Source organism: Medicago sativa, chromosome 6 (genome assembly GCF_051527215.1).
Source record: "Medicago sativa cultivar Bolivia chromosome 6, Bolivia_mono, whole genome shotgun sequence".
In the NCBI taxonomy this organism is placed as follows: Eukaryota; Viridiplantae; Streptophyta; class Magnoliopsida; order Fabales; family Fabaceae; genus Medicago; species Medicago sativa.
In genome coordinates this window covers 3,031,355-3,156,835 of record NC_140754.1, presented here as the reverse complement: position 1 = coordinate 3,156,835, position 125,481 = coordinate 3,031,355, and the positions used below count along the sequence as shown (strand labels likewise).

General features: G+C 32.1%; 8 protein-coding genes, 5 long non-coding RNA genes and 1 pseudogene across 25 annotated transcripts in view; 8 read left to right on the top strand and 6 right to left on the bottom strand.

Moving 5' to 3' along the window:
* Positions 1-6,190: 6,190 nt before the first annotated feature.
* Positions 6,191-6,865, bottom strand: LOC146912073 (uncharacterized). Its single transcript, XR_015014475.1, has 2 exons — positions 6,588-6,865; positions 6,191-6,501 (listed from the first exon to the last, which is right to left on the bottom strand). It is a non-coding gene; the product is annotated as an uncharacterized LOC146912073 (long non-coding RNA).
* An 8,375-nt stretch (positions 6,866-15,240) lies between these two features.
* LOC146912072 (bidirectional sugar transporter SWEET6b-like) lies at positions 15,241-17,709 on the top strand (annotated as a pseudogene). Its single transcript, XR_015015409.1, has 6 exons — positions 15,241-15,339; positions 15,591-15,627; positions 16,338-16,554; positions 16,905-17,066; positions 17,169-17,291; positions 17,404-17,709. The product of XR_015015409.1 is annotated as a bidirectional sugar transporter SWEET6b-like (transcript).
* Positions 17,710-25,738: 8,029 nt separating this feature from the next.
* LOC146912071 (putative calcium-binding protein CML13) lies at positions 25,739-30,589 on the top strand. Its single transcript, XM_085718795.1, has 8 exons — positions 25,739-25,865; positions 27,423-27,479; positions 27,827-27,950; positions 28,043-28,079; positions 28,171-28,198; positions 28,573-28,725; positions 28,801-28,903; positions 30,352-30,589. Exons 2-8 carry the CDS (start codon positions 27,477-27,479, stop codon positions 30,414-30,416), a joined length of 513 nt encoding a protein of 170 aa, XP_085574921.1. The 5' UTR covers positions 25,739-25,865; positions 27,423-27,476; the 3' UTR covers positions 30,417-30,589.
* A 1,744-nt stretch (positions 30,590-32,333) lies between these two features.
* LOC146912070 (bidirectional sugar transporter SWEET5-like) lies at positions 32,334-34,583 on the top strand. Its single transcript, XM_085720679.1, has 6 exons — positions 32,334-32,376; positions 32,544-32,577; positions 32,732-33,000; positions 33,476-33,621; positions 34,175-34,297; positions 34,464-34,583. The coding sequence occupies exons 1-6, from the start codon at positions 32,334-32,336 to the stop codon at positions 34,581-34,583; spliced, it is 735 nt and encodes a 244-aa protein (XP_085576805.1).
* A 4,317-nt stretch (positions 34,584-38,900) lies between these two features.
* Positions 38,901-43,659, top strand: CYP38 (cyclophilin 38). Its single transcript, XM_085718789.1, has 7 exons — positions 38,901-39,173; positions 40,478-40,768; positions 41,019-41,218; positions 41,786-42,021; positions 42,545-42,687; positions 42,923-42,994; positions 43,109-43,659. Exons 1-7 carry the CDS (start codon positions 38,976-38,978, stop codon positions 43,334-43,336), a joined length of 1,368 nt encoding a protein of 455 aa, XP_085574915.1. The 5' UTR covers positions 38,901-38,975; the 3' UTR covers positions 43,337-43,659.
* A 631-nt stretch (positions 43,660-44,290) lies between these two features.
* Positions 44,291-48,442, bottom strand: LOC146912068 (serine/threonine-protein kinase 54-like). Its single transcript, XM_085718790.1, has 6 exons — positions 47,933-48,442; positions 46,218-46,339; positions 45,684-45,880; positions 45,409-45,583; positions 45,123-45,257; positions 44,291-44,878 (listed from the first exon to the last, which is right to left on the bottom strand). The coding sequence occupies exons 1-6, from the start codon at positions 48,222-48,224 to the stop codon at positions 44,672-44,674; spliced, it is 1,128 nt and encodes a 375-aa protein (XP_085574916.1). The 5' UTR covers positions 48,225-48,442; the 3' UTR covers positions 44,291-44,671.
* A 5,652-nt stretch (positions 48,443-54,094) lies between these two features.
* On the top strand, positions 54,095-58,421 carry LOC146912067 (uncharacterized). Of its 4 annotated transcripts, XM_085718786.1 has the most exons (10): positions 54,096-54,187; positions 54,354-54,406; positions 55,128-55,172; positions 55,246-55,397; positions 55,709-55,761; positions 55,916-55,975; positions 56,245-56,417; positions 56,497-56,616; positions 56,780-56,887; positions 58,010-58,421. In XM_085718786.1, exons 7-10 carry the CDS (start codon positions 56,334-56,336, stop codon positions 58,016-58,018), a joined length of 321 nt encoding a protein of 106 aa, XP_085574912.1. In that variant the 5' UTR covers positions 54,096-54,187; positions 54,354-54,406; positions 55,128-55,172; positions 55,246-55,397; positions 55,709-55,761; positions 55,916-55,975; positions 56,245-56,333; the 3' UTR covers positions 58,019-58,421. The 4 variants fall into 4 exon arrangements, 3 of the variants coding, with proteins under 3 accessions (XP_085574912.1, XP_085574914.1, XP_085574913.1); XR_015015394.1 differs by having other exon boundaries at positions 54,095-54,187; positions 54,354-55,172; positions 56,546-56,616; XM_085718788.1 differs by having other exon boundaries at positions 54,354-55,172; positions 55,246-55,331.
* Positions 58,422-69,609: 11,188 nt separating this feature from the next.
* On the bottom strand, positions 69,610-70,830 carry LOC146912066 (uncharacterized). The gene is made up of 3 exons (XR_015015373.1): positions 70,501-70,830; positions 70,187-70,366; positions 69,610-70,107 (listed from the first exon to the last, which is right to left on the bottom strand). It is a non-coding gene; the product is annotated as an uncharacterized LOC146912066 (long non-coding RNA).
* Positions 70,831-75,062: 4,232 nt separating this feature from the next.
* Positions 75,063-76,790, top strand: LOC146912065 (uncharacterized). The gene is made up of 3 exons (XR_015015371.1): positions 75,063-75,326; positions 76,138-76,462; positions 76,544-76,790. It is a non-coding gene; the product is annotated as an uncharacterized LOC146912065 (long non-coding RNA).
* A 3,297-nt stretch (positions 76,791-80,087) lies between these two features.
* Positions 80,088-86,482, bottom strand: LOC146912064 (uncharacterized). Its single transcript, XM_085718759.1, has 19 exons — positions 86,303-86,482; positions 86,120-86,157; positions 85,975-85,997; positions 83,688-83,794; positions 83,539-83,590; positions 83,368-83,452; positions 83,093-83,183; positions 82,613-82,651; positions 82,412-82,479; positions 82,261-82,323; positions 82,094-82,149; positions 81,933-82,006; positions 81,735-81,827; positions 81,535-81,636; positions 81,352-81,432; positions 81,155-81,246; positions 81,017-81,032; positions 80,562-80,672; positions 80,088-80,467 (listed from the first exon to the last, which is right to left on the bottom strand). The coding sequence occupies exons 1-19, from the start codon at positions 86,411-86,413 to the stop codon at positions 80,360-80,362; spliced, it is 1,410 nt and encodes a 469-aa protein (XP_085574885.1). The 5' UTR covers positions 86,414-86,482; the 3' UTR covers positions 80,088-80,359.
* Positions 86,483-86,833: 351 nt separating this feature from the next.
* On the top strand, positions 86,834-90,324 carry LOC146912063 (uncharacterized). Of its 2 annotated transcripts, none has more exons than XM_085718757.1 (12): positions 86,834-86,924; positions 87,386-87,544; positions 87,635-87,902; positions 87,998-88,091; positions 88,176-88,300; positions 88,397-88,487; positions 88,579-88,720; positions 88,813-88,970; positions 89,069-89,189; positions 89,265-89,435; positions 89,550-89,651; positions 89,759-90,324. In XM_085718757.1, exons 2-12 carry the CDS (start codon positions 87,395-87,397, stop codon positions 90,050-90,052), a joined length of 1,716 nt encoding a protein of 571 aa, XP_085574883.1. In that variant the 5' UTR covers positions 86,834-86,924; positions 87,386-87,394; the 3' UTR covers positions 90,053-90,324. The 2 variants fall into 2 exon arrangements, with proteins under 2 accessions (XP_085574883.1, XP_085574884.1); XM_085718758.1 differs by having other exon boundaries at positions 86,838-86,924; positions 89,553-89,651.
* LOC146912061 (uncharacterized) lies at positions 89,863-99,884 on the bottom strand. 7 transcript variants are annotated; one of them, XR_015015352.1, is made up of 10 exons: positions 99,013-99,884; positions 98,447-98,894; positions 95,618-95,929; positions 95,189-95,239; positions 93,320-93,426; positions 93,188-93,235; positions 92,990-93,094; positions 92,699-92,883; positions 92,495-92,605; positions 89,863-89,996 (listed from the first exon to the last, which is right to left on the bottom strand). It is a non-coding gene; the product is annotated as an uncharacterized LOC146912061 (long non-coding RNA). The 7 variants fall into 7 exon arrangements; XR_015015354.1 differs by having other exon boundaries at positions 92,699-92,872; XR_015015351.1 differs by having other exon boundaries at positions 92,990-93,426; positions 98,447-98,664; positions 98,763-98,894.
* On the top strand, positions 93,980-98,333 carry LOC146912062 (uncharacterized). The gene is made up of 5 exons (XM_085718760.1): positions 93,980-95,065; positions 95,153-96,376; positions 96,485-96,703; positions 96,816-97,664; positions 97,756-98,333. The coding sequence occupies exons 1-5, from the start codon at positions 94,114-94,116 to the stop codon at positions 98,331-98,333; spliced, it is 3,822 nt and encodes a 1,273-aa protein (XP_085574886.1). The 5' UTR covers positions 93,980-94,113.
* Positions 99,885-120,549: 20,665 nt separating the features above from the next.
* Positions 120,550-125,481, bottom strand: part of LOC146912057 (uncharacterized) — a 15,237-nt gene continuing 10,305 nt past the window's right edge. Inside the window, exons 1-3 of one of the 2 annotated variants that reach the window (XR_015015369.1) lie at positions 121,441-121,609; positions 121,127-121,306; positions 120,550-121,047 (exon numbers count right to left, since the gene is read on the bottom strand). This is a non-coding gene — a long non-coding RNA (uncharacterized LOC146912057). Of the gene's footprint in view, positions 121,048-121,126; positions 121,307-121,440; positions 121,610-125,481 lie in introns of those variants that run through there. The other variant, XR_015015370.1, reaches the window with a different exon arrangement.

The following is a 125,481-nucleotide window of genomic DNA, read 5'->3' as shown; positions in this document are numbered from 1 at the left end:
TGCGGCGCAAGTGTTTAATTTTAGTTTTTGTATAAATGGATGTATCTGTGTATAAACTGTTGGAAATTGTTGAAGTTGTTATTATGTGCGTATTATTCTCCTGTCATTAACAATAGTTTTCATCTGAAAATTATGCCCAGTGAATTATTTGGCTCTGTTTGCTCTTATTAGTTGTTATTTTTGAAACTTTTTTTAACTTCGGATTTTGTTATTTTGAATATCTGCAGAGTTTGACTAGATGGGGAGGTGCTCTCTTTGATTCGGTAGGTCAAATGTTTTTTGAGTCGAAATTCTGAGTTTGTTTTGATTAAATAATTTTTGAAGTCTCTGGTTCATGTTTTTGATTAATTTTAGGAGAGCAACATTTAGATTACTCTTTCAAGATTGGTAAAAATATTTTTAATTCCACAACCACACATTTTTTATTTTATTTTTTATGTTTAATCCTATTTTTATGTGTTTATATATCTTTTGTTGTGTGTATAAGTTATTAAACTGTTAATTTTTTCCTAACCAATGTACAAAAATCAGTGACATTAGCATAACTAATATTTAAGGTCTCCTCCAAAAATTAGTTTTATATGCACAAGTCATGACCGTTTTTTATGCCTTGAACAATTCATGATAGTTTTCTGTATATATTTATATATATTTTTGAATGTGTAATGTCTATTATGAATTGATTTTTATTTTATTTTTTCTTGTTGAGAAGCATGATAGAGTATTTGGTATGTGTTTATTATGAATTAAATTTTTTTGGTGTCCTAAATTTTAACAAATATAGGAGACAGATTTTGTTTTGTTCGAATATTCAGCTCTTTTGACCAAATCCATTTCAACACATTTCATAACTAATCAAATGTTTAATACATGTTGAAGTTTATAAAAAAATAAATGAAAACTAGTTAAAAATATAACCCAAGTAAGAAAGACAAAAGTTGTAACGAGTCGCAAAACCTTAAACGACTTTATAAACTTATCTTCTAACAAATTCAACATGAAAGTTTATAGAAAAATTGGTTAAAGTTATCATGTACACTCACTCTTTCATATTTAGCTTGATGATAAAATAACTTGTTGAAAAATGTTTAATTATTGGTATACCTACTGCCGGATAAATCCAACGGTAGTTAACTACCGTTGGGGGCAAATACGTCATTTAAATCAGGTTTTAGATTGTGCTCTTCAACAAATGTTACAATCAGAAAGCTTCCTTGTTGGTGGACGACCCACCTTGCTGCAAGGATTCCATAAAACCTTCACACTTCATTTCATGTGCCCCAAACGAATTTAAACAGGAGATAGAAGCATTTTAACTTATCATTCTTGTCACATCCTTGTCTTGCACTTGGTTGTTTTGCAGTTCCTATATTTCCAATCGTTTCAGACTTCATGCTCCACGGTAGTTAACTACCATTGGAGCTTTTTATTTATTTTTTAAGCTGTGTATATTGGCTCTATTTTGGTGTGCTCTGCAACTGCGGCGCAAGTGTTTAATTTTAGTTTTTGTATAAATGGATGTATCTGTGTATAAACTGTTGGAAATTGTTGAAGTTGTTATTATGTGCGTATTATTCTCCTGTCATTAACAATAGTTTTCATCTGAAAATTATGCCCAGTGAATTATTTGGCTCTGTTTGCTCTTATTAGTTGTTATTTTTGAAACTTTTTTTAACTTCGGATTTTGTTATTTTGAATATCTGCAGAGTTTGACTAGATGGGGAGGTGCTCTCTTTGATTCGGTAGGTCAAATGTTTTTTGAGTCGAAATTCTGAGTTTGTTTTGATTAAATAATTTTTGAAGTCTCTGGTTCATGTTTTTGATTAATTTTAGGAGAGCAACATTTAGATTACTCTTTCAAGATCGGTAAAAATATTTTTAATTCCACAACCACACATTTTTTATTTTATTTTTTATGTCTAATCCTATTTTTATGTGTTTATATATCTTTTGTTGTGTGTATAAGTTATTAAACTGTTAATTTTTTCCTAACCAATGTACAAAAATCAGTGACATTAGCATAACTAATATTTAAGGTCTCCTCCAAAAATTAGTTTTATATGCACAAGTCATGACCGTTTTTTATGCCTTGAACAATTCATGATAGTTTTCTGTATATATTTATATATATATTTTTGAATGTGTAATGTCTATTATGAATTGATTTTTATTTTATTTTTTCTTGTTGAGAAGCATGATAGAGTATTTGGTATGTGTTTATTATGAATTAAATTTTTTTGGTGTCCTAAATTTTAACAAATATAGGAGACAGATTTTGTTTTGTTCGAATATTCAGCTCTTTTGACCAAATCCATTTCAACACATTTCATAACTAATCAAATGTTTAATACATGTTGAAGTTTATAAAAAAATAAATGAAAACTAGTTAAAAATATAACCCAAGTAAGAAAGACAAAAGTTGTAACGAGTCGCAAAACCTTAAACGACTTTATAAACTTATCTTCTAACAAATTCAACATGAAAGTTTATAGAAAAATTGGTTAAAGTTATCATGTACACTCACTCTTTCATATTTAGCTTGATGATAAAATAACTTGTTGAAAAATGTTTAATTATTGGTATATCTACTGCCGGATAAATCCAACGGTAGTTAACTACCGTTGGGGGCAAATACGTCATTTAAATCAGGTTTTAGATTGTGCTCTTCAACAAATGTTACAATCAGAAAGCTTCCTTGTTGGTGGACGACCCACCTTGCTGCAAGGATTCCATAAAACCTTCACACTTCATTTCATGTGCCCCAAACGAATTTAAACAGGAGATAGAAGCATTTTAACTTATCATTCTTGTCACATCCTTGTCTTGCACTTGGTTGTTTTGCAGTTCCTATATTTCCAATCGTTTCAGACTTCATGCTCCACGGTAGTTAACTACCATTGGAGCTTTTTATTTATTTTTTAAGCTGTGTATATTGGCTCTATTTTGGTGTGCTCTGCAACTGCGGCGCAAGTGTTTAATTTTAGTTTTTGTATAAATGGATGTATCTGTGTATAAACTGTTGGAAATTGTTGAAGTTGTTATTATGTGCGTATTATTCTCCTGTCATTAACAATAGTTTTCATCTGAAAATTATGCCCAGTGAATTATTTGGCTCTGTTTGCTCTTATTAGTTGTTATTTTTGAAACTTTTTTTAACTTCGGATTTTGTTATTTTGAATATCTGCAGAGTTTGACTAGATGGGGAGGTGCTCTCTTTGATTCGGTAGGTCAAATGTTTTTTGAGTCGAAATTCTGAGTTTGTTTTGATTAAATAATTTTTGAAGTCTCTGGTTCATGTTTTTGATTAATTTTAGGAGAGCAACATTTAGATTACTCTTTCAAGATCGGTAAAAATATTTTTAATTCCACAACCACACATTTTTTATTTTATTTTTTATGTCTAATCCTATTTTTATGTGTTTATATATCTTTTGTTGTGTGTATAAGTTATTAAACTGTTAATTTTTTCCTAACCAATGTACAAAAATCAGTGACATTAGCATAACTAATATTTAAGGTCTCCTCCAAAAATTAGTTTTATATGCACAAGTCATGACCGTTTTTTATGCCTTGAACAATTCATGATAGTTTTCTGTATATATTTATATATATTTTTGAATGTGTAATGTCTATTATGAATTGATTTTTATTTTATTTTTTCTTGTTGAGAAGCATGATAGAGTATTTGGTATGTGTTTATTATGAATTAAATTTTTTTGGTGTCCTAAATTTTAACAAATATAGGAGACAGATTTTGTTTTGTTCGAATATTCAGCTCTTTTGACCAAATCCATTTCAACACATTTCATAACTAATCAAATGTTTAATACATGTTGAAGTTTATAAAAAAATAAATGAAAACTAGTTAAAAATATAACCCAAGTAAGAAAGACAAAAGTTGTAACGAGTCGCAAAACCTTAAACGACTTTATAAACTTATCTTCTAACAAATTCAACATGAAAGTTTATAGAAAAATTGGTTAAAGTTATCATGTACACTCACTCTTTCATATTTAGCTTGATGATAAAATAACTTGTTGAAAAATGTTTAATTATTGGTATATCTACTGCCGGATAAATCCAACGGTAGTTAACTACCGTTGGGGGCAAATACGTCATTTAAATCAGGTTTTAGATTGTGCTCTTCAACAAATGTTACAATCAGAAAGCTTCCTTGTTGGTGGACGACCCACCTTGCTGCAAGGATTCCATAAAACCTTCACACTTCATTTCATGTGCCCCAAACGAATTTAAACAGGAGATAGAAGCATTTTAACTTATCATTCTTGTCACATCCTTGTCTTGCACTTGGTTGTTTTGCAGTTCCTATATTTCCAATCGTTTCAGACTTCATGCTCCACGGTAGTTAACTACTGTTGGAGCTTTTTATTTATTTTTTAAGATGTGTATATTGGGTCTATTTTGGTGTGCTCTGCAACTACGGCGCAAGTGTTTAATTTTAGTTTTTGTATAAATGGATGTATCTGTGTATAAACTGTTGGAAATTGTTGAAGTTGTTATTATGTGCGTATTATTCTCCTATCATTAACAATAGTTTTCATCTGAAAATTATGCCTAGTGAATTATTTGGCTCTGTTCGCTTTTAGCGGTCACTTAAAAATAACATGCCAAACACAAATACTCATGTCAACATAGTATATTTCCAAGATCCCTCAGTTGAGTGGGGTTATCACATGTGTCACAAACCAAAATTCACTCTTGGCAAGGCACTATGATTATACCACCGTCCTATCTTAAATTTCTCTCAAAAGCCAAGAAGAAAGAAGAAGGATGAACAAATATACACGTATTTCCATCTTTTTTTTTAAGCAAGTTATAGCACAAAATTTAAATAAAGCCAAGTTAGGCTCAACCCTCTTAGGCAGACCCTGTCCCCAGTGAAGTCGCCATTTCTGTCGCGTCATTTTTCGGAGATCAAGGCTATTTGATTAGCTTTTGACTCACTCTTTTATTTTCACGACTGAACATTTAATTTTTAGAAAAGGGGAAAAAAGTTCAAACTACCCCATTTTGAAAAGATTTAGGGTTCAGGGGTTAGTTACATAAAGGGAAGGTATTAGCACCCTTTATGTCCGTAGTACTTTACGGGAACCTCTTGATTTTATTTAATAATGTGCTATAACCTACTTGCTTTTTTTTTTGACAAAACTAGGATTTGAAATGATAAAAGAAAGGAGACCTACTTTATCTACATTTTATTGATTTGGAAGGACGAGCCTTTGCCTACGTACCCGTGAGGGATCAAAATCACGTAGTTCGTGGTAAAAATTGACATTTGATTGGTTGAGTGTTTTTTATTAGTTTGAAAAATGTTTTAAAATAAAAAGCCAAGTGGCAAAATGAATTCGTTTGTGTTTTTTATATTAAGGAAAAAAAAACTCAAAGTAGAATTTAGATTGATTAATGTTTGATTAAGAAAATAAAATGAAAAAAAGTCGGTCACTTGATTTAGGATCAAGGTTTATTTAGAAAATATTATTGTGTTTTTGAACTATTTGCATGTTTTTATTGTTTTTGAATGATAATGATTAAACTAAAACTAGAACGCCGACCCGTGCAACGTACGGGTCTCACGGGCCGGAATAATTTGATACATAATAAAACGAATAATTAATAAAGTTTTTAGTCCCAATAAATATATCAAATTTAGTTTTTAGTCCTCGTAAATTTTTTTGATAGATTTTGGTTTCTATAAAAAATTTCAGCACGTAGTTTAGTCCCTATTAAATTAAAATTTATTTAATTATGCTTAAAATTTTAAATTTTTTAATGATCTGTTACATACTTGTTTAAAACATTATAAAATGTTCCTTCGCTTAAACACATACTAAGCAAAGGCAAGCATACTAACTTGGTTTTATCAATCTGTACTTTTAATTTAACATGTGAATGCGTGGGATCTAGTTACTCAAGCCAAATCAGTATTGGGTTTTCTTCATCAAGCATACCAACTTGGTGAATGACTATCTAACATTCAGAAAAATATTAACACCTTCCGGAGGTAAATCTAAAAATAAATTTCGTACATTTAGAGGTCGAAGCGCTAATAAAAGACAATGATAATAAATTGATGAATTAATACTTATGGCAATGAATAAATTTATTTAGGTGGACTGGACAAAGTTTCCTTAGCTAAGTAAATATAGCCGACACAGCAACTTGAAGAAAATTAAAAACCAAACTGTAAAAAACAAAAGGAAAAAACACAGATTATTTAATGTCTGATTTATGCAGATTGAAGGAATTCGATAACAAAGCAAACGGCTCTAGCATTCGAGCAAGCTAAACATCTTTGTCGTCCTTGTGCTCAATTTTGACACGAACAACTCTGGTAGGTTTTGTGGCCGACGTCTGGCCAGCTTCATCATCATCAACAGCCACATAGTCAATGCTATTAGAGGACCTCTTAGCACCTGTTTTGGTGGTTGGTGTGTCAATCACACATGTATTGCTGCATGAGTCCTCAACCTCTGGTACATCCTGCAGACATTGGCGGCAAACAATTTGATCAATTGTGTTACGGATTAAAGTTTTACGGACTCATGAAAGATTAATGTAATAATTACCATCTGAACATTTGAATTGTTTGGCGCAGCACAATCCACACTAAGCTCAACAACAGATCCATCGTCGGAGTTATTAATTGTATTTGTTTCTCTACTGACTTTAGTCTCGTAGAGCTAACGTGCCTGCATGCACCTTCCATTCCACCGTAAAGACTCATCGCCACTGTATCAGAACACTTTTCACCACTGTTGCCTCCATCGATTCCTCACCGAACAGATCAGTTACCATACATTGATTGATTAGTAACTAATTTAGTAAGGGAACCATAGTTTCAATTATAAAATTTAAAAAGTATACCAAAAATTATATTAGGAGAATACCAGCACACAGATTTGTTAGCAAACAAATGAATAGTCACGCAACCGTTTAAAATTCCAGAGTAGACTTAAAAATGTCGTGACTTTATAGGAACTAAACATATTTATTTATAAACATAAAATTTCATTAGATATAGATAAAGAAACTATAAATTGTAATAAGTTAAATATAAAGTATGTAAATAAATTAAAAATTAAAAATATAATTATGTCTATATATACTATATTTTATTACCGTGTTTTTTAAATTCGTTTAAATATTATTTTAATTAATGGTTAAGAAAAGGGAAAATTTCTTATACGATATTTAGTGTGACAATAACAATAGTTAAATATCATAGTAATATGAAATCATGAATATAAATATGATAAAGGGCGACAACGGATTATACCCATGTTGGAGAATCGACTTAAACTAAACAATTTTAGAAGCTACTATGCATGTGTTTGATTATGCGGTGACCAAAATTGAGTTTGATTGAATTGATTTTATATATTTTTTTTGAAAAATAAAAGAAGGATTATATTAATTGGAAATGGATCCCAAATTTCTTTTGGATTTTCTTCTACCCAAATCTTATTTAAAAGACTTAAACGCACTTTTGGCCCCTAACTTTATCATAGTTGCAATTTTGGTCCCCTATTAAAAAAATCACTTTTTAACCCCCTAAGTTTACCCTTTTTTTTCAACTTTAAGGTCCCCTTAATCTTGACTCTATCAACGCCCACGTGGCTCATCACTTAAGTGAGTTGGACGCCACATGCATTATTTTTCAATTAAATTTAAAAGAAAAAGCCACATGTGTATATTATAATTAAAGAAACAAAAAAGAAAAAGGTAATGGGAAGGGGCGCACGTGACAATCTTCATCTAAAACACAAACAACGATGTCAGCAGTTCAACATCTTACAACATGAACAACAACAAACCACTTATTATCAAAAGAAAAAAAAAACTATGGTCCTCTTTAGAAAGAATTTATCAGGCCACACTCATGCTTTCTCACCTACCATTTCTTCTTCTTTTTCATGGATAAGAATATTCAAGGATGAAGGTGACATTCACAGCCATGGTCATGTGTATTTATAGTTATACCGTATGAAAGAAAGAAGTAACAAACAACACCTTTGTGTTCTTAGTAAAGTGGATGAAAAAATGGGGGGAAAAAATTAGGTTTAGGGTTAGCTTTACGGATTAAGCATTTACCACGGTTTAGGGTTTATTTTTATCGAGAGAAACAGGTTTAGGGCTTCGTATATATAACCAAAATATTTGCTTCATAAAAAAAAGGCGAGGATAAGAATAAAATTTGTGCGATGCATTTTTTTAGATGGAATTTGTTATGTTAAATTGCAATCGTAAAAGTGTAGAAAATATTTGTTTCAAAAAAAAAAAGGAGGATACGAATGAAATTTGTTAGGTTAATTTTTTTTTTTTTTTTTGAAAGGGAAATTTGTTAGGTTAATTAATAAATAAGGATTCGGATGGCCAAAACTATAGGAAAACAAATTTCGGATTTAAGTGAATTGATAACAAATTTCAGATATGACCAAAATTATAATTAGAGATAAATATGAAATAGTTGTTTCGGAAAATAGAAAAGATAAATACGAAATAGTTGTTTTGGAAAATAGAAGAGATAAATATAATATGATCAATGGCTAAAATTGAATGGCGCCTAAATGCGCAAGATCCAATGGCTTAGAAAAGTGGATGAAAAAATGGGGGGAAAAAATTAGGTTTAGGGTTAGCTTTACGGATTAAGCATTTACCACGGTTTAGGGTTTATTTTTATCGAGAGAAACAGGTTTAGGGCTTCGTATATATAACCAAAATATTTGCTTCATAAAAAAAAGGCGAGGATAAGAATAAAATTTGTGCGATGCATTTTTTTAGATGGAATTTGTTATGTTAAATTGCAATCGTAAAAGTGTAGAAAATATTTGTTTCAAAAAAAAAAGGAGGATACGAATGAAATTTGTTAGGTTAATTTTTTTTTTTTGAAAGGGAAATTTGTTAGGTTAATTAATAAATAAGGATTCGGATGGCCAAAACTATAGGAAAACAAATTTCGGATTTAAGTGAATTGATAACAAATTTCGGATATGACCAAAATTATAATTAGAGATAAATATGAAATAGTTGTTTCGGAAAATAGAAGAAATAAATACGAAATAGTTGTTTCGGAAAATAGAAGATATAAATATAATATGATCAATGTCTAAAATTGAATGGCGCCAAAATGCGCAAGATCCAATGGTTTAGAAAAGTGGATGAAAAAATGGGGGGAAAAAATTAGGTTTAGGGTTAGCTTTACGGATTAAGCATTTACCACGGTTTAGGGTTTATTTTTATCGAGAGAAACAGGTTTAGGGCTTCGTATATATAACCAAAATATTTGCTTCATAAAAAAAAAGGCGAGGATAAGAATAAAATTTGTGCGATGCATTTTTTTAGATGGAATTTGTTATGTTAAATTGCAATCGTAAAAGTGTAGAAAATATTTGTTTCAAAAAAAAAAAAAGGACGATACGAATGAAATTTGTTAGGTTAATTTTTTTTTTTGAAAGGGAAATTTGTTAGGTTAATTAATAAATAAGGATTCGGATGACCAAAACTATAGGAAAACAAATTTCGGATTTAAGTGAATTGATAACAAATTTCGGATATGACCAAAATTATAATTAGAGATAAATATGAAATAGTTGTTTCGGAAAATAGAAGAGATAAATACGAAATAGTTGTTTCGGAAAATAGAAGAGATAAATATAATATGATCAATGGCTAAAATTGAATGGCGCCTAAATGCGCAAGATCCAATGGTTTAGAAAAGTGGATGAAAAAATGGGGGGAAAAAAATTAGGTTTAGGGTTAGCTTTACGGGTTAAGCTTTAGTAAATACTAGACCATCGACCCGTGCTCCGCACGGGTCTTACCGACTAAAAAGTTTAAAAATCTTTAAGAACGACTAAAAGCGAGTATTTTTGAATGGGGATCATTTCCGCGTTTGAGTAAAAATAGAGAGACAAAAACGCTTCTAAATAAGATGTTTGAACACGTCATATCCTCTTTGATTGGAGCAAGTTGAGACTAATTCCTTCAAAAGAGAGTCCTGTTATACCACAGGTGAACAATGATTACACTTTATCTTATATGTCATAATAGAAGCAAGTTATATCAATGCAAGTTTTGCAACCGTTTTGCTGGCTGGGTTTTTTCTGTCTGCATTTTTTCTGTTTTGACAGCATTTTTGTTGTTGTTTCTGTGTAGCAGAGTCGTGCTTTTGTTAGGATCGGTTGATTTTGTGTTTTTGTGGGTGTGTGGATTAGCTGTTGTCACTTTGTTTTTCGGCTTTTCGCGAGCATTTGTGCGTCTTGCACAGTCTCGTCATCAATAATATTTGATCTTTCTAAAAAAAAAGTAGAAAAAGTTTGGAGTTGAAAATTTGTTTATCAATTGTCTAGGACAAACTATATCAAAGATACATTGATACAAAGTGTGTTGCATAAATAACCAATAAAATGGTATTGAAAAGGACACTTGAGTAGTTAAGCCCTATTCATCTTAAGTACACACAGTCATTTCCAATAAAATAATATTAGGCAAACCACATTTAATCATGTAGTGGAAGTATGTATTCAAATTTTTTTCTAAATCATAGACATAAAATGGATGACAACACAAAGATGTCCTTAAGTTGCCTGTCATGCATATGCTATTTTAAGGTCATTCACAAATTGATACTAAAAAAATAGTTTGAGATATTAGAGAATAATGTGATGCAAATCATGCATCACATAAGTAAATCAGAAAAATAAGAAAAGCGGGAAGAAATTAAGACAAAGTTAGGAATTTAAAACTAATGAGAATTAATGCAAATGATTTCCAAAACACAGCATATATAATAGGAAAAATCACTACAAATAGAACTTACCATCCAGATTCATTATAACATACTTCAAACTTGTCTCCCTTTTCATCAATCCACCATGAGATCCTATAAACACTAACAATTTTCTTGTGTCAACAAATTATTCTAAGCAAGAAAATTTAGTTAGAAAAAAAATTCAAAATTCTAGATAGCTTACCTTTCCCTTAAATATTTTACAGTGGCAAAGTAAATTGGTGCATCCATCTTCAGAATTAGGATACTGAAAACACGATTTTTGATTCGGATAATGCTCGATGTATCTATATGACATAGTTTGGAATGTTTCCGTTCCCAAAACAAATGTAATTGACATAGTTTGAATCATTGTATGGGGTCTCAAAATAGGTCAGGGGTAATACAGTAAAAGTTAGCTTAGGTTTTAGGTTAAAATTAGGGCTAAAATAATCACCCAGGTCAACTTTTATATATAAGAAGATCATTGTACGGGGTCTCAAAATAGGTCAGGGGTAATACATTAAAAGTTAGCTTAGGTTTTAGGTTAAAAGTAGTGCTAAAATAATCACCCGGGTCAACTTTTATATATAAGAAGATTGTATGGGGTCTCAAAATAGGTCAGGGGTAATACAGTAAAAGTTAGCTTAGGTTTTAGGTTAAAAATAGGGCTAAAATAATCACCCGGGTCAAACTTTTATATATATAAGAAGATAAGAAGATTGTATGGGGTCTCAAAATAGGTCAGGGGTAATACAGTAAAAGTTAGCTTAGGTTTTAGGTTAAAATTAGGGCTAAAATAATCACCCGGGTTAACTTTTATATATAAGAAGATAAGATAAGATTAGGGTTAGCTTTACGGATTAAGCATTTACCACGGTTTAGAGTTTATTTTTATCGAGAGAAACAGGTTTAGGGCTTCGTATATATAACCAAAATATTTGCTTCATAAAAAAAAAAGGCGAGGATAAGAATAAAATTTGTGCGATGCATTTTTTTAGATGGAATTTGTTATGTTAAATTGCAATCGTAAAAGTGTAGAAAATATTTGTTTCAAAAAAAAAAAAGGAGGATACGAATGAAATTTGTTAGGTTAATTTTTTTTTTTTTTGGAAAGGGAAATTTGTTAGGTTAATTAATAAATAAGGATTCGGATGACCAAAACTATAGGAAAACAAATTTCGGATTTAAGTGAATTGATAACAAATTTCGGATATGACCAAAATTATAATTAGAGATAAATATGAAATAGTTGTTTCGGAAAATAGAAGAGATAAATACGAAATAGTTGTTTCGGAAAATAGAAGAGATAAATATAATATGATCAATGGCTAAAATTGAATGGCGCCTAAATGCGCAAGATCCAATGGTTTAGAAAAGTGGATGAAAAAATGGGGGAAAAAAAATTAGGTTTAGGGTTAGCTTTACGGGTTAAGCTTTACTAAATAAGATAAGATTAGGGTTAGCTTTACGGATTAAGCATTTACCACGGTTTAGAGTTTATTTTTATCGAGAGAAACAGGTTTAGGGCTTCGTATATATAACCAAAATATTTGCTTCATAAAAAAAAAAGGCGAGGATAAGAATAAAATTTGTGCGATGCATTTTTTTAGATGGAATTTGTTATGTTAAATTGCAATCGTAAAAGTGTAGAAAATATTTGTTTCAAAAAAAAAAAAAAAGGAGGATACGAATGAAATTTGTTAGGTTAATTTTTTTTTTTTTGAAAGGGAAATTTGTTAGGTTAATTAATAAATAAGGATTCGGATGGCCAAAACTATAGGAAAACAAATTTCGGATTTAAGTGAATTGATAACAAATTTCGGATATGACCAAAATTATAATTAGAGATAAATATGAAATAGTTGTTTCGGAAAATAGAAGAGATAAATACGAAATAGTTGTTTCGGAAAATAGAAGAGATAAATATAATATGATCAATGGCTAAAATTGAATGGCGCCTAAATGCGCAAGATCCAATGGTTTAGAAAAGTGGATGAAAAAATGGGGGGAAAAAAAATTAGGTTTAGGGTTAGCTTTACGGGTTAAGCTTTAGTAAATAAGATTAAAACTAACGGAGCGAGAAAATAAAGCGTATGTATTTTGTGGTGACGTTGGATCACCACAAAAACCTTTACCCTAAGCTAGAAATAAAATAAAAGGCACACACACGCACGCACCCATGCACCTAAACTATTAGGTTAAGCCTATTATACATGCTAAAGTCTGCGGGGAAAAATAAATAATTTACATTAAGCCTAGTTTACATTCTAAGTTCCATGCGATAAAAATGAATGACATAAGAAAAATAAATATGTATGCAATAAATAAATGAATGATAAATATGCAGCCTAATCTAATAAACATAAAAATTAATAAAATGCAAAAGAAAAAAAAAAATACAAGAGAAACTAAAATGCATGTAGAAGAAATTAAAAAAGAAATGCAAAAGGGCCACCAGTTCTCTTTATGATGAAATCTCTTTAACTTTGGAGAGCAGCCACGGCAACACTACTAACAATTAAAATTGAAGGAGATACCAATTCTGTAATAACAATTCCCTCGAACAATTCGATGCAGCAAACTGCAAATTTAGAGACCGTACTGCAAAACAGTGGACTAAGCAAACAAACAAATAATTTGAATGGCACGGCTTGAATTGCAACAATATGGACCAATTTGGTTCAATTAAAACACGGATTACCAGCAATATGGACTCACAGATTGGATTGCAGCAACACAACAAATATAAATATAAAGTACGGGAGAAAGAAAAAAGCTAAATTGGAATAGGACAAGCAATAGAAATTAATAAGAAGTAGTGAGGTTGAATGGGCATGGCAATGTTAAATTCCAAGGATGAGAATTCAATGGATCAGCCATACGTGAATATAGAGTATGTATATGATACGGCTGCCGTGAATTGTACAAGGAATCAACACGCATGAATTCAATTAAGCAACAATGGTAACATGAATTGCAGAGAATAATCAAGGAAAAATTGAAACTTGAAAGGATTATGCAGAAACCTAAATAAGTACATAAAAAAAGGCGGACTAGGTTTTGAAATTAGGTAATGTGAAAACTACTTGAATTCAATATCAACAGCGTGTAGCGAGTAAAAAAACATCCAAACTATGGAACTAGAACTGAATAATATATATACATGAAAGAAAAATAACCCTAAAATTAATTCTGCAAACAAACGCTTAAAAGCTAGGAAACAAGTTGTTTTGAGAATTCTTAAAACTAGGAGCTAAAATATGTGTGCAAATTATGTGTGTTTGGTTCTCTGGTGTGGTTTATGAATTGCAGATTGCTGCAAATTGGCTCCCCCTTGTTGCTGACTTTTGATGTGTTTATATAGTGTTAGGGTTAAGAAGAAAAGGAAACAAATTGTTGAGAAAGAGAATGGAAGGAAATTGCTGCACAAGAAAACACGCTTTGACCTAATGATCTGCCACAAAAAGTGGCACAGAAATATTCTTGGATATGGACAAGTTTTTGACTTACCACTTAATAATATAAACACAAGTAAATAAAATTAATAAAAGGATAAATGCTAAAATTAAATTAAAAGATAATGAATAACAATAATAAAAAAATAAATAATGAAAGATGGAAATTAATAAAAATAAAAAATTGAAAAGGACTATTAATAATAAAAAAAAGTGAGAAGAGAGTCCGACTCGGAACCAAACATGAGGTATTTTAAAATTATCTCTCTGCCGAAATAATAATTTGTGATGGTTACACCGGAAAAGGTTTGATTCCACCCGGTGGGTTTACTCGAATAGGAGTTTGATTCATCACGATGGACAATGACTCTTGAGAATACTCATACTCAAGGAGATTAGAAGTAAAATTTGACGATAATATATTGTACTAGATATTATGAGACATAGCATGACAAACCTGGATAAATTAAGATATCCAGTAGAAAGACGAATCCTAAACGCTTAGTTGTTAATAGTTAAGAACGGCATGACAAACCTGGATTAATCAAGAAATCCAATGAAAAGGAAAATCATGAATACTTAGTAAACAAAAAATTTTAATGCTAAAGTATATATTATTATGTTTTATGGTCATAATCTTCCAAACTTATAATTAGCTGTTATTTTTATAAATTGCATACTATGTTTTATCCTGAGTTTGGGAACTCACTCACATCGACGATATTCAAGCACTAAGATGGTGAAGAAGAGAGAATTAAGGTTTTAATTCTAATTTTAAATTTAAATTTTGTGGAAACAAATTTTGAAATTTTTAAAATGTTTTTTTTTTTTAAATAGGATTGTTTTTCTAAAATAAATTTGATTCGAAATGAATAAAATTTTAAAACGCATTGAATTTAAAAATGAATTTGACTGTTGGGACCCACATTTATTAAAAACTATATAACACTCACTTGTTTCATTCTTCTTCTTCACCACGCTTTCTTTCTGTTTTCTTCTCTTTCACTCTCTCTCTAAAATCTCTCTCTCTCTCTCTCTCTCTAGAAAAGATGGTGAACCAGTCAGTAATTCGTAACGTTGTTGGAATTATAGGTTTGTTAATCACTTCATCTTCTTCTCTCTTTGATTTAATTAGCGTTAATTTGATCATTTTCAGAAATTTTTTAGTTTAGTTGAAGTTGATTTTAGCTTTTTTTTTTCATAATCGATTAATCATGCATGCATGCATGCATGTATGAAGAATAATGATTATAACTTTTTCAGTTAATCGATTCCAGAAGTTTCTTAATTCAGTTACGGTTGATTTTAGCTTATTCTAATGGATATTCTGTGTTTGGATGCAGGGAATTTTATCTCCTTCGGATTGTTCTTCTCACCAGCGTAATCTAACTTTCTCTTAATCTTATAATAATCACTCTGTTTTGAACTTTTGTGATTCATGTGTTTTGCATAATGATATAGTGTACTTAACACCGGCACGACACTGACACGGACGCCGGCACCACACGACACTGACACGGACACGTCAACACCAATAAAATTTTGGAAAAATATATAATTCAATGTAATTACAAGTGTAGTGTAGATGTCGGATAACCGGACACGCTTTCAATCAGAAGTGTTTGTGCATTAGATGAGGATATAGTGTATATACTTGTTTAGTAGATTAACTGATAGTCTCTAAATAATTACATACATTCGCATTTAAGAACTATAAACTATGAACACTCTAAACAGTTTTTAGAAATTTTATTACATTTTGCCTAATTGGATACATAATAATATTTATAGCATTATTCTTAATGCATGTTTAAGCTATCATAATGTAGAATTTCATTTAAAATATCATCAAAATATATGAACTTCTAAAACTATTGTGCATCTACATTTTCTTAATGAAAATGAAAAATTTGTGTATCTGCATGACAGATATAGAGTGTGTATAAGTTCAAAAATAAATAAAACTAAGTTTTGGTTTTCAATTTTTTTGTCACATTTTTTATTTGTACAGTGTTTTTTGGCATTGGACATTTTAATTTAATTAGGATAATGTGTTAACTATAGATTAATTATTCGATAACGAATTGCAGTCCAACTTTCTATGGAATTATAAAGAAGAAGGATGTCGAGAAGGTCAATCCAGGTCCATACTTAGCAACATTGATGAATTGCGCATTTTGGGTGTTTTATGGAATGCCTTTTGTGCACCCAAACAGCACTCTAGTTCTCTCTATCAATAGTGTTGGAGTTCTCTTGGAGGTTGTCTATCTTGCCATCTTTTTTATCTATGCCAACAAACGTGGACGGGTAAGTGTACATTCTTTCCCCCCTAGTAACATCATTGATTGATTCACTGTGATTATAGTATTCATGAATTCATGAAAATTTGCTGATTTTATTAGTAGATATCAAATATATGTAATCTTATTAATATGTTTTATGAATGTTCTGTTTTTTTCCTTTTATGTCCAAACTATTCATTGAGTTATTAGAGAATATCACTTTCAGTGATAACAGATATTTTTATTACCTAATGTTTGGTTAATTTGAAATCCCTACGAAAACCAAGTTGCTAATCGAATGGTTAAGGCGCTTCTTGATAATGTAAACCATTCCTGTTATGCTACTAACTATTCTAAATTTTTGTCTAATTTCAGAAGAAGTTGCTGATTAATCTTCTCATTGAGGCTGTTTTCTTTGCTGCCATTGTTCTGATAACAATGTTGACACTACATGACACTACCAACAGGTCTTCTATTGTTGGTATGAAATGTGATATCAACATGTTGATGATGTATGTCTCTCATCTTATCATCATGGTAAGTAACTTCTATTCCATTAGTTTATATTCAGATCATATTATATTTGATAAAATATTTTCACTAAACTCAATTTGATATTTTGTTACATATAATGAACAGGCAAAGGTTATAAAGACCAAGAGTGTGACATACATGCCATTTTGGTTCTCTATGACTAACTTCCTCAATGGACTTTGCTGGACTACATATGCTCTACTCCACCCCTTTGACATCTATGTCCTGGTAACTTATCTAACATATATTCCTATATATATTATTGTAGTTCAATTGGATGAAAGATTTATACTTAACTTAACCCATGTTAATTAATATACATTTGTATTGAATATTGCAGATCGGCAATGGTATTGGAGCAATCTTTGGAGCTGTTCAGCTCATACTCTTTACTTATTACTGGTGCAAGGAAAAAAATCAACATTGCAAATCAGATTGATGATGATAATGATGTTCCAGTCCCAGTTGTGACTGCAGTCTAATCTGATTATAGCACTTCTTTTTTTAAAATTTGGATGACATTACAAATTTTATTTGGGAACTATCTAGGTGATTTCTTTTATAATATGCATGTAAGATATGCATATAATTGAGAAGGATTGAATTTGTAGATAATTTCTCATAACCTTGATTCCCTTTTTTTAGATATATACCCCAAGCAACTTTCTTATAAGCATATTATATATTGTTCAAGAATCTCATATTACAAGGTTTTGTTGGATATAGCAACTAACATCCAATTATTTTTGAAAGGAAACATCCAATTATTTGACACCACCTCATTTTAAATTAATGTAGCATGTTTCCTTGATAGAAAGTAAAGTTATTTGAAGAGTGAAAGGTATTAAATTACCTCTACCATTATGAATTCGAACAATGATTTGTCGTATTTTAGGACTCTAAACCTTATTCAATTTTCTTCTGGTCCGATATACTTTTTTTAGGAGTATTGAGTACTTTGATACACCCTTATGGTGTGTTTATATAATCACCAATTAATTTTGTTCCCCTTTGTATATAGTATTAAAAAAAAACTTAATTTTTTTAAGGAATTATTTAATTTGTTAAATAATGATTAAGTAACGAACAAAGTTAAGTAAATGATAAAATTAATCAAAAGTTGATATATCCTGTGTGTGTAGATAAAGTTTTGGTAGCGACATAATCAACCCTTTTTTTTCCCCTTACAAATAATCACCAGTTCTCTATTTTAGAGAAGAAAAAAAAATCCCTAGAGTTTTATAAGAATAAATTTCAAAATGAATCGGTAAACTTTATGTTAAAAGGTCATAGATATGTCCTCGTGATCATAACCATCGGTTGGTTGGGACGATGCAGTATTCAGGGGCTCCACTCGTTCACTTTAAAGGATGAATGTATAGATATTGAGTTATTTGACCCCAAAAAAAAAAAGTCGTTATACATTGTTTTCTTAAGAACGCCTCTTAATCATAAGCAGTTTTTGCTCTCTTTTCAGAAGCAAATTACTTCTACTCTACGTCACCTTGTTGACTAATGTTCTTCTCCTTTTGTTGATAGAAATAAACATGAAACCAGTGTTAGATGGTTTCCTCTGCCTTCAGCTATGAAACTCAATATTGTTGGATCTCATAATAGTACGGAAGGGTTCATGGCTTGTGGAGGTCTTATAAAAGTTCTTCTCCTTTTGTTGATGGAAATAAACATGAAACCAGTGTTAGATGGTTTCCTCTGCCTTCAGCTATGAAACTCAATATTGTTGGATCTCATAATAGTACGGTAGGGTTCATGGCTTGTGGAGGCCTTATAAAAGTTCTTCTCCTTTTGTTGATGGAAATAAACATGAAACCAGTGTTAGATGGTTTCCTCTGCCTTCAGCTATGAAACTCAATATTGTTGGATCTCATAATAGTACGGTAGGGTTCATGGCTTGTGGAGGTCTTATAAAAGTTCTTCTCCTTTTGTTGATGGAAATAAACATGAAACCAGTGTTAGATGGTTTCCTCTGCCTTCAGCTATGAAACTCAATATTGTTGGATCTCATAATAGTACGGAAGGGTTCATGGCTTGTGGAGGTCTTATAAAAGTTCTTCTCCTTTTGTTGATGGAAATAAACATGAAACCAGTGTTAGATGGTTTCCTCTGCCTTCAGCTATGAAACTCAATATTGTTGGATCTCATAATAGTACGGTAGGGTTCATGGCTTGTGGAGGTCTTATAAAAGTTCTTCTCCTTTTGTTGATGGAAATAAACATGAAACCAGTGTTAGATGGTTTCCTCGGCCTTCAGCTATGAAACTCAATATTGTTGGATCTCATAATAGTACGGTAGGGTTCATGGCTTGTGGAGGTCTTATAAAAGTCCTTCTCCTTTTGTTGATGGAAATAAACATGAAACCAGTGTTAGATGGTTTCCTCTGCCTTCAGCTATGAAACTCAATATTGTTGGATCTCATAATAGTACGGTAGGGTTCATGGCTTGTGGAGGTCTTATAAAAGTTCTTCTCCTTTTGTTGATGGAAATAAACATGAAACCAGTGTTAGATGGTTTCCTCTGCCTTCAGCTATGAAACTCAATATTGTTGGATCTCATAATAGTACGGAAGGGTTCATGGCTTGTGGAGGTCTTATAAAAGTTCTTCTCCTTTTGTTGATGGAAATAAACATGAAACCAGTGTTAGATGGTTTCCTCTGCCTTCAGCTATGAAACTCAATATTGTTGGATCTCATAATAGTACGGTAGGGTTCATGGCTTGTGGAGGTCTTATAAAAGTTCTTCTCCTTTTGTTGATGGAAATAAACATGAAACCAGTGTTAGATGGTTTCCTCGGCCTTCAGCTATGAAACTCAATATTGTTGGATCTCATAATAGTACGGTAGGGTTCATGGCTTGTGGAGGTCTTATAAAAGTTCTTCTCCTTTTGTTGATGGAAATAAACATGAAACCAGTGTTAGATGGTTTCCTCTGCTATGAAACTCAATATTGTTGGATCTCATAATAGTACGGTAGGGTTCATGGCTTGTGGAGGTCTTATAAAAGTTCTTCTCCTTTTGTTGATGGAAATAAACATGAAACCAGTGTTAGATGGTTTCCTCTGCCTTCAGCTATGAAACTCAATATTGTTGGATCTCATAATAGTACGGTAGGGTTCATGGCTTGTGGAGGTCTTATAAAAAAAATGATAAGGGTCTTTTTCTTCATGGTTTCCTTTGTAATTTTGGTCGGGCCAACCTTAGTCTTGACCTCATTGTGGGGTTTAGTCCTTGTCTTATATGTGGCTAAGAGGGTTTAGTCCTAGTAATACATAATTTGATTAAGTAAAGTTTGTCGAATCATTCGGAATTGAACTCTGGTTAGCCAATTAACCACTTAAACTCAATCATTTGATTATATAAAAAGAGTTAATTGAACACTAACATGTATGATCTTTTAATACTAATTATAAACCATAAATTTCATCCATGTGTTGTTGTTGTTGTTGTTGTTGTTGTTGTTGTTGTTGTTGTTATTATTATTATTATTATTATTATTATTATTATTATTATTATTATTATTATTATTATTGAATAATTGAAAGATAGTGATGAAAGAAAGGTTATGTGACCACTCCAAATTTCAGTCGTAATTGTGGATTGATGCTATAGCTCAAACGACAATGGTATAATCCCCTCTTCTCCTATCTTATTCCCTAATCTTTTCTGATTTCCTTCATCTCAACAATTCCCTTTCCAATATTTTTTTTTTCCCCCATAATTCCCTTTTCAATTTACTGTATTGTTACCCACATGAGTTGGTCAGGTGGTATTGACTTGGGATTTGAGAGTGTGTTTCTCCTCAAGGTCTCAGGATCAATTCTCCCCGATGCTAATCTGTGTGGGTACTAAAACTCCCTAAAAAATAATAGGTACTGAAACTCCCTATATAAAAAAAAATATTGAAACATGAATTTTTCAATGGGATATGTTTGTTTAAAGTTAACCAAATTTAATTTTGGGAATAACATTTCTTGGAATATAAATATGGGAAATTTATTCTAAAGTATTTAGAAAAAAAAAAGTTTGGTTAACATCATAATATCCTAGTAACCATAAAAATAGATATTATAATATGTAGTTACACACGAATTTATTCTCATCTTTATGGGAACTTTAATCCTACCCTTTTCTTTGAGAAATTTTTTCTATTCCCATAAACGTTTTATACCAAGAATAAAATTTATTTAGTGAACTTGTAACATACATTGACATGTATATTAGGTCTAACAAAATCTAATTCGGTCTAACCTTCTTCCACTCATCTCCCCTTAATTTGACCTTATCCCATAAATGGTTGAGAAAATCATTGACTCTCTTTTAACGTTCAATTTCCAAGTGGTTCAACAACAAACCAAGAGGAACACATGAATTGACGAATGAGAAGAAATTGGAGATTGAGGAAGCTTTTCATGTATTCGACAAGGATGGCTCAGGTTTTATAAATACACTTAAGTTCCTTCACACAAAAAAAAAACATAAAGTAGCACCAACGTCACAATTTAGTCAAATATTTTATTTTCCCTTTATGCTAATTCGATGATTTTTAGGTTATCTTGATGCTGATTAGCTGATTCACGCTATGAGGTATTATTGACTACGAAGCACATACATGAGACACGACATGAATAATATTGATATGTCTACATTAATAATGTGCCGGAGTTGGACACCAACGCGTGTCCAACACACGCATACACACATAATCATATAATTACAAGTGTCGGCGTTGGACACCAACGCGTGTCCGACACACGCATACATACATAATCTGATAAGTGTATGTGTTTCATTATTAACAGCTATGTTATTTTCATAATATACATTTTATCTTTCACAGATGTCTTGGATTTGCCATGACAGAAGAGGCAATATATATTATCCAAGTTCATGAATATAATTTTTATTTTTGTGTTTGTGTTATTTTGACATATATACAACTTTAAAATGCATCTCCCTAAATCCTAATAGATAATCAACTTAACCATTTCAGCAAATTGAACAAATGATACCAGTTATGGACACAAATGGGAATGTGACAATCGACTATACTGAATTTAAGGACATGATGACGACCAAAATAGGAGAAAGGAACATTAAAGAGAAACTCATAAAAGCATTCCATATTATCGATCAAGATAAAAATTTGAAGATCTTTTTTTTTTTTTATTTTTTTTTATTTTTTTTATAGTAATAGACCTAACCATTCCATTCAATAACATTGTCTCATACAAGTTGAACTATAATTAAATTTATATTGACTATAACATATAACTTAGACGCTCATGCTAATATATTATACATCATTAGTGTGGCTTATTATTGATTATCATTGCATGTTTGTTGTTATTTATTTTTTTTTTTTTGAAGGGTGCATGTTTGTTGTTATTGTAGGGTAAGATATATGCAAAAGACATCAAACGCTTTAAAAAAGAGCTATAGGTCAATTTAATAAAAGAGAGATTGAGGAGATGGTTGCTGAAGCTAACAAAAATAGTACGTTACCATAATCATATCATATTCCATTAATCGTAATATTATTAGATATAAAATGTAACCCAATTTCCTAACACGACACCCACTTTAGTTTTCCATAGTATGTTACATTTTTTATAGCATAAGTGTTGGTAATTTTTTCATTTCCATGATTGCAAGATATTTTTTATGCAATGTTTGTTGCTTTACAATGTGCAGACCAATAGGAGTTCGTCAAAATGATGATAACAAAAATAAGCTTTCGTTGCTAGTCATATATAGATTGACTAGTAACCATTGTTTGACTTGACTATATTGCATTGTATATATACATTCCGCCAGAAAACATTTTGTGTATATATTATATAATATATAATAATAATAAAAAGATATTATTCTTTCTGGTTATGAAATAGGAATCCAAATGTTATGTAATGATTGTGTTACCTATGAGTATTAGTGTATAAGACGGAATTTAGGTGTTTAGTTTGGACCAAATGTAAATGGGAATGAACATAAGATAGAGCTTTTTTTGTTGTTTTTTTACCATAATATTGGTACAAAGTTTCCACAATCATTTAATAATGATTAATCTTCTTTAGGGAATTTTTGGGAAAGCAAGATAAATTCTTTCCTTCCAACCATATATTTTTTATAAGGAAGAGTTATGAATCAAACCTCTAACCGCATGCTTAAAAAGCTCAAATCCTTTACCACTTAGACCAATTCGTTGTTGGTCGAAGATAGAGCATTTTCTACCACCCAAACAAAAATTATCACATCATATTATATCGATCATTTATACTTTTTAAAGGTTACATAATCAATGAAAAAAATTCCTATAAAAAAAACTCAACGAAAAAACATCGCCCATTATCAAAATGTTGGTTAGCCTCTTATTACGTTGGCTGATACATATCAAAGGTTTATTTTGGCATGCCACAGTTTGTTTATTCAATATATTGGAAATTTTCTTTTTCAAATTGATGAACCCTAACTTCAAAAACCCTAAATTGATTCTTTCCCTATCACCTGGTTCTTTAACTTTCATCATCACCTGATTCTTTCCCTAAATTGATTCTTTCACTGTTTCAACATCTTGCTCACTTGGTTCTTCATCGTTTTTTATCCTTCTTCTTCTTCTTCTTCTTCTTCGTTCCTTCCTTGTTCTTCATCACTTGGTTCTTTAACCTTCTTCGTTTTTCATCTTGTTTCACCGTTCTTCACTGTTCCTTCCATATCTTGTGAATTTTGAAAACATTGCATTTCTCAAGCTCAAGCCGTCACACCGTATCTCATGGCAGACACGCTAGATGTTAGTGTGAGTTGTTGTCACCGTCTTGGGGGCATGCAGGTTTTATGCATGCATGTGGCATGTTTAAGGTATTTATGTATCTATTATTGTTCTTCTTACCTTCTTCCTCCTTGATTCATTCTTTTTGTTTCTCTGAACTTATGCCATTCTAAAGAAGTTATACAAGTTTTGCTGAAGAAAATCAATGATGAAAAGAAGAAAGCATTCAAGTTGCATAAAAGAGAGGGTGAAGTGAAGGTGAGAATAAAGTTGTTGAAGGGTTTGTGTTTGTTTCTTGGGCATTGGTTTTCATTTTGACGCTTGCATTAGTTTCAATCCTAATCATGAAGTGAGCTGAAATTAACTTAAGGATCAAAAATATAATTTAGTCAAGAAAAAATTTATAAGAATGATAAATTTGTCACTAATCAATAGTATAATTTTTAAGAAGGATAAACTTGTGATACAAAAAAAAAAAAGTAGATTAGGATTAAACAATTAGGTATTCAAATTCAAAGCTAAACAAAAATAAAACCGCAAACTAATTCAAAAATCACAAACCATAAATTAAAAAAAAATTGAATGCTATTGGATGTCCTTTGACTCGGATCAAATTTCGGATTGATTTTTTAAAATTAACCCGAACCAAATATCATATCTATATTTTAACACATATTTTTTGTTTTATTAGTATGATACATTGTTTTAATCTATTATTAGTTGGTTTTTAACTTTTTTAAAATTATTTTCTTTCAATTTTTTTTAATATTATTTGTAAGTGTAATTTAGAGCCCGTTAGTTATAACTTTTTTTAGAAAAAAATCACTTTTTTTAAGAAAATAATCACTTTTAAGAATATTGCATCCGTTTGTTACAGATTTTTAAAAAAATCAGAATCTAAAAAAAATCTAAAAATAGCTTCAAATGAGAAGCTGTTGAGAGCAGCTTCTCAAAAAATAGATTTTTTTAGAGGAAAGAGAAAATATGGATCTAAAGATTAAACTAATTTTGTAACAAAAAAAATCGCTTTTATATAGTTGTATCCAAACAAACTAAATTATTGTTTTGAAAAAGTGATTTTTACTACGGTAAACAAACGCAAAATAGATTTTGATTTTTCATAAAATCTCTAAAAAATAATCTCTAAATTATTTTATGTGAAAATCATTTTTATTTTAATCTGTAACAAACGGACCCTTAATATTTTTTTTTACCATTTTTATGTTTCAAACATAATCAATCATTATTTTTCTGTAATATTAGTCTTAAACAAATTATATAATATATAATGTAATTTGCATCAAACACGATACTTTACCATATTTTTTTTTTGTCAAGTAACATAATGGTTGAAGCTCACATTTTAAATGTGAAGAAACAGAGTGTATGAAGTTCGAATATTAGCTCCTGCATATATTATGTTATACAATGTCTCTACCGAATGAGGTAAGTTCACGGGAAATTTTATAATTTATTGTATGTTTGTTATCACATATGTCAGGATCACTCACAGTAACTCACCATGATTTTGACGCACACACCATAATATACAGCATCCATAGGCTTAACACTAAAAAAAAAAATAGGCTTAGCTATATCTTTTTTAACCAAAAGGTCACCTTTTTTATTTTTATAATGTTTGTTTCAGATTTTTAAAAACCATTTTGTTAAAAATAATCAATTTTAACCCCAAAATGAAAAGTTATTCTAATAACTTTTCCAAAATATTTTTTTTTTCTTTCTAAAAACAAAAAACTCAAAGTGTAAAAGCTTAAAATTTAAAAAAATAATAATATTTACGATAGTAAACAAAAATAGATTCATATTTTTTTAAAAAATCTTAAAAAAAAAATCTCTTGATTTTTTTAACTCAAAATATATATTTTTTTAAAACCGAAACAAATATTAACATGTTTCACTAAACTTAACGCGAACCCTCTCAACTCCTTTTCTCTCCGGCAACGCAAATCTCATATCTCCGGCAATCTCCGGCAATCTCCGGCGTCGGAACCCTTATCTCCGGTAACCTTCTAATGTTTCTTTTTCGATTCATACCTTGTTACCCATGATTTTGTTGCTAGTACTGTTAATTCGCGCTTATTATTCTTCTTCTTCTTCTTCAATGATCTAAGATTTGAAGGCTATTATGTGTTGTTCCTTTAGAATTGAATAATTTGGTAATTTGTATAATCATTGTGAAATGAGATTAAATCATCTATTCAATTAAAAAACAATCATAATCAATGAAACAAAAATTACAATTGTGAAATGTGATTATGAAAATAAGCTGAAAACAACTTATGAAGATTTCGTTAGTCGTTTTCATAAGTTCTCGATTATGTAGTAAGGAGAGTAAATCAGATTAGTGTAGCAAATCACTAGAGGCAGAGCCGAAGAGGAAGACCTAGAAAAGCTATAAGAGAAACTATTAAGAAGGATCTTGAGATTAATGAGTTGGATAGGAATATGATATATGATAGAACATTATGGCAACATTTGTTTCATGTAGCCGACTCAACTTGGTGGGATAAGGCTTGGTTGTTGTTGATGTATATGTGTAGACGATAAGACATATATTTCCAATTTTAGGGTTATGTGAAATTGGCACAAACAGTATTATGTGGGATTTTAGGAACTTTACCATGTTTTTGCCACTCATTTTTCATGCACCACTCAATGGCTCTTAAGTGATTGTTGTATCCCTTAAACATTTTGTTATCTTCAATAGATCAGCAATTTAACAATGCTGAAACTACTTTATTGGGTTCAGATTAAAAAACTCAGTTTTTTGTCATTTAGTTACATTTGCAGCACCATGTTGTGTTTTAGAACCCGAACAAAACTTAGGTGCATTTATGTAGGTGTTTTTTGTATGATTCTTAACTTAAAAGGCATTTTTTGTGATAATATCAACATTTGAGAAAATTATGCATTCTTCGTATGGTTCTTAACTAAGGAATGCACCTAAGTTTTTCCCTTAGAACCCATTCTTGCGAATAAGATATAAATAAAACGGGAAATGAACCCTTTCACATGAAAATTTTGTACTAGGGATATCAAATTTTGATTCTCTAAGACTGACACACAGCTTGAGTTGTGTGTGCTTGTGTATGCCTATTGAAAAACCCATTATCTCATTCGTTGCCATTTCTGAGTTTCTTACTGCCTATTCTTTTTTTGCTGATATACACATATACGGATACACTACTTCATCGTTGTCAAGACTGTTGTCTAGTTCTAGCAAGTAGTACATGTGCGTCAATTGTCAAAAAATTTGCCTGGGTGTCATTCAATTTGTTCTCTATGTATTGCATCTGCATACATACGCACTTCAAGTGTACATTATAATATATCTGCCAACATTTCAAATATCAAATATACATAAGTCATGATGCTCTTGGTGAAATCAGAATCTGATATCACTAGTTCAACTCCATCTTCTCCTTCAGTTTGAGGAGCGGTTAAAGATGTTTAGATGTTTGATGTTGTTTTTTATTGAAAAGAAAGTTGTAATTGACCAATATCTTCTATTCCTGCAATGTTATTTCTTAAAATTGATAAGGTACTGTGTTTTTGTAGGCTTAAATTTATTGCCAATTGTGGTCGTGAATTGGTGCACCAGTCGAAACAACAATGGTATGATATCCTCTTCTCTAATCTTTCCTTCACATCAACAATTCCCTTTCGAATTTGATAACTAACTTTTCATCTTATCCACTACTTGATTCAATTAATTTTTTACATTATTTTCGATCAGCATTTTTTATCTAATGTCTCACCACTCTGAGTTGCTTGTATTTCCTGTTGCGTCATTTGTTTTTTTAAAACTCTTTTTTCATTATTAAAATTTCCAAACTATTATTTTTTAATATCTCTCTATATGAGTAGGTTCCCATTATTTTATTGTATCACATAAATGGTTGAGAAAAAAAAATTCATGAAACAATCATTGACTCTCTTTTGACATGCAATTTCCGTATCAGTCGTCTATACTTAGAGGGGAGTCCAGGAGGTTCAACAATAAACAAAGAGCTCGACACCATTTGACGCCTCAGAAGAGACAAGAGATCAAGGAAGCTTTTGAATTATTCGATACTGATGGCTCAGGTATTACAAGTTCACTTTAACATCAAAGTAACAATGTAGTCAATAATATTATTTCCCCTTTATGCTAATACTTTGACTTTGATGATTTTTAGGTACTATTGATGCTAAGGAGCTGAATGTTGCCATGAGGTATTGTTGTTATTCATAAGGTCAAAAATGTTTGTCATGTTAAATATTAATTGGCTATGATATTTTCATAACATGCCTCTTATTTTTGTAGGGCCCTTGGATTTGAAATGACAGAAGAGGTATTATAAACATCCAAGTACATTCATTTATTCGAATTTCATACGATTGAGTAGAGTTTGCAAGTTATAATTATTTCCACCATTGATTGTTGCCGTGGAAAATTATTCCCAGTATTTTGTAACTATTATGACGAACCGAGCCAGTTCTATGTGTGTTAAAATTGAAGCTAAACTTTCCCTACCCATCAGCTTTTGTTCTTTAAACATTTAGCTGTGGTTTTTCTTCTTCTACTGATTCAGAGATAGGGATTCAGTTGCTAATGAATGTAGAATAACAATGGATTATGTACAACATTGTCAGGATTTTGTGATACCATTCTTTGTTAGAGTTCTATATGCATCTCTCTAATACATAATCCACTGTACCATTTCAGCAAATTGAGCAAATGATAGCAGATGTAGACAAGGATGGAAGTGGAGCAATTGACTATGATGAATTTGAGCACATGATGACAGCCAAAATAGGAGAAAGGGACACTAAAGAGGAGCTCATGAAAGCTTTCCATATTATTGATCAAGACAAAAATGTGAAGATCGTCATTCCTATACATCATTAGTTTTGCTTCTTCTTGATTCTCACTGCATATTTGTGGTCATTGCAGGGTAAGATATCTACAACAGACATCAAGCGCATTGCAAAAGAGCTTGGTGAAAATTTCACTGATAGAGAGATTCAAGAGATGGTTGAAGAAGCTGACCAAAATAGTAAGTTACCTCAGTCATATCCTCGGTAGCTCTTTTTTTAGTAAAACCTGTACATCTCACATAGTTTATTTGCATTGCATTACGTAGTGAACTGGGTGGAGATGTTTTTGCTTTAGGTTATGCTCACATAGTTTTGTTTGTATATGAATAATACAGTGTCATTACTTTGAACTTAACACCTGTATTTTTCTGCTTTGAAAGTAAAGCGTGCACTGATCTTGTTTTTAGTTTTCGTGCTTGAAATTGCTTTTTACCATAATTAGTTTTTTGTTAGCAGAGCCATTGTGTAGGAAATAGTGACTTCTTTTGCCTTTGTGCTCTTGTTTATTCGAAATTATATCTTTTTATCGGCTCCCTTCCCTCATTTAAGGATAACAGTTTTGGTCAATATCTTTGGTCTGAAATGAAACCCACTACTGCCAAGGGTATACATATGTGAGCAGTGGAAAACAAAGGTAAATGGAGAAAACTGAGTTAAAGATTAAAGTGAATATTAGGTTTACAACCATATCACCTGGCATTTACACTTTTTTGGGTACAAAACACATGATATGGTGTTGGACATGAGCCACAGCTGGCTAACAAGGCAGAATAGGGTGCTAATTAGTTGGTCACTAGTCAGTAGTCAGTTACTCTGACAATTTGAGAGTTGGTGTTAGTAAGGATGTAGGGTTACCGTTTAACCATGGATGCGAATACTCGTGCACGGGTCTCATCCTATGGGTCTGGTGTCAATGTTCCAGCAATGGCAGACCTAGGGGTATTTTTGAATGATTACAGAGGAGTTTGTTGTGATTGTTTGTACCTGATGTTAGTCAATATGTAAAGGAAGGGTAGGAGTCATATGGGTGGATCATATTTTGAATATACTTGAATAAACTATTTAAGTTGTATATACAGCAGTATTTATTGAAAAAAGAGTAGTTTGTTATTTCAAAACTAAAGTGTTGCATCGGTTTCATAGTTCTTATGGAGAGTTCAACATGTTATACTATACTCTTGTTTGCTAGCAACAGCTACACCCTTAGATCACTCTGTATCTCACACTGTGCATCCCTCCACACTTAAGTTTTACCTAAAACCACCAAATGAAATGACCACCGAGAATCGCCATGGCCTTTCCTCCGTCGGCACCATGAAGAGCATCCACTGTTAGGTTTAGTTGAACTGCAATTTAAAGATTAATGTAGCAGTTAGAAATTACAGTCCATTGTAGACCACCTATAAGACTTTCCACCTTAGTTGCAGTCCATGTTTGTTGTATGATAAATTTTGAAATATAAATGTTAAGTGTGCGATATAAAACTTTACATTCTTTTTAACTGCAGATTTAGTAGCTAATTATGATTTTCTCATATTTTTTGCACTGCCTATGTTTGATTCTTGGTAATTTCTTCCAATGTATGCGAGATATTTTTACGCAACATTTTTGGTTTTACAACATGCAGATGATCGTGAGGTTGACCCCGAGGAATTCGTCATGATGATGAACCGAACAAGCTTCCGTCACTAGTCAGTCATATGTACATGGAGCAATCTTACCTTTGTCTGGCTTCACTATATTTATAGAAAAATAAGATGAAGTTGTACTTGTGCTATGTGCAAATTGTAGGAATGATGAATCAAATGTTATTTATTTTGATAAGAAATATTAATCCAATGTTGTGAGAGTGTTATCTATGATCATTGATGTATGTATTCAAGGTATCCCAATCAACAATGCACCAATTTATTCCCTAAACAAGTTACCCTATATCAACCTCTCCTAGTGGTAAACATGTCAACCATACCAACTAATGATATAGCAACTATAATATCTCAACTATAAGTTTTCAATAGACACAACACAACAACTAGGAACATTATATCCATCTACTCAAGGAGTTCAAGATCAAATACCGAAGTCCATTTTTTTTCCAAGCATTGTGAATAACTAACATCAGTCCTCCAACCCTCCCTATGAACAAACCAAATCCACAAAGTATCCTTAGTACAAGAACTGTAATGTATTATGTACAACATTGTCATGAGTGTGTGATGCTTTTCTTTTATAGAGTTCTATATGCATCTCTCTAATTGATAATACACTGCACCGTTTCAGCAAGTTGGAATGATAACATTATGGGTAAAAAAATAGGAATGGAATAACCAAATTTACTGAATTTGAAGAGAGTTTAAGCAAACTCGTTTTATCTTATAAGAAATGAACTCGTATACTTGTATGAGTTTGCCTCATAATAAAATAATATTATGAAAAATAAAATATATTTTTTAATCGAAAAATAATATATACATGACAATTACATTTTCTTAAGAAGCTAAATTAGTCCACCTAAATTGATATTAAAGAGATTGAACCTGAAACATTTAAGGAGGAGCACACTCTCATGTCTCAAGCCTATTACATGACAAATACTTAATAACATAACCGCATCAATAATTTAAATTTTCAACTCAATTATAAAATAGAAAATTAAATCACCATACTAAAGTGTCACATTCATACTCATTAAGCCTCTAACATTCTTTTGTAAGGAAAACGAGTCGTACTCGTAGACTTGTTTAAAACTTGTATAAGCAAAGCAAATTAGCATCACGAGTTGGGTAATAATTGAGATTTGAGCCTAATTTTTAAAAGGTGTAAATTATTAAATTTTTCTAGGTCTAACCTAGTTTAACGAGTTAGTTGTGATTCCACTCGAATAAAATCGATGGTAGATCAAACTCTGCATGCAATTTAACTCGAATTTGATATACATGTTTATATATAAACCCTTATTTAAAATTAAAAAAAAAGTGTGTGCACGTGTGTGTACACTATATATTTATAAATAATGATAAAATGAAATTAATATTTTTTTTCATATAAGTTGTTTTTACTTTTTATAAATTATTTTAAAGAGTTTATTCAAATAAGTTGAAAACATATTATAATCAGTTGTTCCATAAAACACAAAAAACAACTAAAATTCCAATTATACATACTGATTTTTTAAAAACAAAAACTAGTTATTAAAACCAAAAGTAAATATGTGATGATGATCACAAAAAATTACTATTTTTCAAAAACAAACTTGACATTTTTACAAAAATAATTATAAATGTGGCTTATAACTAGGAGTTGGGTCTTAACCACCTCGAGGTTGTTCTTTACTGTTGTAACATATGTTTTCGTGGTGTTTTTATTAAGTTGAGTTCTTGTTTAATTAGTTTTATTGTTCTTTACTGTTGTAACATAATTAGTTTGTTTAGTATAGTTCTTTAAACAAAATAAAAATATGGGGGAAAAATCTCTATATAATCATCAGTTGTTTCAATATTCTTCATCATTGGTTTTGAGTCGGATACCAAGTTTCAAGAAAAAAATATATATATTCTTCATCATCGTTGATAAGACGTAATCTATTTTGTATTATTTGTACAATAAAAAATGGTGAACGCTTTAATAGTCCGTGAAGTTTTTGGCCTTATAGGTATTTTGTTGGCATTATAATCAATTTATGCATGAAGAATAATTAACTTTTTATGTTAATCGATTCTTTCATGCATGAAGAATAATTATAACTTTTTATGTTAAGTGATTCGTGTATTTTTTTCCTACATTTTTTTTATTAATGTTTTGTATCAAATTTCAATGCAGGAAATGTTATCTATTTCGGATTGTTGCTCTCACCAATGTAATTAAACTCTTTTTTCTATATTTACTTCATTTTCTGGAAATTTTAATTTTGAAAATGATAATATCTTATTAACTATTCATTGGTTTGGTATACAAATTATACATGTGAATAGTAAAGCTAATGGTTACGAATTATTTGCATATTATTGCACTCCAACTTTGGTTAAAATTATAAAGAAAAGGGATATGGAGGAGTTCAAGTCTGATACATACATAGCAATTGTGTTGAATTGTGCATTTTGGGTATTCCATGGATTGCCTTTTGTGCACCCAGACAGAATTTTGGTCGTCACAAATGTCATTGGACTTAATTTTTCATTTGATATAATCAATGGTGTTGGACTTGTTTTGGGATTTTTCTATCTTACCATATTTTATATATGTGCCAACAACGAAGGAAGGGTACGTATATACTTTCATTGTGGTTATGCATGCCATGCATCATTGCATGAAAATTTATTGAATCAATTTAGGACAATAGTTGGCTACTTACGGAGTGTTCCCACGCAAACAACGTAAAACTAATATCTGCTTGCTTGGGGACCAAGTAAAGGCTGACTAACATATTTTTTAATTTTATGAGAATCAAACCTGACAGCACGAGGTCGACCTCCCGAGTCCTAGGACAGGTTACTCCACTGGGCTGATTTAACTGTATAGGGTTTACTATTGTAATGTAAGACGAAGTTTAAATCTCCTCAGTCATAATTTAAAATGACAATCAGCAGTGTCATTTAGATTAGTAATAATTTTTTCGATTACCTATTTAATTTGAAGTCTCAACAAAAACCAAGTTGCTTGATTGAATGTTTAAGAGTTGATAACATTTCTGTTAATGTATTCATTCCTATTTTTCTCTATACTCACTATTCTTTTACCCTAATTTCAGGAACTTTTCATTAATAAGGCTTTTTTCTTTGGCTTCATCGTTCTTGTAACAATGTTTACACTAGATGATACTAACAAGAGGTCTTTAGTGGTTGGTATTATTTGTGGTTTCTTGAACATAATGATGTATGTCTCTCCTCTTACCGTCATGGTAAGTGACTTCTATATCCCATTTATACTTTATATATTATGTAGAGTCATAATATTATTTTTTTCAAATATGTATTGAAGTTTATTTAAAGAATATATAATATGTATCCACTAAAAATGAAAAATAGTTTTTCATAAAAAAAAATAAAGAAACTACACATACATTCAATCATGTATTACTTCTATAGATATATTTTCATTGTTATTTTGGAAAATAATATCTTATATTATCTTAAAGGTGAGATTTGATTGAATGTTTTGTAAAGAAAAAAAAACTATACGATTTAATTGGTGAAAATAAATTAAAAGGACATCTAATATGGATTCGGTCTAAAGATAAATTTTTCTATTTCAACAAATTTTAAGAAAATATTACATATGCTCTCTATTTTTCATTGTTATTTTTTTTTTTTACCAAAGTTGATAATAGTCCACCTTTGGAGCATTTTTTTTTTAACTGTCCATATTAGATTGACACATAAATTAAACTCTTATTTGTAAAGTATAATTTCACTCCAAACTCATTTTTATGTTATGTTACATATAATGAACAGGAAAATGTTATAAAAACAAAGAGTGTAAAATACATGCCATTCTTGCTCTCTCTAGCTATCTTTCTTAATGGATTGTGTTGGACAACATATGCTCTCATCAACCCCTTCGACATTTATCTCCTGGTAATTAATTATCTCTATATATATATATATATATATATATATATATATATATATATATATATAGATATATATTGTGATTTGATAATTGTAGTTCAATTGGATGGAATATTTTTAATTAATCCATTGTTAATGGCTAATTAATATACATTTGTGTTGAATATTGCAGGTCAGCAATGGTATTGGAGCAATCTTAGGACTTGTTCAGATCATATTATATGTTTATTTCTGGTGCAAGGGAGAAAATAAGAATGATGATGCTAATCATGATTCAAATCTAGCTGTGTAGGTTGCAGTTATAGGCTCTGTTTGGTAAAAATAGCGGATAGCTGATAAGCTAGCTGATAGCTTTTAGCTGATAAGCTAGCTGATGACTGATGACTGATAAGCTAATTGAAGTGTTTGGTAAAATTAGCGATTGAACTAGCTGATAAATGTAAAATTACATAAAAGGACATTATTAATTCATATAAAATTTATACTAAGATATTTGATAATTTAAATATTTTAAATTTAATAAATGTTTGTATTTTATTAAATTATTGTTTTTCGGTAAAAATTTATTTCGATTCAGTTTCCAGTTATTATACATTAATAAAAAAAACTAAAGTTTACGAATTTATTTTAAGAATAAAATAAAAAATAATCAATTCATAAGATTAAAAAAATTGTTAAAAAAACGAAGGATAAAACAAACAAAAAAAACATACGTTACCAAAAAATGGAAACTGAATCGTGGGTTTTAGATAAATTCGTAAGCTCCTGGAAACGAAGGATAAAACCCTTCAGTTCATTTTAATCTTATGAATAAAGTGAATCATGAGTTTTATTCAATTCATACGAAGGATAAAACGAAGGATAAAACAATTTAGATAAAACATACGTAAACATACGTTACCAAAAAATGAAAAATGGAAATTCATACTCTAGTTCCTTCGTTTTTATCCTTAATAAAACCCTTGATAAAAAAAAACGAAGGATAAAGTGGAAACTGAAGGGTTTTTTTTGGTACAAAAAACTGAAGGGTTTTATTCATGTTAAAAAAAAATGGAAATTGAATACGTTACCAAAAAATAAAAACTTGGATAAAGTGTAAATTCATATAAAATTTACACGTTACCAAAAAAAAAAAAAAACATACCCAGCAGCAAGCTATACATACATGGGTTTTAGATATGGTATCAAATACCATACATGGGTTTTAGATAAAGTAAGGGTAAAAATGGAAGAAAAAATGAGAAGCTAAAAGCTATAAGCTCAAACGCTACTTGAAGTAGCTTCTGAAAAATAGCTTATAAGCTCCTGAAATAAGCTATAAGCTCGTTGTAAAAAAGCGTTACCAAACAGAGCTTTTTTTGTCAAACGAGCTTATAAGCTAAAAGCTAAAAGCTATAAGCTCATTTTAATGGCTTACCAAACAGACCCTAGTGTAAATAGGCTAAGTATGTGTTTGGGCCCACATTTTGGAGCTTATGTGTTTCAATGTAAATGTTTAGTGTGCCTATTAGAATATTAAAGTATTAGGAGAAAAAAGAGATAAAAGAACTTCATAGCTCAAATGAATGTAAAATTCACAGGAAAATATATATTGATCAAAAAATGGTGATTGGTGTACATAATACTTCTATTTATAGAATTGAGTAACTGATTCTAACGAATGCTCTTTTCAACAAAAAAAAGCTAACTAATCAACTGATAATCTGATATGAATTCCAACTATCTTAATGGTGTTTAGAGTTGGTAATAAGTCGAGTCGAACTCATTTGAACTTAAATTGACTCGATAATAATGGTGTTTAACTTGAACATTTTTTTTTTCAGATATGCTCCTTTTTTTTTTTTGACATAAAGATATGCTCCTTTAGATAAGTTAAAATAGCATTTTTTATTCCTCCCCACCAAAGAAGGAAGTCCCAAATATTTTCTTAGACCGATGACCTCATTCACCCCCAACATGGAGGTAACAATGAAGCAGCAAGACGAATTAGTATTCTTACTAAAAGAAATAGTCGATTTTTGATAATTGATGACCTAACCGCTAGCTGCTTGATAAGTCTCAAGAATGTAATTTAGCGTTCAGAAGCTATTGCAATGTTGAGCAAGGATGAAAAGTTGGATGTGTAACTAAACATACACAAGTCTTTAAAACTCTTTTTTCGACATACATTATTTTGGTTGAAATTCACTGAATCACTAGGTTCATCAATTTTTGTAAATCTTGCGATACTAAAATGATTCAATCAATAGAAGAATCACCGCATAAAATGTTTTAGAGTATTACGACATGATTTAATATGAGATGAATTTTTTTCTATATATTGCCAATATTCTTTTTTTTTTAAGAAATTAAAATGGGATATATTAACAAGGGCGATGTAATACTCCTTAGTACAAGGTGTACCAAAGGAGCCACCCTGGAATCAAACAGTCATACAAAGAATTTACAAGAGTGGAAGTCAATCGATACCTAAACAAAATAAGGGATCCGACCACCACCTTTGAGAATCATATACAAAAACATTGTTATGAGCTTTTAACCACCATAAGGAGTGGAATTTTGCCTTTTCTAAAAGTTGATCAATAGGTGTTTCAATGTTATTAAATACTCCCTCCGTTCCTTTTTAACTGTCACATTTGCTAAAAAAAATTGTTCCTAAATAAGTGTCACTTTTAGAGTTTAAGAGTGTAATATGTCAATTATACCCTTAACCTCTCAATTACTAAATCTGCCACATTAATTGCATTATTATTTGAGCCTAATCCAATTCCTCTACTCCATCATAAACATGTTTACCGAGGCCACAAAAAAGCATTCTGCTAATAAATACAATAAACCCACTCTTCATTGTTCCAATACATAGAGCTCCACAACTATTTCTCTTTAAATATGTACAGTACACTAACCATACTTATGTTATTCCAAGGAAAAAAAAACACCCAACGTATGAACATGAAAGAGGAAATACCCATGAAACAAGAAATTGCTTTGAACAACAATGAAGAAAAAAAAGTGGAAGGTTCATTGTACAACAATGAAGAAAAAACAGTGGAAGGATCATTGAACTACAATGGAGAAAAAACAGTGGAAAATTCATTGGGTTCATTGGGTAGCATAGAAGAAGAAATAGCGGAAGACTCTTTGGACAACAATGAAGAAGAAATAGTGGAAGACTCTTTTGACAACAATGAAGAAGAAATAGTCGAAGACAGGGAGGACAGATGAAGAAGAAATGGTGGAAGACAGTGAGAATGAAGGACAGTGAGCCATGCATTTACTGTATGTAGTGAACGTGAGCCATGCATTTAGAGTACCAAGGAAAAGTTCAACTAAAGATATAAGGGTAGAAAAGGAAAAAGAGAGCTAATTATGCTATGCCTTGGTTGTAGCAAAATGTCCAAAAGCGACACATATAAAGGAACAGAGGGAGTAACCTGTTATTACGTTCATGTCACACGAGCCACACACAAAGTAGCTAAATCAATTGAAGAAATGACCGTCGTGCCTTTGAGTAACCTGAATAATTATTGCCAATATTCTATAGTATTGCAACATTAGTTTAAAGGATTAATAAATAGTTGATTGATTTAACCCCTAAACCATTTTTCCCCTCTCTCATCGAGTTAGTCCCCATCAACAATACACTAATTAAGAGCCTAAAAACTTTACCCTAGATCAATATCCCTTAGTTGCAACAATTAAAGAGATACATGACAACCATAGTTAGTATAACTAAGCTTCCTTTTGGCTTGACGTTTAGATCACAATTCTCGCGTCTTATTGTCACTTTAACGTGTTTTTTACGAAGCTGAAAATTATAGCTTTAGTCTGGACGTGCATTTGGTGGTTGTCCAGCGTTATTCCAAACACAACATAAGTATAAGTTTTGAACATACACAATAACGAAGAGAACAAATATAAGAAGAATAATATTTGTAAAATCTTTTGTGATAACTTTTTTTCCTTTTCTTTTGGAACAAAAACAATAGTGAAAGAAAAAGAGAGTAAGAAAAAAATGATAGTATGAGAGTTATCCTAAAAGTTATCTCTAAATAATTATACAAATATTATTTCTCAATTAAATCCATTTCTCTAAGGAGCTCAAGATCAAACACCAATACCATTTTTCTCCAACCAAAGATTGTATACTTAAAATCAATTTTAATCGTTATATTCAAAAGGGAGCGACTAGTTCCATACGCGAAGAACCAAAGTTTGAATCTTTGTAGAGAGAGGTGTTTTCATTTAGTATCTTATTTTATCGTAAACAAAGTTACCTCGTGCAAAGAACACATGAAAAAAAAATTAATTAATTAAATTTAGTATTATCATAAAATAATAAAATTGACTTATATATCCACTATTTTTTTTAAAATAGACGAAATAATAATAAACATTAAAATTCAATTAAGTGAAGGAGTCGAAGTTCAATCATCTATCAGAGTATCCAACCTAACAATGTCGATATCATTTGCGGACATTATTATCATGTGGGCCCAATGTTATGTTATCTTATCTAGAGTGTATCAAGATGAATGGATGAAGACATTCCCACCAATATTGTTACATCCTCTTTTACAAAACAAAACATAAACCTCAAACTTTGTTCAAAACCAAACCTTATCTATTATCTATCTATGTTCTAACATCTTCCACTTCCACTGTCTCTTTCTCTCCACCTTCAATGGCATCATCCATCATTCCTCGTCACTACTGTTCCAACTTTGCAACTACGCCCATTTTGTTTCACTCCAATAATCACTCTAAGAGTCTTAATTATCCATTTTTGAATACCAATGTTGGAGGATTTAGTAGAAGTTTCACTACTCGTTGCTCTTATCAAACTCCACCAACCCATCATTCTCAATTTGATCATAAACATGTAAGTTTCTTAAAAAATTGTTCTTTTTTAATGTATGATGTTGTTTCTTTTGTTTGAAGATTATGCAACTGATTCTGAACATTTTTGTTTTATAAGATGCTTTTTTAAGAACACATTTGATTTTGTAATTCTGAAATTTTTTATAACATGTAATTATGAAGATTATGCATTTCTAGGTGTGGAGATATGATACCCCTTTAGCTAATTTTGAAGTTAATGACTTTATCTTGTTTATAATGGATGTTTGGAAGATGAAATTTTGTATTTTTAATGTTTTTTTTTTATCTCATTTATATACAATTATTTTGTTCCACAAAAATGGGGAATGAATTGATAAGAATAAAATCTTAAGCAAGTTAGAGACATGACAATGTATAGAGGATAAGCTCCAATCAAACCAATAGGAGGGTAGAAATTAGAACTGTTGCACTTGAAAGCTGATTTGATTGAATGGGACCTGCATTTCACCAAATATACTCAACGACTTAGATTTGAAAGCATTGTAAGTCTTAGGTTTTTATATCGGGTCTAACTCATCCTTACTAAACTGCCTTGTAAGATGATAGATGCCTCTCAGCATATATAGCCTCCTCAAGCCTAGGACTGGACATCTGGAGCATGACCCAAGTGGTCCGATAGTAGGTTGGCCATCAGATCTTTGATAGGCTCTGATATCATGATAGGTTTTTATATTGGGCCTAACTCATCATTATAAAACCGACGTGTAATGTGATGGATACCTCCCATTTAGTTATAGTGGGTTTGTCTAACATGTACAATATTGCACATGTTAAAGCAACTAAAAGTAGCAACTTTTTATTGAAAAACAACAATTACTTATTGAAAAGTTATATATTTAATATAAAATGCACAAATTTCAATACAAACTTACTATTTTTAACTTCTTAACATGTGCAAATTTGCACATGATAGAAAAACTCTTATTTATAAACATATTTTCAGGTCATATTTCATTTAATGTAGGGCTCTCAAGAATAAGTAAATGAATAATGCACAACTAATGGCTTGTTTTGCACTTTCGCTCTTATGATTATTTGTCAGATGCTTCAATATACTGTAGTACTTTTAAGAAATACTGAACATTTGGGAATCATATACATAGCCTATTTCTTAAGTAGTTAAATGTATAAACTTCTTTTACTCTTTTGTTTAGTTTTAAATTAGAAACATTCCATGTACTTGATTGTTATTCTTTAACTTGTCTTCTTATTTTATAATGAGACTTGAGATTTCTGCTATTTATGATTCGAATCGCAGAGCTTATTGTGTAAATTTTGGTGCAGAAAGGAAAGTCGTTTTGCTTAAAGCAATGCGCGATATCTATAGCACTAGCAGTTGGGTTAATAACAGGAGTTCCTACGTTGGGGTTGCCTAATGATGCACATGCAGCTAACCCCGTGTTACCTGATCTGTCTGTATTGATATCTGGACCGCCAATTAAGGACCCTGGGGCATTGTTGAGATATGGTCTTCCTATTGACAATAAGGCGATTAGAGAAGTTCAAAAACCACTTGAAGATATTACTGATAGTCTCAAGATTTCTGGAGTCAAGGCACTCGACTCTGTCGAAAGAGTAAGATTCTTATTTTGTTGTTCAAAAGTTTTACATTTAGTATGCGTACTGCGTACATGAGGTGTTAGCTCGATGGTAAGAGTTTTACCTAGTAAGCTCAAGGGACAAAGTTCAAGTCCCTTCAGAGACAGTTGTAAAACGACTATTAGTGTCTCCTTAATAAACATCTCCCATGTAGATTGCGATCTTCTGTGTTTCTTTTTTCTTTTCTTTCTTTAATAGAAACTGAGTTATTTCACATGGGTTGCAGAATGTGAGACAGGCATCTCGAGCTCTCAAGCAAGGTAAGACGTTAATTATATCAGGTTTAGCTGAATCAAAGAAAGAACATGGAATTGAACTGCTTAATAAGCTGGAAGCTGGTATCGATGAGTTTGAACTGATACTACAAGATAGGAATCGAGTCGCTGTGGCACCAAAACAGAAAGAACTTCTTCAATATGTTGGAGGGTGAGTATCTTAATTGCTAAATCACCTGCATAAATCGCATAAATACCCTATCCTTCCATCGGTGTTCTCAGTGAGAATAAGAAGGCTTTATTTTTCTGAAGAAATAGGAGACGGGTTTCTATAAGCATTTGATTTAATCTATCAAGAGTACTATAGTCATTAAATGAACTATTAGCATTAGCGCAAACCTATTAGGCCAAGTCCCAAAACCTTGACTAAACATCTACCTAGTCAACGGGCTAGGCTATTGGCCGAATCACTGGATCACTAGTTGAGTTCTTCTCATTATATGACCAACTGCACCTAAAATCTCAATTTCAGACTTACTATGCACCTAGTAATCACGTTTAGTCAATCAGCCGATGAAAAACACTCATTTTGACAACATGATTTGTTTGTGGTCTCTGGATCACTAGTCTAACGAACCGACAAAAACAACGATCCTCCTTCTAACAATGGAAGATTGAGGAGGACTTGGAAAATTAATCTTGTAGAGAAAGATTTTTCTCATATAGAACCTTTCATTGACTGCAGCTGAGATGTTCCTGGGGCATTGCATTTCTGCAGTGTTGAAGAAGACATGGTTGATGGATTTCCATATGAAGTGCCTGAGGAATACCGAAATTTGCCTTTATTGAAAGGGAGAGCAGCTGTAGATATGAAGGTCAAGATTAAAGACAATCCAAACTTGGAAGAATGTGTTTTCCACATAGTTCTTGATGGTTATAATGCCCCTGTAACTGCTGGCAATTTCGTTGACTTGGTAGAAAGACACTTTTATGATGGCATGGAGATCCAGAGAGGTAAAGATCCGATCTTTAGTGGACATTTATTTTTCTGTCTTTTGATTTCCCTTGTAGTTGTAGTTGGTTTGGTTAAGAATGTTTTAGACCTTTTACAACTATCTTTTAGAATATATTTGGGCGTTGTTTCCATAAATAGCTTAACTAGCGCTTATCATATAAGTGCTTACCTATAAGCTATTTCTTTAATAAATGATAAAATAAAGTCAAATTGTTTTTTTAGAAGCTATAAGCTGATTTCGTTATCTATCTTGGAGAGCTTATGGGAATAAGCTGAAAACAGCTTATGGACATGTCATAAGTTGTTTCTATAGGCTCTTCCAGTAGATAAGCTCACAGAAGTCAATCCAAACAGATCCTAGATCATCAATACTTCATTTGTATGTGATTGAAGCGGCATTATCTTGTACCATTACTGAAATATGTAATTTAGTATATGGAATATCTAGAATAGGCTCTCTAGTTCTATACATTTCACCAAGATAGTCATGTTTTGTTTTCTTTTCATCTTTTTTTTGTGCAGCGGACGGGTTTGTTGTCCAAACCGGTGACCCTGAAGGTCCTGCCGAGGGTTTTATTGATCCAAGTACAGAGAAAACAAGGACTATACCTTTAGAAATTATGGTAGAGGGAGAAAAGGCACCTGTTTATGGCGAAACTCTAGAGGTAATACATATATACCATGAAGATCACATAACCCTATGACTTGTAGACTTATATCTTTTCGATGAATTCTTATTTGTTTCAAGTAACTTCAGTTTCTTCCAATCTTTTCCGCACCTTTTTGTATTATCAGAAGAAATAAGTGTTGCACTACTATAAGTTTCTTGCATGAAGTTTCACTTTATTACATGTTGAACTTTGTTTTATAATTTTTGAACCCTCTGTCTTGTTTGGACAGGAGCTTGGTCTATACAAGGCTCAAACAAAGCTTCCGTTTAATGCATTCGGAACAATGGCGATGGCAAGAGATGTAAGAGTATATTCTTTGACATGGCTTTCTTTAAGCATGCTAATCTTTTATCTTTCTTTCTGTAATCTTGAACAAATATACCCTTAATTTACTCCCTTTTATATGTTTGAGTAGGAATTTGAGGACAACTCTGGCTCTAGCCAAGTATTTTGGCTATTGAAAGAAAGTGAGCTAACTCCAAGCAATGCCAACATATTGGATGGTAGATATGCAGTTTTTGGCTATGTAACAGAAAATGAAGATTTCTTAGCAGACCTTAAGGTTGGTGATGTCATAGAATCCATTCAAGTTGTTTCTGGTTTGGATAATTTGGTGAATCCCAGCTACAAGATTGCTGGTTAAGGATCTTTATGTTTTCTGGCTATTAAATATTGCGCACGAGTATTCGTCCGACGTGTAGTTCGACCTTCAATGGTTACTGGAGAAGTAGATTTTTACATCCAGAATCTAGCATTCAGTTAAGCAGGTTGAGATATATTATGTTTTTTCAAGGCTTGTAGCTATTATTCAATCAATTCATCAATGAAATTGTGACTGTTTTGTGAGGAAATTGTTGTATGTAGGTCATTCATGTACTAGAGCTATTCATATGAGAAGACATAATATATACTATCGGTGTAATTTTTTTTTTACATTGTCAATCATAATTGTTTTTTTACCAAAAAGTATAAAATTATGTTTTCCCTATCAATGTAGTTTTTCTTACATTGTCAATCATAATCGTTTTTTACACTGTCAACTAATAATCGTTTTTCGGTAACAATTGTTCGACTTCAATTGTAACTGCTTTCAAAGTCACACATAGGAATGATTGTGATTTGTCGGCAGGGTACACTTGTTTACACTAAACCAATCTTAAACTTTTTCTTTTTGAAAGACGTTGATACTTTCCTATATTATACATTATTTCATGCGATGTATCTTAGTTTCCGGAAAAAAAATCCTGTATCTCGTATTCATATCCAATTTTAGTATCATTCATGTCATTTTACACATCCCCTGAGGTTAGGAGCGTCAACCAGTTTCTTCCAAAAAAGGTACGCAAAAACTCGTCAACGATGCATGCTTATTTTGTTTTTTATCGTACAAACGAAGCTTGGAGTTAGGCCTAACTTAATTCAAAAACTAACTCAAGACGAGGATTGTTCAAACCTTGTAAAGACTACTTTCATCATCTCTTAATAAAGACTTGAAAAAGAAAAAACTAAGCAACACAAATATAAACCAACTTTCCGTGCATGAGCAAATCCAGCCAAAACAAGTCTAGCACAATGGTTGATGTGCAGTGTCTGCGAGTGTTGTAAACTCCGAGGTACTGAGTTCGATTCATATTCATCAAAAACAGATAACATCAAATGGAACCATGAGGACCTTGATATTAGTGTTGGAACAGTCCATGTTACTACTATCAAGTGTTACAACTTACATAGAGAAACATATTATAAAAATGGTTTGAATGGAAATGAGGAGTACAAATTAGCTTTACAAAAATTATAGCCTAACAAAGTAATTGTAGAGCTCTTCATTAACTATGCCTTTCACTCACTATTTTTTTGGTGTTTTCCATCTTGATTCTTCCTTCTCTATTCTTAATACAATGAGATAAAAACAAACTGCTTATCGCCGGTTTGCTCTGCGGTCCGATGTTTAAAACATTCCTTGATAGTGAAAAATATTTCAAGGTCCTCTATACCTGCGGAAACATAAACAACTTTGTTGCTGATCAAGAGGGATCATGCCTCCACCCTTTGAAGTGTCAATAGCTTCCAACATGGTGACAACTTCATCCATCTCCGGTCTCTTATCAGGATTAGCATCCCAACATCTTTTCATCACATTTGCGAGTGAGCTTGGACAACATCGCGGGATCTCTGGCCTTAGATTCTGCAGTAAAAATAGCCATTTTGGATTATCAATACTCAACTTTAGACATCATAGAATTTGTATAATGCCTAAGGCCCGTTTACAGGTCGAGAATATAACATTCTCAAATTTGTTTCAAATTTTCATAAAATACTACATCAATTAAGCACTTATCAAACACAATATAGCTGGTAATAATTCCTGGTAAAAATTCCCAAGATGTGTTAATTTACGATGGTAAATCCGCTTAATATATTTCACTTACCTGTCTTACAACGGCTGATGTTACTTCTGAAAAACTAAGGTCAGGATATGGCATGTCACAGCAGTATATCTCCCATAAACATATGCCGAAACTATACACGTCGCATTTTCTATTGTATGCACTGCCATTTAGAACCTGAAAATATTTCTTCAGGTAAGTATAATATACAAAGTCTCTAAAATCTGAAGCAATTCAAACAAATCAGGAACTATGCAAGTCGAGCTAAATAATAACGCAGACAGCATCGATGCATAAGATTGATACTTTCTATGGAAAATGCATGTACCTCAGGAGCCATGTAACCAAGGGTTCCAGTTTCACCAGTCATGTCATGAGGATTCGAAGCTTCGATACGAGCTACACCAAAATCAGCGATTTTCAACGTCCGTGTCTTGTCTAGAAGCATGTTTTCTGTTTTAACATCTCTGTGGACAATCTTCTTCATGTGGAGATAACTCAACCTATATAAAGTAAAAAAAAATGAAATTTTTTTAGGATTATAGAAAGAAATTTTTTCATATTAATTAAACTTATGACATAGATTAGGCATATGGATTGGACCCTCTTGCAAGGTCAAGAGCTAGTTGAACAACCACTTTAAAAGCCAGCTTCCTTCTTCGGTTTTTAATTAGATACGACTTCAAAGCACCACCAGGACAATACTCAACAACAACACAACATAGATTACTCGGCATTCCTATATGACCGGTTTCTGTTTGAATCTGTAGATCTGATGTTCCCATTGTTGCACCAAGAAACTGCAGAATGGATTTGACATTAGGCGTGAATAAGAAAAACTCGAACATGAATGATTGAATCTAAGGAAAAAGCCTAGCAAGAAGCAGCATTGCAAGGTGCAGAACAATCTGAACTTCACACAATATTTTTCGCCTTAAATGTTTGATTCATAGTAGCGAATGAAGGACATAAACTGGCCATAATACGCTATTCACATTATCTTCGACACTACAAGATAAAGAGAAAACATGGTTTAATAACTAAACCATGTTGTCCCTTTGTCTTGTATTGTTATACTATTAAAAGCGCAATTATGTCTACGATGGTTTAACTCGAAGAAGAAACCCGAAATATTACCCTGGTTACGTTAGGATGGTCAAGCTTGTGCCATACGGCAACTTCTTGGGTAAAAGCCGCTCTCAATGAGGCTATTTCGGCATCCGACCGATGGCCCTCCTCCCCCCAATCAAGGAGCTTAACTGCAAAAACAAAATGAAAAAACAAGTTGCTTAGCATTGAATCATCTGAAGAGTTAACAAGTTCAACATACATCAACCTTAAGATAATAATGTTCTGTTTAGAAAATCATGAAAAACATGAAAACTTAAACAGGGATTAGTATTATCGATGAATATTTTGTATGAGTCAGAAATGTATGAGGCATCATAATGACATGTCATTACAAGACAATATTTTCAATTTTCATTTTTCTTTTTATTTTTATTTTTAACCAGGTGTCTATCAGCAATAAACAGAAACACATGAAAGTTCAAAAAAGGAAAGAAGAATAATGAAGTTCATGGACACAACTGTCAAGTCAAGTGGTTCTTGTGAATTCTAAGAAAGAGAAAAAAGAAGGAAAAAAAAGGCAAATGATACTCAATCTTGTGAATCACATGATTTTTAAATTTTGATCTACAAAGTTCCAAAATTGCGGTGGTCCACGATCGATAAAAATAACTGAAGTCTATCAACTTACATGGTTCTTTAAAGAACTCAAGGAAATAAAAGACAGCAAAGTATGGACTCATGTCTAACTTAATTTTACAATGAAAAAGAGCAGAAAATATGGACTAATAAAATCACAATAACAAGTACTTGACATAGTTGAAAAAACTGCAAAACTTAACACTAAAACATCATTTTTAATTCAAGCAAACTCTTCAATCCTTTATTATACTTTCATTTCAAGACAAGACCACAAACAAATAGGAGTGTGTTTTCCGACAAAATAACGAATAGGAGTTAGTTACATAAAATTCTATAAGAATCACTTGTCTATATGCAAATTTCGGAAACAAAATTGTTTTTGATGTCTTCTGCGAGTCCGCGACAACAACACAGCCTTCATTGAGGCTGCATCAGTCTCATTTGACTACGATTTTCTGCAATATCAAGAATCATTGCGTGACTACCAAAAAAAAACTTGTCTATATGGAATATTAGCATTTAGATTGGCTTAAACTTGCTACACATTTCATGAAGAGGGGACACCAACAAGTACATGAGCTTCTCCAAGTGAACAAATTTGCCTCTTGCATAAACAAAAGTGTATAAGAAATGAATGGAAAAACACACACTATTGGGTATGACTCATAGTTTCTTGATAAGTGGACATGTCCACTCGAGCTAGCGAGTATTTAAACACAAGTTGTAATCTATAAACCTTAAGTTTGTATAATTGTAATTAGTCAGAGACAGACACAATTGGCCGAACTCCATGATCAAATATCTTGTAACATGATCAGAGTCGCTATTCCAATACAAACACAAACAACAAGTGTGCATGCTCTTTCTAGAAAGAGTTACACAACAGTTTGTACATGACTGACGATTTAAGTATTGCCGATTGACCAGACAAACCAACATGAATCTTTTTAGTGTATTTTGTTCTCACTCGCACGCTTTCTAAAAAACTTCTTAGAATTATTCCAAGTCAAACACATTTAGCCATGCAGTTCTTCTTGTTATGTGAGATAAGAAAACAAAACAAAACAGAACAAAATATCCACCAATGCCAAAATAAGAAAGAGAGTACAATGCATGAAAGTGAGAGAAAAAAAGACAAGTACCAGCAACATCTATGCCATCATAAACACCACGGTGAACAGTACCAAAAGTACCACGAGCAATGACAGTTTTGATAATAAGTTTAGAAGGATCAATCTCCCATTCTTGTCTATTTCTTGTATTACTATTAGAAGAAGATCTTCCAACTTCAACTTCACCACCTTCATCTTCTTTCTCCTTATTCTTCTTCTCCATAGTCCATGCTCTACTAAGATGCCTTTGTAATTGTTCATCTAAACTCTTCAGATCTATTTGATCTGCTCTCACATATCCACCACTCTCACTCTTCTTCATTTCTTCAACTCAACACACACAAAACATAAAAAATACTTATATATCACAAAAATAAAAACAACCCTTTATTTCTTTTGCTCCTAAAACTACTTTGAAGCATTAAAAGTTTCAAACTTTGGATTCATGTTCTTGGTTTGAACAAATTTTCATTGGTGGGTCAGTAGTTTGTGTTATTTTGTTTTTTGTGTTGTGTTCTATTTACTATGTGGTGAAGACATAAATATAATGTAACAAAATCAGAAACATAAATAAGTTGTTTTTGTTTGTTTTTTTTAGATTGTGTTTGTGAATGTGAATCTCTCTCTCTCAATCATCCATGTGGGCACATGGATTTTGCCTGAACACGACGTGTGTTTTGTGACCACTTTTGTCTCAATTTATTAAAACCAAAGATCTTTCTTTTTGTGTATGTGGCTTTGCCTTATTGGGTGATGTTTGGTTGTTATATACATATGACTTAGTGCCATGAAACACTTACGTAGACATCAGATATGACATTGACACGACTTAATGCCATGAAACACTTACATGGACGTCGGATACGACATTGACATAACTTAGTGTTGTTAAACACTTACACAAATATCAGATACGACATTGACACAATTTGAACAAATTTGATTGTAATCAAATGTGTTGATGTCGTACATTGACATATATCGGACAAGACACTAAACTTGTTTTCAATCAAAAGTGTTGGTGTTATAGAGCTTAATGCATGTTTGCTTGGGTGCACGAAAATTGATTTTAATTACATGTAAGTTGAATGTAAAGTGATTTATGTCTAATAAAAGTCGTTGAAAAACAAATTACAATTAAAAATCATGTTTAGATTAAAAAGTTACAAATTTTAGTTTCAAGTTAGAATCAATTATGGAGATAAAATCAATTGTACTCGAGAACAGTCAATCATATCAAAATCAATTGTACATCCATCATAGTCAATTCTAGCTATTCCAAATGTGGAACCAAACTTAGATTCAAATTCAAATGAGCCTCACTAAAATTATGTAAAGCCTTCATGATTTATTTCTTGTATGGTAACGTGCTGAGTTTTACCAAATCATAGTGATCTACCATGATTTTACAAAAATTACACCATGCAGTTTCAATAAAATTGTGGTGTCATTCTGATTATGTCTGACCAATTACCATATGTTTAGTGGATAGATTTAAATTTCAACAAATTAAATATAGGGTTGAAACAAGTGTTAAGTGTGCTGCTAGCATTAGATCTGATGCAAGTGAATAATGTGCGGTGTAAATCATGAGATATCTGATTGATTTTTAGTTATAACAAAAGACTAATTAATTGATGTGGACATAATGGTAATAGATGACAAAACTCTATCTCTTTCTCCTTTAAAAAAAAAAAAAAAACTCTATCTCAAAATTTAATTGCTCCTTTTTATATTTATATTTATTATCTTTTCTGTCTCCTTTTTTCTTAATTTGTTTTATGGGATTCACGGTTGTTGTACCTTTTTCTTCTTCCTATATTGCTATCTTTTTCAAATAAGCATGGTTTCATTAATGAGTTGATCATATACAAATGGTTTTATTAAAAAAAGTATCACTTATTTGTTATTAGCCACAAAGAAGATTGTGCGAATTGTAAATCATGTTTTACAGAATTGGATAAAATAATCACACTGATCAGATGATTCTCATACTTCACAAAATCATGGTTTATTAAGTTAGCAAAGTTCAAAGTATCTTATCTTATAATTGACACTTAGTTTGACCATTATATACTGTCATACTGACATGGTGACCGACCAAAATTTATTATATTTTTTTCCTCAATCATTTTAATATTGTTTGAGTCAATGAGGAATTAGTCATTTTAGTCCCTGAATGAGAAAGGAGTAGTCACTTTGGTCCCTGAATGCAGAGAAATTGCAAAACAGTCCCTGAATGTAGACTTTGTTGGTCAATTTCAGGGACTAAAGTGACTAACGGAGTCTACATTTAGGGACTAAATTGACTAACAGAGTCTACATTCAGGGACTAAATTGACTAATAGAGTCTACAAACAAGGACTATTTTGCAATTTATCTGCATTCAGGGACTAAAGTGACGACTCCTTTCCTATTCAGGGACTAAAGTGGCTAATCTCCTTGAGTCAATTAGATCAATGTGTAATAATATATTTTATTTTCCATCATAGTAACTATTATCTTTCGAACTTGTTTAACTCGATAGTTTTATAGTCAAATTTTCTGTAATTTATGTATCAATGGTTAATTGCACATGAATAAAAGGCAAACTGACAATAACTTACGCCGCTAGGTTTTTTAAGATAGTAAAATCAATCATCGTAAACACGGTATTTATGGACGTAGGAGTCATGACATTGTTGTGCATGACTATTTGAACCCTATGTAAAAGGTCAACGACTTCTGATTCTAGGAAACCAAATGTGTCAAAAGCAAATAATATAAAAACATGTTGATTGTTAGAACACGCTTTCTCATATTTGACCACTTTAATTTGCTTAATAAAATGTGATGCATTATAGTGTTGGTAATATTGCACACTTAGTATTTGTTCATAGAACTTCTAAAACATAGTTTATGTTTAGTATGACTTGGAGACACAAAAGAGGGAATTGTTCAAACAAACAATTGTGTTTATTGTCTTGAGATTTATTGTTTCTTTAATCGTATGTTACTAGTAGGTGTTGTTCTAACATTTTATATTATACTTTTTAAAATATTTAAATCAATGTCTTTTGATCATTATTATTAATATAAGGGTTAATTAAGTTTTTGGTCCCCATAAATATATGCAGTTTTGTTTTTAGTCCCTATAAAAATAAATCACACTTTTTAGTCCCTACAAAATCATTCAACAATCTTTATATGCATGATCTTTTGCTGTTTGGTTAGCCTGCAAAGTGATGAAAATGCTATTGTTGATCCTTCTGAAGGTGAGTGATATATGTTTACTTATGTTCTCTTTAAATATTTCAATTTTAATTAAGCCACACAACACTACCAATCTTTCCAGATATGAACCCTGAACAGCTAGAGCTCTTAACTCGATATTCTCAAAATGGAGATTATCAGCTGATAAGACAAAGTGGAACATCAGTGGAAATGTTTGTAAGGGAACAACTTTGGAGCCACTTGATTCTTCCTTTTGAGACCTGATCCCTTCTATAAAGTGTGACTGCACTTTCATGGACAGCACTATTTGCCACATCACCTCAGTGTATCTCTCTCCCCTCTATTTTATAATTCCATTCCATACTTATTATAAGAAGGGAAAAAAACATAGAATACAATACAATTATTAATTGTTTTTATAAGAAAAAATCATTAATTGTTTAATTTTTTTAAAATATTTTTTGGTACAAACATTTGAAATATTTTTAGAAATATGTCTTTGCGAAAAATTGTTATGCATTAAATAAATTTATCAATATTAAAACAATTTCGAAAAAAATAAATATACCTAAAATGTTTTGGCATTTTTTTTTATAAATATAATAAAAAAAAAGTCACAAATTGTTTGTATAATAAAAAACGAAGGAAGAATTTACTTGATTTTTATTTCACAAAAGTTTTTTTAATTAACTTGTTAACTTAGGCGGATGTTACGCTGGGATAAAAGTTTCTTTTCTTAAGTTTTATCTGAAATTCAGAGTATATGAAATTGAACCGAAAAAACTTGTAAAAAATAACGAAACATGAAAAATGGGCAATTGGTTATTTGAATTAAGACAAGTAGTGTGTAATTAAAATTTGTAAAAGTAAAAAATTAATTTATATCTGTATCATTTCAATATTATTTTGTTATTTTATGATATATAACAATTGATAAATAATGTCTATATTAAATATTATTTTCAACACGCATACGCGCGCTTGTGTGCGTGCGCTCACGCACATGTATAACTACGTACCTCAACAATTAATTATGACATATTCCCGCAAATTCGCAGTTGCTCCATCCGCCAAAAAACCATGCAATTGTGAGATGTCTTATAAACTCTACTATATTAGATTCGTCCTACACTTCCTGTGTATCGATGATACAGATTAAACATATCATAGATTTACATTTTTTTCAACAATCTTAAATATTAATAAATACTATATTGATTTTTGATATCACAGGTTCTACCATCTACCATCTGAGATGACTAACATCTTCGAAAATTCCTTCCCAAATCCTATGATTCTTGTTGAAGAAAATCACTATGCATGGGAAGTTAACTGAACCATTGAAGAAGGCTGTGTTCACTTTACAGAAGGTTGGATTGAAGTTCTTTATTCCAGATCAATAGGATAGGAATGTTAGATGCAATAAGAACTATAGAGAAAGCAAGTAACAGTTATGGGAATGACTAAATCAACTAACAAACAATGCTAAAGACGCTTTGGAGCCACTTGATTCTTCCTTTCGAGACCCGATCCCTTCTATAAAGTGTGACTGCACTTTCATGGACAGCACTATTTGCCACATCACCTCAGTGTATCTCTCTCCCCTCTATTTTATAATTCCATTCCATACTTATTATAAGAAGGAAAAAAACATAGAATACAATACAATTATTAATTGTTTTTATAAGCAACAATCATTAATTGTTTAATTTTTTAAATATTTTTAGGGTATCATTTACCAAAAAATTATTGTAGTTAGTGTAGTGATTCAGTGAGGTGAAATTCAATAAATAAAAATATATTAGTAAAAAAATAATAAATGTTGCATTAGTATTATAAACGACAATTATTTCAAACATAAAAAAAAATGTTAAGGGGACAATTAAAATGAAACAGATGTGATAAGAGAAGTTTCGAAAAAAAATCATATACCAAAACTAATTTGGAGGTGTTTTAACAATAAATTTATCACATTCATTTCTTCTCTTTAGCAAACCTTAATAATATTCATACATAACAATATCCATAAATATTAATATCCATACATTTCATTCTAACAAAAAAAAGTTCATCACTTTGTAAAAAAAAAAAGGAAGTTCATCACATTCAACAAAAGCATAAAAAATTCTCTCTTATATAGTAAGAATATTCATGTAATTTATTTATTATAATAACGGGTACAAATATCTACGGGCACATATACCATTAAATTTGAGTCCATATCAATTAAATAACGGGTAGTATTTAATATTTATGCATTGAACTTTCTTGTAATTAATTTCATCAATTGAAATATTTGTTCGGCTAAAGAAATGCAAAGTCTTCCTGCTTCATAAATATTACTAATTCATTTTAAAAAATTAGCTATGTGGGTCAGATGGGATAATCGTTGCCCATACTGGCTAACCTTAATGGATAGCGGGTTAACCCCTAAATTTGGGAAATTATACCCTATACCCATATGTTTATTCCTTCACCCCAACAAATCGTTGATAATTCCAAAATTGTCCTCCTTATTGTTTAATTTTTACACTCATATTCTTCACCCTATTTTCAACATTCCTGAGTCCAAGATGAGTTCACCCCCACAAACCATGGCAAATACATATTTCCCGGAAAACTATTTTGAACATACCCGTTCACACTCCAATTCTGGAAAATTGCACTACTACAAAATATACATTTAACATCAAGGGGGTTTTAGTTTTCACATCAGCACGAAAAATAGCTGATGGAAAAGATACACACCATTAGTTTTTACATCAGTTGACATAAATACATGAGGGGAATTCCTAATAGGATGTAACATTTACATCAGTGGAAAATTGAAATGAGGGGAAAAACACGCGGTGGCAATTTCGCAATTTAAGTGAAAACTTTGTCTAACTTATTTTTACATCAGCTGATAAGAACTGCCTGAAGTAAAAACACATTTTCACTTTTACCTTATCCGTTTTACGTAGCCACACAATTGTATCCTCATTTTTCACTCTCAAACAAAAACGTATTTTTCATTCTCAAACAAAAACGCATGGCGAAAAGCTTAATCATCATCATCATCAAAATCTCATGGTTAGGGTTTTTTCTGCAAATTTATTTACATCTCATCGTTAATTCTTTTTCATTTCACGATTTCATTCAGAAATCTGCGTATTTATGAAATTAGGGTTTTCGAAATTTGGGATCTCGTTCCATTTCCGTTGCATAATCTCATTATGTTTTCGTTTGTGATTGCAAGATAGCCACAATTCAAACGATCCTAAGCAAAGCCCTGCTGATATGACCGCATTTGTAAGTTTTTCTTCGATTATGCTTTTTACTATTTCAGATCTTCGATGTCTATGGTTATTATAATGTTATGAATCTTGCTATTTTACACTTCAAAATCTATAATCAGAAGTCAAGCATAAAAATGATGTAATTTAAGCGTGTTTGGTTCTGCGTTGAGAAAAAATGATTTTGAATGAATTGATTTTGGCTAGTAATGAATTAAAGGTAAACTGATTTGGCACAATAGTGGAAAAGTGAGGCTAAAAATCAATTCTAGAATCTAAAAGCTACAAACTCTAGCTCTAGTTAGAATCAATTTTGAAGGCAAAATCAATTTACTAAAGAGTAACCGAACATGTTAAAATCAATTTTACACCTCCATAATCAATTTTGGCTCCTCCAAAAGTGCAACTTTACATACACTAAGAAAATTTTAGTGTTCAAATCTAATTGTGTGTCGGTGTGTCTTGTTGGTGTTCGATACCAATTACCAGACACTAATTGAAGTGTCTATGCTACACTAAGAAAATGGGAAAGGTAGGAGAATTGTTTGTGTGACTTCTGGTGGTACCACTGCTCCATTGGAGCAACAATGTGTTCGATATGTTGATAATTTCAGTTCCGGTCATAGGGGGGCCACGTCCACCGAGTATGATGCACTTGCCTTGTTTTTTGTTGAAATAAACTAGTAAATGTTCATTTCTATTCTCTTCAGATAAATGTGTTGATGGTTAATTTGCAGGTACTTTCTGAAGGCTGGATATGTTGTTATCTTTTTGCACCGTAGGTAAATTTCTTATCCTGTAATTTATCCTTTGCTCATGTTTGATGTATTGATTTACCAATGAATAATTATGCAGGGGAAGTTTCCAGCCATTTTGCAGATCCCTTACTGATGATCCCTTACTTGAATGCTTCGAGCCGACCAACGACTTAAATATTCAAGGTTTTCGGTTTCTGTTTTCTCTTCTTTTCATCCCATGATAAGATGAATGGACTAATACTGATAATGGTATGAACAATCATTTACACATATCATTGCACTTGATATCTTAATAGTCTAACAATACTTGACAATGCATGTTATTAGTGTTGTGTGGTATGATGCTATTAAGTGTATTCTTCTAGATGAGTCTTACTCTTTAGTCTTTACTATGGTTCATCAAAGATTAACCCAAATGCGCCTATATGATTTAAACTTCATTGTCTATTTAGTGACTTAATTAATATGCTTACTTAATTTTTCTTGTGTATTGATATTACTACTTTATAAAATCAATTGGGATTTCTTGATTTTGCTGAATTTCATTTTTATTCTTTCAGTTCGCATGGCTTATTCTGAAGCAGTGACAAGAGCTATTTTGGATCACCATAATGTATGATCTATTGATTGGATTTTGTGTCATACTTGCATTTATTTATCTTCTATTAATGTTTCTGAAACTTCACTATCTCTTTTTAATAATTTTACACTAGCATTAGCTGGTTCAAATGTAATTATAGCCTCATTGGCCTTTTCTTCTAATGCAGGCAGTAGCAGGCGGTCACTTGTTAAAACTTCCTTTCAGCACCATATTTGAGTATCTTCAGGTTAGCTTAGTCGTTGTTTTTAGATTATAAGTCCTGTAATTTGATGAAACAAATAAGGACATTTAAGTCTCCTATATGGTATTCATTCCAATTCTGTGTCTATCAAAGTCCGTGTGATAACTGCACTCAACCATGGAAAGGGATTAAATTATTGTGCTTTTTATTCCGTGTGTTGTCAGATTTGAATTGCAAAATAGAGCTCATTGTTTTATTTAACTATCAGATTCTCTTGCACTAACTAGTCGTGCTAATTGCCTTTTGTTTAACAGATGTTGCAGATGATTGCAATGTCAATGAGGTGTATTGGCCCACACGGAATGTTTTATATGCTACATAACCAAATGACTTAAGAAAAATTATGCAGATCGAGATCATGTCTAAGCCTGAACAGTTTGTGGAGCCTGATCCAGAGTTACCTTTGGCACTTTTGGATCAGAAGGAGGTATTACCTCTAACGCTTTAATTTTTGCATAGCATGTGATGCCCTTATAATCCTTACTCTGTTATCTTCATGAAAACAGGCTGGAAAAAAACTTGTCCTTATTTCCAATTCTGACTTTCACTACACAGACAAAATGATGAGGCATTCTTTTAATAGATTCCGTCCAAATGATATGGGTTGGCGAGATCTTTTTGACATTGTAAGTTGATATAAGTTACTTCTTCAATAAAAATGAACTCTCTTGACATTGGAATGATGACAAATGCTCTATATCCTCTTCATTATCTTCGCCATTAACAACCCTGTCTTTTTCTGAAATAATCCTCTCATAAGTGGATGTGGCTCTTAATTTCCATGGACAGGTATTTGTGTCAGCAAGAAAACCAGAGTTCTTCCAAACATCAAGCCCCATGTATGTAGTGGTGACAGGCGAGGGTCTAATGCGTCCATATGCTTCAAGGCTCAACCTGGTAATTTGTATTCTTTACTCATTTATTTATTTTCTCTAGGTATAAGAAAGAAAGAAAGAAAAGAAAATAAGCAAGACATATGCATAAAACTGTGTGTTTCAACTACACAACAGAGATCCTTTATATAGACTTAGGACAATAGATACAAGAATAATGAAAATAATTACATGATATTTTTTTTGTCCATCATTCTCTTTGTTTTGTGACTGTATATGGACTTCTTGGTTTCACTTGCGAACTACCTACTCAGAGAATAATACCATCTTTATTGATTCTCTTTCATTAGAAGTGAAGAAGAGTATCAAACCCTTGAGGAAAAACTATGAAAAATAATATTCTGTTGTCATTGACATTTGATTCTTTTAAATAGTACTTTTTCGTCACGATAAACTGAAATTGAGTAAAAACCGAAACAAAAGGCATGATACACAAATGGCACACAAAAAACATCTGATCTAGAAACACGTCATATCTACCATTTCATAAAAATGCTAACAATACCTGGCATTTCTCAATCATGATCAACGAAGTTCTTACAGAGAAGTATCCTATCCTATAAAATAAACAAAATAAGTCAAAAAGAACATAAAACAAACCTACTTATAATGTAATAGTCAGTAAAATAAACACATACTGATCCAACCAAATAAATAGTGAATTCTAGGATATTGCAGAATTGAAACAATCAACACGAAACCACAACTTTTGTCTCAGAAATAAAAACCAAAACTTAAAGAGGTGAAAATCAAATGAAATTGGAACCGGAACAGGTGGGAGCACGAATCGGATATGGCGCATATTGGGAGCACGAATCTGAGATTCCTTGGAGAAGCAGAGAGTGCAGAAGAAGCTAGTGAAGCTAAGATCAAACACAAAGTTCAAAATGAAGAACTCATTTTAGTGTGTTTTTTCAAGTTGTTAGTAGCAGTTATGATTATTTTCATTTTCTAATCTTATATTGTAGAGTGTCTTTATATCCAATGGCCATATTAAATTTATTATAGCATGTCGAACATATGAAAGAATAACAATGTCACTTATTATTCATTGTCTACTATTTTTCATGGTTTTATTTATACATTTAGTCTTCACAGTTTCTTTGTTTGATTGATATATTGTCAGAGACACTGAGCGCAAAGTCGATGTATTAGTTGATCAAAGCAATGGCTTTCAAAGAAATTCTGGTGTATGGATGTTTTATTTTATCTGATATGGACCTCTGCTTCAACAGAAACCTCATTAAGGTTTACTCTTCTAGATCATACTATTAAGTTTACTTTAAATGAAACTTATTTTAGTTGACTGAGTTGTATGGTTTTGATCCATAATAGCTAGAACTAGATATTTTGTTCCCTTTTTATTGATTTTATATGAATTTGGGAATTAGAATGTTTGGTTAGGTTGTAATTATGTAATTCTGTTGTGGCTATGCTTGATTGGGGTATATATATATAATTTGATAAATATTATGCCCAAAGATGTTATAGCTTTACGTTGATATTACTATAATATAACTTCTTTGATTGTATTTATATATACATGTACTTTTTTATATAAAAAATATTGATGTAGCATTAAAATATCCATAATTTTTTTCTTATTTTTAATATAAAAGGAAAGAGGTCTCAAGCTGATCTGGTAAACAGTTTTAAAAAAAAACTTTTTTTTAAATTTTTTTTTGGATTTCACATCAGTGGGTAAAAGGACTGATGTGAAGTATACATGTTTAACTTCAGTGTCTACCATAAAACTGATGTGAAAACCCTGCTGTTAAATTTTAAAGAGAGCGTATCACGTCAGTGCAATACAGACCTGATGTGGAAAAAAAGATTTCACATCAGTTCGTACCTGATGTGAAAACATGTGAACATACCACATCATATCAGTTTACATCAGTTGCCACCTGATGCAAAAAGTGCTTTTCAACTGATGTGAAATACCTTTTCTGTAGTAGTGTTGGTTAAAACATTTTCAGTTTAATTGATTTTTAAAAGCCACAAAAGTTTTAAAGGCCATTTCAAGTGTGTTACTTTTTCGGAAAACACAAGTATCAATTTTCGAATTCTATAGCCAGAAAGCGTATGTAGAAAAATTCATTTTTTTTGGTCAAGAATTCTTTTGTTTTTTACTGAAGTATAAAATATTGTTAAACTTAAATGATTTGAATTAAGTTTGATTTCAATCATGTGATGTGATAACTTTATCAATTCATATTAGTATAATTTTTTTTTTTTCTGGAACTCCATATCATTAAATTTAGTCTAAATAGGTAAAATAGATTTGTTGATACAACCGAAGATGATGTTTTATTAAAGTGTATTTGTGTTGTGATGTTCCCAGTATAAAACATATGAATCAATTCCGACAAGTTTTCAAAGTAAGATTCCAAATCAAATCAACGTAAATAAATCGTTATTGAAGTTTTCCGGTAAAATCAACACACCGGAAGAATGCATATGAGTTTTCCAAAATCTCAACAAAAAAAAACTGGAAACTTGAGTGAATGCAATTTTATGTGAGGGTGAACCAGACATGTTTAAAATAGTTTTTCAAATAATATGTACTGCTATGGTATGTGGGGGTGAACTCATGTTGAACTTATGAATGTTGAAGATAGGATGAAGAATATGGGTGTAAAAAATTAAATGATATAGAGGGCAATTTTGAAATTATTGATGATTTGTTGGGGTGAAGGTATAAGTGGTATATGTCACCTAAGGTGGTCTATGTCTCACTACCCATTAATTATATACCAAACCACTCAACAAGCGCGTGCGCGCGCGCGCACACACACACACACACACACACATATATATATATATATAAAAGTCGCCCACTAACAGAGTTGATTATAGCAAAAAAGGATATACTCTCACAATGTGACAAACCAAAGTTTGATTTTTAGCTGACAAAATACTCATTTATTTAGTGTCTAACATACGTCATATAGAGATACTTTCGATTGAGGGAACTTATGAATTTTTTTTTGTTAATTTTGTCTTATTCTCACCAAACGCACTTAAAATGTCTCTATTTAAATTTCGTTTAAGGACTAAAAATACATTGGGTCGGCCCTGCCCTATGTCCTTGTATACCATGCATCCTTCAACAATCTTTATATGCATGATCTTTTGCTGTTTGGTTAGCCTGCAAAGTGATCAAAATGCTACTGTTGATCCTTCTGAAGGTGAGTGATATATGTTTACTTATGTTCTGTTTAAATATTTCAATTTTAATTAAGCCCGCACAACACTACCAATCTTTCCAGATATGAACCCTGAACAGCTAGAGCTCTTAACTCGATGTTCTCAAAATGGAGATTATCAGCTCATAAGACAAAGTGGAACATCAGTGGAAATGTTTGTAGCAGAACAGCTTTGGAGCCACTTGATTCTTCCTTTCGAGACCTGGTCCCTTCTATAAAGTGTGACTGCACTTTCATGGACAACACTATTTGCCACATCACCTCAGTGTATCTCTCTCCCCATATTTTATAATTCCATTTCATATTTATTATAAGAAGGGAAAAAAACATAGAATACAATACAATTATTAATCGTTTTTGTAAGAAAAAATCATTAATTATTTAATTTTTTAAATAATTTTTTGGTACAAACATTTGAAATATTTTTAGAAATATATCTTTGCCAAAAATTGTTATGCATTAAATAAATTTATCAATATTAAAACAATTTCGAAAAAATAAATATACCTAAAATGTTGTGGCATTTTTTTTTATAAATATAATAAAAAAAGGTCACAAATTGTTTGTATAATAAAAAACGAAGGAAGAATTTACTTGATTTTTATTTCACAAAAGTTTTTTTTAATTAACTTGTTAACTTAGGCGGATGTTACGCTGGGATAAAAGTTTCTTTTCTTAAGTTTTATCTGAAATTCAGAGTATGTGAAATTGAACCGAGAAAACTTGTAAAAATAACGAAACGTGAAAAATGGGCAGTCTAACTGGTTTGATTTCGAAATGAAATGAAGAGAAAGATTAAAAAAAGAAAAAAAAAGGAGAAAAACGAGAGGAAAAAGAAGGACAGAAAAATATTAAGATGAGAGAAAAATGAAAAGAAATTAGAAAAAGGATAATTAATTGAAAATTTGAAAAGGGAGTAAGGGTATTTTTGTCTAACATGGGTGACAACAGAAATTTATAGGGTGTAATTATAAAAAAAAAATATGAAATTAAAAGATTAAAAGGAAAAATTACTATTTCGTAAGTGTACCTAAATAATTGATATTTTATCTTGTGACCATGTAAAAATAATCACATGTTCTTAGTTTCTCACTATCTGCATGAAGCCATTCCAATTCAAGAGATCTCACGTACAATTGCATGGTTTTTTGGCGGATGGACCAAGACTGCGAATTGCATGGTTTCGTGCTCACTGTATCTGTTAAAGGATGATCTCAGATTCCATGAATGTGTAAAACAAGCTTGCAATAAGCAAGAAGAAGAAGAAAGTGGAAAAGTGAAGTTTTATTATTCACAAAGAATATGAGAATACAATGTAATTCTAGTCTTATATAGAGTGAATTCTACAACTCTAACTCAACCAAAGTTGCTTAACTAACTATAACTAACTAGGTGCTAACTAATTCAGTTAAAAAAGTTAAGCTAAAGACAATTACACTATGTGACTTGCTGCGCAAGCAAAGAACAAAAGTGAGACTGAAGCTAAATTGTTTCATCACCAATAACATAAAAATCATCCAAATCAAAATATTATAATTCTAACATAAAATAAAGCTAAATAGTTGCTACTACATTCAATAACAGTACAAACCGTAGATTCCAATTGTCATCCTAACATGTAAAATGTAGTGTCTTAATCACTTAACACAATATAAATTTAAATAGTTTCTGCAAGTCTGCAACAATCATCTTCAACTCTCATCTCCCAAAGAAGTGGTTCATTCATGTCCTCATTCTGATGGTTTATCAATCATATGGTGTTGTGCCTACAAAAAACACATAAACGTAAGAATTGCTGATTTATATTAAAACTTGACTAGATCACTAACAGAAAGAAAAGAAGGAACCAATACCTCTAAAAGTTGTGACCATGTAATATTATGATTTATGCATTGAGAATAATATGGGACCTGTTAAACAGTTATATTGAATCAGATACTTCCATAATATGAATATAAATGTTCAAACAAAAGTAAAGAGTGCTTGAATTTATTTGGACCTGATTTACTTCAACAAAAAATTTTTGATTTGGATTGAAGGGAGCTAATTTGCTTGAATTCTCTGTTGTGTGCCAATCCCATCAATGATTTGAGATGTAGAAAACTCAGCTTTTTCAGTTTCTTGAAGTCTAGATAGACACAGACCCTGCCACCAAAAATATAAAATTAGAAATACATGCTATTACATTTAACTAGAGAAAATAAACTTGAAAATTTTCAAGGTCACCTCTTCTTGGCTAAGATAACTGTTACTCTTTTTGTTTCTATTTTGAGTTTTCTTTCTTAATACCTTCTTTTGCACAATTTGATCAACTTTAGAAGCTTTCCTTTTTGAGGGGGGACGTCCTTTACTTCGAGTTGTTGCAGGATCGAGAATTTTAGCCATTTGATTTTGAACTAAAGTGTCTTCTTCTATAATGACAGAAGAACTTCCTTCACAGTTTAATTCAATTTTCAATTCGTTGATCCGATATGCAGTTATAGTTGTGCGGCGAGAACCGTGGCGGTGAATGCGGTGATGGTAGAGCAGACAACAACAGCGACGAAACGACAAAGGTCTGTAGAATTGGTGGTGAGATCAATCAATTAGTGGCGGTTAAATTGCATTTGGCGCTGTAAACGTGGGAGTGATTTGAGTTACTTTTATTTTTATTTTTATACAAAATCATTAAGAATAAAAAGGAGTGTGCGTGACTTTTACACTAAGCACCTGAGTCGTGTAGTGTCGTGTGAAATAGCAATACTCTTAACAGTATCCTCCTTTGCTTATAAATTGATTGAAACATAAAGAATTTATCTTCTCACTAATCTGTCATGAAGCCGTTCTAATTTTATTTAATCAAAAACCAATTTAATTGAAACATAGCGAATTTTTTTCTTCCATAAATTGATTTAATCAAGATTTTTTCCATAAATATTTATTTTTCCATAACGAAAGCTCTATCACTGGCCTCTTTCATTTTTTCATTCACTTTTTTACAGTCATTGAATATATTGTGTGCGAGTGAGCATGCGAGTGTGCGAGTGATCATGCGAGTGTGCGTGCGAGCATGCTGGTATTATATGATCGAAAATTTATAGCATGCTGTTATAATAAAAAATGTTTGATGTTTCGTATAATATTTACTAACATTGAGCAATAATTGTTTCATATCTTTGGTAAGTATGAATGACAACTCTTAGAGTTCTCTACTTCATCTTTATCATCTTCAACTGTAGAAGAGTCTGCAACCTTCATAGAGAACTCAACTTCAGCCGCAGAACCTTTCGCTTTTTCTTCATCTTCTTCTTACTCTGCGACTGATCTCTAATACGAAAAGCTTGGAATGTGGAGTTTTCGATCAACGAAGTAATCTATCCGCTGAACGAGTTATTCTTCCCAGCATGACTGATGTTGTCGTTTCCTCATCTTTACATTTTCTGGAGGTTGATGTCATTTCTTCAAAAGTGAATAAACATATAAATGTTAGAGACACACAAGAAATAAATAAAGAATAAAAACACAAAAAGGATGAACAAAGAGGAGAGACATGCATGATTGAAATAAAAGTACTCTACAAGGACAATTTTTTCTTGATGAGTGATAGAGTACCCTCTCTTTCTTCTTCCTTTCAAACTCAATATACAAACAAGTTGACTAAGTGTGAGATAAATTGTTGAATAAATGTTTGATCATATATATAGAAAATCATATTTGTAATGTGTTTTTTGTACTTTCCAAAATAAATTTAAAAATAAAATACAATGTAAGTAAAAAACAATAATAGTGAAAAAATTGTTCATTTTTTTTTGAAGGAGAATTGTTCATTTTTTATTCACTTCTTTTACAGTCATTGAATATATTGTGTGCGAGCGAGCACACGAGCATGCTTGTATTATTATTTATTTTTTTAATAACAAATATTATTCACAACGAGTAAATGCAAGGAGCACCAAAAACTCGCGGACAAACAGGGAAAATTACAAGAAGGTGCCGCATATATACATAACACCGATAACACTCCAAAAAAAACCCCAGAACCTCGGAATCAAGTATTGAGGCCGACGTATACATGCAATAGACAACACGAGCATGCTTGTATTATATGATGTTTTTATAATAAAAAAAATGTTTGATGTTTCACATAGTATTTACTAATATTGAGAATAATTCTTTCATATCGTTGATAAGTATGAAAGACACTAAGTATGTCCTCTCTCTTCATAATGAAGATTCAGTTTTTTTTTCTTCTTTATCAAATTCGTGCAAATTCTCACCCAATTTAGATGATGTTGCCTGAAAATAATCTTTGTTAGGATGCATGTAGACATTAAGTTTTTTAATCCAAAGAAATAGAAAGAAATATGTAGAAGTGCAGTAGGCACTACAAACCATTGCAACGAGTGATAAATAACAATTGGAACTGGAAAATGGAATATGAAGAGTATGCTACTAAAAAGATATAGTGATTAGAGTGTATGGTACCTAGATCTCTGAAATATGTAAGTTAACAAGTCTTCAACCCCCTAAGGTATCTTGATGACGAGCCATTCGTATATAATCATAAGACTAAATCTATAGTGTTTACGTGCAAACACACACTGAGGTACTTTTTTTAATAATTAAAACAAAATTTATTTAACATTTTGAGGAAAAATGTATTGTTGTGTGTACCTTAACATTATAGATTTGGTCTTGTGATCAAACAAAACTTATATCCTTGATAACAAGGAAATGATTCAAAATAAGATTATATTCATGCATTAAACAAATTCATTTTGATACCAAACCAAGCTTTTAAAGAACCTTATGTCTGCAATATTCATAAATTTAAAAAACCATATAAACAATACCTGAGTACACAACAAAAGTACTACACAAACATAAAATAAAAGTAGTACAAACATAATGTTATTAAGACCAAGTTTATGGTGCACAAGGACATATGTCTTGCACTACCATACACATTTATTTCTACCATTAGACCAATATGTCTCGCTATTAATTTAAATTTAAATGATGAGATTTAATGATCAATGATGGAAAATAAACCTCTACATGGTACAATACTACTTTGCTAGTTGTCCAACAAAGATACCAATAACATTTTTTTTAACGGCAAAGATGAATATTTTATAGATAATGGATGTGAGTACAAGTGCAAAGATACCAATAACTAAGACATGATTTATGGTTTGTCTCGTAAGAGTGGTTATTTATGAACAATATAGTGAAGGTAAAGAGTGCCTCACCACAAAAGAAAGCAATATAGAGATGCTTATAGAGGATTTCCTTCTCTGTTGGTGACCTAATAGAAGGGGCTAAACCTAGAAAAAGGGACAAAGCGAGCATAATACTCTTTCCTGTCTTTGAACTCCTCTTTTGATAAAACTTCTCCATCTTCCTCGCACCACTCCACACACCTCTCATGAATGTATTTGTCTCTAGACAAAATAGCAAGCATTATACTTGAAGCGTACAACGGAGAAGCAATCAATAAAATACTTGCATCGTTGTATAATGCATCGCTGAATGGCTGATTGCGGAGTGTTGAGAGAGCAGATGAGATCCTTTCCTTCTGATTGCGGAGTGTCGAGAGAGCAAGGCGGCCATTTGCGGATTTGAGAAGATGGAAAAGAGACATTATTATTGTGACCAAAACAAATCCCTGGATGATTGAATCAAAGGAAACAATGCAGGAAACCAAATTAACAAAACCCTAACCCTAATAGTTTATAAGAATCCAAATTAAGACAAAATTGAATGGGTTAGGTTGGGTTGGGTGTGTGCTCCAAGCCCATATTTTGTTTTTTAACTTTCCAAAATAAATGTTCTTTTGACCCCCTATTTGCTATTTAAGCTTATAAGACCATTTCTCGAATGCTAATCTCTTACCAAATTACACATATCATATCATAGATATTAACTAGTGACTCTTAAAACGACAGTAAAGGTCTCCATATTTTAGTCTTCTTTCCCAAAAGCATTCCAAATTTGTCAGGTTATAATCTTCAAAGACGTCAAAATGTATATATGGGATTTGATTGATTGTTTAGTGTTTTACACAATCTTTTTGTTATTTTATTTTAGGATTCGCCTTCAAAGTTGAGGTGCAATATGAGAGGCTTCCATTATTTTGCCATCATTGTTATTCTATTGGACACAATGTCTCATCATGTAGTTGGTTACACCCGCAACCTCCGAAGGACAAGAATGATCGTGGGAAACAGATTGTTGTTGCTGAGGCAGCCCCTGAACAACCACCTCGGCAAAACAAAGTCAGCAATGATGTAGGTGCTTCAACATCGAACAATGGTAACAATGGGACATGGGTTCCTATCCCGGTTGCCTCGACTGTTACTACAACTCGGAGAGTTCCAGTTGCCGCTACTACTGCACCTATTTCTACATCTTCGGTCTCAGTGTCACTGGCATTACCGGCTTCCTTTCCTACCCCTCAGATGGGTCCGGTTGTTTCATCTACTGTGGCTGCTCCTGGATTTGATAGGTCTAATAATTTCAGTATACCACTACAAAATGTGTTTGATTTAATTACTCCGAGTGAGTTACCACTCCAAAGCCCAGTGCTTGAGCTTGTTTCCCCTGTAGAGAACGATGACATGCACCCTGTAGAAGTGAGGAAGTTGACTCAGGAACCGAGGGAGGTGGAGGTGAACCCCTTGGTAACTGAAAATACGGAATCACTTCTGGATAGTGTGGAACACAATCATATGAGTCCGCGGGAGCTAGGGGAGACTCCCAAGGAGTCTAATGTTCATGGTACACACTCATCCCCTCTTGGGCATGAGGACATACGACCTAACGGGGTGGAACAGACAACTCAGACGTTGTTGGTGACCCTAGTGACTGATGATGTATCTGAACCACTTCAGGATGGTGTGGGACAAGATCATGTGAGCCCACGGGAGCTGAAGGGTCCCAAGGGTGCTCGTGAGATTGTTACAAGGCCGTCCAATGTTGAGCATGATGACATGCAAGAGGATCCTGTTAATACTTTGAAGGACATTGTGCATGAGGAACCTACTGTCACGAAAACAGTATCTTTGGAGGTAAATAATTTATCTACAGTTACTGCACATGAGGTGGTTGGTATGCAACGGCAAGAGGTTCATCCTAGCAAAAATATCCAGCATGGTCTTGACTTGTGGGAGAGAGTCCGAGAGTATGATGCAAGGACAGCAGCGAAAGCAGCTCAGTCTGACACATCCCTACATGTTCTTACAAAAAACCAGAAACAGAAAATTAAGGTACGACAAGTAATGTCAAAGCAGCCTTCTAAATCCCGTGCACGGGGAGACAACAAATCCATTGATCAATGAATATTCTTTTGGAATGTTAGAGGAATCAGTTGCGCGGATAAGTTGGCAATTATGGGTCACACCATAACTGGTGAAGTTTGGATAGACACCCTTCCCACGGGTGTGGGTCTTGTCTTCTTTCGGGTTAGATGTGGACTTCCGAATTACAGATTCCCTTGTCTGGTTTTTCGGGGTCTATTGTTTCTGTTTATTTTTATGTTTTGCTTCTGCTGTTTCCTTTTGAGGGTTTTGGTCTAGCCCCCCTCGTTTTGTAATTATTTTTTCCCTTTTTTTTAATAAATTTTTTTGAGTGTGGCGGTATAGGATTGAGGTGTCTCGGGGTGCCAACCTAGTTGGGATGTCGATGATACCGCTTGATGCTTGTCCACTCTCCTTGCTTATCAAAAAAAAAAAATTAGGATTTTAGACGTTCCTGGTCGAGTTCCTAATTATTTGGGAAAAGTTTATATTGTATTGAAAATGGTCATTGTAAGTCATTGTATTTCCCTAATCAAACAACTCTGTAGTATAGTGTGTCAATTTATTGTTGGCATAGGCCAGTAAGTCGAAACAATCAGATGGTGCTTTGTACATGCTACATAAAGATGAAGATGAAGAAAGTTTTATTGAATAGAATTAGTTAAGTACAATTTGTACTTGATACAAGCAATTGAAGAAGTACAAATAGAACTCTCATACCAAAAAATGGGCCACCAAAAAATATCACCCAAACAAGGCAAATTACCTAAGCATACAAAGTATTGGAAATTTGAACCATTCATAATAAATACACGGTGTAGTCAACTTGAATCCCAAGAACCACTCCTATGATAGCTTCTTGATCAAATCCTACTACCTCAAGTTTTGAAGACTTTGAATTGAAAATTTGATTGTTCCTCGCTTTCCAAATCCACTTTTGAAGACTTTGAATTTATCAATAGTAGTTAAACTTAGTTTCAACTAGATGCTATAGATATTCTCTATAACCTAACAATCTGCCAAGAGATTATTCCATTGATTGTATCTTTTGGTGTTTTACTTTCTTTGCTTGAACTGATCCATGACTCGGTAAAGTCATTCTCGTTGGTTGAGAAAGCAATAGGGTTCCTAGAAAATATTTTTTATTCATCAGAGAGTGCACTTTGCGAGGTTACTAGTACCGGAGGAGCGATTCAGATACTGTTTGAAGCTATTGAAGATGAATCATATATAACTAGGCAAAGCGTGTTCAGTGGGTATACTTCTAATATGTCAAAGCTACAAAGAAAAATACAGATTTGATTTTGACAAACGAAGTGATGCCAAGATTGTTTCAGTCAAGCGTCGATGTAACATAGAGAGCTTAATCGCCAAATCCATCAATAGAGAATTGTTGTTGCTTAGAGACTGCTCTAGTTATATTTCGAGATGTAAACAAATTAATCATGAGCTTATAAAACAGATAATGGTAGAAATTAGTGCAGAAGGAGAGAAGTTACTTTGATGTTGGTATATGATTTGCAAAGCTTAATATATAGTCTTACTTTCTTGCTTTTAGACATTAGTTATGTTTTTGATAATGATGACTTCTAGCTTAGGACTTAACTACAAAGAAGGTATATAGATATGAACCCGGAAACATTTTTAATTGAAAACATTTTTGTGTACTATGTATTTTTTTTTAAAAGTAAATAAATACTTTCATTAAAAACCAAATCGAACACAAGATGAACCAGGAGATGGAGCGAAATCACAAAACACAGTACAACAAAACTACCGGCCAAAGGCTCGCAAGTCACTACTAAAAACTGATTACATAACAGACCAAGAACCCAAAACACCAAAACAAAAGTCGCAAAAGCAAGACAAGAGCCATAAAAGACGAAGATGATTTAACTTATTTCTATATCTGAAAGTCTTTTGATGTATCTTGTAAACAAAAATAGACTTATATGATTTAACTTATTTCTATATCTTCAATCTTTGCTAGTGTTTTTATACTTAATTATTTCTACCCTCTTTCAACAACTTATTATTTCTCTATCTATCTCTTCCTATGACATCACCAACACATCATATCACTCTCTTATTTCTTTCTTTCTTAAGGTAACAATGGACTAAAAAAAGTGTAATATATATATAGGGTGTAAACCCGACTGCAACATGCACAAAATTATGAATCATGATCTATGAAACACGGATACAGACATGAACATTGGACACGACAAAACACTTATACGTTGATACCGATAATAATTTGATAAAATCACATAAATCAATGTAATCATCATATGCAACACTTTTAATCCAAGGAGTGTTTGTGCTTCATAGATTGTGATGAATAACTCCCATACCAGTCTAGACAATATTTTATCAAGTATATAAGGAAATGAAGAGGATTATCAATAATTTAGTTTGCAAATCATGCCAATAAATAACTAAGACAGAATTTCTGTATTTTTGACGATTGCAAATCATGCATTTCTACTTCACCCTACCTTACATATGCGGCATATTGTCTCTTTTCTGAAGAATGCAGCATATTGTCTCTTGAAGTTGTTAAACTCATGTTCAGAATATTCATTCCCACTTCTTTGACACCAACTGGTAAACACGGGGTAACAAGTCTCATGTATGTATTTGTCTCTAGCCAAAGTAGAGAGCATTGAACTCGAAGCCCATAGCGGAAACATAATAAAAAAAATACTCGCAGTTGTATACGATGCATCACTAAATGACTGAAAAAAGAAAATGAAGAATGCATTAGAAAATTAACTGAAGCTCCTAGACACAGATCTGAAACAGAAAATCACGTACAGTGGGAATCAATGATCCTTTTATTCCGATGATTTCAGCAAGCTTGTTGAGGTGATGCAGTCGACTTTCTACGTACAAAGCAGCAGATGAGATCCTTCCCTCTTGATTGCGGAGTGTCGAGAGAGAAAGGTGGCGACTTGCAGATTTGAGAAAGTGGGAAAGAAACATCGTTATTGTGATCTGCAGATGATTGAATCAAACCATTGTCATCAGAAACAAAACCCTAACCCTAACCCTAATAGTTGATTATCAAGGAAACAATGCACGAAATTAATAAAATAAGCAAATAAAATCTTAGATGCTAATTTGATCACCAGAGAAAGGTGTTTGGTGGTTGTGTGTGTAGCTGGGGAGACTGGAAGAGCGAGGAGATGAGTTTGGGTGGTTGCACTAAAATTGGAAATCTAAATATGGTACACGCATGGTAATTGTCTCTTGTGTTTTTTTATTGATTTATTTGTAATACTTATCACTTTAGTATATATCAACCAAAAAAATCACTTCAGTATATATGTTTAGATTTATAGATTAGAATCCTGTCAAGTGGAATTTTTTCTTGAAGAAAATAATTAATGTGTTAGATATAGGACCTTGAAATATCAACGAAGATTTTTTTTATTTTTTTTGTCAAGTAGTGGCTAGAAATTCACCTCTTATGATGAATAAGTAGAATGTATGGGTTTAAACCCTAACTCATGCATATATTATGCAATGTCCTTATCAACTGAGCTAAGCACATGTGACTTAACTGAGAGAATTTTGGAATTCAAAAAAAATGGAGAAAAGTTGGTTTAAGGTTATTAAAGACTTGAGAAAAGGCTTATGATTCCGTAAGTTAGAGCGTCAATGGTTAATGAAGTAGTAGATTTGGCAAAGAAAATAAAATAGGAGTGTTTATTTATTTATTTTTTTGTACAAAGGAGTGTTTGATTTTAAAAGTGAATTGTTTCGATCATATTTAAAAATACTTTTTCAAAAGTCCTTTATCAAAGAAGTTTTCTTTTTTAACGGAAATAATTGATTGTAAAATGTATGAAGAAAATACATAAAGGACTAATTGTTGCTATCACTAGTCCTTATTTATTATAGAGGGAATTTATCTTCTTCATTCGAAGGACTTTATCCACTATAAACCAATTATTCTTCAATGTCTTTTCAAGATTCATGAGTATTATTTCTTCTGCTTCTCCAGGATACACGTTAGAATACATCTAGTCATCTTCAAAACATTTGTATGTGGTGCCCAGGCTACACACTAGCATAGAGTTCTTACACCGATTCAATATACTAACTGTGTGTGGTGTCCCGACTGAAAACTTCACTTCCCTTTTTGATTACTTTTCTTCCTCCTCTTTGATTAGCAAACATAAAAAAGAGTTGGTTCTCATTTGGCACATTAGAAATGGGATTATATTTTCTTCAAAAAAAGTTGGCGTGGAGGCTTTGGTAGATGATATAAAATTGACCTCATCGAGGCGGCTCATTCGTAAGGGAGGGCTTATTTTTATTATGAGTGGTTCTTGAACCCTCTCCTTTGTCTCAACTCTTAAGTTATCGTCGTTTTGTTGTTGAAGTTAAGTGTGCCCCTTGTACTTCTCCTCTTATATCAATATAATTCATTTTGTTGTTCAACAAATAAATATTAACAACATCTTCAAATTACCTTGTTGAGGATCCAAGTGTTTACACGCCTCTTCTGACTATGTTTTAACAATAAAGTTATTGCCACTAATGAGTTGAATTATAAGGATGTGAGATAGCATCCGAACTTGATACAAAATCATGCTTAAGATTTTAACTCTCAAAGAGAGGATGTAACAATTCAAATCATAGATCAATTAAGTGTGTAGATCAACTATACTTGATCGATTTGCTTCATGATCAATAACTCTCAGCAAAGATTTTTTACAATATAGCTTTTTCATTTGTTCATGGCTTTTCTAAGTATTTCATTTATCCTTGAACAAACCTTTTACTTTTCTTTTTACTATGTTCTTTTCACTTTTCCATGGATAGTCATCAAAACCATCTCATGTGGACTTTTGTCACATGAATTTTTGTATATTGGACTTCATCGTTATCATCATTGCCAACTTCATTACTCAAAATGCGTTCCTTTTACAAATTTACAAACATGTTCGTGGAGAATATTGTTGTTAGCATCGCCCATTAGACATTGCAATTGTACAACTAGTAATTTGAAGGACGTGTACTTTTCAGTACTATTACAGGTTGTACTCCGATTACAGATATTTTCATATGATTTTAGTCTCGTCGATTCTTCTAGACTTATCTTCAAGCTTGTACTAGAGGAATTGGTTCACTATAGAAAATCAAGAAATTAGAAAATCCAAGTGTTGGATATCGATAACGCGCGTAATAAGAAGATGTGTGATTATAAGATAAACTATGAGATCAAAAGATTAAGCTTTAAGCATGAGTAATTTTACTTCTCTTTGAATAAAGAATACTGCTTAATGGTATTTAAAGGTAGGGTTTGCATTGTGTGTGCGATTGTCTCATCGCTGACTAGACACTCTATTGTAGAGGGCACAATTAGTCCTTCTTGGTCATTTTGATCTAACACATGGTTTTATTATTACAATAGAGGAATCTTGTCCTTTATTCGTGAATCAGAGGAATAAATCTAGCAAAGGATCATTCTCTTAATTTTAAGTTAATCATTTTAGTGTAGTTTATTCCTTGAGTAAAAATAGACATCAGAGGCACCAAAGAACTTGACAATCATGTATACTAGAGTTACATGAGGTACTGCTAAAACTCATCTTATGGTTTACTAGAGTCACAAAGTGATCCTTTTGTACGTGAATCAATATGGTTTCTTACATAGATAGATTGATGATTGATAAGCACTTGAAAAGTAGGTTATAGTATGAAATAAACACAATAATAATAGGTTGATTTATAAATCTGATGTAAATATTTGGTGTGCATTTGATATGAAGAGATGTCAATAGATTTTAATTTCAAGAAGTGGAGTATATTTCAAGTGTGTTTACTTAACCTCGATGGTCGAAGCTTCTTACATTATAGTTGAGGGAGGATTTCATTTTACTGTAGGAAGACTCATATTAATATGGGTTTAATATGTGATTCGTCCCTGCAAATAGGGGTCGCTTAAAATTTCGTCCCTCCAATCACTAATCCTTTTTTTTTTGCCCCTGCAAAATTTAATCAGTTAAAAATTCGTCATTTGACCCAATTTAATCACTGCCACGTCAGCAAATGACCAAAAGGGCACGCGAAAGGACGAAAATACCCCTGGCTTATTTTTTTTTGTTTTTTCCTTCAAAAAACTTTTTTTCCAGATTTTTCCCCATTTTTTTTTTACGATTTTTTCTCGGAAAAATTTCAGTTTTTTCAGTTTTAATTTTAAAATTTTTTTCTGAAATTTTTTATGATTTTTTCAGATTTTTTTAAATTTAAAAAAAGAATTTTCAAAATTTTGAAATTTTTTTTTAAGGAAAAAAATAAGCCAGGGGTATTTTCGTCCTTTCGCGTGCCATTTTGGTGATTTGCTGACGTGGCAGTGATTAAACTGGGTCAAAGGACGAATTTTTAACTGATTAAACTTTGCAGGGGCAAAAAAAAAGGATTAGCGATTGCAGGGACGAAATTTTAAGCGAGCCCTATTTGCAGGGACGAATCACATATTAAACCCTATTAATATTGGACACATGTCCTTATGCATAAAGTACGTTAGAGAGTCTTTATTTGACTTTCTACTTCAACATGCACAACTTCATATTAATGTTGTGGTATGACTTTAGAATATTCAAATCCGATTCACTTCGTCTTTATGAAGGCGAGTGAGACTTGCACATCTTTTGAGGTATGTATGATTGTTGGGAACTTGTCACAAGGCATGGTAACTGGACCATTTTTTTTAAAACAATAAAAAATGGAATATAAATCAGAAATACAAGAGAATTCTCAAGCACAAGGTGTGCTAAAGAAAACTACTAGTGCGGTGGAGGATATCTACAAGATATCAGTAGACGTCAATGAGATTATTGGTACTCGAGCTTGTGGACTTCAAAAAAAAAAATTTGGGTCATGGGTGTGCTCATGGAAATAAACTAAGTGTTTTTTAAAGATATTGCAAAAAAAAATGGTATAAGAATAGGGTATGACTATCATATGTTTTAGTAAACAATGATATGTATCGATGGGGAGAACAAAAAGAAGATATGCATAAATGATTATGAATTAAATCAATTTATAATCATCTATCTATATCATCTTCTTGTCATGTTGACACGTCACGATTGGTACCTAAACCATATGTGGACAACCATCCTCCAATCCTATACCATTGTTGCAAATATACTCAAAAGCATTTAAATTATTATAATCAGCACACACATAACACACTTTGACGCAGTCTACAAGCTCTTTTTTTTTTAACAATGATGACAGTCAGTCATTCACTATTTTTAGAGTCTTTTTAGTTAAGTTTTTAGTTTATTTTTATTAGTCTAGCATTTAAATTAGAGTCATTTTTGATAAATTATCAATTTATAGTTAGTGTGTCCATGGTGAATTATTATTATATATAAGTGGGAACATGGATAGAACAGCTTGGCCACGTGATGCTTTGTTGGTGGTGTGAATAAAATAAAAGAGATGGCCTCCAAATTGTGTTTAAAGACATGGAATAAAGATGAAACATGTTAATTGTTTATTGAGAGCATTGAATGATGAAGAGCATGCGGTCCAACACTCATATACTCATATAGATTTATTTTGCTAAAGAATTGGGTAGTGCTGTCCACTTGTTGATATAGCTTTTGGAGCAACAAAAGAGAAAAGAGGTTAAAAAAAGGTTATAAAAGGAAGCAGCCGCACAAGACAAGGGCATTCACGTTTTGGAAGGCTGCATGCACTGGAAATATCGTAGTGCGATGGTAAAGCATCGCACTACGATGGAAGATTAACTTTAAACGTTGACTTGGCTAAATGAAGCATCGTACTACGATGCTTTCCATCGTACTACGATGGGTGCTCAACTTTATTGTTTTCTATATAAACCAATGTTGTTTTCTGGAGAAAGATAAGCGAAATTTTGGGGAAAGAAATACATGGAGAGAAGGTTGGAGACCAACAAAACTCATATCCGGTAACCAATTTTATGTAATGAATCCTTCTTTCATATTAGTTATTTATGCTTTAGCCATGAATAGCTAGATCCTTTGTGATTAAGTCAAGAGATGATTCTGTTCTAGCTCATGTTTATGTAACCTGTAACTCTTAATCTTTATGAATGTTATTCTAGTTTATTCAGTATAAATTGTTCTTAATGCTTTTATTATTCTGACCCAATATAATTGATTCTAGAGTTTATATGACTACTGACACTAGCGTGTAACTCTGACATATTTATACTGTTCAATCTAACGGACAATCTAGGGATGGAGCGTTGTTAGGTTGTGATAATTGAATTAACGTACTTAAAACCTTTGATGATTATAGGTTCACCTAAGGGATTAGGGAATTATAATTATAAAAGAGGGCTTAGGATCAAGCGATTGAACTAAGCTATTTTGTTAATTTGTGGTTAACTTTATAGCGTTCGTAGACTTAAGAAACAGGTTGCTAATATGAGCGATGAATAGATGAATCGAATGACCTAATCATCTCTCCATATCATTTCTCAAACCAATTTTACCTGAACCATTTTTATTTACATTTGCAAACCAAACCAACTGCCTAGGGCAACCCCTATTTACATACATCCTAAATATTAAGAAATTGCTGAGTAGAAATTGAAACAGTCCCTGTGGATACGAACTTATAAATTTTATTACTTCAATGCATTTTTAGTACACTTGCTAAAAGTCTATCAAACAACAGTCTACAAGCTCTTGTACGGACAACTTCAACGAATTCATACTAATATCTTGATATCTTGTATATATCATCCTTTGCAGGCACCAACAACGTCGAAGACCCAACAAAAACATATATCAATAAAAAAAAGTTATATAGAATTTTATTCATACACCAAAGAAATGTTAACCCACAATGAAGCTTCTTATATTTATATAGTTATAGTTGAGGGATGACTTCATTTTGTTGTATGAAGGCTCATATTATTATTGGACACGTCTCAATGCATAAAGTATGTTAGTGAGTCTTCCTTTGACTTTCTAATTAAACATTCACAACTTCATAATATTGTGCTATGACTTTAGAATGGTTAAATTCGATTCATTTCATCTAAATGAAGGAGGGTGAAACTTTGCGCCTTTTGAGGTATATATTACTGTTGGGAACATGTCACAAAAATGGCAACCTAAAATTTCTATGCAACTAATTTTTTTGTTATTGATATAGGTTGGTGTGTGACCTTCACAACTACAGGTGTAGTGAAGGATATCTACAAGATATCAACTGAAGTGGATATAATAGTCACAAGGAAGGGGGGTTTGAATTGTGACCCTTTTAAAAATTAAACCTGTAACTTAAAGGGGGGTGGTAGGTGTCACAGCTAGATTTACTTTCTAAAAGGTTCCATTTGAAATTATTGACAAATTATTTTTGTGATAAAATTAATTATGTTAATAAACTACTTGTGGGATACTGATTATTGAGACAAGACTAGCAAGTATGTGATCATGGAGAAAACAAACAATAAAATAATAACAATAAATCAATAATATTCAAAGGGAGAGAACCAACAAATAATAACATACTCCATACTAGTGCAAAGACAATAATGTACATGCCTATAGGTGACAATAAGCAAATTTGTTTTTACTTCTTTTTACACAAATCATTGAAATGGATTCTCAATTATTTTCCCTTATGGTCTATTTGTTTAGGCATCAATGCATATTGCTAGAACATGCCAACTGCCTCACTAGTATTGGCTTATAAAAAACAAGCATAGCACCTGAGTAATAAAGGGAAAAGAAACTTCTCTTTTATTGTGAAAGAGAATTTCAATTATGACAAGCTTGAATAGGCTATGGATCTGGTGAAGGTTGCATCTGAAATACTTTGGTTTAGATAAAAAAAGTAAAATAGATATATATATATATATATATATATATATATATATATATATATATATATATATATATATATATATATATATATATATAGAGAAGCAAACTAATTGTATTAGCCACCAAATGTGCTTTTCTATATATGTCACTCATTAGGCTTTGTTTGGGGTAGGGAGAAAGAGAAAAAACGTTTATACATAGTTATTTCTTTTAATAACCCTCCGATTTTCAGTAAAGACTTGAATAATCTGAAGTCTGATCAGGAAAGTAAAGTCTGGTCAATGATTATTATAGTCATTAGGGTTTGAATTTGGATTCTCACGAACAATTCGTCAATAACTGAAGTTCATTAACCATTTGAATTCAACCATTTGATCGGTGAATATCATAAATATATTAAGGATGTCTCAAAAAGAACTTGGTTGTGAAATGCAGAATCAAACTAAATGGACTTGATACCATAGTTGTTTACATAATTAATATAGAACCATCTTCATATTGATGAATGAACTAAGACCATTGATTGATTTTGAATTTAAGTATTCTTATAGATGCTTTCAATTTTTCATTTATCAATTATTAAGATGAGTTGGTTGGTGTCTAACACTTTGGAATAAAGATATAGAAACGTGACATACTATCATAATTCAGAATACAACCTTCTTTATTTGTCTTCAACAAAATAAAATAATCTTACTATATCCAGTGATATCTAATGAAGAAAATATTGAAAGATGATTGTTGGTTGATGCCTTGTGTACACTAATTTCAATTACAAATATAAATTTGGGCATGATTCAGTTGATTATTTAAAATTTGTTGGCGATTGGCATTTTTCTAATGAACCACGAACTAATGCGATCCAGTATAAGTAGTCGATACACAATGTGTGCGAGTGTTGTTATCGTAAGATGTGAGTGAAATATTCAACCATATGTGTTTGGTGTGTGTTCGCCACTCTCTATTGTTTGTCAATTAAGCATACACTAAGATTTTAAAAATAACAACATTTATATTCATGTGACTTGCTTTATGTTTGTAAATTTCCAAGCTCATTAAATTTCATAAAAATTATATACATTAAAATGAAAATATTCCAGTTGTTTGCAGCATTGGCTTTTGGAATGAATTAAAGGGCATGTACCATTGATGTTTCTACGTTGATATATAATACAACACACATTAATAAGTGTAACCCGTGAAAGCCTGCACTCTGAATTCAATGTGAAACAAAAAAGATGTCTCAACAAAGTCATGAATCATGAGGCCAGGTTTCAACTGAATCATATAGTAGTAATAAATTGTAACACCCGTGATCTCAAAAATGTAAAAAACTCTTCTCAATACATATAATTAAGGCATTTAAAAATCACAATCATAGGTTCCGTAAGTACAACTCGTATGTAAAAAGTTACGAGAGCATTTGATTTGCTGACACACGGGTTTAAACCCGCAGTATCCCACTTCTCTGCACTTAATGAATGTGAGTTTCGTCGCTTGATTCTTTGAAATAAAACAAAAATCATAGTAACAGTCACATCGTGATTCTTGATAATGAGAAGAACTCTGTTGTCAAATATCATTTATGCACTTCAATCGCGACGATGTTGCGGTCATAGAAACATAATCACAAGGTTAATATTGAAATTGCGGTTGCAAAGGTTTTTTTAAAATCTTGCATACAATGCCCTCAGAAAAGGGTAACTGGAAGAAGAAAAAGAAAAGTAATTCATCTTCATAATTCATATCATTGGGGAAAAAAATCACCAAACATCATCAATGATGTAGGCATGAATTGTTACTATTAAGATATGCACTAATGGTCTGTCTTTATTAGGGTCTCAGCACCACAAATTTTCATGTTCACAGTCACGAGACACACATGGAGTTGGAATCAACAAGGTAATCCAACAATATTTCCTTGCATTGGAAGCATATAAATCCCTGAATGAATTTAATACTAAAAACAAAACTATATTGCAAACTGAAATCCAAATATATCTTCCAATTGGTGACAATGATCTGTTTGAGGCTGAGAAAGCAACCTCACTTAGAAGTAACTCTGTACACATTCTCTCCACTAGTAGACCTTTAACTAGGTCAACTCTATGAAGCACAAACACTCATCGGATTAGGCGTGTCCCGGTGTCGAACATGTGTCGTGTCCGACACCAACACAACACCGACACATATAATTACACTGAATCATGTGATTTTCTCAATTTATTAACGGTGTCGATGTGTCAGTGTCGTGTCCATATCCGTGCTTCATAGGGTCACTTCATTGTAAACCAAGTCTACAAGTTGATGAAACAAATTTTGACAGTCAGACCTTACTTGTATATCACATAATTCCGATTACGTATCCAAGATTGCTTGGATGAGATGGTTCAAGTTTTTCTAGCTTAACCAAAGACCCTTAGTCCAAATACAGCTCTAAAAACTCAGTAGCTTTAAAATTCTTGAGAGATTTGTCATTAATTTTAGTCCTATCTGACTCGATGAATCAGTCTTTCAAGTTACGTACAAAAAATACTCAGTTTACACAATAAAAGTATTTCAATCACATTCAGAAAAATCATAAATTTGTTGGTAGTTATGTATCAAGTGAATTTTATTGGTGTGTGTGTGTATCATAAAAAATCACTATTCAAACAAATATTTTCAATACAAATCAATTCACTCAAACTCACTTTTAAACATAACAATTTTTCAAATAAATGTATCCAATATCAAACCTGCAGACTCTAACCCAAAGGCACTCTGGAGATGCATAACTAATCAAACTTTTAGCACATCATTCTCACTAAAGAAATGAAATAATACTTCCACTGACAAATACAGCCAACCATTGGAAGAAAAAAAATCAATTGCTATACAAGTAATAGATTCATTAATATGGTAAGCTCAATTACAGCTTCAACATAGTGTACCATTTGTTTTTGGTGTGGAAATAACAAGTACAGTTGCTGCTATTGATCCAAAACTATATTTCCATTGTGGAAGATATGATGACTTCTTCTATACTATAATAAGGAAAAGAAGAAGGCGAAAAAAGTAGTTGTAGCAGTAATATGATGATTATACAAAATGCCAAAACCTACAGTTTTCATATACATGAATTAAGAGTCAGCTTTCATATTCATGAATTGTAACGGCGTTTCTTCTTCTCTGGTGTTGAATGTACCTGTGCTTTGATTCCATATGTTTTTAGCTGATAATTTTCAAAAGCCTCTGAAATTTTTTCCACCTATAGGATTGTTCAAGGTACAAGGTCAGTGATGTTGGCTTGAATGAGTAAAAAGGAAGTAAGAAGAAACTTGGATGGATTTAATTTTACTGACCAGTTCTGGCTTTTTTGAGTACACCCTTACTATCATATCTTGACAAGATGCAGGCAACAAGTGGCTTATGCGCTCATCAGGAATTGTAAATTTCTCATCACTTTCATAATCCTGAACAGATATTATTCAATATGTAAATGAAGGAAATATAACCAGTAGCAAGTATAAAATAATTATTCAAGTTGCGCTTTCGAGAAGTTGTAGTTTCTATTGAATAATTTATTGTCTAATTCACGACTCATTTATGTAGCCCTTAAAATTATTGTTCACGTACACATTTAAAACAAATGTCTTAGTTACATAAAATCAAAGGACAATCATGAACTGAAAAATGCAAGCACCTTGACATTATCACCCAATTAATCGCCTAATACAATATAAACACCATCAACAATAAAATATAAAGCTTATAAATAGGAAATCTTGATAAAAGATAGAAAGGTTCATTGATGTACCTTGAAAAAGTGAATGCTGCCACCAAAACATGCACCAGAAGAGATAAGAAAAGATTACATTAGTAAACAATATTAGGAAGTTCAGACAAACTGAATGACCACTGTCGACATGTATTATTACTAATCTTTATTGAATACCTTTCCAGAGGATTATGCTTTCCACGAGTCAAATCGATTTTGACATTACAAACAGCTACATCTTCCTCTTTCAACATAACTCCACCATTTTTCTGTCAAATGGTGGTGTAGCATAACAAACAATATAAAGTTCCTTGTTGAACCTTGGCAAGAATAAAAAACATGTGCAAATGAGCAGGATTAAAAAGATTAAGGACCTGGGAACAAACTATATCCTGAGGAGTGACTTTCTTAAAATTGTCCATTATATCCTTTGGAACAGCATACTCGTTACAAAACTGCAAACCGAAACAGAAACTTAATCAGCTTCAGTAACACTGAACAATAATTGTTGAGTTGATAAGAAAAACATCACAGATAATAAACAGTAAATAACATGCCTGATAGAGATCCCGCCTTCGAATGCGCAGAATCAACTCTCTAGCTTCCTTCAGTTCTGGCAAGGGAGAAGTCTCAATGGTTTTAATTATTGAGTCATCCAGCTGCATTTTTTCAAAGTTAAATATATTTTGTAATTGAAAAGAGCAATACGAAAATTCTTTTAATACACTTTTTATTTGAAAGAAGCCCTCATAATTACCTTCCAGTATTCACCAGGATCTTGAATGCTAGAAGAAATCTGCAAATAATCATTTGCTTGCACAAGTGCGTCAACAACCATGAGTTCCATTGCCTGGAAACATAAAGATGAGATGAGAAACAATTAAAACCACGAAGTTTATGGATGCACCATCACGAACTAATGAAATTAACTTCCGAATAAGCAACTAATTCATACCTTTACTTTTGGATGCGTATAAACTGTTCTATACAGATCGGCACGAGTGGCAAACAACTTGTGGATGGTAAGATCTAGCAAATTACAAAGGCAAAGGCAAGAAAATTTAGAAATATGTGATTGAATAAGCATTAAAAAAATGTTTGAGAAATAATACTAACAGTCTTTTGCACGATAACAAATCTCGTCATCCAAGACCCGCATGGTCTCCATTAACCTGTAAGGATAATAGAATTTAAGATCTTGAAGAGACATATTATAACCTCTGTATATTGTATACTTTTAAGTTATTGCTAGGAAAAAGTTATTTTGAAGAAATTCATGAAACCTCTGAAATTCAAAGTTGCATCCCAGACCACAAGCTCGACAGTCACGAGCAATATAATCAAATCTGCGAATCAATAGTTTCCACAAATCATTACATTACAGCATAACTCAAATGCTTAGATTCAACTGTTAAATTTTATGTGGTTACTTACTTGTCAACATCGATTCCATTTCGTCCATTTGCAACAATATCATACAAGAAACCTTTCTCACTTGAGCTCTAAATAACCAACAAGAAAATAAAGGTATTAAAAAGAGAAAAGAGATTTTGAAATAAATACCTACAATATGAATAAACCGGCAAATATTTCTTGAGAATAGACAATTTAAATACAAAAGGTTACAAGTCTTACCCTAGGTAGAGCAAATTCGGAGCTCGCCAATATCATTTCCTGCCAAGTGCCAAATAACCACCCATTAGAATATGCAACATGCTTAGTACGAAGAATAAATGAATAACTATATCTATATATGAAAATAATTCCAACAAAAGTAATAGCTATTTGAACATAGAATATTTACATTAACATGGGAACGTACTCAGAAAATCGGGTTACTAGAGAACTTTCTATAGAACAGTAGAGCACAGAACTACCGTGGCTATCAGCATCAGTCATCATACCGTAAGTTTCAAAAAGTGTCCAATACTTCTAAACTTCAAAAGAAAGGCATCTCAAAGTCTAGTTTTACTATGAATTTAGTCTCTTGTACTGAAAATTTAATTATCTAATTTACCTAAAACATCATGTTTATGATGCTTAAGAAGTAAAATTCTGAAATTCAATATACTTGACATAAAACAGGTAAAAGACAATTGCAAATAGTGGCATTACCTTGACTCTTTTTAACATGTGAGGGTCAATATCAATATGGTGTTCCCCAACTATATAATCAACCATTTTGACCGACATTTGTTCATGCGACCTACAAAGTACAAAATACCACACATTGTTTATATAGTGTGTATAATGAACACAACACTTTACAAATAACCATATAAAACATAGTACTTTCTTTCAGGACTTAGAAACACAAGAAAAACTTCTTTCTATAACATTACAAGGAAAAATGTAGAGAAAAGTGAAATAAATTAAAATGAGAAGAGTACCACTTAGAATCGCTGATAACTCTGGGAAGAAACTCGCGTTCAAACAAGTGACTGAATGGCCCGTGTCCCACATCATGCAGAAGTCCTAACAAAAATGATGACAATGTCAGAAATAATTTTAAAAAATGAATGGAAACAAAATAACGAGCAGTTTTGAGAAAAATTATATACCAGCAAGTTTCACGGATTGAATATCAAATTTATCAATACCAAGCTCCATGCCCTGTAAGATCACAGACATATGCAATGCTTTCATCGAAAAAACTTAACTGTATCTTTAAAAGGGTAAAATATAAAATAAAATAAAATAAAAATTATACTTGGTAACTGTTGAGCTTTTCAACAGATTGACCAGCAATCCAATACACTCCAAGAGAATGCTCAAATCTGGAATGGACAGCGCCTGGATACACCAAGTGTGTGAAACCTGAAACATAAAACAAATTGATCTATGGGAGAGATCATATACTAAAGGTATACAAGTGATAGATATTTTGTAAGATCTTTGATATATTTAGTTGCATCAAAGAAGCAATTATTTTCCTTATCGTTATGAACAGATTAATTATTGCCCTTATTTATTGAGGAACCAAATTGGGGACCTCGTTGTGTTGGTTGTGTCAATGGCATAAATGCAAATACAATTCCATTTCAGTTTCTATAAAACTAAACTATGTGTGCTTTCATCTCTGTAACATGATAGTGAAAAATTGTAATTCAGAAATATCTTTTATTCTCTTTTACGGCGCTTAAGACAAACTTACATACATATAGTTACCAAACATACATATACACATGGACACAATTTTACATAATTGCCTCAAAAATATACAGACACAATTTTACATCATGTGGCGGATTCGTGTCACACTAAACTTGTTATAAAGCAATCACAGTTTCACGAAATTGGAAAGTTATACTATCTATCGTAATGCCATTTCAATGTCAAATCTAAATCATAAAAAACTAACACAAATGAGGAGTCGAAAGCATTTATTTTTTTGAAATTACAAAATTTATTGAAATAACTCAATATAGTACAAGGCGTATCCAGAATAGAGCCAATAAGTACAATAATACTGCCACAGCAGGAAAAAACCAAAGGAATGATACCCTCAAAATTAACTAACAATAAGTTACCTATGGAACATCAAAGCCCCTAACACTCCTTCCACCGGAAACCACAACAAACCTATACCAAGACACACCTAGCAAACCTATACCGTCCCACACTGACTCAAATCAGTCTACAATACCAAACCCACCAGATCACGAAAGCAATATAAAAACTGTTTGACATAAAACAAAAATGCTTGTAATTCATTTCCTTCAAGTAAAACCCATTAAGCGTATATGACTAGGAAGAACAAGCTAATGAGTAATGAATTCCTCGATAACAATCGACTCACTTACGTCTCAATATATTACTTATCGTCTTTGGAGAATTTACATGAACAAATTTAAAACATAATAACACATTCTACAGTGTAATACTTGATAGTCTGTTATTTATGCCATCATATGTAATGTAACAACCTGATTTCAACCATTACAACAGAAACAATTTAAAACTATCTTAATGAGAGGGAACAAAACAAAGTTAATGTCACTATAACCTATGTTCCTACATAAGATACACAAATTTCCAATACAGATTTCAGAGCTATTTCCAGCATAACAAGAACAATTCATACACAATGCAAAAATGCTAGAAAAGAACATAATTTAGAATAAGTAATTGTACAAGCGTATTTAAATTCCATAGTAGGTGCTTGATAAAAAGAGGAAACCACTAAATTCGTCAAGGTTCCTACGATTATGAATTTTTCAAAAAGGTCCCAAGCATCACCATTGAATTGGTCCTCGACTCTGGTAAGGACTAATATTTGACAGAGTCGGAAAACATTTAGAAATATGCATATATAATCTCATGGACGTATTTGAGAGTTCCCTACAGATTCGGAAACAAATTTAGTGGTTACTCTAAAAATTTCTATAGTATGTTCAAAACAAGTTCCGAATATATATTGAGTAAACTGTGAAATTAGTCTTTGACTCTGTAGAGCACTCTCAAATACATCACTAAGATTATGAATATCTCAAATAGGTCCCTGTGATTATGAATATCTCTAACACTATTAAACTCTCAAATTGTTCCTTATATTTAACTACTTACAATCAATTATGTCCTGTATTTTAGCCCCTAACATATTCTCAGAAGATTAATATGAGTGAAATTTGACAAATTCAGTGGCCCTTTAGTAATATTCATAATCTTAAGGACCTATTTGAGTGCAGCCTACAAAGTCAGATATGAATTTAGTGGTTTACTCATTTAAATTCCCCAGTAGCTTCTTGATTAAAAAAAAAAAGTAAACCACCAAATTAGTCTAGAAATTTGTAAAGCACTCTCAATTATAAGTCCTTAAGATTATGATTATTTCAAAAAGGTGCCTAACATTACTATCGAATTCAAACCAAAGACTAATATGAGTAAAAGAAAATCTATAGAAGCTCCAAAACAAGTTCATCATATATATTTGATTCAACAAAAATCATATAAGTATACAATAAAGAAACAAAATCAATGATTATAAATAAACTCACCAAGTTGTTTCAACTCACGAAGCCTGCAATATATACACACACACAAAAACAACAAAAAAAAAACCATATAAGTATACAATAAAGAAACAAAACAAGAATTTGAAAATAACCCATTTCATAGAATCACGTAAAGTTTCAATCTTGCCTTTGAAACTGTTCAGTGTCAATGAACTTCAAACTCAGCTGAAAAATCAAAAACAAAACAAAAAAAAATTAAATTCAATCAACGTTGTCACACAAAAATGAATACTTTCTAACTATTAAATTCAACATATACAAAACAAAACAAAAATTGAAAAAAAAATGAAAAATGAATGAAAAAAATTACAGAATCGATGAAGATGTTGCCATGAACGTTATCATGAACGTGTTTGTCACGAGTAGAAACGACGTCGTAACGAGGAGGCAATGAAACGGCGTCGTTGTGATAAGCGCCCATTGCTGTTGCTGTTGCTGTTGCCGTTGAGAGAACTGAATGTTCACTCAATCTGTAGATTCTGTTTTTCTTTCTTCTTCTTCTTCTTATCTCCCTTAATATAAGAAAAGATTATGCTGTGGAAAACTCCTTAATGACCTATACTCATTGACTGCCAACTCACTCTCTTAGGGGTAAAACATGTCTTAAAATTACTTTATGCAACTAGATGACTTCGGTTAACCAAAGTGATGTCATGTAATCAAAAGTACACAATAGTTTGGTTTGTTTGCACATGATAAACATAATTGAATTCTAACCCAACTAGCTAAACTTACTTGTCTTTGAGAGGGAAACACAAAAGTGCTTTTGAAATCAAATTTGTATTTGTCAGTACACAAATCAATCACGTTTTTCACTCTTCTCAACACTGTTGTTGTACCCATTATATACTTACTTACTATCTCTAAAAACTTTTCATTTCATTACTTTCATTTCATTACCCTCAAACCATCCTCTCTCTGAAAATTTCAAGGTACTCATTCTCTTCTTCTACTTTTAGTTTCTTTTCGTAACTTCCATTCAAAATCTTTATTCACTTTTGTGATTTTTGTTCAACACTGTTGTTACATATTGATTTTTGTTCTAGCTCTTTCTATTTATAAGGTTTATTATAGATCTATGTGTTTACTGTTGTGATTTTTTTTGTTACTTTGTTTTTGCCTATTATTGATCAAGATATAACATTTCCCTTAATAAGGTTTCGTTTTTTTGTTGTTTACAACTGTTTTTTTTTTTTGTGGATCTATATGTTTAGGAATTTGTATGTGTTGTTTTTTGTTATTAGTTTATTTTTGGTTGTTGTTGTTGTTTAAGGTTTCAACTTTTCAACCAATCGTTTATTTATCTAAACTGAAACTCTTTCAAAAAAATTATTTTTTGAACTTATGTGTGTCATATGTTTATTTACTTTCACTTATTTGCTATTTTTTTTAGGGCGCCAAAATGGAAAGACCAAAAGTAAGACCCGTCGAGTTCATTGCTGCAATCACAAACAAGAAAGATTTCTGGAAACTAGCTGTTCGGGTTAAGGACAAATGGACTGTTGTTAAGGATGGCAAGGAGCATTTAGAGTTGATCATAGTTGATGCCAAGGTGAGGCCACTTTTCACTATGTGATTTATTTATATTTATATTTTTTTTAAGTCTTCAGTTTATTTGTGAATGCTATTTGTTTTATTACAGGGAAATGACATTCAACTTGTTATCCCAACTGGTTACAAGGCTGTTTGTGACAAAGTCCTTCTAGAAAACACCACATACACATTGTCTAACTTTCAAGTACAAAAGAATGATGATGCATTCAAAGCCTCTGATCACAAGTATAAATTGATATGGACTGGTGGAACTAATGCTGATAATGTCAATGTCCACGACATCCCTAACCCTAGCATTAAGTTCAAGCCATTTTCTGAGATTGTGTCGGGAAAATGGCGTGCTGATCTCTTAGTTCGTGAGTACACATCTTCGTACAACTTTATCTTATTTTTTATACTTTTCCTAAATTTCTGTACATGTATTATTATAATGTTTTTGTCATTTTAATAGATGTTATTGGAATTGTACATGAAATGCGCTACTGTCAGCTGAATGAAGGAACTGGGAAAAAGCTACAAGTTAACTTTGGTTTGAAAGACTTGAGGTGAACAGCTTATATTTTAGGAAAAGTCTAACTTATTCAATGTCATATCCCTATACTAATTGTGGTTTGTCTATATTATTATAGTGACATTTCTGTAAACTGCACTTTATGGGAGGACTATGCTGCAAAGTTCATTAAGTTTAACAAGGATAGGAAGGAAGGTGGTCCTGTCATAGTTATGCTTAACTACTGCAAGATCAAAGAAGAAGGTATTATTCTTTGTGTTTGTCAGTTTTCATTGTCTTTGGCTAATATGACGATATTATTTTGTGAAAAAACACTTAGAGCTTTTAATGAGAATGTAGGGCGGTTCCCATTAAGTGTATCAAATACTTACTCATTCACTAAGTTGTCCATCAATGAGAACATCCCTGAGATCAATCTCTTCAGGGAAAGGTATTTTTTTTATCACACACTTCTGTTATTTCCCTATAACATCTATATTCAGAACCAGTCCTAACTTCTATGTCTTTATATTTGTTTTCAGTTTACCTAAAGATGAGCAGCTGATGTCATCTAGCCAGATCCAGTGTTCACAGTCTTATGGAAATACCCAAGTTGCTACTGAAGACGACCTTCTATCTAATTCCCAGATTCTGCCCCTGTCTCAGGTTATCCAGCTTGACGTGGTATGAATTTTACAAGTTCCACTCACCACCTACTCTCAGATTCACTATATTCATAAACCATCTCACATATCAAATTGTGTACAACTATGCAGATAAGTTATTGTGTGACAGTTGCTAAGATTGAGAAAGTGAACTCGACCAAAAATGGTTGGTACTACTTTGCTTGTCACAAGTGTCCAAAGATTGCTAAAGGGGACAAACCTCCTTACACATGTGACGATGGGCATAACACTGAGACCGAGATTGTCAGGTATGTTATATATGTTATCCTATATGCGTATTAAGTATGGAGTGACTCTTGGACGTTGTTATCTATCTTGATTTCTCTTATTGATACCCTTATTTTAGGTACAAGCTTGAGATGGATGTATCCTATGACATGGACAGAACTGTTTTTGTCGTCTGGGACCGCGAGGTGACTCAGATGTTAGGGATATCTGCTGCCCAACTCCGCAGTAACATGATACAGGTTTGCTCTAAAGTCCTCACACATTTGCACAAACATGTTAGTGAACCTACACTAATGTTTCAACTGTCATATTAGGCTGGTATTACCAATCGCTTTGAATTTCCGACCATAATGGATGACTTGGCTGAAAAAACTATGGTCTTTAAGGTCAAATGGCAACCAAGGTGGAAATCATGCTCTGTTGTATGTTACAAAGAAGGAGAAGCTTTCACTGACCGAGTTAGGGCTAAGTTCCCCAACCTTGTGGTATGATTATTATATGTCACAAACCTTGGTAGTATGGCTGAATCTTTAATGTGTGTCTTTTATGCCTCCTTCATTTAATTCACTAATTGATTTAATTTGTCCATCATATTTCAGGAGGAGGCTGAACCAGAGATTGAGAATTTAGGTGCTGATGTGATGATGGACAACACAAATCCTAATCCAGCCGCTTCTAATGAAGATGTTACCATTTCAACTGTAAGTAGTTTGTTTGTTTTGCTAATTATATCTAACTTATGTGTCTAACGTCATGTAATATCATGGCCTTTTACTAACCTGAATTATTGTCAACTATGTTTTGACAGCACGACCTCTCTGCATCTTCTGAATATGACCCTGATGGTTTGACCCAGATTACACCAATCAGTGGCTTAAAGAATGCTGGACAACCCATGAGTTGCGAGAGTCTTTCTCAACTCACACCAGGTTCTTTCAATTCTGTTGCTGAAAAAGCAAATGCTCGTCCTACTGTTGAAATTACTCCTCATAAGATGGCTGCAACTGATGATTTTTGCAATGCTGGTGGCCATAATGAGATCACACCTGCAAAACAGACTTCATCAAAGAGGGTGAAGCTTATCAAACAAGAGAAAAAGTGATTTCAAAACCATGATGCCAATCATACAGATGTTTCAAATTTATCCTTGATGATGTTCTCACTGTTTCCTGTATGATCTTTTTGGTCCTACGTACCCTTTTGTGTAATCTATCTTAATTTTTTACTTCAACTCAGCTTGGTTCAAGCACTGATTCCAAGAGAATCTAGACTTCTACTATGTTATTCACTCTGAACCTTTTATGTTATGCTACATCTATGACTATTGTGTTGTGTTAATTTACTATGTTAATGGTATCTTTCTTTAATTCTGAAGTTCTTTTATGATCTTTGCCACAAACTACATACATGTGAAGCAGATAAACATCTTAGATTCTCTCTTTGGTATGTAAACATTGAAGATAGTGGTAATTTTTTTGGGCCTCAAATTTGTATTTCAGCCCTTATAGTCATCAAACAGACTCTTTTTTCAAGTTAGATTTTCATACCAACTATCTTATCCTACGCGACCCATATACATCAAGATTAGTAACAATGTCATTGAATAAGATGCCAAGACATACTATTTGATGGGAAACTCATGCATTCCAATACATTTCTATAGTATTTATATTTTGTTGTATTGTAGAACTGTACCTTAAGTTAAACTCCTTTCACTTCCATATTTACCTGTTCATGCTTTCAGTTTACTACTCTATTCTTATGCCATCTCTTATTTTGAAAGCTCCATGATTAGAAACATAAATCAGCTTATCCATGATTAGAAACATAAATCAGCTTATTAAGGGATATGTATCTTTATCATTTTTTCTTCATATCAGCTGCAAAGTATATGTATAGAAGTGTGGCTTTCAGGTTCTTATTACAAATCTAATCCGTATTAAATCAACTTTCAAGCTTTCAAAAGCTACAATACATAAAGTTATATTTCAATAGAATATATCCAATTATAAAGGGATTTTTATCTTGATCATTAATTATTATAACTATAGAAGTTGGCAAATTTATATTAAATAGAGAAAGATCACACACAAAGGAATTTTTATCTTGATCATTAATTATTATAACTATAGAAGTTGTATGTATACAATTTTGAATAAATATGATTAATTACTGATCTAATCCTTACATCAATTAAATAAATATGATACCTACAATACAATAACTTATTCACTTTAGGGAAATAATTGTTTTTTACTACTCCCTTTGATATATTATTTTCCAGCTGTTACCAAGATAATCATTGTATATTACTACCATCAGACAATAACCCGTTTCCAATGTTTTTGCCCATGGTTTTTAATTCAACTATACACAAGTATGGAATAAGATATTGTATATTACTGCATGCTACCCTTCGATGAGACATATGCAAATACAATTAACCATCATCCCTGCCATGCATTTAATGAAAAACAGTGCTTTCAAAAAAGTAATCCACTCTGTTGTGAACAGTAGAGTCTTTGTCATACCATCATGGCCTGGAACTCCTTTTTTCCAGGCAAACTGATCTTCAACTAATACATCACATTGTCTATGCTAGAACCATAGACCTTCTTTAATTTGTACTTATACAATTAGTATAACTAGAGTTACTTTCCAATTAATTCTTACTTTTTTTTCCTAATATAATTTATCATGTCTAACTATGTTACTCTTCCCAGTTCTACATTTACATCACTTATTTTACACAAAATCAATATTTTATGCTAAACATCTATATTTTATTTTTTTAAAGAATATATCTATTTTTTTTTTTGAAAGATAAAGAATATATCTATTGAATATACCCATTATCTTCCACACATATTTATTTAATTTTCATTTCTTATTCCACATGGTCCTTATTTCCAGAAGATACAATGTCTCATGTTACGTTCACATATGAAACCATTAACATTTCATAAGTCATCTGAAATACAAGGCAATTTACCACAATCTCAACTTAGCACTTCCTGTTCTTATGTAAATTGAAAAAAAATGGAGATCCATAGACCTTCTGTTGAATCTAATGGTGCAGCTAGAAGGAAAAGAAGGTCTTCATATCTTCAAAATGGCAAATATCCTGAACAGAAAAAGAGTAATGCAACACCTCTTTCAGATATTACCAAATCTACCTTAAACACCAATCAGAATTCACATACAAAATCAACTATAACCTATCCTTCACCTCCCTATACTTTTTCAAACCTTTCAAAGTTGCCTTCTCCACGTAATCCAACTACTTCAAAACCAACTAAGGTTGTTTCTGAACAAGGTTCTTCTAAAAACTTCAAACCTTTTACCACATCTACTCCCATTGGATCCAATATCAATGTTCATTCTTTTTCAAGTCTGAATTATTCTATTAAGAATAAGGCAAAGGTTCAAACATCCAACTTTGACACAATCCACCAATCTCAAACTCAATCCACCAATTTCACTCAACCAACAAATTTAAGTTCTAATTTAATACATTCTAATTATAATGTTAGGAAGTATGTACCTGGTCAAAATCTCCTCAACAAGTTTTCTGCAACTATCCCACTGAATGCTAAATATTCTCCATGTCCAAAGGTGGGAACAAAACGTGCTTTCCCAGTCAATGATTCTGAGGCTGCAGGAAATGTCAATATAAAAAACAGGAAGGCAAAGCAATCACGAATACAATGTATGTCAAAACCTATATCTGAAATATATAATGACTTACTTTGCCAACTCCAAACAAGACATCAAAGTACCAACAATGTTCTTCACCTTAATGGGTTTGTTCCTCAGACATTCAATAGAGGGTGTACTTCACAAAAAGAGGCTCAATCTACAGTTCCAGCTAAGGTCCAAACATTCAAGGTTCAGCCAACACCAACGCAGCACTCTCACCTTCCTGCATCCACACTTAACAACCATTTCAGGTCACAAGTGAGATTCAGCAAACCTACTCAACTTCCACATTTAAATTCTAAATCATGCCATTCTAATGATAGTGTTAGGAAGTATGTACATGGCCAAAATCTACTGCCACATTTGGATGCTACTGTTCAAGTTCCTGTGCTGCCTTCTCCATCTCTTAATGTTGGAGAAAAACGTCCTTCTGATCACACTGATACTGCACAAAATATTAATGTTAAAAATAGAAGGGCTGCTCATAACTATCAAAGGTCATATAACAATGGTGTCGCATCAATTCATACAAGTCCACCTGAACCATCACATTTCAATGTCAATCCCCATCCCTCTGCCCAAACCTCTGGATCAACACATAGAGTGTCAAACAAACGCAAACATATTGAAACTGATGCTGAGTATTTTGAAACAATGTCTGATAGATTACCACATGGAACACAAGATGATAGTGGTCATGCATCTTCTGATGTTGATTCTGATGCTGATTCGGATGCAACTGATCAAACTCAATCGGATACCAGTAGTGATGCAGATCTTGAAATCAATGATGATAATGAAGCACAAGGTATATTCAGATTAAATCCTGTTTGTTCTTCATTACAAAGTTTATACATAATGCATCGTCTTATTAGGGCACCATTATATTATCAAATCATAATTAGTATCATCATTGTCCTTAGTAATCATGTGTAATGTTTTGAACGTTGTCACAGGATATGGTGATATAGGGCAACCCAGTTGGGAGTGTGAATTTTGTGGAGCGTTAATGTGGTATCAAGAAAGGAGGCAGAAGTCAAAAAATACTACAAAACCTAAGTTTCAACTATGTTGTCAACATGGGAAGGTTCAATTGCCTTTACTGGAACAGCCTCCACAGCTTCTTCAACATCTTTTATTTGATAACCAAAGCAAAACCAGCAAGAATTATCAGAACAATGCTAGAACGTACAATGCCATGTTCTCATTTACTTCACCTGGTATGAAAATGGATTCATACACAAACAAAGGAAAAGGTCCACCTGTACTACGAATGCAAGGTCAGACATGTCATAGAATTGGAAGCATGTTGCCCTTAGCCGGACAACGACCTAAGTTTGCTCAGCTATATATCCATGACACTGACAATGAGATTTCTAACAGAATTGGTTCTTTTAGGTATATATAATTATATGGTTTCAAATCAGTATTATATATGTTGCATTTTTCTATAGTGTCTTATATATGATGTCATTGTTTCGTTGCTTTTTCCTATACAGGGACAACAAGGATATCGATGAACAATTGGTGAAAGACTTAAGGTCAATGCTTGATGCCAATAATGTGCATGCTAAAGCGTTTAGAATGGCCAGAGATCTCTTCAAGAGTGGCCCTGTTCAGAATGTACGGTTGAAGTTAATTGCAGACAGAAACACTGATGGCAGGGTGTACAATAAGCCAACAGTTTCAGAAGTTGCGGCACTCATTGCAGGGGATATTGATTCTGCCAAACATAGAGATATTATATTGCAAGGGCAAACAGGCAATTTACAACGAATTGATGAATTTCATGCGAGTTATCTTGGGTTTCAATATCCACTTCTTTTCCCATATGGAGAAGATGGTTATCGACCTGGGATTTTGTTGAGATATAAGGATGATACTGTTGTGAACAGCAGGAATCGGTTGACTATCAAAGCATGGTTTTGTTTTAGGATACAATCAAGAAAATTTGAGGCAAATACTTTGTACTGTTCTAGAAGACTTTTCCAACAATTTTTGGTCGATGGATACGCAATGATGGAGGCTGAAAGGCTGAATTGGTTGAGGAAAAATCAGTCAAAGCTTAGAGTTGGGAAATACAGGCAACTAAGCGAGAAAACTGCAGGTCAAAACCAAAGTCAGCAAAAACTACAAGGCAAGAGAGTAGTTCTTCCATCAACTTTTGTAGGAAGTAAAAGATACATGGATCAACTATACTTTGATGGTATGGCAATATCAAGTGCTGTTGGTTTTCCAGATATCTTTATTACCTTCACATGCAATCCAAACTGGCCTGAAATAACAAGAGAACTAGCAAAATTCAATTTGAAACCGCAAGATCGTCCAGATATCATTGCAAGAGTTTTCAAAATCAAGTTTGATGAACTAATGAAAGACCTGACCAAAAACCACACCCTTGGCAAGGTCCTTGCATGTAAGTAAACATTACCATATTGCCTTAAATATGTTGTACACTTTAATTAGAATAATTTGTGCTAATTATTACTATTGCATTTCACAGATATGTACACAATTGAATTCCAGAAAAGAGGCTTACCACATGCTCACATTCTTATATTTTTACATCCTTCAAGCAAGTATCCAACCCCTGCAGACATTGACAAAATCATTTCAGCTGAAATACCTGATCCAAAGAAGCACAATGATTTATACAACTTGGTCAAGAGTCACATGATTCATGGACCATGTGGGCTTGCAAGACTCTCATCACCATGCATGGGGAAAAACAATAAATGTTCCAAATTCTTTCCCAAAAAGTACATCGAGCGTACTATTGTTGATCAAGATGGCTATCCTGTATACAAGAGAAGCTCAAACACTCACACCATAATTAAGAATGGTATTACCCTAGACAACAGACATGTTGTTCCATACAACAAAAAATTGTTGATGAAATATCAAGCCCACATCAACATGGAATGGTGTAACCAAAGTGCATCGATTAAATATCTTTTCAAATACATACACAAAGGATATGATCGCATCACAGCCCGGATTGTGCCAACCGAACAGAATGTGACATCTCAGGGACAACCAATTGATGAAATCAAGCATTATCTAGATTGTAGGTATATATCACCGGCTGAAGCATGTTGGAGAATTCTGTCATTTTCAATTCATGGAAGAAAACCAGCGGTTGAGCGCATGTTCTTTCATTTAGTTGGTGAGAAATGCATATACTTTACTGATCATTCCACCATGGAAAATGTGCTTGAAAAGGCAAGTGTCACCGAATCTATGTTCACAGCATGGCTACAAGCAAATCAAGAATATGAGGCTGCAAGACAATTGACATATGGTCAATTTGTTTCTAAATTTGTTTACAGCAAAAAAAACAGAATTTGGACACCTAGAAAGAGGGGTTATACTATTGGTAGATTAATCTGGGTTCCACCTACAACTGGAGAATTGTTCTATTTGCGGATGATGTTAACCATTGTCAAAGGACCAAAAACATATGAAGAAATTCGCAAAGTTGGAGATATACAGTTTCTATCATTCAGAGAGGCTTGCTTTGCTATGGGATTCCTAAATGATGATATGGAGTTCATTGGCGCCATTAGAGAAGCATACCAATGGGGTTCCGGTTATTTTTTGAGAAGATTGTTTGTGATTATGCTACTTTCTGGAGCAATGAATAGACCACGTCACGTATGGAATAAGACTATTCATTGGTTGTCTGATGGAATCCTACGTGAACAGCGAAACTTGGCAAACAATCAAGGTTTGTTCATATAATGCAGAACAAAATATGTTTGTTTTTAATATATCTTTATTTTCAAATCACCTTTCCTCCTCTTCATCTATTTTAAAATATCTTTATGTTTCGCAGAATTGATGCTCAGTGAGGAACAAATTCAAAATCTAACTTTGATCGAAATTGAGAAATTATTACAATCAAGTAGAAGGACTTTGAAGGATTTTGCTTCCTTGCCTTATCCAAATGGATATGTACTTGAGCAGCTGGGCAATAGATTAATCTACGATGAACGTAGTTATGATATTGGAACCCTCCAAACAGAGTTTCAAGATTTATTTTCATCCCTTACAGGTATTATACTACTTTGTAGATTTATCACTACAAACAACCATTATTTTATATATACACTATAAACTTAATGACATTGTTGTTTCCCTTTGTTATTCAACAGATGAGCAGAGAGTTATTTTTGACAAGATCATGTTGGCTGTTACTAATCAAAAAGGAGGTGTTTTCTTCTTGCATGGTTATGGTGGGACAGGTAAAACTTTCATGTGGCGCACACTTGCAAGTGCATTACGATCAAAGCATGAAATTGTGTTGACTGTTGCCTCAAGCGGAATTGCATCGCTACTTCTACCCGGAGGCCGAACTGCACATTCTAAGTTTAAAATGCCTGTGCCTACATTAGATAACTCCATGTGCAACATTGATCATGATAGTGATATGGCAGACCTTCTTCGTCAAACCAAGCTTATAATATGGGACGAAGCACCGATGTCCCATAGATATACTTTTGAGTGCTTGGACAGAACACTTAAAGATATTATGGGTGATGGGATTAAGAAAAGTGAGCTCATCTTTGGGGGGAAGGTTGTAGTATTTGGTGGGGATTTTAGACAGATATTACCAGTTATACCAAGAGCCAACCGTTCTGATATTGTCCATGCCTCAATCAATTCTTCATATATTTGGGATCATTGTCAAGTTCTTGAATTGACAAAAAATATGAGATTGAAGCACGGTTCAGATCCTAAAGAAAACGAAGAAATTGAAGAATTTTCAAACTGGCTTTTACGTCTTGGAGAGGGAAGAATTAACGAGCCTAATGATGGTTATGCTGAGATCCCTATTCCCAAAGATATGTTGCTAACTGAGTATGAAGATCCTATCCTTGCTATTGTACAAAGTACATATCCTAACTTCTTGGATAATTACAAATCTTACGATTACTTGAAGAGCAGAGCCATTTTGGCATCAACTATTGAAGTTGTTGATCAAATAAATGACTATGTTTTAGGTCTAATGCCAGGTATTATAATGTAACCCTTTTGTATCAAACATCATTATTTCTATTTTCTGGTTTAAAGAATAACAATCGAGCTTCCTTTGTAACTATGCAGGAGAAGAGCGAGTCTATTTCAGTGCCAACTCTATTGATAGATCAGAAATGCATGATAGTACTGTTACAGATGTTTTAACACCTGAATTCTTAAGTACATTGCGAACTTCTGGACTACCAAATCATAGCATCAAACTAAAAGTAGGGTGTCCTATTATGTTATTGAGGAACATAGATCAAGCTGAAGGACTTTGCAATGGGACAAGATTGATAGTAACAAAGATGGCTACTCATGTTTTGGAAGCTAAGATAATGGGTGGCAAACATCATGGGAATATTATCTATATACCACGTATGGATATGTCACCATCTCAATCTCCTTGGCCATTCAAGTTATGTAGGAGACAATTTCCGATTGTAGTTTCTTACTCAATGACGATCAACAAATCTCAAGGTCAGTCTCTTGATTGGGTTGGCCTTTATTTACCTAAAGATGTCTTTAGTCATGGCCAAATTTATGTTGCAATCTCAAGAGTAACCAGCAAAAAGGGTATCAAGATACTCATACATGATGAACATAAACTCCCAAAAGACACTACCACAAACGTTGTTTACAAAGAAATATTTGAAAATGTTTGACAAGTAAGTACTCTCCTAATTATTTTTGAATCTAATTATGCAGATTCAATATCTTTTCGTATAATACTATATCATAATAATCATGCTCATGCTTACTAAATATGTTAACTTACAATACAGGTGCCATGATTGCAGAAGCCATGTTTTGCTGCATCCTCCTCTAAAATAGACTCTGCCATTTTTTGTTGTTCAAGCTTCAGTTTTTCCAAGATTTCAGTTGTAAAGTGATGAAATCAACTTGTCCTACTTCACTATATACTATTGCTATTTCATTGTTAGTTCATCTTTCTCATGGTTATTTTATGACCTTCTGACTTTACTGGATTCAAAACTGCTTCATCATAAATTATAACTATCTTCATTCATATAGGAGGACTCCTTCAATAGTTATGAAGCTTTCAAAATCGATTTATTTTAAAATAAACTTACTTTAGACCAGTGCAAGATCACTTCCATACTCAGGATCTATAAGTTCCCAGGTTAATTCAAGTTAGAAAGTGCTAATTTATAATTACATATAGATTGATTGGATGAATATCTCCTTTTATGATGTATCCAGTTCTGTCAAAACCAACAAACAACTTCATTGAAGCTTTTTATTAATTGTATTATGGTGAAATATCTACATCAATAACAGAAGAAAATGATACAACAACAATTATGAAAAATAACTACTTACATTGTTGGCCATAGCGGCAAGATGATGAGACTTTGCAGCTGTAGAGGCTATATCATAAATATATCTTCAACTGTTTTCCCAACAAACTATAGATTTTAAGGCGATCTATTTCACACCAAAGTCAATTAATGAACTTCCCAACCATAATACTCAAGCTTTTTCAGTCCAATTAATTGTATATTTTCATACACCATACCATGGGAGGTAGAATTGAGATACAAACAAAATAACAAACAGTCATGAATGTGCATTATTGAAGGTTGAATTTAACTATTACTTTCCCTCATATATCCTATCACTTACAGAATATTGCTTTAAGAATCAAACAAGACCGATTTTTTGGACAACGTGCTACTTTACAGACACATATACTTCAATGTGCATTATTGCAGGTTGAATTTAACTATTACTTTTTGTTTGACACTTTATGTGATGAATACAACACTATGCCTGCAATTGCACACTTACTGCAAATTTTTATATAACAGGTAGTCCATGTATGTTTTTGGGCTAAGCCATCCTAACTTATATATTTTCTGCGGCCCAACACACTTTTTTGCTTTTACACCCTACTTATTCACTCATTCACTTTACCTTGGATTCATTAAATAAGACAATCAATATTTTAAATTTCTTATATCCATTTTCTATTTACATTATTTTTGTCCTACTATAACCATAATTTATTTTAGTTTATCAATAAAATATTTGATATACATTCAATAATCATACCAACTTCTTATTTTTACCTTATAAACCATAAATAATTTCATGTCATTTTCTAATTAATCCACGACTATCTAAATTTTTATTACAATATTTTAAATATTAAACAATTATTGTACCCGTGCGTCAGCACGGGTATACCACTAGTTCTTATTGTAAGAATAAAGAATAATATAATATTCTCTTTTATTTAAATTTATAAGGTTAGTTGGAATAATTTAAAATTATAATCTTAGCGGTATTTTATTTTTCACATTTTTTGGTTTTTTGATTTTATAATATAGTTTTGGGAATTTAATAAACTCTTTTGCATAAAAATTATAAAAAAAAAATATGAGAAGACTGACCGTATACATATTGAGGTAAAAAACGAGTTCTAAAATGAACTTTTTTTTTACATTAAATTATTAAATTTGTATTTAAATTATTGTAATCGGTGCCATTTAATATTTATTTTTCAATTGATAATAAAATAAATCTATTTAATATTTGTTGAAACATTATAAATAAATCTATTTAATATTTGTTGAAACATTATTGATCTTGAATGAGCATGGATTTGCTCTTTGGTATCGAAACACTGATTCGATTTGAAGAGTCTCACACTTGAAGAAAAGAATATTGATATTTTAAGTCCGAGTTAAAATTATCACATTCAATATAAAAGTTGATTTATATAAGCAAGAAGATTCACATTCAAACACATGTGTGATTGTTCTTCAACTAATGATAATCAAACTTAGTGTTGCACTTTAAAAGTACAAACAAAAGAAATATAATATGAGTCTTGATAGCGAGTGTCATCGATACCCTTTTTTTAAGGATCTTATATTTAAAAACTAATATTCCTTCAAAAAATTAATTGTTACAATTTATAATACATTGAATACACGAATTTGCGTCTTCGTGAGCTTAGCTCAGTTAGTTGGACAATGCATAAAATATGCAAGGTCCAGGATTCAAACCCCGGCCACTACCAAAAAAAAAAAAAAAGAATACACAAATTTGCATAAAAACTTACCATTTTACAATCCTTAAAGAGCTTAAATAGTATTATATGAAGGTTCTCGTGAGCTTAACTCAACTGATAGGTATATTATATAATATAATATATGCAGCAATTGAAGTTTAAATATGAGACACTCTTTAAATATGAGACACTCTTCTTCTTCATATTTAAAATATATACTCCATCCGTTTCAAAATGAGTGTCGCTTTAGGCAAAAAAAATTTGTTTCAAAATGAGTGTCGCTTTCAGTTTCCAATGCAATAATAATTTTTTCTTTTCAATTGTACCCTTCAATTAATACTCTGCACACTACTTCCAAAGTATTACTTTTAAAACTAACCAATAGTTAATAAGGATAATTTGGTAAAATAACCATTCTCTTTCCCTTAATCATTGCATTTCTTAATATGTGTGTAAACACCTAAAACGACACTTATTTTAAAACGGATGAAGTATTATATAATATATGCAGCAATTGAAGTTTAAATCTCAGACACTCTTCTTCTTCATATTTAAAATATGTAAAATTTAGTCATTAGACTACCTATAAACCTGGTTAACATTTTCCATATAATTTTTCTACTCTCTCTGTTTCAAAATGAGTGTCGCTTTAACTAAAAAAAATTGTTTCAAAATGAATGTCACTTTACATTTCCAATACAACTTTAACTTTTTTCTTCCAACTTTACCCTCAATAAATACTCCAACTTTTCTCTCTCACACAATTTTCAATACAACTTTAAGTTTGTCTTAATCTTATAAATTAAGGTTATTTTAGTAAAATTGCTATGATATTTGACTACTTTATTCCATTCCTTAATCCATGTGCAATTGACTAAAACGACACTCATTTTAAAACGGAGGGAGTATTTAAAAGAAAGATAGTTAAACGTTTATGTTTCTCTTGATGACACGTTTACGTAAAGTATATTATTATTCCAAGTCAAGGGGAATATACCATCATAATCATCATGCGTCCACGTTATGTCAATGTCCCCTAAAAATGGTGGACAACTGGGAGGACGCAATTCAATTAAATTTATTTACTAGTATTACGTTTACAACTCTACATTTATTTACAATTACTCTACTTTGTGGTTACATAATTTAGGGTTAATTATGTTTCTAGTCCCTATAAAATAGCGACCTTGTAAGTTTAGTCCTTACTTAATTTTAATAGCATTTTTAGTCCTTAATTTTGTTTTTTTGCCCTGAGTATTAGTCCCTACTCAATTTAAATTTGTTTAATTTATGCTTAAACTCTTAAATTTTTGAACAATTTTTTGCAGACATGTTTAGAACATTACTAAAAGTTCCTCCGCAAAAAATTATCGCAAAATTTGATTTATACATCCAGATTTTATTACTTTTTATCTTTAACTTTTGTCGTTTTAAAAAATTCATATTTAATTCATTTCATGTCTGAAAATTCTAAATTTTAGTAAACGAACCTTTCATAGTGTTCTAATCTTGTCTAAAAAAAATCGTTCAAAAATTTAAGAGTTTAAGGATAATTAATCAAACTTTGTTTTAGCAGGGACTAAAATTATAAGTAAATTTTTTTTTTATAGGGACTAAAAATGCTATTAAAATTAAGTAAGGACTAAACTTACAAGGTCGCTATTTTATTGGGACTAGAAACATAATTAACCCCATAATTTATTTATTTTTGGGTTTGTTAAAATATTTCACATTCTATTTTAATGTTACAATAAAAAAAAACACATACACAATTTTACATCATGTGGCGGATTCGTATCACACTAAACTTATCAGTCAAAAAGCTAAGACAACAAAATGTGAACAGCAATAGAAAACGCAGCTAAGTAAGTAATAATCACCTTCTTGTGAAGATATTTTTAGCCCCGAATTAGGCTTTATATTTTTATCTTTAAAAATGTTTTCGTACGTCAAATTTCGTAAATATATTCATTCGAAGTTCAAGTGGTACGCATATGAAAAGTCATAGTTCATGTTGTAAGTTCAATTTCAATGGTAGATATTTTATTGGTTATTTGAACCTTAAATTCTTTTTGCCTTCAGATTCCTATCAATCGAATTCGATGTCGATTGTTCTAAATATATTAAGACAAGTATTGTGTAATTAAAATTTGTAAAAGTAAAAAATTAATTTATATTTGTATCATTTCAATATTATTTTGTAATTTTATGATCTCTAACAATTGGTAAATAATGTCTATATTAAATGTTATTTTCAACATAGGCACGCGTGCGCACACACACATACAAAGTTAATTATAGCGAAAGGGGATATACTCTCACAATGTGACAAATCAACGTTTGATTTCTAGCTGACAAAATACTCATATTTATTTAGTGTCTAACATACATCATATATAATTACTTTCGATTGAGGGAACTTATGAAATTATTTTGTTAATTTTGTCTTATTATCTCTAAACGCACTTAAAAATACTCTATTTAAATTTCATTTTAGACCTAAAAATACATTGGGTCGGCCCGGCCCTTTGTCCTTGTATACCATGTATCCTTCAACCGTCTTTATATGCATGATCTTTTGTTGTTTGGTTAGCGTGCAAAGTGATCAAAATGCTACTGTTGATCTTTCTGAAGGTGAGTGATATATGTTTACTTATGTTTTGTTTAAATATTTCAATTATAAGTAAGCCAACACAACACTACTAATCTTTCCAAATATGAACCCTAAACAACAAGAGCTCTCAACTCGATATTCTCAAAATGGAGATTATCGGCGGATAAGACAAAGTGGAACATCAGCGAAAATATTTGTTGAAACCGTGATGCCTTCCATAAACTGTGATTGCACTTTCATGGACACCACCATTTGCCACATCACCTCAGTGTATCTCTGTCCCCTCAATTTTATAATTCCATTTCATACTTTTATAAGACAAAAAAAAAACATAGAATGCAATACAATTGTTAATAAGTGTTTTGAACTTCCCTGTATCAGCAATTCACCATATGTTAACTTGCTTTATTTTTCCATCACTATAGTTTCCTTAATCTGTTATTGTTTTGGCCACATTTAATTAACGTTACTCTACATGAACATTTCTTGTTACCTTTTTTTTTCTTCCAGGAATGAAATAAGTGTTTGCTTCACAATTACTCTACATAGCTTACTGTTGGACTGGCAGCAAATTTATTCACAGGGAAGCATAGCGATGGCATTGGAGACTGATAAGTGAATCGGAAGTTTGAAAGACGACAACAAAATAAAGACGAATCTATTCATCGATACTTTCCCGTGTATCCAAAAATAATTCATAAGATAATTCAAGCAATGGAGAATGAACATGTTGGTCCACCCCCTGAAGTTGTCAAGTAAATGTATTGGTGATTGGAGCGTGTTCAATTATATTTCATCATTTATCTCACTCAGTTAAGGAGATTTTGCTCATGGGGGTCTGCAGATCTGTTGTGAAGTAGTTGGCACTAGACTGGTCTTATTTTTTGATGTTTAGACAATGTAGGATCATGTTGATCATTTAGATAGAACTAGTTTTTATGAGGTCATATAGGTACTGATTTGATTTGTGTTGTAAGCGTATTGGCAGCTTATTGCATATTGTGTAGGAGGTTTCATTTACTCATCTTTCGCTTAATGTAATTATTCATATGCAGTGGCATTGTAAACATTTTTACGTTGTGTGTGTTTTTACATTGTAATTATTCTATGTGTGTTTTATATATAAGATTATAATAAAATGATTTTTCCTAACATTACATGTAACTTATACGAGTCAGTATTCCAATGGCTGAAGGTAGAGAGCCTGTCAAGTAATTTTTGCCAAGCTCCCTGTTTAAAATTTATGGAAACTTAGCAGAATGAAATAATATAGGATAGGATAGGATGCCATAAAATTTATATGGTTATTAGGGGAAATTGTAACAATTAATGGAAAAGTATAGAAGAAAGCATAAAAAATTTCTAGTTAAGTAAGAATCCATAGCTCTTGTGGAATTTCACCAACCACATCCATTTTATAAATATTCCTGTGTCATTCATTCCATGGAGAGAGGGAAATTTAGTCAGGAAAAAAAAATGGAGAAAGGGATTACTAAGGTAATTTTTTATGTACCAATGGAAAGAAGTTGGGTACAATATCTAAGCGGCTTATATAGTACAAATGGAGCAATGATTTCCATATTTTTTTTACAGAAAGGTCTTTTCCAACTCTTAAAATAAATGGAGGTGCACAAATAGATAATGGGAAATATAATTATGGATAATATTTCATAGACATCCTTTTTTCCATACACACGTTGTACCATCTCATGTGAGAATGTGTAACAGACATAAAATGTGAGTTTTTTTGTGTGTGTGGGGACTAATTGGACACATTTCACAATTGTATGTGGATGTAGAAGTGGTATATGTCACCTAAGGAGGTCTATGTCTCACTACCCATTAATTATATACCAAACCACTCAACAAGCGCACACGCACGCTCACACAAGCACGCACGCGCGCGCGCACACACACACAGATATATATATATATATATATATATATATATTAAAAAGGTCGCCCACGAATGGAGTTGATTATAGCAAAAGAGGATATACTCTCACAATGTGACAAACCAAAGTTTGATTTCTAGCTGACAAAATACTCATTTATTTAGTGTCTAACATACATCATATAGATATACTTTCGATTGAGGGAACTTATGAATTTTTTTTGTTAATTTTGTCTTATTCTCTCTAAACGCACTTAAAATGTCTCTATTTAAATTTCGTTTAAGGACTAAAAATACATTGGGTCGGCCCTGCCCTATGTCCTTGTATACCATGCATCATTCAACAATCTTTATATGCATTGCTGTTTGGTTAGCCTGCAAAGTGATGAAAATGCTATTGTTGATCCTTCTGAAGGTGAGTGATATATGTTTACTTATGTTCTCTTTAAATATTTCAATTTTAATTAAGCCACACAACACTACCAATCTTTCCAGATATGAACCCTGAACAGCTAGAGCTCTTAACTCGATATTCTCAAAATGGAGATTATCAGCTGATAAGACAAAGTGGAACATCAGTGGAAATGTTTGTAAGGGAACAACTTTGGAGCCACTTGATTCTTCCTTTTGAGACCTGATCCCTTCTATAAAGTGTGACTGCACTTTCATGGACAGCACTATTTGCCACATCACCTCAGTGTATCTCTCTCCCCTCTATTTTATAATTCCATTCCATACTTATTATAAGAAGGGAAAAAAACATAGAATACAATACAATTATTAATTGTTTTTATAAGAAAAAATCATTAATTGTTTAATTTTTTTTAAATATTTTTTGGTACAAACATTTGAAATATTTTTAGAAATATGTCTTTGCGAAAAATTGTTATGCATTAAATAAATTTATCAATATTAAAACAATTTCGAAAAAAATAAATATACCTAAAATGTTTTGGCATTTTTTTTTATAAATATAATAAAAAAAAAAGTCACAAATTGTTTGTATAATAAAAAACGAAGGAAGAATTTACTTGATTTTTATTTCACAAAAGTTTTTTTAATTAACTTGTTAACTTAGGCGGATGTTACGCTGGGATAAAAGTTTCTTTTCTTAAGTTTTATCTGAAATTCAGAGTATATGAAATTGAACCGAAAAAACTTGTAAAAAATAACGAAACATGAAAAATGGGCAATTGGTTATTTGAATTAAGACAAGTAGTGTGTAATTAAAATTTGTAAAAGTAAAAAATTAATTTATATCTGTATCATTTCAATATTATTTTGTTATTTTATGATATATAACAATTGATAAATAATGTCTATATTAAATATTATTTTCAACACGCATACGCGCGCTTGTGTGCGTGCGCTCACGCACATGTATAACTACGTACCTCAACAATTAATTATGACATATTCCCGCAAATTCGCAGTTGCTCCATCCGCCAAAAAACCATGCAATTGTGAGATGTCTTATAAACTCTACTATATTAGATTCGTCCTACACTTCCTGTGTATCGATGATACAGATTAAACATATCATAGATTTACATTTTTTTCAACAATCTTAAATATTAATAAATACTATATTGATTTTTGATATCACAGGTTCTACCATCTACCATCTGAGATGACTAACATCTTCGAAAATTCCTTCCCAAATCCTATGATTCTTGTTGAAGAAAATCACTATGCATGGGAAGTTAACTGAACCATTGAAGAAGGCTGTGTTCACTTTACAGAAGGTTGGATTGAAGTTCTTTATTCCAGATCAATAGGATAGGAATGTTAGATGCAATAAGAACTATAGAGAAAGCAAGTAACAGTTATGGGAATGACTAAATCAACTAACAAACAATGCTAAAGACTAGGACTCTTTTGACTAAGCCTTATCAAGGGCTTGGAGACATCTTGTTCTTTACATATAAGGGAGAGGATAACCTTTATATGAAAAAAAGTTGCAACAAAAGTAAGGAGGTCATGATGTCAGGTGAACGTGAAAGGAGGCATATGAACATATATAATGATGTCCCAAATGAAACCACACTTTGGAGAACAACTCTAACAAAATCAAGTTTTAAGGGAACACAAACCTTGGTATGTATATATCTCCTTATCCTTATATGTCAGCATTATTATTAATGAACATATATAATGAATAATTTAACTAAATCTTAATCTCAATGTGTATGTAGAAAGTTCCAATATCGGTAGTAGATGATTATTTTAGTGATTACCCAAATATAGACATTATTTACCAATTCTTAAACATGCTCCTAATTAATAATATTAACTTGTCTTGAAATATAGAAAATCAAATTTAATACACATACAAACAAAGAACAATTTGGTAATATTAACACACAAAATAAACATATTAATTGCACTAACAATTTTTCTCAAGAAATGTAAAAAATCCAAAGGGTGATTATATACAAACACGAAGAGAGTAATATATATATATATATATATATATATATATATATATATATGAGTACCTACAAACAATACATATATTTTTTGACCCGTATCTGTTCATCTAAATCTATAAAAGCAGGGCCGGCCTAAGGGGGCTGCCACTGAAGGAAGGGCTTTAGGCCCTCGAGTTTCTCAGGCCTCGTATTTTTTATCTTTGAAAATATTTTCGTACGTCAAATTTCGTTAACATGTTCAATCGAAGTTCAAGTGGTACGCAAATGATGAGTCATAGTTCATGTTGTAAGTTCGATTTCAATGCTAGGTATTTTATTGGTTATTTGAACCTTAAATTATTTTTGTCTTCAGATTCCTATCAATCTAATTCAATGTCGGTTGTTCTAAATATATTAAGACAAGTATTATGTAATTAAAATTTGAAAAGTAAAAAATTAATTTATATTTTTATCATTTCAATATAATCTTGTTATTTTATGATCTCTAACAATTGGTAAATAATGTCTATGTTAAATATTATTTTCAACAAGGACACGCGAGCGTGCGTGTGTGCACGCTCGCGCGTGCGAACACACACACACACACACATATATACATTAAAAAGGTAGCCCACTAACGAAGTTGATTATAGCGAAAAAGGATATACTCTCACAATGTGACAAATCAAAGTTTGATTTCTAGCATGTATCCTTCAACCGTCTTTATATGCATGATCTTTTGTTGTTTGGTTAGCGTACAAAGTAATCAAAATGCTACTGTTGATCCTTCTAAAAGTGAGTGATATATGTTTACTTATGTTTTGTTTAAATATTTTAATTTTAAGTAAGCCAACACAACACTACTAATCTTTCCAAATATGAACCCTGAACAACAAAAGCTCTTAACTCGATATCCTCAAAATGGAGATTATCAGCTGATAAGACAAAGTGGAACATCAGTGGAAATGTTTATAGCGGAACAGCTTTGGAGCCACTTGATTCTTCCTTTCGAGACCCGATCCCTTCTATAAAGTGTGACTGCACTTTCATGGACAGCACTATTTGCCACATCACCTCAGTGTATCTCTCTCCCCTCTATTTTATAATTCCATTCCATACTTATTATAAGAAGGAAAAAAACATAGAATACAATACAATTATTAATTGTTTTTATAAGCAACAATCATTAATTGTTTAATTTTTTAAATATTTTTAGGGTATCATTTACCAAAAAATTATTGTAGTTAGTGTAGTGATTCAGTGAGGTGAAATTCAATAAATAAAAATATATTAGTAAAAAAATAATAAATGTTGCATTAGTATTATAAACGACAATTATTTCAAACATAAAAAAAAATGTTAAGGGGACAATTAAAATGAAACAGATGTGATAAGAGAAGTTTCGAAAAAAAATCATATACCAAAACTAATTTGGAGGTGTTTTAACAATAAATTTATCACATTCATTTCTTCTCTTTAGCAAACCTTAATAATATTCGTACATAACAATATCCATAAATATTAATATCCATACATTTCATTCTAACAAAAAAAAGTTCATCACTTTGTAAAAAAAAAAAGGAAGTTCATCACATTCAACAAAAGCATAAAAAATTCTCTCTTATATAGTAAGAATATTCATGTAATTTATTTATTATAATAACGGGTACAAATATCTACGGGCACATATACCATTAAATTTGAGTCCATATCAATTAAATAACGGGTAGTATTTAATATTTATGCATTGAACTTTCTTGTAATTAATTTCATCAATTGAAATATTTGTTCGGCTAAAGAAATGCAAAGTCTTCCTGCTTCATAAATATTACTAATTCATTTTAAAAAATTAGCTATGTGGGTCAGATGGGATAATCGTTGCCCATACTGGCTAACCTTAATGGATAGCGGGTTAACCCCTAAATTTGGGAAATTATACCCTATACCCATATGTTTATTCCTTCACCCCAACAAATCGTTGATAATTCCAAAATTGTCCTCCTTATTGTTTAATTTTTACACTCATATTCTTCACCCTATTTTCAACATTCCTGAGTCCAAGATGAGTTCACCCCCACAAACCATGGCAATACATATTTCCCGGAAAACTATTTTGAACATACCCGTTCACACTCCAATTCTGGAAAATTGGTTAAAACATTTTCAGTTTAATTGATTTTTAAAAGCCACAAAAGTTTTAAAGGCCATTTCAAGTGTGTTACTTTTTCGGAAAACACAAGTATCAATTTTCGAATTCTATAGCCAGAAAGCGTATGTAGAAAAATTCATTTTTTTTGGTCAAGAATTCTTTTGTTTTTTACTGAAGTATAAAATATTGTTAAACTTAAATGATTTGAATTAAGTTTGATTTCAATCATGTGATGTGATAACTTTATCAATTCATATTAGTATAATTTTTTTTTTTTTCTGGAACTCCATATCATTAAATTTAGTCTAAATAGGTAAAATAGATTTGTTGATACAACCGAAGATGATGTTTTATTAAAGTGTATTTGTGTTGTGATGTTCCCAGTATAAAACATATGAATCAATTCCGACAAGTTTTCAAAGTAAGATTCCAAATCAAATCAACGTAAATAAATCGTTATTGAAGTTTTCCGGTAAAATCAACACACCGGAAGAATGCATATGAGTTTTCCAAAATCTCAACAAAAAAAAAACTGGAAACTTGAGTGAATGCAATTTTATGTGAGGGTGAACCAGACATGTTTAAAATAGTTTTTCAAATAATATGTACTGCTATGGTATGTGGGGGTGAACTCATGTTGAACTTATGAATGTTGAAGATAGGATGAAGAATATGGGTGTAAAAAATTAAATGATATAGAGGGCAATTTTGAAATTATTGATGATTTGTTGGGGTGAAGGTATAAGTGGTATATGTCACCTAAGGTGGTCTATGTCTCACTACCCATTAATTATATACCAAACCACTCAACAAGCGCGTGCGCGCGCGCACACACACACACACACACACACACATATATATATATATATATAAAAGTCGCCCACTAACAGAGTTGATTATAGCAAAAAAGGATATACTCTCACAATGTGACAAACCAAAGTTTGATTTCTAGCTGACAAAATACTCATTTATTTAGTGTCTAACATACGTCATATAGAGATACTTTCGATTGAGGGAACTTATGAATTTTTTTTTGTTAATTTTGTCTTATTTTCTCACCAAACGCACTTAAAATGTCTCTATTTAAATTTCGTTTAAGGACTAAAAATACATTGGGTCGGCCCTGCCCTATGTCCTTGTATACCATGCATCCTTCAACAATCTTTATATGCATGATCTTTTGCTGTTTGGTTAGCCTGCAAAGTGATCAAAATGCTACTGTTGATCCTTCTGAAGGTGAGTGATATATGTTTACTTATGTTCTGTTTAAATATTTCAATTTTAATTAAGCCCGCACAACACTACCAATCTTTCCAGATATGAACCCTGAACAGCTAGAGCTCTTAACTCGATGTTCTCAAAATGGAGATTATCAGCTCATAAGACAAAGTGGAACATCAGTGGAAATGTTTGTAGCGGAACAGCTTTGGAGCCACTTGATTCTTCCTTTCGAGACCTGATCCCTTCTATAAAGTGTGACTGCACTTTCATGGACAACACTATTTGCCACATCACCTCAGTGTATCTCTCTCCCCATATTTTATAATTCCATTTCATATTTATTATAAGAAGGGAAAAAAACATAGAATACAATACAATTATTAATCGTTTTTGTAAGAAAAAATCATTAATTGTTTAATTTTTTAAATAATTTTTTGGTACAAACATTTGAAATATTTTTAGAAATATATCTTTGCCAAAAATTGTTATGCATTAAATAAATTTATCAATATTAAAACAATTTCGAAAAAATAAATATACCTAAAATGTTGTGGCATTTTTTTTTATAAATATAATAAAAAAAAGGTCACAAATTGTTTGTATAATAAAAAACGAAGGAAGAATTTACTTGATTTTTATTTCACAAAAGTTTTTTTTAATTAACTTGTTAACTTAGGCGGATGTTACGCTGGGATAAAAGTTTCTTTTCTTAAGTTTTATCTGAAATTCAGAGTATGTGAAATTGAACCGAGAAAACTTGTAAAAATAACGAAACGTGAAAAATGGGCAGTCTAACTGGTTTGATTTCGAAATGAAATGAAGAGAAAGATTAAAAAAAGAAAAAAAAAGGAGAAAAACGAGAGGAAAAAGAAGGACAGAAAAATATTAAGATGAGAGAAAAATGAAAAGAAATTAGAAAAAGGATAATTAATTGAAAATTTGAAAAGGGAGTAAGGGTATTTTTGTCTAACATGGGTGACAACAGAAATTTATAGGGTGTAATTATAAAAAAAAAATATGAAATTAAAAGATTAAAAGGAAAAATTACTATTTCGTAAGTGTACCTAAATAATTGATATTTTATCTTGTGACCATGTAAAAATAATCACATGTTCTTAGTTTCTCACTATCTGCATGAAGCCATTCCAATTCAAGAGATCTCACGTACAATTGCATGGTTTTTTGGCGGATGGACCAAGACTGCGAATTGCATGGTTTCGTGCTCACTGTATCTGTTAAAGGATGATCTCAGATTCCATGAATGTGTAAAACAAGCTTGCAATAAGCAAGAAGAAGAAGAAAGTGGAAAAGTGAAGTTTTATTATTCACAAAGAATATGAGAATACAATGTAATTCTAGTCTTATATAGAGTGAATTCTACAACTCTAACTCAACCAAAGTTGCTTAACTAACTATAACTAACTAGGTGCTAACTAATTCAGTTAAAAAAGTTAAGCTAAAGACAATTACACTATGTGACTTGCTGCGCAAGCAAAGAACAAAAGTGAGACTGAAGCTAAATTGTTTCATCACCAATAACATAAAAATCATCCAAATCAAAATATTATAATTCTAACATAAAATAAAGCTAAATAGTTGCTACTACATTCAATAACAGTACAAACCCTAGATTCCAATTGTCATCCTAACATGTAAAATGTAGTGTCTTAATCACTTAACACAATATAAATTTAAATAGTTTCTGCAAGTCTGCAACAATCATCTTCAACTCTCATCTCCCAAAGAAGTGGTTCATTCATGTCCTCATTCTGATGGTTTATCAATCATATGGTGTTGTGCCTACAAAAAACACATAAACGTAAGAATTGCTGATTTATATTAAAACTTGACTAGATCACTAACAGAAAGAAAAGAAGGAACCAATACCTCTAAAAGTTGTGACCATGTAATATTATGATTTATGCATTGAGAATAATATGGGACCTGTTAAACAGTTATATTGAATCAGATACTTCCATAATATGAATATAAATGTTCAAACAAAAGTAAAGAGTGCTTGAATTTATTTGGACCTGATTTACTTCAACAAAAAAATTTTGATTTGGATTGAAGGGAGCTAATTTGCTTGAATTCTCTGTTGTGTGCCAATCCCATCAATGATTTGAGATGTAGAAAACTCAGCTTTTTCAGTTTCTTGAAGTCTAGATAGACACAGACCCTGCCACCAAAAATATAAAATTAGAAATACATGCTATTACATTTAACTAGAGAAAATAAACTTGAAAATTTTCAAGGTCACCTCTTCTTGGCTAAGATAACTGTTACTCTTTTTGTTTCTATTTTGAGTTTTCTTTCTTAATACCTTCTTTTGCACAATTTGATCAACTTTAGAAGCTTTCCTTTTTGAGGGGGGACGTCCTTTACTTCGAGTTGTTGCAGGATCGAGAATTTTAGCCATTTGATTTTGAACTAAAGTGTCTTCTTCTATAATGACAGAAGAACTTCCTTCACAGTTTAATTCAATTTTCAATTCGTTGATCCGATATGCAGTTATAGTTGTGCGGCGAGAACCGTGGCGGTGAATGCGGTGATGGTAGAGCAGACAACAACAGCGACGAAACGACAAAGGTCTGTAGAATTGGTGGTGAGATCAATCAATTAGTGGCGGTTAAATTGCATTTGGCGCTGTAAACGTGGGAGTGATTTGAGTTACTTTTATTTTTATTTTTATACAAAATCATTAAGAATAAAAAGGAGTGTGCGTGACTTTTACACTAAGCACCTGAGTCGTGTAGTGTCGTGTGAAATAGCAATACTCTTAACAGTATCCTCCTTTGCTTATAAATTGATTGAAACATAAAGAATTTATCTTCTCACTAATCTGTCATGAAGCCGTTCTAATTTTATTTAATCAAAAACCAATTTAATTGAAACATAGCGAATTTTTTTCTTCCATAAATTGATTTAATCAAGATTTTTTCCATAAATATTTATTTTTCCATAACGAAAGCTCTATCACTGGCCTCTTTCATTTTTTCATTCACTTTTTTACAGTCATTGAATATATTGTGTGCGAGTGAGCATGCGAGTGTGCGAGTGATCATGCGAGTGTGCGTGCGAGCATGCTGGTATTATATGATCGAAAATTTATAGCATGCTGTTATAATAAAAAATGTTTGATGTTTCGTATAATATTTACTAACATTGAGCAATAATTGTTTCATATCTTTGGTAAGTATGAATGACAACTCTTAGAGTTCTCTACTTCATCTTTATCATCTTCAACTGTAGAAGAGTCTGCAACCTTCATAGAGAACTCAGCTTCAGCCGCAGAACCTTTCGCTTTTTCTTCATCTTCTTCTTACTCTGCGACTGATCTCTAATACGAAAAGCTTGGAATGTGGAGTTTTCGATCAACGAAGTAATCTATCCGCTGAACGAGTTATTCTTCCCAGCATGACTGATGTTGTCGTTTCCTCATCTTTACATTTTCTGGAGGTTGATGTCATTTCTTCAAAAGTGAATAAACATATAAATGTTAGAGACACACAAGAAATAAATAAAGAATAAAAACACAAAAAGGATGAACAAAGAGGAGAGACATGCATGATTGAAATAAAAGTACTCTACAAGGACAATTTTTTCTTGATGAGTGATAGAGTACCCTCTCTTTCTTCTTCCTTTCAAACTCAATATACAAACAAGTTGACTAAGTGTGAGATAAATTGTTGAATAAATGTTTGATCATATATATAGAAAATCATATTTGTAATGTGTTTTTTGTACTTTCCAAAATAAATTTAAAAATAAAATACAATGTAAGTAAAAAACAATAATAGTGAAAAAATTGTTCATTTTTTTTTGAAGGAGAATTGTTCATTTTTTATTCACTTCTTTTACAGTCATTGAATATATTGTGTGCGAGCGAGCACACGAGCATGCTTGTATTATTATTTATTTTTTTAATAACAAATATTATTCACAACGAGTAAATGCAAGGAGCACCAAAAACTCGCGGACAAACAGGGAAAATTACAAGAAGGTGCCGCATATATACATAACACCGATAACACTCCAAAAAAAACCCCAGAACCTCGGAATCAAGTATTGAGGCCGACGTATACATGCAATAGACAACACGAGCATGCTTGTATTATATGATGTTTTTATAATAAAAAAAATGTTTGATGTTTCACATAGTATTTACTAATATTGAGAATAATTCTTTCATATCGTTGATAAGTATGAAAGACACTAAGTATGTCCTCTCTCTTCATAATGAAGATTCAGTTTTTTTTTCTTCTTTATCAAATTCGTGCAAATTCTCACCCAATTTAGATGATGTTGCCTGAAAATAATCTTTGTTAGGATGCATGTAGACATTAAGTTTTTTAATCCAAAGAAATAGAAAGAAATATGTAGAAGTGCAGTAGGCACTACAAACCATTGCAACGAGTGATAAATAACAATTGGAACTGGAAAATGGAATATGAAGAGTATGCTACTAAAAAGATATAGTGATTAGAGTGTATGGTACCTAGATCTCTGAAATATGTAAGTTAACAAGTCTTCAACCCCCTAAGGTATCTTGATGACGAGCCATTCGTATATAATCATAAGACTAAATCTATAGTGTTTACGTGCAAACACACACTGAGGTACTTTTTTTAATAATTAAAACAAAATTTATTTAACATTTTGAGGAAAAATGTATTGTTGTGTGTACCTTAACATTATAGATTTGGTCTTGTGATCAAACAAAACTTATATCCTTGATAACAAGGAAATGATTCAAAATAAGATTATATTCATGCATTAAAAAAATTCATTTTGATACCAAACCAAGCTTTTAAAGAACCTTATGTCTGCAATATTCATAAATTTAAAAAACCATATAAACAATACCTGAGTACACAACAAAAGTACTACACAAACATAAAATAAAAGTAGTACAAACATAATGTTATTAAGACCAAGTTTATGGTGCACAAGGACATATGTCTTGCACTACCATACACATTTATTTCTACCATTAGACCAATATGTCTCGCTATTAATTTAAATTTAAATGATGAGATTTAATGATCAATGATGGAAAATAAACCTCTACATGGTACAATACTACTTTGCTAGTTGTCCAACAAAGATACCAATAACATTTTTTTTAACGGCAAAGATGAATATTTTATAGATAATGGATGTGAGTACAAGTGCAAAGATACCAATAACTAAGACATGATTTATGGTTTGTCTCGTAAGAGTGGTTATTTATGAACAATATAGTGAAGGTAAAGAGTGCCTCACCACAAAAGAAAGCAATATAGAGATGCTTATAGAGGATTTCCTTCTCTGTTGGTGACCTAATAGAAGGGGCTAAACCTAGAAAAAGGGACAAAGCGAGCATAATACTCTTTCCTGTCTTTGAACTCCTCTTTTGATAAAACTTCTCCATCTTCCTCGCACCACTCCACACACCTCTCATGAATGTATTTGTCTCTAGACAAAATAGCAAGCATTATACTTGAAGCGTACAACGGAGAAGCAATCAATAAAATACTTGCATCGTTGTATAATGCATCGCTGAATGGCTGATTGCGGAGTGTTGAGAGAGCAGATGAGATCCTTTCCTTCTGATTGCGGAGTGTCGAGAGAGCAAGGCGGCCATTTGCGGATTTGAGAAGATGGAAAAGAGACATTATTATTGTGACCAAAACAAATCCCTGGATGATTGAATCAAAGGAAACAATGCAGGAAACCAAATTAACAAAACCCTAACCCTAATAGTTTATAAGAATCCAAATTAAGACAAAATTGAATGGGTTAGGTTGGGTTGGGTGTGTGCTCCAAGCCCATATTTTGTTTTTTAACTTTCCAAAATAAATGTTCTTTTGACCCCCTATTTGCTATTTAAGCTTATAAGACCATTTCTCGAATGCTAATCTCTTACCAAATTACACATATCATATCATAGATATTAACTAGTGACTCTTAAAACGACAGTAAAGGTCTCCATATTTTAGTCTTCTTTCCCAAAAGCATTCCAAATTTGTCAGGTTATAATCTTCAAAGACGTCAAAATGTATATATGGGATTTGATTGATTGTTTAGTGTTTTACACAATCTTTTTGTTATTTTATTTTAGGATTCGCCTTCAAAGTTGAGGTGCAATATGAGAGGCTTCCATTATTTTGCCATCATTGTTATTCTATTGGACACAATGTCTCATCATGTAGTTGGTTACACCCGCAACCTCCGAAGGACAAGAATGATCGTGGGAAACAGATTGTTGTTGCTGAGGCAGCCCCTGAACAACCACCTCGGCAAAACAAAGTCAGCAATGATGTAGGTGCTTCAACATCGAACAATGGTAACAATGGGACATGGGTTCCTATCCCGGTTGCCTCGACTGTTACTACAACTCAGAGAGTTCCAGTTGCCGCTACTACTGCACCTATTTCTACATCTTCGGTCTCAGTGTCACTGGCATTACCGGCTTCCTTTCCTACCCCTCAGATGGGTCCGGTTGTTTCATCTACTGTGGCTGCTCCTGGATTTGATAGGTCTAATAATTTCAGTATACCACTACAAAATGTGTTTGATTTAATTACTCCGAGTGAGTTACCACTCCAAAGCCCAGTGCTTGAGCTTGTTTCCCCTGTAGAGAACGATGACATGCACCCTGTAGAAGTGAGGAAGTTGACTCAGGAACCGAGGGAGGTGGAGGTGAACCCCTTGGTAACTGAAAATACGGAATCACTTCTGGATAGTGTGGAACACAATCATATGAGTCCGCGGGAGCTAGGGGAGACTCCCAAGGAGTCTAATGTTCATGGTACACACTCATCCCCTCTTGGGCATGAGGACATACGACCTAACGGGGTGGAACAGACAACTCAGACGTTGTTGGTGACCCTAGTGACTGATGATGTATCTGAACCACTTCAGGATGGTGTGGGACAAGATCATGTGAGCCCACGGGAGCTGAAGGGTCCCAAGGGTGCTCGTGAGATTGTTACAAGGCCGTCCAATGTTGAGCATGATGACATGCAAGAGGATCCTGTTAATACTTTGAAGGACATTGTGCATGAGGAACCTACTGTCACGAAAACAGTATCTTTGGAGGTAAATAATTTATCTACAGTTACTGCACATGAGGTGGTTGGTATGCAACGGCAAGAGGTTCATCCTAGCAAAAATATCCAGCATGGTCTTGACTTGTGGGAGAGAGTCCGAGAGTATGATGCAAGGACAGCAGCGAAAGCAGCTCAGTCTGACACATCCCTACATGTTCTTACAAAAAACCAGAAACAGAAAATTAAGGTACGACAAGTAATGTCAAAGCAGCCTTCTAAATCCCGTGCACGGGGAGACAACAAATCCATTGATCAATGAATATTCTTTTGGAATGTTAGAGGAATCAGTTGCGCGGATAAGTTGGCAATTATGGGTCACACCATAACTGGTGAAGTTTGGATAGACACCCTTCCCACGGGTGTGGGTCTTGTCTTCTTTCGGGTTAGATGTGGACTTCCGAATTACAGATTCCCTTGTCTGGTTTTTCGGGGTCTATTGTTTCTGTTTATTTTTATGTTTTGCTTCTGCTGTTTCCTTTTGAGGGTTTTGGTCTAGCCCCCCTCGTTTTGTAATTATTTTTTCCCTTTTTTTTAATAAATTTTTTTGAGTGTGGCGGTATAGGATTGAGGTGTCTCGGGGTGCCAACCTAGTTGGGATGTCGATGATACCGCTTGATGCTTGTCCACTCTCCTTGCTTATCAAAAAAAAAAAAATTAGGATTTTAGACGTTCCTGGTCGAGTTCCTAATTATTTGGGAAAAGTTTATATTGTATTGAAAATGGTCATTGTAAGTCATTGTATTTCCCTAATCAAACAACTCTGTAGTATAGTGTGTCAATTTATTGTTGGCATAGGCCAGTAAGTCGAAACAATCAGATGGTGCTTTGTACATGCTACATAAAGATGAAGATGAAGAAAGTTTTATTGAATAGAATTAGTTAAGTACAATTTGTACTTGATACAAGCAATTGAAGAAGTACAAATAGAACTCTCATACCAAAAAATGGGCCACCAAAAAATATCACCCAAACAAGGCAAATTACCTAAGCATACAAAGTATTGGAAATTTGAACCATTCATAATAAATACACGGTGTAGTCAACTTGAATCCCAAGAACCACTCCTATGATAGCTTCTTGATCAAATCCTACTACCTCAAGTTTTGAAGACTTTGAATTGAAAATTTGATTGTTCCTCGCTTTCCAAATCCACTTTTGAAGACTTTGAATTTATCAATAGTAGTTAAACTTAGTTTCAACTAGATGCTATAGATATTCTCTATAACCTAACAATCTGCCAAGAGATTATTCCATTGATTGTATCTTTTGGTGTTTTACTTTCTTTGCTTGAACTGATCCATGACTCGGTAAAGTCATTCTCGTTGGTTGAGAAAGCAATAGGGTTCCTAGAAAATATTTTTTATTCATCAGAGAGTGCACTTTGCGAGGTTACTAGTACCGGAGGAGCGATTCAGATACTGTTTGAAGCTATTGAAGATGAATCATATATAACTAGGCAAAGCGTGTTCAGTGGGTATACTTCTAATATGTCAAAGCTACAAAGAAAAATACAGATTTGATTTTGACAAACGAAGTGATGCCAAGATTGTTTCAGTCAAGCGTCGATGTAACATAGAGAGCTTAATCGCCAAATCCATCAATAGAGAATTGTTGTTGCTTAGAGACTGCTCTAGTTATATTTCGAGATGTAAACAAATTAATCATGAGCTTATAAAACAGATAATGGTAGAAATTAGTGCAGAAGGAGAGAAGTTACTTTGATGTTGGTATATGATTTGCAAAGCTTAATATATAGTCTTACTTTCTTGCTTTTAGACATTAGTTATGTTTTTGATAATGATGACTTCTAGCTTAGGACTTAACTACAAAGAAGGTATATAGATATGAACCCGGAAACATTTTTAATTGAAAACATTTTTGTGTACTATGTATTTTTTTTTAAAAGTAAATAAATACTTTCATTAAAAACCAAATCGAACACAAGATGAACCAGGAGATGGAGCGAAATCACAAAACACAGTACAACAAAACTACCGGCCAAAGGCTCGCAAGTCACTACTAAAAACTGATTACATAACAGACCAAGAACCCAAAACACCAAAACAAAAGTCGCAAAAGCAAGACAAGAGCCATAAAAGACGAAGATGATTTAACTTATTTCTATATCTGAAAGTCTTTTGATGTATCTTGTAAACAAAAATAGACTTATATGATTTAACTTATTTCTATATCTTCAATCTTTGCTAGTGTTTTTATACTTAATTATTTCTACCCTCTTTCAACAACTTATTATTTCTCTATCTATCTCTTCCTATGACATCACCAACACATCATATCACTCTCTTATTTCTTTCTTTCTTAAGGTAACAATGGACTAAAAAAAGTGTAATATATATATAGGGTGTAAACCCGACTGCAACATGCACAAAATTATGAATCATGATCTATGAAACACGGATACAGACATGAACATTGGACACGACAAAACACTTATACGTTGATACCGATAATAATTTGATAAAATCACATAAATCAATGTAATCATCATATGCAACACTTTTAATCCAAGGAGTGTTTGTGCTTCATAGATTGTGATGAATAACTCCCATACCAGTCTAGACAATATTTTATCAAGTATATAAGGAAATGAAGAGGATTATCAATAATTTAGTTTGCAAATCATGCCAATAAATAACTAAGACAGAATTTCTGTATTTTTGACGATTGCAAATCATGCATTTCTACTTCACCCTACCTTACATATGCGGCATATTGTCTCTTTTCTGAAGAATGCAGCATATTGTCTCTTGAAGTTGTTAAACTCATGTTCAGAATATTCATTCCCACTTCTTTGACACCAACTGGTAAACACGGGGTAACAAGTCTCATGTATGTATTTGTCTCTAGCCAAAGTAGAGAGCATTGAACTCGAAGCCCATAGCGGAAACATAATAAAAAAAATACTCGCAGTTGTATACGATGCATCACTAAATGACTGAAAAAAGAAAATGAAGAATGCATTAGAAAATTAACTGAAGCTCCTAGACACAGATCTGAAACAGAAAATCACGTACAGTGGGAATCAATGATCCTTTTATTCCGATGATTTCAGCAAGCTTGTTGAGGTGATGCAGTCGACTTTCTACGTACAAAGCAGCAGATGAGATCCTTCCCTCTTGATTGCGGAGTGTCGAGAGAGAAAGGTGGCGACTTGCAGATTTGAGAAAGTGGGAAAGAAACATCGTTATTGTGATCTGCAGATGATTGAATCAAACCATTGTCATCAGAAACAAAACCCTAACCCTAACCCTAATAGTTGATTATCAAGGAAACAATGCACGAAATTAATAAAATAAGCAAATAAAATCTTAGATGCTAATTTGATCACCAGAGAAAGGTGTTTGGTGGTTGTGTGTGTAGCTGGGGAGACTGGAAGAGCGAGGAGATGAGTTTGGGTGGTTGCACTAAAATTGGAAATCTAAATATGGTACACGCATGGTAATTGTCTCTTGTGTTTTTTTATTGATTTATTTGTAATACTTATCACTTTAGTATATATCAACCAAAAAAATCACTTCAGTATATATGTTTATATTTATAGATTAGAATCCTGTCAAGTGGAATTTTTTCTTGAAGAAAATAATTAATGTGTTAGATATAGGACCTTGAAATATCAACGAAGATTTTTTTTATTTTTTTTGTCAAGTAGTGGCTAGAAATTCACCTCTTATGATGAATAAGTAGAATGTATGGGTTTAAACCCTAACTCATGCATATATTATGCAATGTCCTTATCAACTGAGCTAAGCACATGTGACTTAACTGAGAGAATTTTGGAATTCAAAAAAAATGGAGAAAAGTTGGTTTAAGGTTATTAAAGACTTGAGAAAAGGCTTATGATTCCGTAAGTTAGAGCGTCAATGGTTAATGAAGTAGTAGATTTGGCAAAGAAAATAAAATAGGAGTGTTTATTTATTTATTTTTTTGTACAAAGGAGTGTTTGATTTTAAAAGTGAATTGTTTCGATCATATTTAAAAATACTTTTTCAAAAGTCCTTTATCAAAGAAGTTTTCTTTTTTAACGGAAATAATTGATTGTAAAATGTATGAAGAAAATACATAAAGGACTAATTGTTGCTATCACTAGTCCTTATTTATTATAGAGGGAATTTATCTTCTTCATTCGAAGGACTTTATCCACTATAAACCAATTATTCTTCAATGTCTTTTCAAGATTCATGAGTATTATTTCTTCTGCTTCTCCAGGATACACGTTAGAATACATCTAGTCATCTTCAAAACATTTGTATGTGGTGCCCAGGCTACACACTAGCATAGAGTTCTTACACCGATTCAATATACTAACTGTGTGTGGTGTCCCGACTGAAAACTTCACTTCCCTTTTTGATTACTTTTCTTCCTCCTCTTTGATTAGCAAACATAAAAAAGAGTTGGTTCTCATTTGGCACATTAGAAATGGGATTATATTTTCTTCAAAAAAAGTTGGCGTGGAGGCTTTGGTAGATGATATAAAATTGACCTCATCGAGGCGGCTCATTCGTAAGGGAGGGCTTATTTTTATTATGAGTGGTTCTTGAACCCTCTCCTTTGTCTCAACTCTTAAGTTATCGTCGTTTTGTTGTTGAAGTTAAGTGTGCCCCTTGTACTTCTCCTCTTATATCAATATAATTCATTTTGTTGTTCAACAAATAAATATTAACAACATCTTCAAATTACCTTGTTGAGGATCCAAGTGTTTACACGCCTCTTCTGACTATGTTTTAACAATAAAGTTATTGCCACTAATGAGTTGAATTATAAGGATGTGAGATAGCATCCGAACTTGATACAAAATCATGCTTAAGATTTTAACTCTCAAAGAGAGGATGTAACAATTCAAATCATAGATCAATTAAGTGTGTAGATCAACTATACTTGATCGATTTGCTTCATGATCAATAACTCTCAGCAAAGATTTTTTACAATATAGCTTTTTCATTTGTTCATGGCTTTTCTAAGTATTTCATTTATCCTTGAACAAACCTTTTACTTTTCTTTTTACTATGTTCTTTTCACTTTTCCATGGATAGTCATCAAAACCATCTCATGTGGACTTTTGTCACATGAATTTTTGTATATTGGACTTCATCGTTATCATCATTGCCAACTTCATTACTCAAAATGCGTTCCTTTTACAAATTTACAAACATGTTCGTGGAGAATATTGTTGTTAGCATCGCCCATTAGACATTGCAATTGTACAACTAGTAATTTGAAGGACGTGTACTTTTCAGTACTATTACAGGTTGTACTCCGATTACAGATATTTTCATATGATTTTAGTCTCGTCGATTCTTCTAGACTTATCTTCAAGCTTGTACTAGAGGAATTGGTTCACTATAGAAAATCAAGAAATTAGAAAATCCAAGTGTTGGATATCGATAACGCGCGTAATAAGAAGATGTGTGATTATAAGATAAACTATGAGATCAAAAGATTAAGCTTTAAGCATGAGTAATTTTACTTCTCTTTGAATAAAGAATACTGCTTAATGGTATTTAAAGGTAGGGTTTGCATTGTGTGTGCGATTGTCTCATCGCTGACTAGACACTCTATTGTAGAGGGCACAATTAGTCCTTCTTGGTCATTTTGATCTAACACATGGTTTTATTATTACAATAGAGGAATCTTGTCCTTTATTCTTGAATCAGAGGAATAAATCTAGCAAAGGATCATTCTCTTAATTTTAAGTTAATCATTTTAGTGTAGTTTATTCCTTGAGTAAAAATAGACATCAGAGGCACCAAAGAACTTGACAATCATGTATACTAGAGTTACATGAGGTACTGCTAAAACTCATCTTATGGTTTACTAGAGTCACAAAGTGATCCTTTTGTACGTGAATCAATATGGTTTCTTACATAGATAGATTGATGATTGATAAGCACTTGAAAAGTAGGTTATAGTATGAAATAAACACAATAATAATAGGTTGATTTATAAATCTGATGTAAATATTTGGTGTGCATTTGATATGAAGAGATGTCAATAGATTTTAATTTCAAGAAGTGGAGTATATTTCAAGTGTGTTTACTTAACCTCGATGGTCGAAGCTTCTTACATTATAGTTGAGGGAGGATTTCATTTTACTGTAGGAAGACTCATATTAATATGGGTTTAATATGTGATTCGTCCCTGCAAATAGGGGTCGCTTAAAATTTCGTCCCTCCAATCACTAATCCTTTTTTTTTTGCCCCTGCAAAATTTAATCAGTTAAAAATTCGTCATTTGACCCAATTTAATCACTGCCACGTCAGCAAATGACCAAAAGGGCACGCGAAAGGACGAAAATACCCCTGGCTTATTTTTTTTTGTTTTTTCCTTCAAAAAACTTTTTTTCCAGATTTTTCCCCATTTTTTTTTTACGATTTTTTCTCGGAAAAATTTCAGTTTTTTCAGTTTTAATTTTAAAATTTTTTTCTGAAATTTTTTATGATTTTTTCAGATTTTTTTAAATTTAAAAAAAGAATTTTCAAAATTTTGAAATTTTTTTTTAAGGAAAAAAATAAGCCAGGGGTATTTTCGTCCTTTCGCGTGCCATTTTGGTGATTTGCTGACGTGGCAGTGATTAAACTGGGTCAAAGGACGAATTTTTAACTGATTAAACTTTGCAGGGGCAAAAAAAAAAGGATTAGCGATTGCAGGGACGAAATTTTAAGCGAGCCCTATTTGCAGGGACGAATCACATATTAAACCCTATTAATATTGGACACATGTCCTTATGCATAAAGTACGTTAGAGAGTCTTTATTTGACTTTCTACTTCAACATGCACAACTTCATATTATTGTTGTGGTATGACTTTAGAATATTCAAATCCGATTCACTTCGTCTTTATGAAGGCGAGTGAGACTTGCACATCTTTTGAGGTATGTATGATTGTTGGGAACTTGTCACAAGGCATGGTAACTGGACCATTTTTTTTAAAACAATAAAAAATGGAATATAAATCAGAAATACAAGAGAATTCTCAAGCACAAGGTGTGCTAAAGAAAACTACTAGTGCGGTGGAGGATATCTACAAGATATCAGTAGACGTCAATGAGATTATTGGTACTCGAGCTTGTGGACTTCAAAAAAAAAATTTGGGTCATGGGTGTGCTCATGGAAATAAACTAAGTGTTTTTTAAAGATATTGCAAAAAAAAATGGTATAAGAATAGGGTATGACTATCATATGTTTTAGTAAACAATGATATGTATCGATGGGGAGAACAAAAAGAAGATATGCATAAATGATTATGAATTAAATCAATTTATAATCATCTATCTATATCATCTTCTTGTCATGTTGACACGTCACGATTGGTACCTAAACCATATGTGGACAACCATCCTCCAATCCTATACCATTGTTGCAAATATACTCAA

Bases quoted from the DNA above. Each gene is read 5' to 3' on its own strand.
- LOC146912071 (XM_085718795.1), top strand. The intron at 28,199-28,572 runs GTATTATAAACA...GTACCATTTCAG, and splicing joins GATTTGAAATGACAGAAGAG to CAAATTGAGCAAATGATAGC. The intron at 28,726-28,800 runs GTGAAGATCGTC...TGGTCATTGCAG, and splicing joins TTATTGATCAAGACAAAAAT to GGTAAGATATCTACAACAGA.
- LOC146912070 (XM_085720679.1), top strand. From the start codon at position 32,334: ATGGTGAACGCTTTAATAGTCCGTGAAGTTTTTGGCCTTATAG. The intron at 33,001-33,475 runs ATTGTGGTTATG...AATTTCAGGAAC, and splicing joins AAGGGTACGTATATACTTTC to TTTTCATTAATAAGGCTTTT. The intron at 34,298-34,463 runs GTAATTAATTAT...TGAATATTGCAG, and splicing joins CCTTCGACATTTATCTCCTG to GTCAGCAATGGTATTGGAGC.
- CYP38 (XM_085718789.1), top strand. From the start codon at position 38,976: ATGGCATCATCCATCATTCCTCGTCACTACTGTTCCAACTTTGCAACT. The intron at 39,174-40,477 runs GTAAGTTTCTTA...ATTTTGGTGCAG, and splicing joins CTCAATTTGATCATAAACAT to AAAGGAAAGTCGTTTTGCTT. The intron at 40,769-41,018 runs GTAAGATTCTTA...CATGGGTTGCAG, and splicing joins CACTCGACTCTGTCGAAAGA to AATGTGAGACAGGCATCTCG.
- LOC146912068 (XM_085718790.1), bottom strand. From the start codon at position 48,224: ATGAAGAAGAGTGAGAGTGGTGGATATGTGAGAGCAGATCAAATAGAT. The intron at 46,340-47,932 runs GTACTTGTCTTT...TTGTTTTTGCAG, and splicing joins TGATGGCATAGATGTTGCTG to TTAAGCTCCTTGATTGGGGG. The intron at 45,881-46,217 runs GTAATATTTCGG...TCCATTCTGCAG, and splicing joins ACCATCCTAACGTAACCAGG to TTTCTTGGTGCAACAATGGG.
- LOC146912067 (XM_085718786.1), top strand. From the start codon at position 56,334: ATGCAGATCGAGATCATGTCTAAGCCTGAACAGTTTGTGGAGCCTGAT. The intron at 56,418-56,496 runs GTATTACCTCTA...TCATGAAAACAG, and splicing joins CACTTTTGGATCAGAAGGAG to GCTGGAAAAAAACTTGTCCT. The intron at 56,617-56,779 runs GTAAGTTGATAT...TTCCATGGACAG, and splicing joins GGCGAGATCTTTTTGACATT to GTATTTGTGTCAGCAAGAAA.
- LOC146912064 (XM_085718759.1), bottom strand. From the start codon at position 86,413: ATGGGCGCTTATCACAACGACGCCGTTTCATTGCCTCCTCGTTACGAC. The intron at 85,998-86,119 runs GCAAGATTGAAA...TATATATTGCAG, and splicing joins GACACTGAACAGTTTCAAAG to GCTTCGTGAGTTGAAACAAC. The intron at 81,637-81,734 runs GTAATTATGAGG...GAAAAAATGCAG, and splicing joins ATCCTGGTGAATACTGGAAG to CTGGATGACTCAATAATTAA.
- LOC146912063 (XM_085718757.1), top strand. From the start codon at position 87,395: ATGGAAAGACCAAAAGTAAGACCCGTCGAGTTCATTGCTGCAATCACA. The intron at 88,092-88,175 runs GTGAACAGCTTA...ATATTATTATAG, and splicing joins TTTGGTTTGAAAGACTTGAG to TGACATTTCTGTAAACTGCA. The intron at 88,721-88,812 runs GTATGAATTTTA...ACAACTATGCAG, and splicing joins AGGTTATCCAGCTTGACGTG to ATAAGTTATTGTGTGACAGT.
- LOC146912062 (XM_085718760.1), top strand. From the start codon at position 94,114: ATGATGTCATTGTTTCGTTGCTTTTTCCTATACAGGGACAACAAGGAT. The intron at 95,066-95,152 runs GTAAGTAAACAT...TGCATTTCACAG, and splicing joins CCTTGGCAAGGTCCTTGCAT to ATATGTACACAATTGAATTC. The intron at 96,704-96,815 runs GTATTATACTAC...ATGAGCAGAGAG, and splicing joins TTTATTTTCATCCCTTACAG to TTATTTTTGACAAGATCATG.